At 47.7% G+C, this 142,083-nt stretch overlaps 8 protein-coding genes and 2 long non-coding RNA genes across 15 annotated transcripts; 7 read left to right on the plus strand and 3 right to left on the minus strand.

Annotated features, from left to right (window-relative positions):
- The first annotated feature begins 24,488 nt into the window (after positions 1-24,488).
- LOC125518445 lies at positions 24,489-27,569 on the plus strand. The gene is made up of 4 exons (XM_048683280.1): positions 24,489-24,497; positions 24,788-25,499; positions 25,570-25,601; positions 27,129-27,569. The coding sequence occupies exons 1-4, from the start codon at positions 24,489-24,491 to the stop codon at positions 27,567-27,569; spliced, it is 1,194 nt and encodes a 397-aa protein (XP_048539237.1).
- A 71-nt stretch (positions 27,570-27,640) lies between these two features.
- Positions 27,641-28,036, plus strand: LOC125518446 (uncharacterized abhydrolase domain-containing protein DDB_G0269086-like). The gene has a single exon (XM_048683281.1). It carries the CDS (start codon positions 27,641-27,643, stop codon positions 28,034-28,036), a length of 396 nt encoding a protein of 131 aa, XP_048539238.1.
- Positions 28,037-43,145: 15,109 nt separating this feature from the next.
- On the plus strand, positions 43,146-45,685 carry LOC125523168. The gene is made up of 3 exons (XM_048688224.1): positions 43,146-44,109; positions 44,179-44,633; positions 44,716-45,685. The coding sequence occupies exons 1-3, from the start codon at positions 43,191-43,193 to the stop codon at positions 45,181-45,183; spliced, it is 1,842 nt and encodes a 613-aa protein (XP_048544181.1). The 5' UTR covers positions 43,146-43,190; the 3' UTR covers positions 45,184-45,685.
- Positions 45,686-49,113: 3,428 nt separating this feature from the next.
- LOC125521257 lies at positions 49,114-52,228 on the minus strand. The gene is made up of 3 exons (XR_007289121.1): positions 51,645-52,228; positions 51,178-51,536; positions 49,114-49,265 (listed from the first exon to the last, which is right to left on the minus strand). It is a non-coding gene; the product is annotated as an uncharacterized LOC125521257 (long non-coding RNA).
- Positions 52,229-54,555: 2,327 nt separating this feature from the next.
- Positions 54,556-56,921, plus strand: LOC125521542. Of its 2 annotated transcripts, none has more exons than XM_048686603.1 (3): positions 54,556-55,483; positions 55,562-55,917; positions 56,009-56,921. In XM_048686603.1, exons 1-3 carry the CDS (start codon positions 54,697-54,699, stop codon positions 56,651-56,653), a joined length of 1,788 nt encoding a protein of 595 aa, XP_048542560.1. In that variant the 5' UTR covers positions 54,556-54,696; the 3' UTR covers positions 56,654-56,921. The 2 variants fall into 2 exon arrangements, with proteins under 2 accessions (XP_048542560.1, XP_048542561.1); XM_048686604.1 differs by having other exon boundaries at positions 55,592-55,917.
- An 8,819-nt stretch (positions 56,922-65,740) lies between these two features.
- LOC125522557 lies at positions 65,741-78,715 on the plus strand. Of its 2 annotated transcripts, none has more exons than XM_048687605.1 (6): positions 65,741-65,909; positions 67,828-67,889; positions 68,824-69,059; positions 76,718-77,447; positions 78,156-78,285; positions 78,389-78,715. In XM_048687605.1, exons 1-4 carry the CDS (start codon positions 65,899-65,901, stop codon positions 77,279-77,281), a joined length of 873 nt encoding a protein of 290 aa, XP_048543562.1. In that variant the 5' UTR covers positions 65,741-65,898; the 3' UTR covers positions 77,282-77,447; positions 78,156-78,285; positions 78,389-78,715. The 2 variants fall into 2 exon arrangements, with proteins under 2 accessions (XP_048543562.1, XP_048543561.1); XM_048687604.1 differs by having other exon boundaries at positions 65,743-65,909; positions 67,828-68,117.
- A 444-nt stretch (positions 78,716-79,159) lies between these two features.
- Positions 79,160-80,653, minus strand: LOC125522558 (E3 ubiquitin-protein ligase SINA-like 4). 2 transcript variants are annotated; one of them, XM_048687608.1, is made up of 3 exons: positions 80,275-80,653; positions 80,015-80,022; positions 79,160-79,984 (listed from the first exon to the last, which is right to left on the minus strand). In XM_048687608.1, the coding sequence occupies exons 1-3, from the start codon at positions 80,605-80,607 to the stop codon at positions 79,291-79,293; spliced, it is 1,035 nt and encodes a 344-aa protein (XP_048543565.1). In that variant the 5' UTR covers positions 80,608-80,653; the 3' UTR covers positions 79,160-79,290. The 2 variants fall into 2 exon arrangements, with proteins under 2 accessions (XP_048543565.1, XP_048543564.1); XM_048687607.1 differs by having other exon boundaries at positions 79,160-80,022; positions 80,275-80,647.
- A 4,877-nt stretch (positions 80,654-85,530) lies between these two features.
- LOC125524015 lies at positions 85,531-87,505 on the plus strand. The gene is made up of 3 exons (XM_048689093.1): positions 85,531-86,328; positions 86,425-86,768; positions 86,879-87,505. Exons 1-3 carry the CDS (start codon positions 85,821-85,823, stop codon positions 87,245-87,247), a joined length of 1,221 nt encoding a protein of 406 aa, XP_048545050.1. The 5' UTR covers positions 85,531-85,820; the 3' UTR covers positions 87,248-87,505.
- Positions 87,506-102,740: 15,235 nt separating this feature from the next.
- Positions 102,741-106,125, minus strand: LOC125521025. The gene is made up of 3 exons (XM_048686077.1): positions 105,517-106,125; positions 104,826-104,995; positions 102,741-103,545 (listed from the first exon to the last, which is right to left on the minus strand). The coding sequence occupies exons 1-3, from the start codon at positions 105,959-105,961 to the stop codon at positions 103,021-103,023; spliced, it is 1,140 nt and encodes a 379-aa protein (XP_048542034.1). The 5' UTR covers positions 105,962-106,125; the 3' UTR covers positions 102,741-103,020.
- Positions 106,126-132,365: 26,240 nt separating this feature from the next.
- LOC125525047 lies at positions 132,366-135,441 on the plus strand. 3 transcript variants are annotated; one of them, XR_007291121.1, is made up of 3 exons: positions 132,423-133,714; positions 134,891-134,977; positions 135,114-135,441. It is a non-coding gene; the product is annotated as an uncharacterized LOC125525047 (long non-coding RNA). The 3 variants fall into 3 exon arrangements; XR_007291120.1 differs by having other exon boundaries at positions 132,366-134,977; XR_007291122.1 differs by lacking the exon at positions 134,891-134,977 and having other exon boundaries at positions 132,366-133,714.
- Positions 135,442-142,083: the final 6,642 nt, after the last annotated feature.

Genomic DNA, 142,083 nt, shown 5'->3' on the forward strand with positions numbered 1-142,083 from the left:
GGACTTTTGGAGCTGTGCAGAATAGGTCTCTAATATTTGCTCCTTTTCCAGCCCAGAATCCTAGCTGCCGGCATTCTCCCTCTTCATGTAAACCTTGTAAAATAAGAGAGAATAGGCATAAGTATTGTGACATAATGTGTAATAACAACCCATAATGCAATAAATATTGATATAAAAGCATGATGCAAAATGGACGTATCAACTCCCCCAAGCTTAGACCTCGCTTGTCCTCAAGCGAAAGCCGAAATCGAAAAATATGTCTACATGTTTAGAGATAGAGGTGTCGATAAAAATAAAATACGGACATGAGGGCATCATGATCATTCTTAGAACATCAACATATATATATATATATATTGTCATATGATCTCTTATGCTAAAGTAACAATTCAATCACAATTTCAAGTATGAATCATAAACTTCATTGAGAACAAACAAACTCTAATCTTAGTCATTGAGGCAATTGCAATTTATCATAACATAGGTAAGAGTCAATATAAGAGCTTTTCAGCAAGTCCACATACTCAACCACCTTTTAGTCTTTCACAATTGCTAATACTCACGAAATATTTATGGGTATAAAGTTTTAATCGGACACAGAGAAAGATATGGGCGTATAGTTTTGCCTCCGAATGTTTTACCTCAAGGGTAATGTCAACAATAATAGTTCATGGAGACTCACATCCAATTAGCTATATATATCAAGATCTTTCCAACATATTGTGCTTGCCAAAGGATAAAATGTAAAAAGGAAAGGTGAAGATCACCATGGCTCTTATGTAAGGTAGAAGATAAAAGGTAAAAGATAGGCCCTTCGCAGAGGGACGCAGAGGTTGTCATGCGCTTTTATGGATGGATGCACAAAATCTTAATGCAAAAGAACATCACTTTATATTGACACTTGTGATATGGACCTTTATTATGCAGTCCGTCACTTTTATGTCTTCCACATCACAAGATCGTATAAAGCTTATTTTCTCCCACATTAATAAGTCATACATATTTAGAGAGCAATTTTTATTACTTGCACTGATGACAACTTACTTGAAGGATCTTACTCAATCCATAGGTAGATATGGTGGACTCTCATGGCAAAACTGGGTTTAGGGATATTTGGAAGCACAAGTAGTATCTCTACTTGGTGCAAATAAATTGGCTAGCATGAGGGGGAAAGCAAGCTCAACATGTTGGATGATCCATGACAATATAATTTATCTCAGATGTAAGAAAACATTACCCATTACGTTGTCTTCCTTGCCCAACGTCAACTCTGAGCATGTCATACTTTAATGAGTGCTCACAATCATAAAAGATGTCCAAGATAGTATATTTATATGTGAACCTCTCTTTCTTTATTACTTCCTATTAATTGCAATGATGACCAAAACTATGTTTGTCAACTCTCAACAACTTTTATTCATCACACTCTTTATATGTGAATTCATTACTCTCCATAAGATCCATGTGATCTTTTTGTTTCTTTTTATTTCTTCTCTTTTATTTTATTCCCTCAAGATCATATCAAAATAATCAAGCCCTTGACTCAACAGTAATCTTTATTATATATAGCTCATGGACTGGATTACATAGAGGGATCATAAAGCAAAACTCACAACTAGATCATACTAAAACTTTATTCTACTAGATCAAGATATTACTAAAAGGATCGAACTAAGAAAAACGGTAAAGATAAAAGTGATGGTGATACGATACCGGGGCACTCCCCCAAGCTTGGCAGTTGCTAAGGGGAGTGCCCATACCCGATACTCAGTTCTTCTTTGTTGGTGAAGAAGGTGGAGTTGTTGTTGATGTAGGCTTGTCGTCCCTCTTCCAAGGCATAGGCTCACCATCATAGAAGGATGATCGAGTCTCTTGAATCCTCAAATCTGCAGCCAAACCCATCCTCTTGAATCTATATCCATACTCATAGTTTTAATTTTGCAAGTCATAGATCTGGGCTTGGAGGTGCTCGATTTTCTCATGAAGCTTGAAGATGGCCTCCGCAACGTCCTTAACGTCCAACTTGTGCTTGTTGGTGAACTCCGTGATCATAATGTGATTGGAGTCGAGTCCACGCTCCACCATCTCCTGACATTCGAAAACTTGTTGCTCCAATGCCTTGAGCCTTGCCTCCGTGCTTCCGGTCCTCCTTGGTCCCTCAACATCGCGGATGTGCAACAACCCCTCACGCATCTCAATGGTTTGAGGGTGTTGCAGCACCTCTGCGAGGTAGGGGTTGATGACCTTCTCGAACAACTTGTCCTTGGGGGCACTTGAAGATGACATGACGACCGAGATTTGTCAGAAAAACAGCTCAAAACAAAGACAAGAGATATTTGCGTGATACGGTGGTCAAAACCTTCGGGAGATTATATAATGAATTTTTACCGACCAAAAGAAGTATCGTGCAAGAAAATGAAGTCCAGAGATCACATGAGGTTCCCACGAGGTAGGGGGCGCGCCCAGGGGGTAGGGCACGCCTCCCACCCTCGTGGAAGCCTCGTGTCCTTCCCGGACTGCTTCTTATTTTCCTATTTTGCTAAATATTCCAAAACGGAGAAAAATTGCCATTAGAACTATTTTGGATTCGGTTTACTTAACGTACCACATACCTATTCCTTTTCGGAGTCTGAAACGTTCTGGAAAGTATCCCTTATGTATTCCTCCTGGGTTACGGTTTCAATGATATTAGTTTCAACATTTATAGGATTACTTGAGATATAATGTTTGATTCTTTGACCGTTCACCACCCTCGGATTTGTGCCTTCGAAGTTGTTGATTTTTATGGCACTGGAACGATAGACTTCCTCGATAACGTAAGGACCTTCCCATTTAGAGAGGAGTTTTCCTGCAAAAAATCTTAAAGGAGAGGTGTATAGCAATACATAATCACCTACATTAAACTCATGCTTTTGTATCCTTTTGTCATGCCATCTTTTAACTTTTTCTTTAAACAATTTGGCATTTTCATAGGCTTGGGTTCTCCATTCATCAAGTGAGCTAATGTCAAATAACCTCTTCTCACCGGCAAGTTTGAAGTCATAGTTGAGCTCTTTAATAGCCCAATATGCCTCATGTTCTAATTCAAGAGGTAAGTGACATGCTTTACCATAAACCATTTTATACGGAGACATACCCATAGGATTTTTATATGCAGTTCTATAGGCCCATAATGCATCATCAAGTTTCTTGGACCAATTCTTTCTAGATCTATTAACAGTCTTTTGCAAAATTAATTTGAGCTCTCTGTTACACAATTCTACTTGACCACTAGACTGTGGGTGATATGGAGATGCAATTCTATGATTAACATCATACTTAGAAAGCATTTTACGAAAGGCACCATGAATAAAATGTGAACCACCATCAGTCATTAAATATCTAGGGACTCCAAACCTTGGGAAAATAACTTCTTTAAGCATCTTAATAGAGGTGTTATGATCAGCACTACTTGTTGGAATAGCTTCTACCCACTTAGTAACTTAATCAACATCAACTAAAATATGTGCATACCCATTAGAGGAAGGAAAGGGTCCCATATAATCAAAGCCCCAAACATCAAATGGTTCAATAACAAGTGAATAATCCATAGGCATTTCTTGACGTCTACTAATATTACCAATTCTTTGACATTCATCACAAGACAAGACAAACTTACGGGCATCCTCGAAGAGAGTAGGCCAATAAAAACCGGATTGCAATACCTTATGTGCAGTTCTATCTCCAGCATGGTGTCCTCCATAAGCCTCGGAGTGACACTTGCGTAGGATCTATTCCTGTTCATGCTCAGGTACACAACGTCTAATAATACTATCTACTCCTTCTTTATAAAGATGTGGGTCATCCCAAAAGTAATGTCTCAAATCATAGAAGAACTTTTTCTTTTGCTGGTATGTGAAACTAGGTGGTATAAATTTAGCAATGATATAATTAGCATAATCAGCATACCGTGGAGCAGTTCGAGAAGCATTTATGACATTTAATTGTTCATCAGGAAAGCTATCATCAATAGGTAGTGGGTCATCAAGAACATTCTCTAACCTAGACAAGTTGTCTGCAACGGGGTTCTCAGCTCCCTTTCTATCAATAATATGCAAATCAAATTCTTGTAGCAAGAGAGCCCATCTAATAAGTCTAGGTTTAGCATCTTTCTTTTCCATAAGGTATTTAATAGCAGCATGATCGGTGTGAATAGTTACTTTAGAATCAACAATATAAGGTCTGAACTTATCACAAGCAAATACAACTGCTAAAAATTCTTTTTCAGTAGTAGCATAATTTCTTTGGGCATTGTCTAGAGTTTTACTAGCATATTGAATGCCATTTAATTTCTTATCAACTCTTTGCCCTAGAACAACACCTACAACATAATCGCTAGCATCACACATGATTTCAAAGGGTAAATTCCAATTAGGTGGCTGAACAATAGGTGCAGAAATCAATGCTTTCTTAAGTATTTCAAATGCTTCTACACAATCATCATCAAAGTCAAAAGGAATATCTTTTTGCAATAGATTAGTCAGAGGCCGAGAAATTTTTGAGAAGTCCTTAATGAACCTCCTATAAAAACCCGCATGACCCAGAAAACTTCTTATACCTTTGATATCTTTGGGACACCACATCTTGTCAATAGCATCAACTTTAGCTTTATCAACTTCAATGCCTCTTTCAGAAATTTTATGCCCCAAGACAATTCCTTCATTAACCATAAAGTGACATTTCTCCCAATTCAGAATAAGATTAGTTTCTTCACATCTATGCAAAACTTGATCAAGGTTGCTCAAGCAATCATCAAAAGAGGATCCATAAACGGAGAAATCGTCCATGAAAACCTCACATATCTTTTCACAAAAGTCAGAAAATATAGCCATCATGCATCTTTGAAAGGTAGCAGGTGCATTACATAAACCAAAAGGCATACGTCTATAACCAAAAGTACTGAAAGGGCAAGTAAAAGTGGTCTTTGATTGATCATCAGCTGACACAGGTATTTGAGAGAAGCCAGAGTAACCATCTAGAAAGCAAAAATGTGTATGTTTGGATAATCTTTCTAGCACTTGATCAATAAAAGGCAAAGGGTAATGATCTTTTTTAGTAGCCTTATTTAATTTGTGGAAATCAATTACCATCCTATAACCTGTAGTAATTCTTTGCGGGATCAACTCATCTTTATCATTAGGACCAACAGTAATACCTCCCTTCTCAATGACACAATGGACAATACTTACCAACTTACTATCAGCAACGGGATAAATTATACCTACCTCAAGGAGGTTTAATATTTCCTTTCTTACCACTTCTTTCATCTTAGGATTCAGCCGTCGTTGGTGATCAATAACAGGTTTGGCGTCTTCTTCCAAATTTATTTTGTGTTGACATAGAGTGGGACTAATGCCCTTAAGATCATCAAGAGTATATCCAATAGCAGCATGGTGCTTCTTCAGAGTTTTCAATAATTTCTCTTCCTTCTTCTCTGAAAGGTTAGCACTAATAATAACATGATATATCTTCTTGTCATCAAGATAAGCATATTTAAGAGTATCAGGCAATGGTTTAAGCTCAAACACGGGATCACCCTTGGGTGGAGGAGGATCCCCTAGGATTTCAACAGGCAAATTGTGTTTCAGAATAGGTTCCTGTTTAAATAATACTTCATCTATTTCCCTTCTTTCATTTATGAACATATCATTTTCATGGTCTAGCAAATATTGTTCTAATGGATCAGTAGGAGGCATGACAATAGAAGCAAAACCAATAATTTCATCTTTACTAGGAAATTCTTCATCACGGGGTTGTATACGAAATTTATAAAAATTAAACTCATGAGACATATCATCCAAACAAATAGTAACAACATCCTTCTTGCAATCTATCTTAGCATTAACAATATTCAAGAAGGGTCTACCAAATATAATGGGACAAAAGCTATCTTGCAGGGAACCAAGAACAAGAAAATCAGCAGGATATTTAACTTTCGCACACAAGACTTCAACATCTCTAACAATCCCAACTGGTGAAATAGTGTCTCTATTGGCAAGCTTAATTGTGACATCAATCTCTTCTATCTCAGCAGGTGCAATATCATGCATAATTTCTTTGTATAAGGAATGACGTATTGCACTTGCACTAGCACCCATATCACATAAGCCATGATAACAATGATCTCCTATTTTAACAGAAATAACATGCATTCCTACTACAGGTCTATGTTTATTTTAGTATCAGGCCTTGCAATTCTAGCAGCTTCATCACAGAAGTAAATAACATGCCCATCAATATTATCGGCCAAGAGATCTTTAACCATAGCAATATTAGGTTCAACTTTAAATTTCTCAGGAGGTGTGTAAGTTCTAATATTACTTTTGTTGACTACAGTTGAAGCTTTAGCATGATCCATTATTCTAACAGGGAAAGGTGGTTTCTCAACATAAGAAGTAGGAACAACAGGATCATTATAAGTGATAGTCTTTTCTTCAGCTTTAATAGGTGCAACTACTTTTACTTCAATCAGAGGATTATATTTAAACCACTTCTCCTTAGGGAGATCAACATGAGTAGCAAAGGATTCACATAAAGAAGCTACTATCTCAGAGTCAAGTCCATATTTAGTGCTAAATTTACGGAAAACATCGGTATCCATAAAAGATTTAACACAATCAAACTTAGGTGTTATACCTGACTCTTTACCTTCTCGAGATCCCAATCTTCAAAGTTGCGTTTAATTCTCTCCAATAAATTCGATTTGTATTCAATAGTCTTCATCATAAAGGAACCAGTACAAGAAGTATCAAGCATGGAGCGATTGTTGTCAGAAAGCCGAGCATAAAAGTTTTGAATAATCATTTATCCTAAGAGCTCATGATTGGGGCATGAATATAACATTGACTTAAGCCTCCCCCAAGCCTAAGCGATGCTTTCTCCTTCGTGAGGCCGAAAATTGTATATATAATTACGATCACAATGAACAAGATGCATAGCATAAAACTTCTGGTGAAATTTCAACTTCAATCGCTTATAGTCCCATGATCTCATATCATCACATAGCCTATACCATGTCAATGCATCTCCCTTCAAAGATAAAGGGAAGACCTTCTTCTTGATAACATCATCGGGCATACCTTCAAGCTTAAATAATCCACAAACTTCATCCATGTAGATTAAGTGTAAGTTGGGATGCAATGTTCCATCTCCCGCAAAAGGATTAGCTAGCAGTTTCTCTATCATACCCGAAGGAATTTCGAAGTAAGAATTTTCATTTTCAGTAGGTCTAGTAGGTTGAGGAGCAACTATTTGCTCTACCGGGCGAGGTTAAGATACCCCGAACAAGCCCCTCAAAGGATTACTTTCCATAGTAACAAGTGACAGTAAATTTCAGCACAATATATAAATTTTTCCTTACCAAATTCCACCTACCAAAGGCGCTTCACTCCCCGGCAACGGCGCTAGAAAATAGTCTTGATGACCCACAAGTATAGGGGACCTATCGTAGTCCTTTCTATAAGTAAGAGTGTCGAACCCAATGAGGACCAGAAGGAAATGATAAGCGGTTTTCAGCAAGGTATTCTCTGCAAGCACAGAAATTATCGGTAACAGATAGTTTTGTGATAAGGTAATTAGTAACGAGTAGCAAGTAATAAAAGTAAATAAGGTGCAGCAAGATGGCCCAATCCTTTTTGTAGCAAAGGACAAGCCTGGACAAACTCTTATATGATGTAAAGCGCTCCCGAGGACACATGGGAATTATCGTCAAGCTAGTTTTCATCACGATCATATGATTCATGTTCGGTACTTTCATAATTTGATATGTGGGTGGACCGGTGCTTGGGTGCTGTCCTTACTTGGACAAACATCCCACTTATGATTAACCCCCATTGCAAGCATCCGCAACTACAACAGAAGTATTAAGGTAAACCTAACCATAGCATTAAACATATGGATCCAAATCAGCCCCTTACGAAGCAACACATAAACTAGGGTTTAAGCTTGTGTCACTCTAGCAACCCATCATCTACTTATTACTTCCCAATGCCTCCCTCTAGGCCCAAACAATGGTGAAGTGTCATGTAGTCGTCGTTCACATGACACCACTAGAGGGATGACAACATACATCTCATCAAAATATCGAACGAATACCAAATTCACATGACTACTAATAGCAAGACTTCTCCCATGTCCTCAGGAACAAACGTAACTACTCACAAAGCATATTCATGTTCATAATCAGAGGGGTATTAATATGCATAATGGATCTGAACATATGATCTTCCACCAAGTAATCCAACTAGCATCAACTACAAGGAGTAATCAACACTACTAGCAACCCACAGGTACCAATCTGAGGTTTGGATACAAAGATTGGATACAAGAGATGAACTAGGGTTTGAGATGAGATGGTGCTGGTGAAGATGTTGATGGAGATTGACACCCTCCCGATGAGAGGATCATTGGTGATGACGATGGTGATGATTTCCCCCTCCCGGTGGGAAGTTTCCCCGGCAGAATAGCTCCGCCAGAGCCCTAGATTGGTTCCGCCTCGTGGCGGCGGACTCTCATCCCGAAAGCTTGCTTATGCTCTTTTCCTCAACGAAAGACTCCATATAGCAGAAGATGGGCATCGGAGGGCCACCAGGGGGCCCATGAGGCAGGGGCGCACCCAGGGGGGTAGGGCGCGCCCCCACCCTCGTGCGCAGGGTGTGGCCCCCCTCTGGAAATGCTTGCGCTCAGTATTTTTTATACATTCTGGAAAAAGCTTCCATGAAGTTTCAGGACTTTTGGAGCTGTGCAGAATAGGTCTCTAATATTTGCTCCTTTTCCAGCCTAGAATCCTAGCTACCGGCATTCTCCCTCTTCATGTAAACCTTGTAAAATCAGAGAGAATAGGCATAAGTATTGTGACATAATGTGTAATAACAGCCCATAATGCAATAAATATCGATATAAAAGCATGATGCAAAACGGACGTATCGGAGGGTTCCCATAACCCCCCGGTACTCCGGTAAATGCCTTAACTCACCCGGAACCATTCCAATGTGCAAACATAGCCTTCCAATATATCGATCTTTATGTCTCGACCATTCTGAGACTACTCGTCATGTCCGTGATCACATCCGGGACTCCGAACTATCTTCGATACATCAAAACACAAAAACTCATAATACCGATCATCACTGAAAGTTAAACGTGCGGACCCTACGGGTTCGAGAACTATGTAGACATGACCAAGACTCATCTCCGGTCAATAACCAATAGAGGAACCTGGATGCTCATATTGGTTCCTACATATTCTACGAAGATTGAGGGAGTCCTGGATTAGGGGGTGTCCGGATGGCCGGAATATACCTTCAGCCGGACTCCTGGACTCCTACCACTGTAACCGACTTTGTGTAACCCTAACCCTCTCCGGTGTCTATATAAACCGGAGGGTTTTAGTCTGTAGGACAACATATATCACAACAATCATACCATAGGCTAGCTTGGTTTAGCCTCTTCGATCTCGTGGTAGATCAACTCTTGTACTACCCATATCATCAATATTAATCAAGCAGGACGTAGGGTTTTACCTCCATCGAGAGGGCCCGAACCTGGGTAGAACTTCGTGTCCCTTGCCTCTTGTTACCATCCGGCCTAGACGCACAGTTCGGGATCCCCTACCCGAGATCCGCCGGTTTTGACACCGACATTGGTGCTTTCATTGAGAGTTCCTCTGTGTCGTCGCCGTCAGGCTCGATGGCTCCTATGATCATCAATAGCGATGCAGTCCAGGGTGAGACCTTCCTCCCCGGACAGATCTTCGTCTTCGGCGGCTTCACACTGTGGGCCAATTCACTTGGCCATCTGGAGTAGATCGAAAGCTATGCCCCTCGCCGTCAGGTCATATTTGGAAGTTTAAACTACATGGCTGACATCCGCGGGGACTTGGATCTTCGACGGATTCGAGCCACTGCCGAGCGCGCCGCACTGTCACGACGAGCATGATCTAGCTCTGCCGCCGAACAGTGCCCTGGAGGCCGCACCCGCATCGGCTTCGACCCTTAATTCGGAGCCAACTGCGCCGATCGAGGATGGGTGGTTGGACGCCGCCTCGGGGGCTGCGATCCCAACGGCGATCGAGCCGAACACCAGCCCCGCACTCTGCGAGACTCGTGACTCCAAGGAGCCGGACTCCGAACCCTCCGCGCCCCTACCGATCAAATCCGATTGGGCGCTGATTATGGAGTTTACTGTCGCGGACATATTTCAGCACTCGCCTTTCGGTGATATTCTGAAGACACTAAAGTCTCTCTCTTTATCAGGAGAGCCCTGGCCGGACTATGGTCAGCAAGGTTGGGATTCGGACGATGAAGAAATTCAAAGCCCACCCACCACCCACTTTGTAGCCACTATCGACGACTTAACCGACATGCTCGACTTCAACTCCAAAGACATCGATGGTATGGACGCCGATGAAGGAGACGATGAAGAACTAGCGCCTATCAGGCCCTAGAAAGCCACCTCGTCATATGACGTATACATGGTGGACACCCCAAAAGAAGGAGATGGCGATGGAACAGCGGAGGATGACCCCTCCAAGAAACAGCCTAAGCGTCGGCGTCAGCGGCACCGCTCAAAATCCTGCCAAAACAAATACGGTGATTCCAACACGGGAGATAATAATACTCCGGAAAGTGCAGAAGAAAACCCCCTCCAGCAAGATTTAGCATAGGAGGATGGAGAAACCAGCCCTCATGAGAGAGCGGCAGACAGAGAGGTCGAGGACGATAATTATATGCCTCCCTCCGAAGACGAGGCAAGCCTCGACGACGACGAATTCGTCGTGCCAGAGGATCCCGTCGAGCAAGAGCGTTTTCACAATGCAGGCTTATGGCCACGGCAAGAAGCCTCAAGAAAAAACAGCAACAGCTTAGAGCTGATCAAGATTTGCTAGTCGACAGATGGACTGAAGTCCTTGCGGCCGAAAGAGCATAAACTCGAACGCCCCTCCAAGAGCTACCCAAAGCGCAGGTTGCTACCCCGATTAGAGGAGGAAGCACTTGATATGGCGACCGGCCACCTCGTGGCCGGACAGAGAGGCCTCTCGGCCCTCCACTCAAGCGCACCCCGTACCAAGGCACGGGAAAATGCGCCAGACCTGCGAGATATGTTGGAGGACAAGGCAAGGCAAACAAGATCGATCTACGGATCGCGTGGGCGCCCCACGGCTCGAGACGGTAACCGTCACGCCGGCCACAAATTCGGCAGGGCCGAACACAGTAGACAAAGCTCATTGGAGCTACGTCGTGATATAGCCCAGTACAGAGGCGCCGCACACCCACTATGCTTCACAGACGAAATAATGGATCATCAAATCCCCGAGGGTTTCAAACCCGTAAACATTCGAATCATATGATGGCACAACAGATCCTGCGGTATGGATCGAGGATTATCTCCTTCATATCCACATGGCCCGCGGCGATGATTTCCACGCCATCAAATACCTCCCACTCAAGCTTAAAGGACCAGCTCGGCATTGGCTTAACAGCTTGCCAACAGGATCAATCAGTTGTTGGGAGGACCTGGAAGCCGCATTCCTCGACAATTTCCAGGGCACTTATGTGCGACCCCCAGACGCCGATGACCTAAGTCACGTAATTCAGCAGCCAGAGGAATCGGCCAGGCAATTCTGGACACGGTTCCTAACAAAGAAAAATCAAATAGTCGACTGTCCGGACGCTGAGGCCCTAACAGCCTTCAAGCACAATATCCGTGATGAGTGGCTGGCCCGGCACCTTGGACAAGAAAAACCAAAATCTATGGCAGCACTCACGACACTCATGACCCTCTTTTGCGCAGGGGAAGACAGCTGGCTTGCTCGTAGCAACAATATGACCAAGAACCCTGGTAATTCGAATACCAGGGACAGTAGTGGCAGGTCGCGTCGCAACAAGCAGAAGCGCCGCATTAACGGCGACAATGCTGAGGATACGGTAGTTAATGCCGGATTCAGAGGCTCTAAATCCGCTCAGCGGAAAAAGCCATTCAAAAGGAAACCTAGGGGCCCATCCAGTTTGGACCGAATACTCGACCGCTTGTGCCAGATACATGGCACCCCCGAAAGCCGGCCAATCACACCAACAGGGATTGTTGGGTGTTCAAGAAGGCAGGCAAGTTAAACACCGAAAATGAAGACAAGGGGCTGCATAGCGATGACGACGAGGAGCCCCGACCGCCGAACAACAGTGGACTGAAGGGTTTTTCCCCACAAGTGCGGACGGTGAACATGATATACGCAACCCACGTCCCCAAAAGGGAGCGGAAGCGCGCGTTAAGGGACGTATACGCGGTGGAGCCAATCGCCCCAAAGTTCAACCCATGGTCCTCCTGCCCGATCACCTTTGATCGAAGGGACCATCCCACTAGCATCCGTCATGGCAGATTCGCCGCATTGGTTCTAGACCCAATTATTGACGGATTTCATCTCACTATAGTCCTTATGGACGGCGATAGCAGCCTGAACCTGCTTTACCAGGATACAGTGCGAAAAATGGGCATAGATCCCTCGAGGATTAAGCCCACCAAAACGACCTTTAAAGGCGTAATACCAGGTGTAGAGGCCAACTGTACAGGCTCAGTCACACTTGAAGTGGTCTTTGGATCTCCGGATAATTTCTGAAGCGAGGAGTTAATCTTCGACAAAGTCCCGTTTCGCAGTTGTTATCACGCACTGCTCGGGCGAACCGCATTCGCTAAGTTCAATGTGGTACCACACTACACATACCTTAAGCTCAAGATGCCAGGCCCTCGAGAAGTAATTACGGTCAATGGAAACACCGAATGCTCCCTCCGAACGGAGGAGCACACGGCGGCCCTTGCAGCGGAAGTACAAAGCAGCCTCTCCAGGCAGTTCTCCAGTCCGGGACACCGTCAAGCGCGCCCGACGTAACCTACAACAAGATCGCCTGGCACGATCTGAGCAGGCATAGCAATGCGGCCCCAACCCCAGCCCTCGCAAAAATGTGATGCCTGTACTTCGCGTACATAACTACGCTCTAGAAATACCATGGGTACAAGGGGAGGGGCACCATCATGGCACGCCCGAAACACGGCTTAAACCGCACCAGGGGCTGTCGACTTTTTAATTTTCTCTTACTTTCAGGACTCCACTCTTCGGAAGGCCCGTTTGGCAGTTCAATTGCCAGACAAACGATGCAAGAACCAGGGAAGCAGACAAGCCACGCCGCATTACGGAACTCCCAGGTGGTCTCTATCACGAGCAGTATACCTGTTTCGCATACTATTCCGCAGCTTGCCCCTGGAACGGACATGTTAACTAGTCGAACCTTTTGCTTATCGCATTATTTGTATCGTTCTGCTTTGATCGCAGCCCTCTTTAATAAACAATGCATAGCTTTTGTCTATTTTTGCATTACCTTTTTTTCTTTATATATGTTCCTTAAACGACATGTTGCACCCGTACACGTTGGTACGGCCAAAATACGCCAGGGGCTTTAGTACCCCTCAATATGGTGTGAGAAGTCCGAACACTTTAACAAGTGCGGCACCCCGAACTTATAGCATTATATGCATTGGCTCCGAATCATGTCTTGGGTCAATAGTTGGGTTTGCCCGGCTCCTATGTTTTGGTGCCTTACGTTTCGCTATATCGGCTAAGGTAGCACTAGGAGAACCACTGCGATTGTGCCCCAGTTGAGCTGGGTCGAGCACCTCGGTGGAGAAAGCTAAAACTGACTGTCATGATGAAGCGAGAGTTGGTCGCTGTTCGAGAGGTTTTTCGAGTCCCTAAAGACTTATGCCGCTTAGGGCGAGGAGCCGGCTCTGTCCGGCCAAGGCGTGGATAGCGCCCCAAACTCGGTCTTCCGAATACCAGGGGCTTCGCCAAAATTTAAAATTATAGAATTCTATGGCCAAGTGAGAGTGTTCACGCATTATAGTCCGATTGCCTTGTTCGTTGGGCTGAGCGCCTCCCTCGAAGGACCCAAACATGGGAAAAAGAGCGCTCAGGTTTATCCCCGAACACTCCAGCACTAGCGGCACGGGGGCAGAAGCCGACGACTTGCCATCTCTCAGAATTGATAAACAGCCGCACAGAAGGTAATATTTTAAATTCCAACAGCATTGCTTAGCGCATATGAACAAGTTTTCAACGCACAGGACAAAACGAGCAAGTTTCACTCAAAAATTACATCCCTAGAACATTCATCCGCCACAAGGCAGGCACCCTTCAGAACATTCTTATAATAATTCTCGGGCTTGCGATGCTCTTTCCCCGGCGGTGGCCCGTCCTTCACAAGCTTCTCAGCATCCAGCTTGCCCCAGTGCACCTTAGCACGGGCAAGGGCCCTATGGGCACCTTCAATGCAGACGGAGCGCTTGATGACTTCGAGCCTTGGACAGGCCTCCACCAGCCACCGCACCTGCCTGAAATAGCTCCCAGGCAGAGCCCCTCCAGGCCACAGCCGAACTATGAGGCCCTTCATGGCCTGTTCGGCTGCCTTATGGAGCTCGACCAGTTGCTTCAGCTGGTTTCTCAGGGGCACGGGGTGTCCGGCCTCAGCATACTGAGACCAGAACACCTTCTCTGTCGAGCTACCCTCCTCGGCTCGATAGAATGCGGCGGCATCGGACACACTCCGGGGAAGATCTGCGAACGCTCCTGGAGAGCTCCGGATTCGGGTAAGTAACAAGTAACTCATGTTTCTGTGTTTGCTTTGCATAAAGAATGCCTTACCCGCCGCTATCTTCTTCACCTCATCCAACTCCTGGAGGGTCTTCTGGGATTTGGCCTTGGCAGACTTGGCATTTTCAGTAGCCACCGCGAGCACGGACGCTCGCGTCTTTGAGTCAAGCTCCAAACTCTCATGTCTTTCCATGAGAGCCTGGAGCTCTTGCCGTACCTTGCCAACCTCGGCCTCATACTTCTCCCGCTCGGTGCGCTCCGTGGCCGCCCTTTTCTCGGCCTCGACCAGTGCCTGCTTAAGGGTCGCCACTTCAGACGTGGCCCCTAAAATAGCCACGATAATCCTGTCATTCTTTGCAATTGCACCTTTTTATATGTATTTAAAAACAAGGTATTTCTTACCTTCATTGTCCTCGAGCTGCTTCTTGGCACGCCCGAGCTCTTGCTCGGACTGCTCGAGGTTCTGCTTTGGCGTGTCCACTTCCGCAGTCAGTGCGGCGGACGCAAGTAGGGAAGCCTGCCTATGCATATTGACTCCTTTTTGTTAGACTCCTGCGAATTTTATTTGATCCTCTATTCGGCTTTTCTTCCCGAACGCCAAACAGAGCATCAAGGGCTACTGTCTATGCGGTAACATTATTTACACATTCTTTACTTACCTCAAAGCCTGTTAAAAGGCTAGTACAAGCTTCAGTCAGTCCGCTCTTGGCGGACTGAACCTTCTGGACCGCCGCACTCATAATGGTGCGGTGCTCCTCGTCGATGGAGGCGCCTTGGAGCGCCTCCAACAGATTGTCCGGCGCCTCCGGTTGGACGGGGGTCGTCGGCACGGTGGGCTTGCTCCTCATGGAAGGAGGTCCCCCACCGGACTCTGGAACCTTTGAAGGTTCCGGAGCGGTGTCCGGCCTAGAGCCGGACTTGGAGCCCTGAGGGGTTTCACCCCCTTTACTCCTGGAGTCCGGGAGGTCGCCTTGCGGCGCCTCCAGGACCACCTCCTCCTGGCTTGGAACCTGTTGGGACAACACTTCGGTGTCGTCCGTAGGGTGGTGGGAGGAAGCCGTCGGAAGCGAGTTCGCATCCGACGAGTCCAGTGAGCCGCTCGACGACGCGTCGAGCCGGTCTTTGGGTGGGCTGCATAAACATATTCGACGTAAGGGAAAGCTGTGCAATAAACGAATACTATGAATTACTCTGGTATCCGGATACTTACGATTTTGCTAGGGGCTTGGCCCTGGGCGGCCACTCCTCTCCGCTGTCAGCGTCGGTGGAGTAGTCCGGAGGAAGGGTTTTCCCCTTCTTGGACCCTCCGGCCTCCCCAGAGAGGGCGGCCTTCCTTTTCTTCTCTCCTCCCGCTGGTTTGGGAGAGGTCTCTTCTTCTTCCTTCTCGTCTTCACGGGAGGAATGCGCCTCGGAACCGTCGGATGATGGATCCGACACCTCCTGGCGCCGGGCACTCTTTCGAGTCCCCGTGGCCTTTTTTGCGGCCTTCTTCTCCGGCACCACATAGGGTGCCGGAACCAGTAGCTTCGCCAAGTGAGCGGCCGCTGGGCCTTCGGGCAAAGGAGCCGGACAGTTGATCTGTCCGGATGTCACCTACCAATCCTGTCAAAGGTAAGGGAGTTTAGATCCCGCATGGAGTCAAACTATGAAAAACTGATACCCTGTAAAGGAAAAAACAGCTTACCATGAGCGTGACGCTGCGTACTGAATCCGCGATCCTCGGTAGCGGATGCGGGGGCCTCGGCGCCCTTGAAAAGCACCTTCCAGGCATCTTCGTACGTTGTGCCGAAGAGCCTGCTCAGAGTTTGGTGCTGTGCCGGGTTGAACTCCCACAGGTTGAAAGCCCGTTGTTGACACGGGAGGATCGGGCGGATGAGCATAACCTGGACTACGTTGACAAGTTTGAGCTTCTTGTCCGCCTGGGTTTGGATGCATGTTTGGAGTCTGGTCAGCTCTCCTTTTTTACCCCACGACAGGCCCGTCTCCTTCCAGGAGGTGAGCCGCGTAGGGGGTCCGGATCGAAACACGGGGGCTGCGACCCATTCGGGGTCGCGCGGCTCGGTGATGTAAAACCACCCCGATTGCCACCCCTTCAGGGTCTCCACAAAGGAGCCCTCGAGCCATGGGACATTGGCCATCTTGCCCAACATGGCGCCTCCGCACTCCGCCTGGTTGCCGCGCACCACCTTCGGCTTGACGTTGACAGTCTTGAGCCATAGGCCGAAATGGGGGCGGATGCGGAGGAAGGCCTCGCACACGACGATAAACACCGAGATGTTGAGGACAAAGTTCAGGGCCAGATCGTGGAAATCCAGGCCGTAGTAGAACATGAGCCCCTGGACAAATGGGTGGAGAGGGAAGCCCAGTCCGCGGAGGAAATGGGGGAGGAACACCACCCTCTCATGGGGCCTAGGGGTGGGGATGAGTTGCCCCTTTTCGGGAAGCCGGTATGCAATGACGTTAGACAAGTATCCGGCCTTCCTCAGTTTTTTGATGTGTCCCTCCGTGACGGAGGAGACCATCCACTTGCCTCCCGCTCCGGACATGGCTAGAGAAGGTTGAGGTGGGGAGTGCGAACTTGGGCGCTGGAGCTCGAGTGCGCAAGAATGGATAGGCGAAGGAGGAAGAAGGCATAGGTGAAAAGGTGGATCCTTATCCCCTTATATGGGTGGACGCAACTACGTGTCCCCACCAGCCTGGTAAAACTCGCTTATCTCCAAGCGCCGTAATCAATGGCGCGGTTGGGTTACCCATGCCAGTATTGATGAGAATCCCGGAATAAGGGGACACGATCTCTTCTTTAACAAGACGTGCCAAGGAAACCGCCTCGCATAATAAAACAACTTGGATAAAGGCTTGGCCGTGGTGTGTCACACTACAGAATACGTCAGCAGATTAGATTTGTGTAAATATTATTCTCTCTATGGCAATATGTGGAAACTTATTTTGCAGAGCCGGACACTATCTTTGTGTTCAAAATCTTCTATGAAGTACTTGGAGGAGGAACCCGCCTTGCAATGCCGAAGACAATCTGCGCGCCGGACTCGTCGTCATTGAAGCCTGGTTCAGGGGCTACTGAGGGAGTCCTGGATTAGGGGGTGTCTGGATGGCCGAACTATACCTTCAGCCGGACTCCTCGACTATGAAGATACAAGATTGAAGACTCCATCCCGTGTCCGGAAGGGACTTTCCTTGGCGTGGAAGGCAAGCTAGGCAATACGGATATGTAGATCTCCTACCATTGTAACCGACTCTATGTAACCCTAACCCTATCCGGTGTCTATATAAACCAGAGGGTTTTAGTCCGTAGGACAACATACACATCAACAATCATACCATAGGCTAGCTTCTAGGGTTTAGCCTCTTCGATCTCGAGGTAGATCTACTATTGTACTTCCCATATCATCAATATTAATCAAGCATCCCTTGCCTCCTGTTCATCCGGCCTAGATGCACAGTTCGGGCCCTACCCGAGATCCGCCGGTTTTGACACCGACACCCATACTCATCAATATTAATCTAGCAGGACGTAGGGTTTTACCTCCATCAAGAGGGCCCGAACCTGGGTAAACATCATGTTCCATGTCACCTGTTACCATCAACCCCATACGCACAGTTCGGGACCCCCTACCCGAGATCCGCCGGTTTTGACACCGACAAAACATCATGTTCCATGTCACCTGTTACCATCAACCCCATACGCACAGTTCGGGACCCCCTACCCGAGATCCGCCGGTTTTGACACCGACAGGGGGGTCCTACTCCTACTAGGAGGAGGACTCCTCCCTGTTGGCACGCCTAGAGAGGGCCGGCGAGCCTCCCCCTCCCTCCTTTATATACGTGGGGAGGGGGCACCCTAGAACACACAAGTTGATTGTTTAGCCGTATGCGGTGCCCCTTCACAGATTCCCACCTCGGTCATATCGTTGTAGTGCTTAGGCGAAGCCCTTCATCGGTAACTTCATCATCACCGTCATCACGCTGTCGTGCTGACGAAACTCTCCCTCGACACTCAGCTGGATCTAGAGTTCGTGGGACGTCACTGAGCTGAACGTGTGCAGATCGCGGAGGTGTCATACCTTCGGTGCTAGGATCGGTCGGATCGTGAAGATGTACGACTACATCAACCATGTTGTCATAACGCTTCCACTTACGGTCTACGAGGGTACTTGGACAACACTCTTCCCTCTCGGTGCTATGCATCACCTAGATGGATCTTGCGTGTGCGTAGGAAAAATTTTGAAATACTGCGTTCCCCAACACTTGGGCCCCTGCTTCCTGCCTGCCGTCTTCTTGGGCTGCCTGCCCGAGTCCTCTGAGCCACGCTTGCCCGAAGCCAGCACGGTGGCTACTTCATTAAACACGCAGCCAGCATCCGCACCCACAGCCATCGGGGAGGAGGGGATTGAGACCCTCCCCGCAGCACGGCTGACATCATCCATCACCATTGGCTCCTGGATCCGAGCAGGGACCTGCAGTGCCAGATTGGAGCCGTACTCGTCGAAGGCCCCTGCTAGGTCACGCGCCAGGGGGAGACACTCACCGCCGTGTCCTGGGTCGCCACCACCATAACACGCCCTTCCATCGCCCCCAGCTTGTCCCATGTTTCCGTGTCAATAGAGGTGTCTTGCATACTGTCCTCTAGCTCCTTCTCTTGCACACCCATCTCTACATCCTGCTGATTAGAAGGGCCAGCAGCACCCGCTTTCTCTTTGCTTCCCGCAGCACCACTTGGCTTGCCAGGGCCACCCGGGGTGAGAGAGGGGCTGGACCCTTCCGGATTCCTTGGTGGAGGTGCCGGGTTGCCTGAAGGACCAGAACCACCAGCCCCGCCCCCGCCCCCACGAGCAAGAGGGCGCTCCAGCTCCACTTTGACCTGGTATCCCTCATGGTTAAACCACATTTCTATTGTGCCATTTGGCTTCTCAGGCGCTTTACAAGCAATCTTAATTCACACTGGCCCCAACCTAATGAGGGATAATTCATCAACCACAATCGGGTGCCCCAACATCTTGAAACCGTCCTTCTTGCGATCCTCTCTGCGGTGTTTCTTTGGGATGCTATGCAGCCTTGAAAGATCGTGGATGTTGCCTAGAGGGGGGGTGAATAGGTGTTTTAAAATAATTACGGTTTAGGCTTGAACAAATGCGGAATAAACCTAGCGGTTAATTTGCCAAGCACAAAACCTAAAACAACTAGGCTCACCTATGTGCACCAACAACTTATGCTAAGCAAGATAAGCAACTATGTGATAGCAAGATATATGACAAGAAACAATATGGCTATCACAAAGTAAAGTGCATAAGTAAAGGGCTCGGGTAAGAGATAACCGAGGCACGAGGAGACGATGATGTATCCCGAAGTTCACACCCTTGCGGATGCTAATCTCCGTTTGGAGCGGTGTGGAGGCACAATGCTCCCCAAGAAGCCACTGGGGCCACCGTAATCTCCTCACACTCTCGCACAATGCAAGATGCTGTGATTCCACTAAGGGACCCTTGAGGGCGGTCACCGAACCCGTACAAATGGCGACCCTTGGGGGCGGTCACCGAACCCGTACACTTTGGCAACCCTTGGGGGCGGTCACCGGTACCCGTCAAATTGCTCGGGGCGATCTCCACAACCTAATTGGAGACCCCGACGCTTGCCCGGAGCTTTGCACCACAATGATTGAGCTCCAAACACCAACAACCGTCTAGGGCGCCCAAGCACCCAAGAGGAACAAGCTCAAGGGTACCAAGCACCCAAGAGTAATAAGCTTCTCAACTTGTAACTTCCACGTATCACGTGGAGAACTCAAACCGATGCACCAAATGCAATGGCAAGGGCACACAGAGTGCCCAAGTCCATCTCTCTCAAATCCCACCGAAGCAACTAATGCTAGGGAGGAAAATGAGCGGAAGAACAAGAAAGAGAACACCAAGAACTCCAAGATCTAGATCCAAGGGGTTCCCCTCACATAGAGGAGAAAGTGATTGGTGGAAATGTGGATCTAGATCTCCTCTCTCTTTTCCCTCAAAAACTAGCAAGAATCCATGGAGGGATTGAGAGTTAGCAAGCTCGAAGAAGGTCAACAATGGGGGAAGAACACGAGCTCAAAGGATAAGGTTCAATGGGGAAGAAGACCCCCTTTTATAGGAGGGGGAAAATCCAACTGTTATGTGCTCAGCCCGCACACGAGTGGTACTACCGCTCCAGGAGCGGTACTACCGCTCAGGTGGAAGAAACAGGGAAAAGGAGCAACAAAATATGAACCTTGGGGTGGTAGTACCGCAGGAGACAGCGGTACTACCGCTGGGTTAAGCGGTACTACCGCTCCCTTCGGCGGTACTGCCGCTGTCGGTGTCAAAACCGGCGGATCTCGGGTAGGGGGTCCCGAACTGTGCGTCTAGGCCGGATGGTAACAGGAGGCAAGGGACACGAAGTTTTACCCAGGTTCGGGCCCTCTTGATGGAGGTAAAACCCTACGTCCTGCTTGATTAATATTGATGATATGGGTAGTACAAGAGTAGATCTACCACGAGATCGGAGAGGCTAAACCCTAGAAGTTAGCCTATGGTATGATTGTTGTTGTGTATGTTGTCCTACGGACTAAAACCCTCCAGTTTATATAGACACCGGAGAGGGTTAGGGTTACACAAAGTGGGTTACAATGGTAGGAGATCCACATATCCGTATTGCCAAGCTTGCCTTCCACGCCAAGGAAAGTCCCTTCCGGACACGGGACGAAGTCTTCAATCTTGTATCTTCATAGTCCAGGAGTCCGGCTGAAGGTATAGTTCGGCCATCCGGACACCCCCTAATCCAGGACTCCCTCAGCCACGCAGAACGAAAAGTAAAGGGAAAGAGGGAACCATGCGGTACTACCGCGGAGGAAGCGCGGTACTACCGCTAAGGAGCGGTACTGCCGCTAAGGAGCGGTACTGCCGCACTACTGCCACAGCGAGGTACCGCACAATCCGACACAGAAAAAGACCCCTCGAATCGACGCGGTAGGGACCTGGTAAGCCAGCGGTAGTACTGCTGCGGAGTCACTGCCGGTACTACCGCTGCGGAGCGGTACTGCCGCTTGTGACCCCTCAGCGGTACTACCGCTGGGACCCAGACAAAAACCACACTCAAGAAAACAAGAACTGCCATAACTTCTGCATATGAGCTCCGAATTGAGCAAACTCAAGCTTGTTGGAAACAAGACGACGAGTAGCATCAAAACAAGAACCAAGAAGAGGCAGGGGAGGTATGCCTAACAAAAAGAGGAGTGAAACCTCCAACCGAGAAGAATCGGCAAAACCTCCAACATCGAAAACATCATAGAAGATGCATGCGAACTCCGTTTTCGATGAACTCAAGCTTGTCAACAAGATGACCATAAGCTTTAAGACTCATAAAGAGAACCAAACAAGAACCAAGAAAGATGATGCAAGGATGCAATGGTTTGAGCTCTCTACGAACGATACGATCAAGCTACTCATCGAGAGCCCCCCTTGATAGTATGACAATCGATCCTATAACCCGGTCTCCCAACTACCATCATGAGACCGGTAAAATAGAAAACCTACCAAGGGCAAACCTTTGCCTTGCACATGGTCCACTTGAGCTAGATGATGACGATCTTGACTTCCTCAAGTTGGACCACCTTTCTTGATTAGGTTGACTCGATGAAGACTAGTTGATTGCTCCCCATACTCCACTATGGGTGAGCCACTCGTCCGCACATCTTCATAAGTCCATTGTCACCACAAAGGACGGCAAGCTTCAAGCATTTGATCTCTTCGTGATGCTCCACTTGAACTTGCACACAGCAACCTTTCTTGATTGTGTTGACTTGATGAAGACTAGTTGATTGCTCCCCCATACTCCACTATGGGTGGGCCACTCTTCCGCACATCTTCACAAGTCCATTGTCACCACAAAGGACGGCAAGCTTCAAGCATTTGATCTCTTCGTGATGCTCCACTTGAACTTGCACACCGCAACCTAACCCCACAAAGAACCCTCACGAAGACCATGGGTTAGTACACAAAGCGTAATTGACAATGCTTACCATACCATGGAATCACTTGATCCCTCTCGGTACATCTTCTACGCTTTGTGGGTTGATCAACTCGATTCACTCTTTGACTTAGTCTTGATCAACCTCTCACAAGACCAATCTTTAGGTAATTCCTTGAATAGCACCTTGGTCGACACAAACTCTCCTTGAAACCAACACATGTACTTCAAGAAAAGCCTATGGACAAAACCTTCAAATATAACTCAAGGCAACCATTAGTCCATAGAGATTGTCATCAATTACCAAAACCAAACATGGGGGCACAGCATGTTCTTTCCAGCCTGACCCACGCTTTCGGCATCACCATCGGCTGGATCTTCTCATGCAACATATCACGCACCCTAGCAGTGATGTCATGGATAGGCAGAAAGAGCTTTTCACTAGCCTTGGCCATGTGCAGAAGGTCAGCCAAGGGAAAAACCACCAGAAAATCGTCGTCTCCCACCTGAGTCACCTGCCAATCCCACTCCCGGGCCACAATGTGCTTGAGCTCCCGATGAAGGACTCGCAGATTGAGCTTACCCGGCTCCGCCGAGAGGATGGCCGCGTTCTGCACCTTCTGATCCATCGGGCCCTCCCCCTCCGAATCTTCCGCAAACTAAAGACAGAAAAAGCCCTCCCCCGAGATGGCACTTCCCATAATCTGTAGATGGGGCGCACGCCCGCGTGTCGGGAAGTTGGCGGAGGCGTGGCCCTCCTCCTTGCACGGGACACAGAGAGGTTTGAAAGTGCATTTGGACTGGAAATGACCCATCCGGCCGCACTTGAAGCATTCGACTTTCGGCATGTCCTCCACCGAAATAGGCTTGCCCGCCGTTCCTTTGAAGGAGGACAGGTAAGCCACAACGAGCGGCTCCGCCAGCGCCCTCAGCTTCTTGGCAAGAGGGTCCCCATGGCCACCACCATAGAAGGGATGATCTCCTTGCGCTTGAGCTCACGACGCCGCTGGTTCGCCTTCTTCTTCTTTTTCCTTTCTTGCTGCTGGATCCACCAGGGGGGACGAGGACCCCAATCCTCCGCACGCCCCATCTGGTCCAGCGGAACACCGCGCGCCTCCCGCTCGTCTCTGTCTCCGGGCCTGCCCCACATCGCCCTCTTCGCCTTATCGCACAGCTCCCGTTCCCTCCTGCGCTTCGCCTCTAGATCCGCCGCCTCCACCGGACGCTTCTCCGCCGGCCAGTCCCCCATCACCGCCGCCGCGTATGAGATGAGAAGAGGAGGTGGAGGGGGAGAGATTTGGATGAGGCGAGCGGTGTGAGCCCAGCGCCGCACCTCTCTAGCAGATGCGGGAAACCCTAACCAAGGGGCTCCGACAGCCACGCCTCACCTACTTATAGCCGCGCGCTGGCTGGTTCGGTGGGCTAGTTGGGCCAGGCCTAGCACTCTGCTCAGGAGCTTGGGCCACACACCCCACCAGGGGCTCCGCCCGACTAGGCCCCATGACTGCCACTAGCCCAACACCAGCCCCCTTGGGCCCCGGCCCACCAAGCGTCACGTCAGCACGCAGCCCAGCACCAGAAACCTAGACACCAGGGGCAGGTCCAACCCCACTGCCCTCCCCGCGCCCGTCGTTGCCACCGCCAACCGCCGGGGAGGGAAGGGGAAGGTTAGGCTAGTCCATGTCCAGCTCCGTCCTTTTAATAGTAGGTAAAGACAAAGATAAAGATTAATTGTCTCACTTATTCGCATTGACCAACCGAGCCTTTGCCACAAAAGAAAATCTATACTTTCAAGAAAAAAAGAAGGGCAACCAACCCAACAATGTGGAAAGTTAAAGCGGCATCAATTCCAACCCAACAATGTAGGTAAAGAAAAGTTTGCCACAAAAAAAACCTATACTTAAAAAAAGGAGAGCAACCAACGATGTTCATCAATTCCAACATTAGTCGACACGTTCATCTCTCGCTGCACCGCAGGAGAGGATAGCCAGCAGCAGATGCGCTCGTGGTCGTGGAAGATAAACATCACGCCGACCGCCCGGCAGGAGCACCGACGTGCGCCATGACTTTCTCAACCTCCACCGACTCAGGCCTCGGCATCGCCACTGTCGCCGTCCGTAGCGGGACACGGGCGCCGAGGGATTCATCTCGTCCCTGCGCAACCAGGACGAGGTTGACGCGGTGTGCGAGAAGTATGACGTACCCAAAGAGTTCACCGCGCGCCCCGCCGGCGACCGGCGCGCGAACTCCACGACGACGCCGAGGACCATCTGCATGTACGCAAGCGCGCTGAAGGCCGGGAAGCCCGTCCCGCTGGACCGCTTCTTCCGCGAGGTGCTCGCCCACTTTGGCATCGCGCCGGCCCAGCTCAAGCCCAACGGGTGGCGCATCATGAGCGGCTTCCTCGCGCTCTGCCACTCCGCCGGTGTGCCGCTGTCCCTCACGGTGTTCTGGCATTTCTTCCTGTTGTCCGTCACCACCCACAAGCACAGAAAAGGCTGGTACTTTTTCCGACACAGGGTAGGCTCCGGCCTGCGCTTCACGGGGATGCCGAGCCCCAACTCCATTGCTATCAAGGACTGGAAACGCGAGTTCTTCTTCCTCTCTTCGCCGGAGCCGTGGCCTTGCTCCGTGGAGTGGGGCGAGCCGTCCAGGAGCGCACTCATGAAGCCGGTGCTCACCACTCAGGAAAGCAAATTGGCAGCCAAGTTGTTGCGCGTTCACGGGAGCGTTGCCGTTAATCTCAGGACGTATCTCTGCAACGGCCGCCTTGCCGCCGCTCCATCCCCGCCAATGCCGCCCCCATTTACTCCTACTACTCCCAGTTCAAAAGGTATCTAAACATCCAAATCCCTCTGATTCCCCTGTTTCGTCTAGCCCTCAAGTTGTTTGTTTTGTGCTAGGCATGGATCCCACTGTCCACGACATGATGAAGGTTAGAGCATCTCCAGCCGTTGGCCACCCAGGAGGCACTAAAAATCGCCCCCTGGGGCGCACCGGCACAAAACGCGCGCTGGGGGCATGATATCACCCAGTCGCGGCGCTCACGAAATTTTTTGAACAGCACAAACATGGCGCAAATTGAACCATTTTCGGCGAGTTCATACATATTTCGGCGAGTTCAAACCAAATTCAACCAAACACGGCACAAACACGCCCACTCATGCATATTTAAAATATTTTACAAAAAGAAAAAAACACTACTAGGCCCGCCCGCTGTCTCGCTCGCCTCGCCGCTCCTCGCCGGCCGCCGCCCTTGCAGTTCTACATGCCGAGGAGGCTGTAGAACCGCGTGTAGTCGCCGCCGCCGTCGTCGTTGTCGTCGTCGTCGCCGCCGCCTCCGCCATGGCCGCCGTCCCTGCTGCAACCCTCCCCCGGTTGGCGCGGCGGGTTGGACGGTCCGGCGACGTCCTCGTCGTCGTCGCTGTCGAGGATCACGACGTCGTGCTCGTCCTTGTGCCCACGCTTGCGGGCGGCAATCTCCTCCAGGGCCCGGGTCTGCCGGGCCATCTCAGTGCGGAGGTAGTCGTCGTGCGCCCACCGTAGGGCGTCCGCGTCGGAGAAGCCGCGCCGGGCTATCTCCTCGTACTCCGGGGGAGGCTGGGCTCCGGTTTGGGTGCGACGAGAACGAGGCGCCTAGAAGCGGGGGTGGAGTCGGCGATGCGGACACCGGAGCTGCGGGTGGGCGGTGGTGGCACCGGGACCCCGCCGACGCTGATTCTCCATGCCCCGGGCACCCGCATGTCCGGCGGGACCGGGTACTCGGCCTCGAAGAGGAGCCGAGCTTCGTCCTCGTGAAGGTGGCGGCGGCCGAAGCCGTTCGCCGCCGCGCCGTCGCCTGAGAATCGTTCGGCCATTTCTTTGAACTGGGAGTGCGAGGGGAGAGGGAGGAAGGGGAGAGAGGGCGCGTCGGCGCTGGAGACACTGTGCGTGCCACCGGCGCGCTAGGGTCGGCTTATATAGGCGGAGGCGGCGCGAGCACGCGTGGCCACCTCGTCTACGCGTGGCATGCGCGGGGACGCGCGTCGTCACGCCTTCACTGCGCCGCCCGTGAGGCATCAATGGCGGAGGCTGACCGGCGCGGCAGCGCGCGGCAGTTTCGGCACTGATTTGCCGCGGGAAACGAGGCGATGAGGACGACGAAGCGGCAAGAAGCGAGACGAGTCGCTGGTAAGGAGGGCCCGTGGCTCTTTCGCGCCAAAAACGATTCGCCCGGCGCCCCCGAGCGTCCCCCAGCGCGCCGGGTTTGGATTGGGTTCGCCGGCATCAATTTCGGCTCGAGCCGGCGAAAATTGGGTTCTTGGGAATGCGACTGATCCGATTTTTTTACGCCAGCGGCCGAAAAGTCGCCTGGGGCTTTGTTGGGGGCGCGGCTGGAGATGCTCTTATGCTCGCAGAGAAGGCGGCTGCGCAAGCGTCGGCCTCGGCCTCGGCCATGAAAGCCGAGCCGGACATGACGGAGACTACGCCGACGGACAAGATGGCCGCGCAAGCGTCGGCGTCGGCGAAGAAGAGGACTTGGGAGGAAGCCAACGGCGGGGAGGAGGTTCCACCTCTTTCAGTGTTGTCCAGCGTGCGCTCGCCACCGCCACAGCATTTCTCCAGCAAGCACGGCGGAAATACCCTGAAGGCTGCACGGGAGCTGCTCGGGAGGAAGAAGAGGACTCGGCAGGAAACCAACGCCGAGGTGGAGCTTTCGACCCTTCCAGCTCTGAACACGCCACTGTCCAGGGTGTGCTCGCCACCACCAGGCTTCCCTAACAGGCTGTACGGAGGCACCACGGGCCGGGACGCTGCACGTGAGCTGCCACAGGGCGCCGTCTCGCCGCGGCCGGAGCCTTCCGGCCTTGCCGCGTCGAGCTACGCAGCGCTTCAGCAGGTATGCAAGCAATTGCGATGCTAAATCGTTCCATCTGTAGACTGTAGGTGCTTGTCGGGAGTCCGATCGATCACATTGTTTGTGTTCAACTGTTCATGCCGCGAAGTACGTGCTCGAGCTGGAGGAGAAGCTGGTGGCCAGGGAGCGCGAGGCCAAGGCTCTGCGTGAGTAGCTGGAGGAGGCTAAGAACGAGCTCGCCTCAGCAAAGCGGGGCGGACGCGGAGCGGGAGAAGGCTAGGTCCGAGCTCGCCGCGGCTCAGGCGGAGGTGGTGAAGACGAAAGCTGAGCTCGCCGCTGCAAAGCGATCCGCGGAGGTGGAGCTGGTGAAGGCGAAGGCCAAGCTCGCGGAGGCGGAGCTGGAGAGCGCGAAGGCGACGACGGTGCAGCAGCTCCTGGCCTCCGCGGAGCACGTGCGGCGGCGCGCGGAACAAGCGCTGGAGGGATACGAGCGCTGGCGAGGTCGTCACCCTCCGGCCGGTCATGCCGCCTGACTACATCACTCGTCGGCACATCACTGCAGGTCAGTTAGTGGATGTGTCAAGCGTTCTACCTGTACTTGGAGGCTAAAAAAACCAAGAAAATCCCTAGCCAAAAATGAATGAAGGTGCTAAAAATCTGACGTCTGATTTGTAGGCATGGCAAATTGAATGTTTTTTTACGACAATTTAGTTGATGTGATTAGAGCAACTCTAACGGGCCGACCCAAACGGACGGCGATTTCTTCCTTTTTTTTGTCCGTTTGGGTCGATCGCCCGCCCGGCGTCCGCTCTGTTTTTCATATGGGTCGGCAGCGCGCCCAACGCGCCGACCCATATGTGCAGGCGTGGCCGGCTGGCCACCCAACTTTACATTGATTTGCATTACAACATATTGTGAAACAAAATTTTAACAAGCAAAATAGTTTAGCCGCCAAATAAATAGTATAGTTTTACATGTCAAATACAAATAAAAATGTTTCACATAGTTTTACAAAAGAATAAAAGAAGATACATCTATTGGTTGCCAACATGGGTCCACATATACTCAACCAAATCATTTTGCAGTTGCACGTGAGTTTTCCAATCACGCATGTCTTCATGAAACTGAGTGAACTGCTCAAATGTTGCCGCTACTCCATGCTCAGGCACAACATTCTCACCCTGAAACTGAAAGCCTTGATCGTACAGACGTTCCGGGCGCTCGTCTTCTACGATCATATTGTGCATGATCACACAAGCAGTCATCACCTCCCATAGTTTCTGTGTGCTCCAAGTATTAGCAGGATACCGAACGATGCCCAATCGAGATCGCAAAACACCAAAGGCACGCTCGACATCCTTTCTAGCACTCTCTTGCTCTTGGACAAATCTTTTCCTTTTCTCTCCGACGGGGTTGGATATTGTCTTGACAATAGCGGTCCACTGAGGATAGATACCGTCACCCAAATAGTACCCTTTGTCGTAGTTGTGGCTGTTGACAGTAAAGTTCACCGGTGGGCTGTTGCCTTCGGCAAGCCTAGCAAACACCGGCGAGCACTGAAGCACGTTGATATCATTGTGTGATCCAGCCATGCCAAAGAAAGAGTGCCAGATCCAGAGATCTTGAGACGCCACGGCCTCTAGTATGACAGTGCAAGCCCTGACATGTCCCTTATACTGCCCTTGCCAAGCAGAAGAGCAGTTCTTTCACTCCCAGTGCATGCAGTCTATGCTGCCAAGCATCCCCGAGAAGCCCCTGCTGGCATTCATCGCCAACAAACGGGTTGTATCTTCAGTTGTCGGCTCTCTCAAGTACTCAGGGCCAACACAGCAATCACAGCCTTGCAGAACTTATACAGGGACTCTAGACATGTAGACTCGCTCATACGGACATACTCGTCAATGAGATCACCGGGCACTCCGTATGCAAGCATTCGGATGGCAGCAGTGCATTTCTGATAAGAGGAGAAACCAATCTTGCCGACAGCATCCTCTTTGCACTCGAAGTAGTCATCATAGCCGACCACTCCCTCTCTAATACGGTTGAAAACATGCCTACTCATACAGAACCGGCGGCGGAATTTGTGATGTTTGAACAACGGGTTTGTTGTATCAAAGTAGTCCTTCCAGAGAAGAAAATGCCCGCTCTCTCGGTTACGATTCAACGCCGGAAGGTGGCCCGGAATGGAGCCACGGAACAACGTCTGCTGGTTGTTCAGGTGGTGATGGACCAAGATGGCAGCCAATATCTCCTCATCCTCGTTGGACGATGAATCGTTGGAGTCGCAAAGGAAATTGTGGAAAAAGAACTCGTCGGCGGAGTCCATTTTCGTACCTTGGCAAACTGTCGAACAGCTTGCGGGCGTCGAAGAAGAAGACGGCCGGCGAGGGGAGACGCGGCGCCCACAGACAAGCTAGCTGCCCTGCCGGCGTCCTCTGAGTGTGACGGCGTCCGACGAGCGTGCCGGTCGTATGTGGCGGGGGCGGCGAGGCGTCTTCTCGGTCGCGGGCGGCTGGGCGTTGGGGGATGCGGCGGCGGGAACCAGTTTGCTCCCCGGCGGCAAAACGGCGGTGGCGGGCGACTGGGGCAGGGGCAGCGTTGTTGGGTGGATGTGGAGGCAGTGGCAGCTGGAAGAGTCGCCGGCAAAAATGGGCGGCGGCGTCGGTGACGGAGGAGGTGGGGGCGAGGGTTGTTTGTTGGCCGGGGGGTGAGAGGGGAGGCCAATGTGCCACAGACCAACGGGCCCGGGGACAGGAGTTGGCGAGCGCGTGCGTCCGTCGCATGTCTGCGCCGACGCAAATCAGACTCAAAAATGAACCGGGAATGGGTCGCCCGCGGACGAAAAACGGACGCGCGTCCGTTTGGGTCGGTGCGTTGGGCCGTCTTTTCTGTCCGCGCCGACCCAAACGGACGGCTGCGGATGAAATGGGTCGCCCCATTGAAGTTGCTCTTATGGCAAATTTAGTTTGCGAGCATAATTTAAAAAAACTAAGACATATTTTTTAGTAATTAATCATTGATGAAGATGTTGGGGAACGCAGTAATTTCAAAAATTTCCTACGCACACGCAAGATCATGGTGATGCATAGCAACGAGAGGGGAGAGTGTGTCCACGTACCCTCGTAGACCGAAAGCGGAAGCGTTAGCACAACGCGGTTGATGTAGTCATACGTTTTCACGATCCGACCGATCAAGTACCGAACGCACGGCACCTCCGAGTTCTGCACACGTTCAACTCGATGACGTCCCTCGAACTCCGATCCAGCCGAGCTTTGAGGGAGAGTTCCGTCAACACGACTGCGTGGTGACGATGATGATGTTCTACCGACGCAGGGCTTCGCCTAAGCACCGCTACGATATGACCGAGGTGGATTATGGTGGAGGGGGGCACCGCACACGGCTAAGAGATCAAGAGATCAATTGTTGTGTCTATGAGGTGCCCCCTGGCCACGTATATAAAGGAGTAGAGGAGGGGAGGGGCCGGCCCTCTCTATGGCGCGCCCTAGGGGAGTCCTACTCTCACCGGGAGTAGGATTCCCCCTTTCCTGGTAGAACTAGGATCCCTTCCAAGTAGTAGGAGTAGGAGAGAAGGAAAGGGAAGCGAAAAGGAGAAGGAAGGAAGGGGGCGCCCCCCTCCCTAGTCCAATTCGGACCAGCCCATGGGGAGGGGTGCGGCCACCCTTTGAGGCTTTTCTCTCCTTTCCCGTATGGTCCATTAAGGCCCAATACGAATTCCCGTGACTCTCCGGTACTCCTGAAAATACCCGAATCACTCGGAACCTTTCCGATGTCCGAATATAGTCGTCCAATATATCGATCTTTACGTCTCGACCATTTCGAGACTCCTCGTCATGTCCCCAATCTCATCCGGGACTCCGAACTCCTTCGGTACATCAGAACACATAAACTCATAATATAACTGTCATCGAACTTTAAGCGTGCGGACCCTACGGGTTCGAGAACTATGTAGACATGACCGAGACACGTCTCCGGTCAATAACCAATAGCGGAACCTGGATGCTCATATTGGCTCCCACATATTCTACAAAGATCTTTATCGGTCAGACCGCATAACTACATACGTTGTTCCCTTTGTCATCGGTATGTTAATTGCTCGAGATTCGATCGTCGGTATCTCGATACCTAGTTCAATCTCGTTACCGGCAAGTCTCTTTACTCGTTCCGTAATACATCATCCCGCAGCTAACTCATTAGTTGCAATGCTTGCAAGGCTTATAGTGATGTGCATTACCGAGTGGGCCCAGAGATACCTCTCCGACAATCGGAGTGACAAATCCTAATCTCAAAATACGCCAACCCAACATGTACCTTTGGAGACACCTGTAGAGCTCCTTTATAATCACCCAGTTACGTTGTGACGTTTGGTAGCACACAAAGTGTTCCTCCGGTAAACGGGAGTTGCATAATCTCATAGTCATAGGAACATGTATAAGTCATGAAGAAAGCAATAGCAACAAACTAAACGATCAAGTGCTATGCTAACGGAATGGGTCAAGTCAATCACATCATTCTCTAATAATGTGACCCCGTTAATCAAATGACAACTCATGTCTATGGCTAGGAAACTTAATCATCTTTGATTCAACGAGCTAGTCAAGTAGAGGCATACTAGTGACACTCGGTTTGTCTATGTATTGACACATGTATTATGTTTTCGGTTAATACAATTCTAGCATGAATAATAAACATTTATCATGATATAAGGAAATAAATAATAACTTTATTATTGCCTCTAGGGCATATTTCCTTCAGAAGAAATGAATTTTATTATCTTATAAGAAGCCGCTAAATCTAATTATACTAGGAATAAACTTCATAATTTGTGTGGAGGCGGCAATTTTGAGTGTCATTGGCCTCCTCCTAGAGGGACATTTGGTCAAATTTTTGTTGGTTTAAGTAATGATATGCTTGACATTACCAATACTGAGATTCGGGAGTATTTTCTAAGCATAGTTTTGATAATTATTGTTTATCAGGTTGCCCAAATTGTTGGAAAAGCAGCCTTTTTTGCTGATTACGATGATGTGTTGTCTTGTGAGATAGTGGGGGAAAGAACAAACCTACTAAGGGCATGTACAATGGTGGCATATGGATACAGATGGCTAATGAGAAAAATAGCTTAAAGCATCTATATTGATTTTTTTCTCCCTAACGGAAGCTACTACTAGTGGGCCTCATCAAAGAATAGAAAGTAGACTCACACTACACATGCATTCCTATTCTTCAATCCAACTTTTCAAGCTTGATGCATCGGACCTCACTTTTTCTCCCCAAGCACCTGCCTCCTATCGAGGATTCCGCTACACTATCTGAACCTATTTTTCTGGCATCTGATCCTACATGGTCTACGGGACATCACCTTAGGGCTATGCATTTGCCATGCCATAAGACTAATCATTGGAGCTTTGTGTTCCATGCTATAATGGAATATGCTAGTTTAAGAGATCTGCCTTTGAAAAGGGGGAGTACTACTTTATGAAGATTTATTACAGTGTTGTATGATGTTTAATCACATGTCAATTTTTTCAGGGTAAGCACACTCTACTTCACTAATGAGAGCAGATAATGTGTTAGCAACAAAAAATAAATAAAAAAGGTAGACAAAGGGTCGCCTTGGTAGAGGCCCCTTAACTGGGTAAATGAATCCAATAACTTCCCGTTGAACTTCACTGAGTATTTAACCGACTTGACACAAGCCATAATCCAAGAAATCCAGTGCACCGAGAAACTCCGTTTAACGAGAGCTTATTACTCTAAAAAATCCGAGTCCACAAGGTCATATGCCTTTAATAGGTTAACTTTATAGGCACATGTCGTTGTGCTGTTTTGCTTCATTGATTGGATAGAATGAATGCACTCATAAGTTATTATTGAGTTACCAGAAATATGACGTCCCAAATTAAACGCCCTTTGATTCTTGGAATATGATCTGTAAGCAATGGACGTAATTGATTTACCAAGCATTTAGACACTATCTTATATACCACATTACATAAACTGACTGGCTTTAAATCCTTTAGTTTCTTTGGGTATGGATCGAACTTTAGGAATTAGGACAATAACATTGTCATTGATTCCTTCTGGCATCGCCCCTGACTGAGAAAATCAAGAACTATGATGTATTTTCCTTTTTAAGAATAGCCCAATTTCATTGTAATCTCTTCCACCAGTTGATCTAGTGTTACTCTGGGTGTTTAGAGATCTATGGTTGGTCTACGAATCTGGATGTAATTTTTTATTATTTCTGATGTTCGTTGTACTGCCATGATTGAAGATGAATAGATTGAATTTTCTCGCAAAAAAAGAGAGATCGATGGTTGGTCTATTCTTGGGGCTGCTTTGTTTAAAACTCTACTTGGTGTGTGTATATTTGGAGTCTAGTCTGATTTGGCCTGGCTGATTCGGTTGTGGCCTATGGAGGTTCGGTATGCTCCTAGGTTTTTTGGTTGTTGGTGTTGATCTAAATGTTGTTGTTATCAATATGTAGTTGCTAGGTACTCCCTCTGTAAACTAATATAAGACATTTTAGATCAGTAAGGTCTTGTATTAATTAGTTTACAGAGGAAGTACTTAGGTAGCTTGTAAGTAGCAGTTGATTTCTATAATAGAAATCTGAGAGAGGAGCCTCTCTTTTGCTTAAAGAAATCAATATATATGATGACTACCATTTGTGCCATCTAGCTTTTGAGGCGGAACGTAATTCATGAAATTGAGTTGAAATGCATGTTTACATATAGTTGAGGATTTGAATCCGCCTCGGTTGGGAGAGCAAACTAGGTTTGGAGCTCGAGGGTAAAGAGAGTAACAGAAAACGTTGAGAGGTGCAATGGATCACAAGATACCGGAGCAGATTATTGACTTTTAGTATAGAACATAACGTTGTTGTCTCTTCGGTTGTATGCTAACACCGTCTATGGCAATTCTGTTGCATTTTCTCATATGTGGTACTAGAATGTAAGAAAACTGGTCCAGGTATCAGGTTCGGCACTTAAATTGGCGACCGGGTTTGACCGGCCGGTTCTGGGAGAGTTGAGGTGGCAACTTGTGGTAGAGTAGCATTTTTTGGGGTAGATCGGCCCTTACGCTTGGGTCCCACCAGGCGACTTGTTTCAGCTCATCGGCTTGGGCGATCTGAAGCAATCTACCCCACACACACACACACGTGTTGGTTTGTTCATGATATATACTCCTACATCACAAAATCATGGTTTTATGATAGTGGTCGCTCTGTTAATTTTGATGTTCTTTTTTGATCCATAGGTAGATAGATAGATAGATAGATGCCTTTGTTAGTGTAGAGAGGATAGTTGGTGCAACTCATTGTATTCCATGGAGTAGGTTACATTATATACACAGGATGTCTTGCCTGACAAGGTAACTAATCCTACCATATCTCTAGGAGTTAGCTATACAAGGCTAGAGAAGATAAGATTAGAAATACAAGATATGTCACGTTCAACACCCCCCCCCCCCCCCCCCGCAGTCGAAGCGTTGGGGTCGGCGATGCAAAGACTGGAACGGAACTCCTGAAATGCAGCGGTTGGAAGCCCCTTGGTCATAATGTCGGTAAACTGCTGGGTGGTCGGTACATGAAGAACACGAAGCTGACCCAACTGTACCTTCTCGCGGACGAAGTGAACATCAAGTTCAATATGCTTGGTGCGCTTGTGCTGCACTGGGTTGGCCGCGAGATAGGTGGCCGAAACATTATCACAGTAAACCACTGTGGCTTTCGGGATGGAAACCCGAAGTTCGCCAAGTAACTGACGGAGCCAACATGTCTCGGCAACAACATTGGCGACGGCACGGTACTCGGCCTCGGCACTCGAGCGGGAGACGGTGGGCTGCCGCTTGGAGGACCAAGATATGAGAGAGTCACCAAAGAAGACACAATATCCCGATCTAGACCGTCGAGTGTCGGAACAGCCAGCCCAATCCGCATCAGTGTAAGCAAGCAGCTCGGTGGAGGTAGAAGCATGAAGACGAAGACCGAAGGTCGGTGTGCCACGAATATACCGAAGAATGCGCTTGACCAAGGACCAGTGAACGTCACGGGGCGAGTGCATATGCAAGCAAACTTGCTGGACTGCAAACTGAATGTCTGGTCTGGTGAGCGTGAGGTACTGAAGAGCACCAACAATACTGCGATATAGAGCGGCATCTGTAGCAGGTTGCCTAGCAGTGGCAGAAAGCTTCGGCTTAGCCTCGGTAGGGGTGGCAGCAGGCTTGCAGTCGGTCATGCCAGCACGATCCTGGAGATCAAGAACATACTGTCCTTGATGGAGAAAAAATCCGGAGGCATCACGTCGCACATTAATGCCGAGGAAGAAGTGCAAGGCGCCCAAGTCCTTCAGCCGAAACTCAGAACCAAGACGACCGATGATGTCGCGAAGGATGTCTGCACGAGAGGCGGTGATGACAATGTCGTCAACATACAAGAGAAGCATGGCGACATGATCAGCTCGATGAAGCACAAAGAGCGACGTGTCCGAGGTGGTGCTGCGAAACCCAAGAGCGGTGAGAAATGCTGCAATGCGGTGATACCAAGCATGAGGCGCCTGCTTCAGACCATAGAGAGACCGTGAGAGCAAGCAGACATCATCAGGCCGAGTGGGATCAACAAAACCAGTGGGCTGCTGACATAGAACACGCTCCTGGAGATGACCATAAAGAAAGGCGTTGTTGATGTCGAGCTGATGAACAGGCCAATGACGAGATGCAGCGAGCTGAAGAACAATGCGTATCGTGGCGGGTTTGACAACCGGAGAAAAGGTCTTCGAGAAATCAACACCGGCACGTTGCGCAAAGCCACGAACAACCCAGCGGGCCTTGTACCTGTCCAAAGAGCCATCCGGAAGGAACTTGTGCCGAAATACCCATTTGCCAGTAATAATGTTAGCACCAGGGGGACGGGGAACCAGCGTCCAGGTCCGGTTGGCGACGAGGGCATCATACTCAGAGCGCATGGCGGCAAGCCAATGCGGATCACTCAACGCAGAGCGCACCGAGCGCGGCACGGGTAAGACGACCGTGACACTGAGGTTATGATAGCGAGGGTTCGGTTGCCGGATCCCGTCCTTGGCACGTGTCACCATAGAATGATGAGGCGGTGGAGGTGGTGGCCGAGGCCGCGGTCGAGGAGGAGCCACAGCCTCGGGAGAAGGTGAGGCGACGGTGATATCCGGTGACAAGGCGGCAGGCAAAGCCGGAGACGAGACTGCCGATGATGACAGCGTAACCGCGGCTGAGACGGCGGGTGATGAGGGCGGCAAGGCCGCAGGTGGCGATGACGAAACCGCGAGCAAAGCCGCGGTTGGCCGCGTCAGCGACGGCGACGGGGCCATCGACGAAGCCGCGGGAGACCGTACCGGCAGCGGCGACGGAGCCGCAGACGAGGCCGCGGGTGACCGCGATGACGACGGCGACAAGGCCGCGGGTAGCCGCAACGGTGACGACGATAGGGCCGCGGGTGGCGGAGTGGCCGCGGGTGGCAGGGAGGCCGCGACGTGCATGGGTGACGCCGACCGAGGCAAAGCCGGCTCCTCCTGAGCCAGCGAGTGAGACCCCGCCGAGAGGCCTGAGGGGCCCGCCAAAGAGGAAGGCGGGCGCGGCGAAGGAAGCGCAAGGGCTCCCCGAGACCGTCGAGTGGGAGCGTCCAAGGTCGGAGCTGCTGGCGATGAAACCTGTTCAAAGGGGAAAATAGCTTCATCAAAGTAAACATGCCGTGAGACGAACACTCGACGAGAGACCGGGTCGAAGCACCGAAAGCCTTTGGTGTTGGGTTGATAGCCAAGAAAGACACAAGCGAGAGAGCGTGGTGCGAGCTTGTGTGGTGCGGTAGCGGTGATGTTGGGATAGCACAAACAACCAAAGACATGAAGATCATCATATGATGGAGGAGACCCGAACAGAAGATGGTGAGGGGTATAGTTCCAACGTGGTTTACACGGCCGGAGGTTGAGAAGGAGAGTGGCGGTGGCGAGCGCATCGGGCCAAAAGCGAGGTGGCATGTGTGCATGAAAGAGCAAGGCACGGACACTCTCATTGAGGGTGCGGAGAACACGTTCGGCACGGCCGTTTTGTTGGGATGTGTATGGACAAGTTAAGCAAAAAATAGTGCCATGCATGGAGAGAAGATGGCGAATGGCGAGATTATCAAATTCTTTTCCGTTATCGGTTTGAAGATGAGCAATGGTGCGATGAAAGTGGGTGTTGACATAGGCATAAAATGAGTGAAGGGTGGAGGCGAGTCGGATTTGCGGCGTAACGGAAAAGTCCAAGTGAAGTGTGAAAAATCATCTAAAAGCACAAGGTAATAAGATAAACCCAAATTGCTAGGCACTGGGGATGTCCAAACATCACAATGAATAACATCAAAGGGAAAAGTGGCAATCGATGAAGATGAAGAAAACGGTAGACGAACGTGTTTTCCTATGCGGCAAGCATGACAAGTGTGAGCCGCTGATTTATTACATGAAAAGGGAAAAGTGCTCAAAATTTTATGAAGAGCGTCGGCTCCAGGATGACCGAGACGAGCGTGCCAAAGCGAGACGTCGGCATGAAGAGCAACCGGGCCACTACGAGAAGAAGCACCGCATGGATAGAGATCATCGGGAGAGTCACATCGGTGCAGAACCCTCCGGGAGCGAGCATCCTTAACAGAAAAACCGAGAGCGTCAAACTCAACAGTGACAGGATTTTCACGAGTAAGAGTACAAACAGAACAAAGATTTTTAATTAAGGATGGTGAAACAAGCATATTATTGAGAGTTAAAGAAGAAGAGGGTAACGGAAGAGAGGATGAACCATGATGGGTGATGGGAAGAGAGCTGCCGTCACCAACCATGATGCGGGAGGAGAAGGGATAAGGAGCGGAACGGGATAAGATACCGGGGTTGGAGGCCATGTGAGCTACGGCACCGGTGTCCATGTACCAATCGCCGCCTCCGTTGTAGGCGCTCGGCGAGGGGGTAGCATGAAGGGCGGAGAGAAGCGTCGGATCATAGACCGGAGGGGCGCCACCATATGCACCATAGCCCGGTGTACCGCCGTAGGTCGTGGCAGCGCCATACGCGGCAGGGACCGGGGCGGTCAGCAGCGCCTGAGGGGTTCTCGGCCGTGGCCCGAGGATGCTCGGAGCTGGTGGGCGGGGGACGGGCATGGAGTAGGCATGCACTACTCCCGTCCATGGGTTATACCCCGAGAGCCAAGGCGGGGGAGGTGCAGCCGCCGTGGGCGCAGGAGGGCGCGGCGTCGTGTTGGAGTTGCGGCCCCGGCCCCCGCGACCCTTCTGCTTGCGGCCGCCGGAGGGCGCAGGCACGGGTGGCGGGGCAGGAGCGGGAGCTCGCGGCCCCGGCTGGGTTGGAGTAGAGCCGTGGCCGGCGGCGAGGCCGACGTGGAGAGCGGCGTGGGTCGCCTGTCGAGCGGTGTGACGGAGACGCTTTTCCTCCATGCGAAGGTATGTGACCGCCTTCGCGTACGTCGGCATGATGAGGGAGAGGTTGGCGGCGGACTGGCCAAGTCGGGGTGGAGGCCGCGGAGGAGGTTGGTGAGGAGGACCGAGTCATCGATGGTCATGCCGACGTCGCGTAGCTCATCGGCGAGAACCTTCAGCCGCGTGCAGTACTCGTCGATCGAAAGATCGTTTTGCTGCATAGTGAAGAACTCCCCTTGAAGAAAGACGCGGCGCTGCAGTTGATTGTCGAGGAAGAGATCACACAGGCGCGTCCACATAGCATACGTGGACGGATCGCGGGCATTCACCATGTTGAAGAGGCTGTCGGAGATGGTGGGGAAGAGCCACTTGACGATGCAGGCGTCCACAGCGAGCCACTCGTCGTCGTCCTTCATGTCGCGGAAGTCAACGCTCCCATCAACATGCTCGATGAGACGGTAAGAGCGGAACAACAGCGCGAAGTACGTGCGCCATGCGTTGTAGGACGGCGAGTCAAGGTCGAGGATGACAGGTACGTGGTCCTTGATGTGGATCTCGTTGAGGCGATCGGAGGTGAACATGGCACCGGAGAAGGAACCGGCGTCGGATGCCTCAGCCTTGGCCATGGAGACGGCGGGTGGTTAGGGTTTTGGGTGATGGTAAGAGGAGGAGGGAGCGGTGGCTGCGATGGGTGTGGAGAAGAGGGCAGCGACGGCTACAGAAAGAAAAGAGGAGCGTCGGCGGCCCTTAGGTTTCGGGAGAGAGGTAGTGGGGGCAGGGGGAAGAAGAGAAGTGGCGGCGACGGCGGCGACGGGAGAGATGGCGGCGGCGGCGGCTTGATGTGTGGGAAGGAAGCGGCGGCGGTGGCTACGGGAAGGGTAACGACGACGGCGGCGGGAGGGTGGAGGAGTTGGCGCGGCGATGACTAGGGGTAGGCGCGGCGGCGTAGGGGTGCGGAAGCGACAGAGGATCGCGGTAAAACTGATACCATGTAGAGAGGATATTTGGTGTAACTAATTGTTTTACATGAAGTAGGTTACATTATATACATAGGATGTCTTGCATGACAAGGTAATTAATCTTATCATTTCTCTAGGAGTTAGCTATAAAGGGTAGAGAAAATAAGATTAGAAATACAGATATGTCACGTTCAACAGTTAGGCCCATGGTGTGCGTGTCCGTGCGTGGCGCGCTACGTTCCGTGTGGACGGCCTGATGCGTGGGAAGGAGAATCAGACGAGCAGATGTGGCAGCCTTTCTGTTCTCGCACCGTCGGAGGGAGACCTTTTTGTTGGAGTCCCCAAGTCGTCTTGTTTCGTTCACTTGACTAGACCCGTCTACAACACCACGGCTGCTTTCTTTCCTCTCCCTTCTCGTCAGTCATCACCACTCCATGCCTCGTTGGCTCGCTGCAGATCACTCGCTGGCTGAATAGCAAATACGGTAATAAATCTTTTGCTCCCGTTGCTTGTTCTAGCTGGCAGACACTGCTCGAACAAAAAGGTGTGTATGAAGGGAGAGGAAAGAAAGCGAGAGACTTTCACGGCTGAGCAGAGACACTTTCTTTACTCGTTACAAATCAATCAGGCCGCTGCGGTGTGACTTGACGGAGCTGAGCGAGAGAGACAGCCCAGGCGCCTGCCTTCCAGAGGAAGCAAGCAAACGCAAGGACATGCATGCAAGCCTCCATGGACCGAGCTGAACACTCCCACACTGCTTATCGCTTACTTTTTCTTCTCCCCAGCCGTCAAAATTTTTGGTTCAAACTATAGCCCCTGGGACAGGAGTAACCTGTTTTTTTACTCAAGAAAAGAGGAGTAACCTGTTTTACACGGACACCGAATATTTGGTTGGTCGGCCATAAGCGATGTATGGAAGCATAACGGCAACCTGATGCCTCACAGTATATCGTTGCCGTTCGCAGCATGTCATGTCACTTGTTGCAACATCTAGCCATGCATTTCGTAGGAACACAACTATACTGACGTCAACCAAAATTTGGCTAAATTTTAGTCGACTGAGTTTAAACGGGCCCTTAGTAAAATATAGAAAGGTATGAAAGGTTAGGTTTGGAAGGTAGGGGATGTGCGTGTCCGATCTAAACACGGGGCCTCTGTGGGTACAATCTTTTCCTAATAGAACAAGTATTTTTTTTTGTTATATCCACTCAAAATATAAATATTTCTAAATTCCCTGACCAATATTCTCGAAAAGGCGCTTTCATCCACAAACGACCGAACCGATATTATAAATTGATTATAGCATCCTTATACAAGCAGGTCAAAAGAAAAAGGAAACAGTACCCCAAACAAGTAGCACAAGTGCAACTGACCTAACACAGCCATGAGAAGTATGAGACGCCACACCTAACAAGAGACACTAATGACTACGGAACAAGACTGAAACTGCACTTACTTGGAAACCAGCATACACCGTAGTACCGAATACACCGAGCCATCTCCAAAAGGGGTTGGCTCGCCATTTAGACTGCCTCCCACTCTAGATCGTGGACCGTCACTCATGTGAGGCGATAAGAAAGACCGAGAACAGAGACCAAGGGAACATGTGTACAAGATAGAAGGTGTACAAGACCGTCACTCATGTTAGGAAGATGGCAAGCCTCAAGCCATCGGCCAGCTGCAACCAAAACGTGTAGGCGTCTCGGGACGACGCCTTCAAGAGGGGTGATGAAATCACACTTCACCGTTGTCGAGTCTGACAGGATGGACTAGGGTCTTCACCCTTGAACCCTGGCATTGTAAATACGTAAAAGTATTAATTTTAATTTTTCAGAATTAAGGCCTCCATGGAGCTCGGTCTTCATTTCGCATTGTTGTACTATATGTACTAACTTTAATTGTTCTTTCTACGGATTTTCAAAACTAGTTTGTGCGCATTCCACGCTATGCATGTTAAAGTTTCATTTCTTTTAAACAACCATGCGACTTGTTTGAACATGGAAGCTTCCAAAAGCTTTGCAAAAACTATTAGGAAGGCCCAACACAATACTGCAAAACAGACAAAGCAGACGTCGGCGGACGTGTCCACAGACAGCTTCACGGGAAGCAACCATCCAACGCTAATTATCAAGTGTCTACCTAAATTTCTCTCGCTTTTCATCGAATATTTGATATGTGGCGGCGCCCACGCAACTATGATGCCGGAAGCCCACCCGCTGGCCCCCTCCGTGCGCACCATCGCGAGGTTGTACGCCCTGCAGTACCCGACCCACTCATGGCGCCGCCGCAGCACCACTTGGGGCGAATGTGGCCTACCATGGCGGAGCAAGCGACCGGGAAGTCCCACAAGCACGACGCGACGAACGCCCCGTCTGCTCGGTTGGATGCCTCACCCTCACCTTCTTGCTGACGCGGTTGCACGACTCGCGCTCACCCTTCTGTGGTGAGGTGTGCGTGCCTTGCAAGCTCGGCTCTGCCTTTCTCGACACGCATGTCACATCAATACGGGTGTGCGCGCCTGATGCCCCCATGCTTGTGATGGGTGGGTCCCATTTGTAAGTGCACGCATGACAAAGAAATACGACTAGGTCAATCGGCAAGCTAAAATGTTAATTTCTCCTAAAACTTTGGTCCAATTGAGACAAAATAAAAACTCCCAAGATTAGTACGGAGACCATGTACGATTTACTGGAATTGTTTTGCATTTGTTCTAATTTTTTGTTTTGAATAAAAAAGAATGATCTAACTAAAATTGACAATATGTCCTAAACTTCTTCCAAATGAGTTGAGATTTTCAGATCAGTTTTGGATGCATTGATGGTGTTACTAAATTTTATATATTTTTGAGAATATTTAATTTTGAATCAAATTTGAATGAAACAACAGCAACTTTCAATATTTACCGACCATTGGTCCAAATGAGCTATGTTTTTTTAGAATAGTATTGCATGTCGGGATGCATGCATGTGCGATTTGCTGGAATTGTGTAGCTTTTTTTGAAATATTTGAATGTTGAGTCAACTTTGTAATGGCCAATGTGGCTCGTTTTCTTTACAAGCAGGACTCACCCGTGAAAGTCACATCAACGTATCTAAAACGCCGGATTAGACTTGGCTTCAACAGATTGCACAATATGTGGTGGTTTGTGCAACAAACCTATAGAGTAGGTGTTTCGTGCAAAATTGAAACAAATAGTTGATGATTTGTGTAATTTACTCTGCACATGGGTGATGTACACAAACGATAAGAGAAAACGAAAAATGGTAGTATGACATGTACTGCACAGGGGCACTTTTTTCATCTATCCGCTGCACTTGCAGGTCAGGACAGCGAGCAGGGGACGCGCTCCGGGAAGACAAGCGTCACCACGCCGGCCGGCCGGCAGGAGCACCGACGCGCACCATGCCTTCCTCTCCCTCCGCCAATCCGGGCCACGGCGTCGCCGCCGCCGCCGTGCCGTCCGGGCCCACGGGCGCCGAGGGCTTCGCCTCGATCCTGGCCACCCAGGGAGAGCTCGACGCGCTCTGCCGGGAGCACGGCGTCCCCGAGGGGTTCACCGCGCTCCCCGCCGGCGACCTGCGCGCGAACTCGACGCCGCCGCCGGGGGCCATCTGCGTGTACGCGCGCGCGCTGGAGGCCGGGATGCGCGTCCCTCCGCACGGCTTCTTGCGCGAGGCCCTCGCCCACTTCGGCGTCGCGCCGGCCCAGCTCACGCCCAACGGGTGGCGCATGATGGCCGGCTTCCTCGCGCTCTGCCGCTCGACCGGCGTGCCGCCGTCGCTCGTGGTGTTCCGGCGTTTCTTCCTGCTGTCCAACGTCTCCCAGAAGCACAAGAAAGGCTGGTACTTCCTCCAATCCAGGCAGGGCTCCGGCCTGCGCTTCACGGGGACGCCGAACCCGAACTCCATTGCTATCAAGGACTGGAAGCGCGAGTTCTTCTTCCTCTCTTCGCCGGAGCCGTGGCCTTGCGCCGTGGAGTGGGGCGAGCCGTCCAGGAGCGCACTCATGAGGCCGGTGCTCACCGCTCAGGAAAGCAAATCGGCGGCCAAGTTGCTGCGCGTTCACGGGGGCGCCGCCGTTGATCTCAGGACGTATCTCAGCAGCAGCAACCTCGCCGCCGCCATGATAGCCACCACTGCATCGGCACCGCCGCCGCGGCCGCCATCAACGCCTACTGCTCCTAGTTCCAAAGGTATCGGAACATCGAAATCCCTCTGATTCCCCTGTTTCGTCGAGCCCTGAAATTGCTGTTCTGTGCTAGGCATGGATCCCGCTGTCCAGGACATGATGAAGGTTATGCTCGCGGAGAAGGCGTCGGCGTCGACCTCGGCCGTGAAAGCCGAGCCGGGCAGCAACGCAGCAGTGTCGCCAACTTTGTGCGGGGAGAAAAGGGGTCTGGAGGAAGCCAACGACGAGGAGGGTCTATCTCTTCCTGTGGCGGACAAGGCGACGAAGAGGATTCGGGAGGAAGCAAGCGGCGAGGAGGAGGTTCCGCGTCTTTCGGCGCCGAACACGCCGCTGTCCAGCGTGTGCTCGCCACCGCCGGGCTTCTCCGGGAAGCCGCAGTACATTCCCGGCAGGCACGACGGAGACACCACGGACTGGGAGGCTGCGCGTGACCTGCTCCAGGGCGCCGTCGCGCCGCCGCTGGAGCGCGCGTTCGCGGCGAGCGCGCCTTCCGAGGTCGTCAAGTCGAGCTACGCTGCGATTCTGCAGGTATGCCAGCAAATGCTTCGGCGAATCGTTCTATCGGTAGGTGATTGTCCGGAGTCGGATCGATCGCGTTGATTGTTTTCAGGCCGCGAACTACGCGTCGTTCTCCTTCCGCCACGCGCTGGAGCTGGAGGAGAAGCTGGCGGCCAGGGAGCGCGAGGCCACGGCGCTGCGGGGGCAGGTGGAGGAGGCAAAGGCCGAGCTCGCGGCGGCGAAGCGGGCGGCAGAAGCGGAGCGGGAGAAGGCGAGGGATGATTTCGCTGCGGCGGGGGCTGAGCTCGAGATGGCGGAAGGCGAGGCGGCCGTGGCGAAGCGGGCTGGGGAGGCGCAGGCCGAGCTCGCCGCGGCTCGGGCGGAGGCGGTGAAGAAGAGGGCCGAGCTCGCGGAGTTGAAGCGGGCCACAGAGGCAGAGGCCGAACTCGCCGCGGCGGAGGCGGCGGCGGTGCAGCAGCTGCTGGCGTCCGAGGAGGAGGTGCGGCGGCGCGCGGAGGACGCGCTGGAGGCGTACGAGCGCTGGCGAGGCCGTCACGCTCCGGCCGGTCGTGTTGCTTGAGCTTGAGTAGCTCACTGGCTCGTCGATGGATCTGTTGGAATCTGAGAAATTGCTGGACGACTCCGTCGGCACATCGGCAGATGACGAACAAATCATTTGGTCGATCTCGATCGATTCTACGGGCTCTCTTCTTCTAGCCTTCGGGTGCGCGGTGTAGGACTAACATCCAGGCCCAGTTCTTTTTGGCCGATTCTCCTAAAAAAATCTTCAGAATCGACTCTTCACCTAGCTTTTTTCAGAATCTTGAAATTCATTTTTTTTTGACAATTTGATATGTTTACATTCTAACTAGTTAGAATTGTAAAAAATATATGAGTTCAAGATTCTGAAAGATGCTAGAAGAAAGCCCGATTTTTAAGATTCTGAGAGAATCGGCAAAAAGAACCAGGCCTCGGTTTTCTGTGATGTGATACGCATTGCAGCATATGTGATTTCTTGTTCGCTACTGTAGGTCGATCATTTTTTCCGTGCCCAATGAATATGACTAGAGTGCCGATGTGCTTCACCTGGTTGTTCTTCCTTGCCAGTGTTCCAGCTCAGAACAGGCGGGAGCATAGTGGTGCCATAATCTACACGCTCTGGAATATTTGGAAGGAAAGGAACCGTCGAAAAAAGTCGCCCACCTGGCTTTGACAGATATTCGCTTGCACACATCCAGTTCATTTCTCATTCGTGAGTAATCCGTATGTCGATGATGTTTGGGAGGCTCCCCCGCCGCCCGACTCTTATAGGGAAAAGCCTTGTGTAAATTATTTGTAACACTCTCTCTTCTTCTAACTGAAAAGAAGAGCTCCTGTCAGTTTCTCAAAAAAAAATGAACGTGATCCAATGACAGCATGGCAGTCAGTAACAAAAATGAAGTCATTATTATTATGGACAAGCGTGCGTAAAAAACGTCCTAGAGCGGTGTTGTTAAATCAAGAGCTAACTCTTCAAAGATCTAGAGGCACTTGAAAAAATACAATACAGTGCAGGTGTTTGCAAAAGTACCAAGGCTGCTTACTTTGTTTACAATGTGCTAAATAATTAACCAGTTTAGGCACATGCATAATTATAACCACTAAGATAATCTGAAAAGGCTACAAAAATTAGAAAGACATATGCACATGCATAAGAGTATCTCTAGCCGTTGGCCCTCCAGGAGGCGCTAAAAATCGCCCACGGGGGCGCACCGGCGATAAACTACGCGCTGGGGGCGTGATGTCCCCCAGTCACGGCGCCCACGTTTTTTTAAAATATAAATTACGGCACAAACAAGGCGCAAATTCAACCAAACTTCGGCAAGTTCGTCCATATTTAAAATATTTTACAAAAAGGAAAAAAAAGCTCCCTCGCCGCTCCTCGCCGTCGGCCGCCCTTGCAGTTCTACATGCCGAGGAGGCTGTAGAACCGCGTGTAGTCGACGCCGTCGTCGTCGTCGCCTCCGCCGCGGCCGCCGTCCCTGCTGCAACTCTCCTCCGGTTGGCGCGGCAGGTTGGAGACTCTGTGCGTGCCACCGGCGCGCTTGGGGTCGGCTTTATGTAGGCGGAGGCGCCGCGCGTACGCGTGGCATGCGAGAGGACGCGCGTCGTCTCGTTTTCACTGCGTCGTCCGTGAGGCATCAATGGCGGAGGCTGACCGGCGCGGCAGCGCGCGGCAGCTTTGGCATTGATTCGCCGCGGGAAACGAGGCGATGGGGACGACGAAGTGGTGAGAAGCGAGACGAGTCGCTGGCAAGGAGGGCCCGCGGCTCTTTTGCGCCAAAAACGATTCGCCCGGCGCCCCCGAGCGCCCCCCAACACGCCGGTGTCGGGTCGGGTCCGCCGGCGCGGATTTCGACCCGAGCCGGCGAAAATTGGGCCCTTGGGGACGTGATTGGGCCGATTTTTTAGCGCCGACGGCCGAAAAGTCGCCTGGGGGCCTTGTTGGGGGCGCGGCTGGAGATGCTCTAAGAGCAACTCTAGCAGACCCCGCATAAGTGGTCAAACCCGCAAATTTTTTGCGTTTTACAGTTTTGGGTGAAAAAAGTGTCCAGAACAGAAACCATAATAGTGGTCCAACCCGTAAAATTTTTAAGGGCCACCGCAAATGCACACCCGAAACCCTTATCTTTGGAGGTTGGAAGGCCGAATTTAGGGGGCCCCGTATACCGGTCAAACCTCGTCGGAGCAAACATGCCGCCGCGGAGTTTGCCGGAATCCGCCCTAAACTCGCCAGAATTCATCACCGCACATCGGAAAAGGCCACTAGACGCCGCAATCGCTCACTGCAGGTTCGAATTGGACGAGCTCGACATCGTCGTGGCCTCCCATGACCTCAGCCTGGCAATAGAGCAAGGCGCGGATGACGGAGGCGACGGGGCGTGGCCAGTAAGGCTGGACGCGGACGACGGAGGCGACGGGGCGTGGCCGGCGAGGCTGGGCGCGACCGGCGCGGTGATGGGGGCGCGACCGATGGAAGATGGGGCGTGGCTGACGGGTGACGGGGCGCGGCCGATGGGGTTGGGCGCGGCCGGCTGGAGGAAGGGGCAGCAACGGCCGGACTGGAGGAAGGAACTCTTTATTCTAATTTTGCAGTTTGTTTTACAGAATCTGTTCGGCCGCGCTAGTTGTCGACCCGCAAACGCGAACTTTGCGAAACTCCAAACACGTTTTGTGGGTCAAGCTTTTGCGGGGTCTGCTCTAACTATCAGCGCCATTGTCAATCAACTCATATGTTCTTTCATCGTTACCCGCAAAAAAAGAAATAGAGTTCTTTCATTGTTCTCGTCGGCATGTCATCTCTCTAATTACCTTGGCTGCTTCTTAGGCTAGGCGAACTTTGTCGCTAATATGAAGAAAAGAAAATCGACTTTGTCCTTGGTCATCTCAGATGACCAGGTAACGGGAAAAAAATGATTTAAACACATTTTTGGCTTTGTAGTTGAGTACTTTTAAGGCGTTTTCTTTTACAGTTCTGTACGATGTTTAATCATGCGTCAAATTTCCCTGTAAGAGGTAAACTCATGTATTTTGACCCCACATAAGATTCACGTAGTAAACACATTTTGGTACCGGTTTATGTTTTCTTTAACAGTTTACTAGCAAAAGCGTGCGTTGCACCGGGTATAAAATAAATAAATAAATGCTTAAACAGTTGAAAAAATACCACTTAAACTTCAAAAATAATCAAAAAACTATAGCAGAACAAACATTGTTGAAACAATTTTGGTTAATTTTTTTCCAAACAACTAGTATTTCCAGTTTGTAAATTCCATAACTTTCTTATTCACAAAACAAATCCCATAACTTTCTCAAGAAACTAAATTAGTAAAAGTACATGTTCTTACTTGATGTTTCAAGTTGCATGGCCTCTGTACCATTGGTTATTTGGCACATGACAAGTTTGAACAACTTTTGTGGTCGGAGTACAGTAGTGGTCAAAAGTATTGGGATAAGATTCATAAGCAAATTTGGTAAATGGTTTCAGTTTAAATGGTTAAAAAACAAATGCAATTAGATATCATCGTTTCATGTCAAACATACAGGAGAAAAAAAAATCAATTTGTGCTCACTAACCTGACTTTTTCAGTATAACATCTGGTCTCACCCTAACTTTGGTTGTACATACCATTAGAAATATGATGGGTATCACCCCCAACAACAGTGCCCTTTTTCCATTGTTCAACAATTATCTCAAAAGAAAAGAGAACACACCACTAACTTCTCAATGTGCATCATGACTCAGTAAAGCTTCCAGTGCATGAACATACTTCCTCCTTTTCCTTTTTATATAGAACATATAGCCGTGTGTTGCACTGGGAGAAAAATATTGGCGTTGTCACTCATTTACAAACCCACTTCGTGTGCCACACTATTTCTTCTAGCCAACTTTGACACTGCGGGATATTTCTTCTGTTCAACTTTGACAAACTTCACAGCTAGCAACAATGTGGAAGTAATGTTTTTGTCGTTATGCCTACAACAGTTTGACAAAAAGGAAATATAAAAATAGCTACATTCAAGAACAGAGGGAAAACTTTGTCAAACTTGCAAACCTTGTGTTACTTTTCTTGCTTTTAGCAAGTGAATGTTACTTGTGTGTAGATGATATCTGAAAAGCTCCTAGAGAAAGATGGAAAGTGTTAACTATACTGAGTTAACTATATATAATACAAAACGTATGCAAGGACACACTTTTCTATACATCAACTTACAGAGGATATATTCTGTTTATTCAGCTAAACTTGTAAAGTCACACATTTACAAGCTGCATCTAGTTCTCCTCCAAAAGAAAAGAAAATAAACATGAAAATATTAAATATTAAATCCCGAGATCTCAATCATGAAATCATTGGAAGCAATGTGATTCACAAGAGAGGCCTCTGGGTTCACCCTGCTGCAATTTATGCATCAGCGATTGTTAGAGAATCAAGTGCTATTATACCTCGAGATAATGTATTATGTGGTCGCCAAGCTTGACGTCAATTCAGGGAGTTCAGTTCCAAATAATTCCAAACAAGTTAACCACCCTAGAGATACTGTGGAAATCCTCCCCCAGCAGCAATTTGAGTGTTCAGGTTCACATAGTTATGGACTACTTGCGAGTAAAAATAAACTTTGAAGCTGATATAGTATCACGACAACCTGAATAACAACATCTGGATGTGAAATTGCACTTAAAACTTGCTGCGTTTATCGTTGGTTTTGGAAGCAAAATAATCTATGGTGGTAAAGAAGAGCCTAGAGGATGGTTCTCCAGCTCTTTGCTTTCAGAAGTTTTGGAAGCCGTTCGATACGTGTGCAGAAGTGAATGTGCCACTTCAGTTGTGCATAAACGCTCCATCATATGAGCTTCAACAACACAACCGCCACATTAAATCAGTCATCATTTACATCTAGAACCGAATTTGTCAGCTTCAGTCTTGCAAAAAACATGACACATAATCAGGGTTGATGATTTGAGGTATTCTCTTCACCGGGAAAAATGTGCGTGTGTCTACAGAGGAACGACAATGGCAGCAGGCTAACATCATCTATAATGTCGGTCGCCTGTGTAGACGCTGAGAAATACAAAAAATAAATATTGTAAAATTAAAAACCATCTAAGCGTCCTCCCTGTGTCAGTCAGAAATAAGAAACTCGAACCATTGGTAATAAGAAGTCAACCTAAATTTTACAACTCAACAAATTAAGTCTGTTTAGATGTGCCCTAGTTATCGCGTGTCTAATTGACTCAATCGATCTAGAAAGAAAAGAAAAAGAAAACAAAAGAAAATGCTTGCACGAATCTTAGCATAAAATCAATGGCATAGGACTTAGATTAGATGTACAATACTTAGAGCACATCTAGATGTGCTTTTTTTGCGGGATACATCTAGATTTTTTTTTTTGCAGGATACATCTAGATGTGCTTTAGCAAAACTGTAAAAATAATAGATTTGAAATTCAATGCAAAATAGAGAGATGTATTAAGAAACATAGGTATTTTCCAAGTTACTTATGTTCACATTTAGCACACCCTTTATATCAATTTTTTTTGCAAAAAAGCACACCCTCTAATAGGCACTTCTTTTTAGACTCATATTAAGAAGCACATGCATTCACAACCTTGGGATCAGGCTTGGGGTTATAAGAGAACAGACATTATTTGACAGTTCAGTAAAACTAAAATGGTGCTCTCGGCCAATAGCTGCATGCATATAAATCAGTTTGAAGTGTAAAAAAAATCAGATGGGTTTGCCTTTTAAATAACTCATACAGGTATGCATGCCATGAATGTTTTTATAAACAAGCTTATTTTGTCTACAACAAATACTACTTGAAACTTTAATGAGGTAAAATAAGGGCAGAACAAAACGAACTCCTTAACTAATATATCTACCAAAAGTGGCCAAAGAAATCCTAAGTCCTAAATAGGCTCACTTTAAGATTGTGCTGAACTACTCCTATTCCATGAAAAAGCACTTGAGAAGAGATAATTGTTTAATTATGGCATAAGAAACTCGGGACTCATCGAGTCAAAGCAAGAAATAACCTTGATCAGATTTGAACCATTGCTTGATAGTATGACGAGAGCAAGTAGCCACAAAGCACCATGTGCACGCGATTAAAACATTTCTCGGATCGGCTCCTTCAGCACAAAGCACCATGTACTGACCGGCGATGGGTGTGACCTTCTGTGGCGGAACTTCTCCTCAGCAGTTCATATAGGCGAATTTTTGTGGACTGATTCTGCAGTATTTTTATCTGCTTTGCCCAGTTAAATAGTCCAGATACTCCACTCCAACTACTATCAAGATACCAGTCATGGTCAAAAGAGAACTGCCGTCTTGCACTCCAATATGGTGGTATGGGCAGATTCTGAATTCTAGTGTCGTTGGCAACCAAACTCACCTACAGTCACATGGCACATCGATTTGTCGGATATCCTTTTTATGTAACCAACTAATCAACCCGAAACACCAAAAGCAAAATATCAAACTGTAAAACGCTCTGCCTCACCTGCGTGTATTTCTTGACGGCCGAAGATCATCTCTGGCATGCAGGCGCCCACCTCCTGGTGGATCTCGACGGGTGTGCTGTCTCCGTTGTTATTCGATGTTGCAATGGAGGGCTAAGCACCGTTGATGTGGATCTCATCGGTTTGGGGACAGTGTGCTGCTGCTGGAAGTCCGAGAGCTCGGCGGCCGCGGCCGTCGCCTCCGCGGAGTCTTCTACGACCCATCGCACCATAGTTTCCCCTTCTCCTCCTTCCCCTCTCATCCCACGGCGAGTTTGCTTGTGCCGGCTCTGGCTGCGGCGATGCTGCTAGCTTTGTGGCAGAACGGCGATGTGAAAGGCGGCCGGGGTGGGTGCACGGGCGGGTATAGCCAACGGTGACGAATCCATCTCGAGCTACCACACGCAGGGAAGAAATTGCTCGAAGGAGCCTCAGGCGCAAAGAGGGCTACGGTGTTGTGGCCGAGAGATTGTGCCAGCCGTTGCGGCATCAGGTAGGTTCCGTGGAGTAACGGGCAAGGTTCTTCACTCTCGCGAGGAGGAGGGGTAAGGAGCCGATTTTTTCACTGTATATAGGCTCCGTGTCGTGACCGAAGAGGAAGACGATGACCCAGGACGTGAGAGATGAGGATTGGGGTGCACTGAGGTTTCCTTTCTTTTCGTGAGTTCTGTTCCGATTTCTTTCCAAACGTGCGTGGGAAGCGGCCAAATTAACAGAAGTAAAGCGAGAGTCGGGCATTTTTTTTTTGGCTGCAAACGGGGTAGCGCACGTATATGTTTTTAATTCAAACTGAAAGCGTAAATTCATATGAAGAAAACGTATTGTGACGATGAACTCACAGAGTCAATTCATGCTTTACTATTAGGGAGAGATATGGTAGTAGTATGGATTTGCTGTTGAGGTCCAGACCACATTGGACAGTAGGCCCGTCCTCCGCCTCCGGGTCCGGGTCTCTGCCCGATCAACTCCTGTATATGTACGTGAACCATCGTCTCTCTTGGCGTAGGCACGTCAGAGCCTGCCCACTACCCAGCCCCAGAGCACACAGACTGCTCATTTCCATTTTTGTGCAAAGCCCATTGTCGTGGGCCACCAGGCCCAGACTGGCCGGCAGTAGCAGCTGATCTGGACCGCGTGGGCCCTCCATGCGACGTGTCGAGCACCCAGACTCTGCGCACTGTGCCTTCACTTTTCCAAGACGGACTCCATGATTGTTGCCATTGCTGCTCACAGCCACACACAGTCCAAGGATCACCCGGCGACTGGAAGAAGACTCGGCTCTCTCTCTCTCAAAGTACATTATGAATACATATTCATGATGGATCTATTAATATCTACTCCCTCTTTTCGTCCAGAAATACTTGTCATCAAAATGGATAAAAGGAGATGTATCAAGACATATTTTAGTTCTAGATACATTTTTATCCATTTCGATGACATGTATTTTCGGACGGAGGGAGTATTTGGTACTGTACATGTTCAGTTTTTTTTTTTGTAATCTTGGTCAAACCTAACAAAGTTTGGCGTAAGGCAAAATGTACCGGGTTTCACCATTTGGAAAGGAGGGAGCATTTCATAGCAAAACTTCACACGTATATGCTTCCACTCACAAGGTGCATGCATGGATTTTTTTTACACCCCATCCATTCAAAACATAAGGTGGATAGCATAAGTGAAGTTAACGTCTGGTTTGGCCACTGATAATTTATGTTTACATGGGTTGGACATGTAAGAGATGAAATATGGCAATTTTGTTGCAAAATTTGTAAGTCATACGCCACTTCACTAATGTTGTAGACATATTACAATTTGCTGGAGGTTGTAATAAGTCGATCATGCTTCATTTTTTTTTGGGAGTACAAACATATTATATATATATATATATATATGCATGATTTTATTATTCTTAAAGTATTAACATGCAACACATAATAGTTTAAAAAGGGCAAGGAAGCCCAAGAATAGTTTTAGGGAGAACTGAAGAAGTGAGTATTTACGTGGAAAAAACATTTTTTTTACGAAGGAGAATGGGTTTGAATTTTGCACATGTGTATGTAGGGCGCATTAGATTTTTTTCTTTAAAAGAAAATGTGCAAATTAGATGGTCTATTACATAGTTTGTTTTTCGCGGGAACTATTATATATTTTTCTCCTGCACAAACAATAGGGTGCAGCGTTTCTGCACCCAGGCTTAGCTGAACCCGTCGATGAAAGGTAAATTCGAAAAAAATAAACAAATTTAAAAAATGTTTACACATGAAATTCGAGAGAATCTTTTAGGTGTGTGTGTGCCAAATTTCAAGATATTTGGACGTTTGAGGAGCTCGTGAAAAAATAAAAATTTTGGTCTGTCAAAGTATCTTTCAAAACATGCACCGTGTAGACTAGATTTTTTCTTTTGCCACGAGCTCCTCAAATGTCCAAACACTTCGAAATTTTGCACGCACCTAGAAGATCCTCTCAACCTTCGTGGTGAAGAGCGAGCCCGACTTCAAGGTGACGGTGAAAGATATAAAACCTGTGTATCCTTAACAAGCAGTATCATGATGAGATGGCTAGCTGGGCACGCAGATTAACTCAGGGTCGCTGTACTAACTTAGTACAAAATTGGGTCATCTATTTTGAAACGGAGGGAGTACAAGTTTTGTCATTAAAGTGACCATTTCCATCAAGTTCAAGAAGCAGTGGTGTAATTGACTCTTTTTCTAGTGATCTGATCCTGAATCCAGCTCTATTAATGAAAGAATATGCAAGTTTGCCTTGCTTTAAGAAAAGTAAGAACAAAATTGAAGTTCTTCCATTCATGTAAATATGTTTTTTCTCCCAAGTTTTAGGCCGTGTCTTGCTTAGCAAATTCAAGAATCAGTGACAAAGAATGAAGGAAGTCTATAAACTAGGGGGGATCGGAAGGCACACGGCTTGCCCTAAAAACCCTTTGCTTTTGCGCACGACGACGAAAAATGAAGCCTCCACTTTCTTTCTTGCCGTCTTGATCGGTAGCCACCCACCCTCCAGTCCTACCAGCGCCGCCGCCGCAGCACAACCCCAGCCGCCATGCCATCCTCCTCCGGGACCTCGGAGTCCTGGTCGCGGCCGAACGACCTCCTCGACGAACCCACCCGCGACCGAGCTCCCCGCACCAGCGACGGAGGCGATGACGGCGACGACGACGTCTCGGCCGAGCGGGTCGCCTCGCGGCTGCGCAAGCCAGGAGCCCTGAGGGCCCTCTGCAAGAGGTACGCCATCCCCGGCGGCTTCGCCCCGGTCCTCGCCGGCGGCCGCTCCTCGTGCTCCACGCCGCCGCCCGGGTCCGTCTGCGTGTACCTCGACGCTCTGGACGCCGGGATGCGCCTGCCCCTCCACCCCTTCTTCGCCGCCGTGCTCACCCACTTCGGGCTCGCCCCGGGTCAGCTCTCGCCCAACGGCTGGCGCGCCATGGCCGGCTTCGTCGCGCTCTCCCGCTCCGCCGGCGTGGACCCGTCGCTCGCCGTGTTCCGGCACTTCTTCGCGCTCTGCCCGTTCCCGCCGCACGGCTTCTACACCCTCCGCGGCAAGGACGCCGACGGCCTGCTCTTCGCCCGGATTCGCGCCAAGTTTGTCAAGGGCTGGAAGGAGGACTTCTTCTTCCTGGCGTCGTCGGCGCCCTGGCCGTGCCCGGTGGAGTGGGGGGAGCCTTCCAGGTCCTCCACCTTCGACCCGTCGCTCACCGTCCAGGAGAAGGCCGTGGCGGACAGCCTGCTGCGTGCTCGAGGGAGCTCCCCGATCGATCTCTTCGCGTACCTCCACCACCGCAACATGGGCGCGGCCAGCATCACCGGGGTGTCGCCTCCAACTCCTCGAGGTGAACCCTCCGGCATTGTAGATTGTACATCATGGTTCAGGATGTTTGCTGTGGATTGTACTGATCTGTGATTTGCAACCGTACGATCTGATGCCGCCATGGAGGAAGCCACGACCGCGGCCGCGCGCGCGACGGCAGGGAAGGTGACGGTGAAGAGCGAGCCTGACTGCAAGGTGCCGCCTTGTGCGCCGTCGCTTGGGAAGAAGAGGAAGCTGCCGGAGGACCGTGCGGACGGCGAGAGCTCGGCGTCGGGCCCCTCTTGCCCGCCGGGCTTCTCCGCCCCCTGCAAGTCGCCGCCCGCGACAAGCAAAGATGGTGACTGGAAGGCGGCGAGGCGGCTGCTGCAGGGCACCGTGACGCCGTCGCGGGAGCGCGAGCTCGCCGCGTCCAAGCCGGCCGACGTCGTCGCCTCAACCTACGTGTCACTGCTGCAGGTGAGCTCCTTGTTCCGTGTGCATTATTCTTGCATGATTCTGTTGGTCTGGATTGATCGATCGACATGGCATGGCATGGTGGGGTGCACAGACGGCGAACGAGGTGGCCTTCTCGCTGGGCTACGCTCTGGAGCTGGAGGAGAAGCTGAGGGCGCGCGAGCGCAAGGCGGACGCGCTCCAGGGGGAGCTGCACAGGAAGCTGAAGGCGCGCGAGACCGAGACGGAGGCGCTGCGGGCGGAGCTGCGCAAGGCCAAGGCCGAGCTCGACGAGACGGCCAAGGCGGCGGCGGCGCGGGAGGAGCTGTGGAGGAAAATGAAGGCGCGGGAGCGCGACACCGCCGAGGCGGAGGCTCTGCGGGCGGAACTGCGCAAGGCGAAGGCCGTGCTCGCCGAGGCCAAGGCGGACGCGGGGATCGCGGCGGCGGCGGCGCGCGGGCTCAGGGAGGAGCTGGACAGGAACGTGAAGGCGCGGGAGCGGGACGCCGCCGAGACGGACGCGCTGCGGGCGGAGCTGCACAAGGCGAAGGCCGAGCTCGCCGCGACCAAGGCGGAGGCCGAGAGGGCGGCGCCGGCGCGGTGGTTCTGGGGGTCGAGCAGGGAGCACGCGCGCGCGCTGGCGGAGCGGGAGCTGCGCGGGTACGAGCGCGGCCTGGAGGACATGAGGCGCGCCGCGCTTCATCGCTACCCGTACCTGGACCCGGCGCTGCTCTTCGTGCCGGTCCGCGCCCCCCCGTAGCGCCGCCGCCGGCGACCGCCCGATCGCCATGCCTGCCCGCTGCACACGTCGATCGATCTGCAATTATCCGCATGTTTCTGGGACGCGCTGCTGATCTTTGGGACTGCATTTCCCACCTTCGTTTCACAGTTCACATGGAACTTCTTTTGTGTGAAAAAATGTTGCATCAGAGGATGAATATATGCGTAAATCATTAGGGATTATGATCCGTCAAAAATGTTGAGAGGCAATCTAATCTATGACTATATTTTCATGAGCTGTGATCTGAACCGGGTCTCTCTTGTTTGGCAATGTGCTAGACCAAGATTCTCAGAGGTTTTCGTATGATTATTTTCCTTACAAAAATTGCAAGGACACTCTACCATCTACACACGTCGTAAAGAAAAATCTCAACGACAGACCAGCAGCATGGGCAGCTCTCCCCCAATTTACCTATTCAGCAACTTTCCCTGAATTTACCTACTCTGCACTGAAGAATTCTCTCTTTTCTTTTGACTCACAGGGAATGATCCTCACCGTTTGGACAGTTTGTTATACTAGATGACAACCCGGAGGGGAACGTTTGGTTCCTGGGTACATATGTACCCTATATGAAAAAAAAAATAGTAATTCAATAAAAAGTCGAAAATTTCTAAAAATATTTTTGAGAAAAACTTAACCTTCCATTGTACTAGTAAGAAAAGTTTCAACAAAATAAAATTCCTCTTTGACTTCTTTTCAAAAAAGACAAATTTTCAGTCAAAATAGCGTGAACTGTGACCTATAATAGCAAATAAATTTTGTCTTTTTCGCTGTGAAGTCAACGTAATTTATTTTTTTGTGAAAATTCATATACTAGTGCGCAAGTAAGTCAAGTTTATTCTAAAAATAGTTTCTTAACTATTTTGACCTTTTGTTTAATCATTAAAAAAATCCCCATATAGGGTATATATGTACCCAGGAATCATTGGGTATTTCCCATGACAACCCACATATTGTTGTTGTATGTTGAAGTATAAATGCATAGCCCATCTTCCCCGCATAAGCTTAAACTTTTGGGTAACTGCTTGGTGTGTGTAGTTCTACATGGTATCAAATACCATGTAAGAGGATTAGAGAGGGATCAGCATAATGGGAGGATGTATTATTGAGTCTCAAGTGCGAGTATGTATAGAGTAAAAAAATTAGCAGGCAATAAAGCTCCTAGGGATAAGATGGACATAATTCTATCTAATCATGGGCAATCCTTGACCCGGTGAATGCCAGCAATGTATGAAACATAAATGAGAAATTTATGAAGTAAAAGCATCTCTCATTTTCTGAAATTACATAATATATATACTTTGATCCGAAGAGCAGTTTTTCTTCTCCAATGTCAATGCTAAACGAGGGAAGCACGCGAAGAATAGGTAATTTATAAGAGTAGTAAGCCAGTGACGCATATAGGTCATTGGAACATGGCGAGTTGACGACTATTGATACGTAAAAACCACACACAACGATCACCCAGAGGACTAATAAAGAAAAATGCATGCTGGAATATAGACCACGAAAATATTGAACAATCAAATGTTTTTGCTCATGATTTATGAGTGAACTGAACTTAACAGACTGATAGACCAATAGATGGATCCGTTAAAAGTTAATGGAAATGCATCTAGGGTGTTAACATTCTAGAAGGCGTATTATGCGGACTCGATGAACAAAAGCAAGACACATTCGTTTAAACCACAATTATTCTAACCTATCCTTTCAGCTGCAAGCCCAGTATGTATGTTGCTGGAGGAGAAGCCGAGGGCGCGCGAGCGCGAGGCCGACACGCTTCGGGAGGAGCTGGGCAGGAAGACGAAGGCGCTGGAGCATGACGGCGCCGTGCCGGACGCGCTGCGGGCGGGGCTGCGGAAGGCGAAGGCCAAGCTCGCCGAGACCAAGGCGGACGCGGAAAGGGCGGAGTGGCGGGGGTACGAGCGCGGCATGGAGGACATGAAGCGCGCCGCGCTGCGCCGCTACCCAAAACTCGACCCGGCGAGGCTTGTCGTGCCACTCCACGCCCCCCCTTAGTTGCGGTGACCGCCTGACCGCCATGCCGGCCGAAACGCACGTTGATCGATCTGCGTGCTCTTGGGGTGTGCCTATGGCTGTCGTCATCCGCAATTCTCACTTTGGTTTCACATATCAGAGAATCTTCATCTACTACCCTACAAAAGAAAAAGAAAGCGGAGAACCAAATCATCCTATCCATCCAAACCTGCAATCTGATGGTCTACATCGCTTCAAAACACCAAACACGTTTTATGCTTTAATTACCCACCATGCCATTATGTTTAATTAATTACTCACCATGCCATTACCTTAATCCTCTCCTCTTTCATCACGCAGAAACAAAACCAAAACCGCTGCCCATGCCTCACCGCCAGCCTCACCCCACGCCTCGCCCCACCTCTTTCCCTACAACCTCGTCGCCAACTACCGCCTCCACCTGTGCCTCGATCTCCATGCGCCGCCGTCCGCCGGACCGCCTCGACCTGTGCCTCTCCGCGCGCCGCCGGACCACCGGGCCCACGCGCCGCCGGCTTGCCTCGACCTGTGCCTCTCCACGCGCCGCCGTATCGCCGCGTCCACGCTCCAGCCGCCCGGCCGCGTCGTCCACGCACCACTCCTCGCGGCTGCCATATGCCCGACGAGAGACCGCCGGCGCACGCTCCTCCCAACCGCCACAGCCCACCTCCTCCGTGACATCCACCCTCGCCCATCCCGAAACCCTAGCTGCCGCCGGCGGCTCATTCTCCTCCGTCACCTTCTCCACGGCTACATCCCATCCCGCATGCGCGGGTGCGAGCCACCGCGCGGTCGCCGCCATGGTCGCAGCCCCGACCAAGGTCGGCGCCGCCATGCCGTCGGTCGAGTTCACCATTGCCGTCTTCAACAAGGAGAAGATCTCCCTCGCCGGCCACGAGTACGTCCGCATCCTCCCATTCCTCCCCCTCCCCCGGAGTTCGCCTTTTTTTGGATGTCGCGCTCTAGTGAAATGTCAGACGACGTGTGCATTTTAACCATTTCCTCTACGGGCATCTTGTTCGCAGATATGAGGTCGTGGCCCGTGGCGGCGTCGGCATGCAGAGATCCTCAAAATTCTAAAGATGCAATTCGTTTTCTGTTATCTCTCCCCACCTTCTGAATTTTCTTTATAACCCGTGGACATAGTTTAGTCCTCTGTTTTTGTGAGTTTCTGTCGAGTTTCATTGGATATAAATCTGTTTGAAAACTTAATGTACTATCTTGGCTGTTGGACTTTAGTTTCCAGTCCATTGGTTCATCCCCAATTCGTCGACCCCTGCTAAAACTGAAGGTGAACTATTCATTTTTTCATTCTATAGAAACAGAGTAGCATATGTTGTTAGTACTTATCCTATTCAGTCTGGTGCCCATGTCGTGCTCTAACAGAGTTTTCTGATGGTGTTTTTGTAGGTTCCGGAGCAAGACCAAGAGAGACTCTTTGGTTTCGGCCCAGAACCTGAGAGACTCTTTGATTGAAGCCAAGTCTAACATTGCCGTTAAGCTTAGCTATTCAAATGTATCCCACTCGAGCTACACCGCCAATCCTCGTTAAGGTTAGCTATTCTCAGGTTTTTCTGGATGCTTGAATAGTGGGACGTAACTAAGTGTTACAACTACCTGAACTATCTTGATTATAGATATATTTGCATTATTCAATGACTGAAGTATATCCTGATTGATAGGTAGTTCTAATGTTCATACCCAAAATTTATTGAGCTCATTTTAATCTTCCGTTTGCATGTCAATTTAAGTAGGAAGATGACTGTGACCATATAATGGAGAGAGCTTGTGAAATTTCAACTAAATATTAAGCCTGATATCAAATAGTTGGAAATGCTTCTCGAATCTTCGTCCAGGCTGATGGCACACTGAACAAGTTATGCCATGTATGACGTCCCATCTTCTTTGATTTTATTTACTTCTTGTGATTGGCCTAATCGTACCTGCGGGACATTCAATTTTGATTTTTCTTTGTGGGGATTCAGGGGCTGTTTGGATTGGAGCCCTGGGCTGCCCGTCCAAAACATTGGTTGTTGACCAGATTTCGTTGCCCGTTTGGATGGCTACCCAAAAATTGGCGCGCCCAGACCACCTCAGTTTCTCTAGTTCAATCCTACGCCAATTCGTTGGCGAGTTATCGGCGGCAGATTCGCTCGCCAATCTTTTGGCTAGCCCAGGTTTGGCGGGGCTGGCAATGGCACGAACCAAACAGCCCCTCGGTATTTTTATTTAGTTGTGAGGTTAATTTTATTATTGCGCAGACCTCATATTCTTGCGTGCTTGATTCAGTTCTTGACTTGTATCTATTCATTCTTGTGTATTGCTTCTCCCAGAAGGCGCATTTGAAGGAAGAGAAGGTGGCTATTAATAACTTCGAAAGATGAGCTGAGTGACTTTTTTGCTTACATCAGGCATGCTTGATTTTTATGGAGATACTCCCTCTGTTCCTTAATGTAAGTCTTTTTAGATATTCCAATATAGACTAATACGGAGCAAAATGAGTATCTACACTCTAAAATATGTCTATATTCATCCGTGTGTAGTCCATATTGAAATCTCTAAAAGGACTTATATTTAGGAACGGAGGAAGTACATGGTTAATGCTCTACCGAAGTATGTGCATGCAAGGCACAGTTTTAGATTGGTTTGCATTTTATGGGCAAAGTTGTTGGTTTTCGTAGCATGGCAACCTTCAGATGTTGATGCAAAAGACAAGCGATGCGTTACTCGGTGCAGTTTTCATATGGTCTATTTAATTAGCTTTTGTCTGATGTCGTCATGGTACAAGGCATAATTTTGCCAAATGTATTGCTTGATATACTGGTAGGAAACATAAACACACCTACATGAACTGTTTCAAGCTTTGCTTTGCTTTGCTATGTTCTTAACTTCCAATCTATGTTATTAACTTCCAATAGCATATTACATGAAATATTCATTGCATCTCATTTTGCACCCTGGTCCACTCACCAAAAAAGGGGCAGCCCACAGTGTTTTTGTAAAGAACGCAATGAAGCAAAGTAGAATCTTGTATTAACTTGTATCAATCTTCTTTTTGCAGCACTTTTGCATGCAGTAATCTTGTTTGTGCCTTTGGAAGCGAGGAGATCCAGACTGAAACAAATGCAGCAAGGAAGATATTTACTACAGACAAACATGTGCACTGCAGTTTTGTTGAGAGAGATTAAGTCAGGTGCACATTTGTTTCGGGTAATCTTTTCTTTTGTTGACATGAATTTTGTTTACTATAAACAGATTTGTCCGTAGGATTTGAGGCTGCAACTAGCAGATCTGAAAAGCATTTTTTTTCTTGCTTCACTAGGAATCTTATGGGAAGTAGTGAAACTATGATTTGGCCCTGGAGGCGTCACCTAACAATTGTGCTTGCCAGGTTAGTTTCTGTTGTCAGGAAGATGACCTTAATGCATTGGTAAGATTTGAGGTTGCTCTCGTCCATAGGTACAGAAAAAGGGTATCAATATTTACATATTCTAGGCTTGCTGATGAATGTCACACTTTCTTAATCTTCCATATCACCAATATTTGAAATGTTTATTTGATGTGGATGCACCATAGAGTAGTGTTCTTCATTTGATGTTGCTTTTAATTTTCAATGTTCAGTGCAATACAACAGTATGGCTCTTGCTGAGAATTTCAATCTGAAGCTAACTGGTATTGATGTTGTTCAACATCGAACGTTCAAATCTTTAGAATTAGTGGACAAAGTAGTTTCTTGTACATACTAGATCGGACAATCCTTTTCTGTTGGAAGTATATTGTTGGATCTTAGATCAAGAGGACGGTATTTTTTTTTGAAAAGGAGGGCAGCCCCCGGCCTCTGCATCAAAACGAAGAGGACGGTATTGAACTGGTCTTTTATCTAATTTTCTTTTTAAGGAACCAATTTTTTTAGCAAAGTTAGTACAATGGGCGAGAAATCAGCTAATTCGTTTTCTTGTTGCTGATAAAGAATGTTTTAGGACAATGTTTGTAGCTAGACTTTGTGCATAGATTTGTACTGTGGATGTGTAGAAGGAACCACATTGTTGGTACCTGAAGGCACACTCAATAAGATTATCTACCCTTTTATTATTTGGTTTGCGCCAAACTATCATACATTCCATTGCTTGGTTGGTCATGTAGGTGACAAGTGATGATCTACTTACTATAAGTCTACAAGTGGATATATTTTCTTTTCAACTCTTGTCCCCTTGGTATTATTTTTTTGTTCTTCAAGACTTGACATGGATGACATCTAGGGGCAAATGGAAGTTATGTTATCCATATAGACAAAATGAGATCTGTCTTGAAATGCAGAAGGTTTGTGCATTATAGTTTTATTGGGTGATCGTGAGAACCAGCGCCGAGGAGATGTTGCGGGTCATCGAGGAGTACATCACGCCATATGTTCATGCTCGCTCGTCATCGTGGCAGTCGCCTGCTATCCTCGCTAGCTACCGCTGCTGCTGAGGGGTACCACCGACGCTCATGTGATGGATCGCTTGCATGTCACTGGTGGGGAAAATTAGGGAAACTTAATAAAGTATAGTTTGATTATTTTAAATGTTGAGTTTACCTCACATACTCTGTGTATTTATATAGTACGCTTACAATATTTTCATATTATGTACTCCCTCTGTAAGCAAATAATATAAGATGTTTTAGGTCACTACTTGTCCAAAGTGTGAGGTGAATTTTCACTTGAAGATGAGTGCATAGTGTCAAAAAAACGTCTTACATTATAAGACGAAGGAAGTAGAAACGGAGGTAGTAGAAAAGAAGCGAGAGGATGTGACAAGGATAAGATGTGCGATATGTTGTGGAGCAACATGGTGATAGAGGAGAGGACGATGGAAGTAATAATAGTTAAGACGTGATTTGCATATCCAAAAATTAAATTTAACAAGACGTGCATTGCACGTGCACAATTACTAGTCTCTATAAATTTTATTAGTCGTCAAACATTGATGAGGGAGGGCAATTTAATCCATTATCCATGGCTGGATTTTTCTTAGTTGTGATCTGAACTGGATCTCTGCAAAGTGTCTGTTTTGTCTGGCTGTGTTCTTGAGCAAGTTTCTCGATATGCTATCAGGATTTTCAGGCTCAGATGTTTTAAGAAGAAATGCTGAATTCTCTTTCGCCATGAAACTGCAAAAACACCGTACACTCTTTCACACCGTGAAGGAACATCTCAACCGATCTATAACTGGTGGAACAATGGCAACATTGCATAGTTGTACTGTCATGTAGTCTCTGAATATGTTGATCTCACGAGGTAATAAATTTTATAGCATTGTACTTAGCATACTTAGAATGAAAAGTTAAATCATGCATGTGTTCAGAAACTAAGTTCAAAATCATGCTTGCGATTTCTTTAATATCTAACCTGCGAGCGGATTTTGGCAATTGTTGGGAAATATTTGGTTATGCTTGATTATCGTCTTTCTTACGCCTTTGTTCATCACGGTAATATATGTTTTGTCGTAGTGCATAGACATTGCACTAAGTAATTCTTCATTCATTCGTCTATGAAATTGCTAAATGTTGCCCATAGCAACGCACGTGCATTTTCCTAGTTTGAAGTAGTATTCGAGTTTTTATCATGTATAATTCCCGCAGCAACGTACGGGGTGTCATCTGATGTAAAAGAAATGTTTCATACCATTAAAATAGGGCAATGCTAAACCTACGTACGGTCTGTTACGTGTTTTACGTAAACAGTGATGTGGAGAGAGATTATTGGATCTATAGGAGGGCACGGGCCCACCCCTGTTAGAATCAGGGGGCTGATAGGTTTAGTTGTATGGAAAATTACGTAGGCCTTCGTAGGCACTACGTAGGTGTAGGATTATCGATTAAAATATGTACGTGACATTGTATGGAAATATTCCAGCATTTAAAAAAATATTAGTGACATTTAGAAAATATATTATAGAGAACGTATTTTTTCATAGGTTAACTTTTTATTACCATTAAAAATTGTACGGGCATTTTAAAGAAACATTCACATGTTCCCGAAAAAAAAGAAATATTCATGTGTTTCCCATGTCTGTATATTTTTTAAAATATTTATGCAATGTAAAAACAATTCCCATAGTTTTGAAAAATATTTATTGCCAATGTACAACGTGTATTTAAAAAATGTTACCGTGTACTCAAAAAGTGTTCAAAACATGTATTTTAAATATATACATCATGTATGTGAAAAATGTCCAACATGAATCAGAAAAATGTTTCACATGTTCTCCAAAAATGTATACTATGTACTAAGAAAAGGTAAACATGTGTTAAAATAGACAAAAATCGACAAAGAAACAAAAAGGAAAGTGAAAACCAGGAAAACAAGAAATAAACGAAGAAAATAAAAGTATAAAAAAGAAAGAAAAACAGGAAAAATCAATTAGAAAACAAAAGAAACCAAAGTAAAAATGAAGAAAAAGAAGAAAAAAAGAAAACCGGTGAAAAAGAAATAAAACAAAGGAAAACTAAAAGAAAATGAAAAATTAAAAAAGGGCAGGAGCTAACCTAAACAAACTCTCGGCACCACCAAATCGATGGATCGGTGTCTTAACATCGCCGCCTCATTTATCCCCAAAGTGGTGACATCTCCCCCCATCTCTCAGCTTACCTCTGCCCCCGCCTTGCTAGGGCCTTTCCGAACTCCCTCGACAAGATGCTACGCTCATGGAGGAATCTGGACCGTGTTTGCTGGTGTGTTTTTCTACCTGAAGATTTTTGGCTCTATATTTCCACAAATGTTGGGATTTAGATGTTTGAAATCTTATTAGGACTAGTCTCATTTATTTATAATTTCAAGACAGTAAAACCGAGTCTAAAGCGAGCCCTCTTAGCGATTTGCGTTTTTATCCGTCCATTTTCACGATTTGAACGTTTTTGGCCGTTTGATCTGCTTTTTTCTTCTTCTTGAGAATGGCCGTTTGAGAAAAATAAAGGCCGTTTGATCTGCTGTGTACAACCATCTGTCTCGATTCTGTTAAATAGTGGCCCAACTGGGGGAAACGGAGGCCGGTGGTAAACTGGGCCTTGTTCCCCGCCAAGCCAGCCCATTTAAATATTCGTAAGAAAAAAAATCGTGAAAGGGGATCCACAGCGCAAACGGCGACTGCGAGCACACGACTCCACCACCTCCGCCGGCGAGGGTTAGGGCCTGTGGTCGCCGCCAAGTGGACTCCCGTGCGGCGGCGATGACGAGGAGGTAAGGCAGCCCACTTCCATGAAATTGAAATCTCCCAATACAGATGGAGATCCATGCCCTTTTTCTGTATGTGCTTTTTGGTTCTTATAGGAGAATTTTAACTCGCGAAGTCACTAAATTAAATCTGAACGGAGTAATCAAGCGTCCTTCAGCGCGTTGCCGTCTTCATCCGTTGGCTTGGATGTCCAGCGATGGATTATTTTATCAATCTATCTTATCTGACGCTGCTTCCACTGGCAAATCGAGACGGCAATCGTGATTCTGCCCATGTGTGATTGTTGCCCTTCGTTGTTCTTGACAATAACAAGATGCAAGGACCACAAACCCGTCAAATTTAGCTATAGCTGGTCATGCATTCGCAATTCATCCCTGACCCGATTACATGTTTTTCTATAGGCTTCAGGTCCTTGAAAGTAACAGACCTCTCATGGCTAAGCCTACACCTGTACAGATGACAGGGCACCTTTAATTCGTCATATTGCTAGAAGTGATTGGATGTGCACATAGAGCGCGGTGCTCTGCTTTCAAATAGTGCAGCATGTCAAAAAATAATTGACGTTTAACCACAACAAGATTAGCCTATATACTTGAATTGGTTCTCTGTCTGGTTACTGATGCCTTTATTGACAACCTAGCATTCCCCACTCATCAAGGCAGGTTCTCTATCTGGTTCTTCATGGCTTGATGTGGCTGCTAGGTCTAGTAAAATGTACCGTCTCTTCTTATGTATACACCTTCAGAATATAAGATGATATCACACATACTGTGATGAACAGAAGATAATGTCCTGTCATTTCTATTTCAATGGTTGTTGTGTGCCTTCCCTAGGTATAAAAGGTCATATGCTTAATAATGTTGGGGCTTAATTTAAATCAGCTCATCTTGGCAATTGTTTCCCTTATTTCTACCATAGTTTGTCCAAATTTAAATCTTCCCTTTCTTGAGTTATTAAAAGGCTTCAATTGACTTCAAAAAAGTTGTGTGCTTTTGCAAAAAGGGAAAGTTCTTTCTTTTTTTCTCAGAGAAATTCTGTACGGTTTGTCTACCCTTGACTTGATCTTGCTACTATCATACTATTTCATTGACAATTAGGTTTTAGAATCAGATGGATGATACTAATATTCCACCGCAAGAATTCCTCGAGGATTAGACGTTCACATTCTTAAAGAGTTGATTTTTGTTCCACTTTGACAACTTAAATGTAAGAAAAAATAAGCCCCACCATGTTATGTAGATCAGGAAATGATAGTTCAAATATTTGAAGTTTTATTGAATTTATCCATTATCCAATTTACAAAATATTTATGTAGTTTCCTCGAGATGGACCGGCGCCGCAACACGTGCTTCTTACGCCAGTTCATGTAAATTTACATTTTCTGCCATATTACCACATTACTTCGCTTACAAACCAATTAAAATTCAACTCTTCAAATACCAATGAACGTATCGGGTAGATTTCAAGGATTTAGAAGTTATTGCATGCCATGGTTGGAAGCCAAACTTTGTCACATGCCTTAGTTAAGTCTGTCCAAGTTAGGAAAGTTTTCATTTTTGGGCACGGGTTTGATGGTTTCACCTTCCAAGCTCTTTTAGCTATTTTCAGTGCCCTATCAGTTGTTTCAAATTTAACTTTCATATTTTGTATCTTTGTATATTTACAATAAAAATGAAGGATTGGTGTTGATATTTGTTTTTAGTAGCGGCGACTTAAATTTCTTATGCGCTAGAGTTAGATTCGGTAACTGTATTTGGATTTCTATCCTGCATATTTTGTAGCATGTATGTACTCCCTCCGATCCATAACAAGTGTCGCAGCTTTGAACTAAAGTTGAGCAAACCTTAGTTCAAAACTGCGACACTTGTTTCAGATTGGAGTATCTTTTTTGACTCGCATTCTAAGTTTGCTCTTTGGTGATAGATCTACTTATGGACCCTTCTTGATGGCAAGGAACATTGCATTACATGGCCAAACGAATTGGAGTAAGTCGACTCAGACCAGCCACCTCCCTTGTGGTAATGCTTTTTTCTGCACCCTCGGCGAGCAATTTGTAGCCACCAAAGGGAAGAATAGAGGGAAAATGAGGAAGGAAACCAAGAAGGTCAATGTAAGATCGGCCTTCATCATTGATAATAGCACCCATCGCGATGAGTCTATATACAGAAACTCTTTTCTCCAAAAAATATGTAGTGTTACAAACCCTAATGAGAGTAAGTGATGCGAATCCCTCTCATGTATTGCTCCTTTTAATTTGGGATATTTTATAAGTCGTATGATTTATCGATTTAAAGTTTGAGGCTGAATGTACATGATTTTGTTTTGAAATATGCAATGTAAAATTTTGATTGCTCTAGTGAAACTGGTTAGCACAAAGTAGATCTACATGTAGGATATTCTATCTTCTATCCAAAATAGCTAATCCCTCCAATCTATATTACTTGTCTAGATATGGATGTATCTAACACTAATAATATGGATCAGAGGGAATAGTTAGAAATTTTGTGATAAATAATACTCACTCGGACCCAAAATAAGTATGAAACTCGCAGATTTGCGATAATTGATAGATTTTGAATGTTCTATTAAGTATCATTAAGCTTAACTTATTCTTTTTACATTTTGTCATGCACGGAATGAAACTTCTAGCATGTGTTCTTGTAGCTTGGATTTTGATTAATCTATTCTTATAGCTTGGCTCCTGAAAGTTTTACTTTTTTTTTCTTTCAAAAAAGTTTTACTTTTTCCATATATTATTCTTTTATGAGCCTCACTTATTTGATTAGTGTAGTTATGTAGTTATCTTTTATACGAAAATTTCTATTAGACAGTTGTTTCTAACTTAACACTAATGTCTACCTATAAATCATAGTTGTGCTATTTATGGTAAGTATCCATCTAATATATACTTTTATGAAGCACAACTGGAGCCAATGATGTTATCGGATCCCACTGATTGTTTTCCTGACCGAGAAAGATGTGTTGTGCATTCTGTACGCTACATGATGCAAATATTTTCATTAAAGTTGGCTAAAGTTCCTGTGAACACAAGCTCGGTACAACTATATGGATATATAGCTACGCGAGATTGTCTGGATTCATTGCTAAATTATATTGTCAATCGTAGCAGGGACGATCCCATTATAGTGCATCAGGTGAACATCTTTCACATCTCTACTTACCTGCAGTCATTTTTAATAGTTCATTGATTTCATAGTTTAAGGTTAATTTCATCACATGCATAGAGTAGATGGATCGAACTATAAACCTTTTTTATGGCATGCTACAACCACTTAGGTCCGGTTTGGAACTCCTTTGGCTTTGTGCTCCGCAAACTCCGTGCACTGAGCCAGGCCGAATCCGGCAGCTCAGGGAAGTGGAGCACTCTTCTAATGCAAAATGGTGAAGCGGCCAAAAGCCAGGTTCCAAAACATTTAGTAATACATAAATATGTACCTATTTACGTTTGGTGTTATGGATGAATATTTGCTTCCATGTGGTTAAATCTAGTAACTATGATATCAAATGGAGAATAATACTGTGTAATGGCAGTTACTCAGAAAAGATATTGCCGGTTAAATAGGTGTGAAATTGAGTGGTCTACTAGGGACTAATAGGTATTTTATGAAAGTCAAACGCCGGAGTTGCCATCTGTGGTTTTCCTCTCCCTCTCGTCGCTCCCTGCGTCGCCTCCTCGGCGGCGCCGCACCGACCCCCCTTCCCTCCGGCCGCTCGCGGGGTCGACATGGCCTCGTCGACCGCCCTGCTCGCGCTCGCTGCTGGCTCAGGGCCGCTCAAGGAGTCGGGAAACTCCTCCCCCACCCCGTTCTTGGATGCGCTACTTTTGCCGGGTAAGGTTGCCGCGCCATCAAGATCTGCAGGCTCTGATGCGCCTTCAATGCCGCCCGCGGGGGCGGGAGCGCCGGCGAGGCGTCTCCAGTCCATCATCACTGCCCCGCGTGTGGATCCCATTCCCACCTGCCTGCTGTGCCCATCCCCCCCGCTCGCATTGAAGATGGTGGGTGGACGATGGTTGGAAGGGGAAGGCGCCCCCCTTTTTACCAGCGACCACAGCGGCGTCCCAAGCCCAAAGCAAGCCAGTGGAAAGAGCTCCTGTTCAAGAAAGCTTGGGGGAAGTGCTTTCGGTGCTTGGAGCCTGACCACCGGATCGCCAAGTGCACTAACCGCGCCAGGTGCTTGCTGTGCGGCGGCGTAGGCCATAGAGCTAGGTGGTGCTCGCCTCAAGTCCAGCCACCGGCAGCTGCTTCGCAAGTCATCCTTCCCCCTCCGCCACCCGGCCCACCGCCGCGCTCTGCTGTCTGTGCTCCCATGGAGGCGCCGGCATCTGACCCCGAGGTCCGGCGTGGGCTGGTCGTCGCGACGGCTCGCCGGACCGCTGGTCTCGCGGAGGCGGAGCGGAGGCTCTCCAGGTGTGGTGGCGATCGTGGTGGGGACGCCGGCTCCGTTTGAGCTCGTCGACGTTAAGCGGGCCCTGGCGTTGCACTTCCGCTTCCCTGAAGAGCGGGTCAAGGTGTCACTCCGGGCGCTTGGGGAGCTTCTCCTCGTCTTCGACGACGCGGCAGTCCGGGACATGGTGCTGGGGATCCAGGGGCCGCTGGTGCTCGGGCGCGTCTCCTTCATGATCGCGCCGTGGTCGCGTTTCCGGCGTGGTACGCCGGCGAAGCTGCTGTACAGGGCCAGGGTGTGCCTAGAAGGGGTTCCAGAGCATGCGTGGGATATCAGCAGTGTGGCCTCTTTGTTCGATCCCTCCATGCTGATCGAGGGGATTGACACGGAGGTGCGTCGGGAGCAGGAGACTGGATGCTTTCGCCTCTGGGTGTGGATGGACGCCGTCGAGAAGCTCAAGACCAGGGGTGTCCTTCAATTGGAGGAGCCGAGGGAGATGGAGTCGCCAGGATCTCACTACCCTGAGCTGGGCATCTTCGAGGAATCATCACCACGTTGGGGACAGGTTGGGCTGCTGAGCCATCCAGTTCTCATCCATCTGGATCATGTGTTCGACTTCACCTGCCCGTCGGAGTCGAGCCCGGACAGTGCTTGCAGCAGTCACAGTGCGGTCAGCGGCATCCCTTCGGAGGATGGTGTGCCGCCGTCTTGGCCGGCCAGATGGGGTTACAGGTGGTTTCTAAGCTACGAAGACGGTGACTTTCCGCTGCCATCGCCGCGCGTCTCAGCGCACACCAGGCTTCGCTTCCCAGACACGGGCGCGGGTGGATCTGGAGGCAGTGGTGGAGGTGGTGGAAGTAGGCGCCGGTATGGGGACGGCGAGGGCCACCGGCTGGCGAGCGTGGGGTTGCGTCAGGAAGCAGCCGGCAGAGGTGAACGTCGACATGGTGATCACGCCGGGCAAGGGAGGCAGCACGCCGGGCGGCTGGAGGCGGACCTGCCTCCGCTGATTGACATTGCAACGGCGGGCTGTTCAAGGTCAGAAAGGGATCCGTTCGTGAGATCAGATGAGACGCCTCCCATCCCCGGTCAGCTGGGAGCGATCTCTGCGGTCATGGGCCAGCTACAGCAAGAGAAAGATGCAGAAGGGCAGTCTGGCGTCAGGGAGGTTGTGCATGGCCTTCCCCGTGAAAGTGTGATTACCGAGGAGCCAGGAACGCAGCGCCAGGAACCAGCTTAGCCTCGTGCAGGCGTGGAAGACCATGGCCATAAGGGGCATCAAGCAGCAAGGGCAGCCTCCTATGAGGGCAACGTGCATGGCCTTTCTCATGCAAATCTGGCGATTGGTGCATGTGCCCCGCTAAAGGTGGGACCAGTGGGGCTGCTAGAGCCTATCCTAGCAAAAGGACTAGGTCAGGATCGAGCCAGGGAGAGCGGTGAGGTGGACGGGGGAGGGGAATCCTTTGAAGGCGTCTTTGGGCCGCACTCGCCTACAGCAAGCCCACAGGTTGGGCACCCCGAGCAGGGCCTGCCAGTGTTGGGCCTGGACAGCCACAAAGATGCAGATGCGGGCGGGGGAGAGGAAACCATCGACCACCTGAGCCGCTTCCTCATCTCATGCACATCTCCTCCCCGTGCTGATCTTCTCCCCACCCCTGTCGATGCCGGCGACCAAGAAGGGGGCGCAGATGGGAAGCTCGCTAGGCGAAGCAGCGGTAGGCTCGCTGCTAAGCCAATTGCGGGATGGTCCACCATGGACAAGGTACAGCTCGTTCTCATGAAGAAGGGGGGTGTCTGGGCAGGAGAATCGCAGATGGTGGGCCCGACAACGGCGGACCTCCAGAAGAAGTACAGAGACATGTACAAGCAGCCGCTGTCTGATAAGTTCGTCGAGGCGATCACCGAGCTGATCGATGCGACGGGCGGACCCGGCAAGAAGGGCGGGCAGCCGGTCCATGGGCGGGCACAGGTCTCTGTTGCCTGAACTTGTTATAATGCTTGCTGTGTGTGTGTGTAGCTTCAGTTTCCTGATGTTGGTCAAACAAAGGTTAATGGGCGTGGGGTGCTGCTCAGGGTTGTGGTGTGTGCGTTTGTATCTGTATGTGGGTAGTTGTTGCAGCTCCACCTGGCTTTGGTGGAGACAGTGGAGGGAGATTGATGTCAAGATGTGGAGGTCTGTTATGAGTGTTGGCACTATTTTATGGATATTGCAATTCTGAATTGGAACGTCCGGGGATTAAATAACCCGGCAAAGAGAAGGGCTGTACAATTGTTTGTCGCTGAGCTAAAGTGTAATCTGATTTGCCTGCAAGAAACTAAGATCAATGACATGACCAGGAGCTTAGTGTTGGAGACCTTGGGGCACCGTTTTGCTGATAATTTCATTACCTTACCTGCCAATGGGTCTAGAGGAGGGGTATTGCTTGCTTGCTCAGATGATTTTGAGATTTCTGAGGTCCCCTTGGCAACAGGCGCTCACTTCATCTCTGGTACAATAAAGGATAAATCGGATGGCAGCAGCTGGTCAATCACTGGGGTCTATGGCCCTCAGTTAGAGGCTGAAAAATTGGGGTTCATTGCTGAGATAATAAGGATTAAGCAACACATGCTGCCGAAATGGATGGTTTTGGGAGATTTCAACATGATCAGACGGGCTGATGACAAGAGCAATTTTAACTGCAATCTCCGGATGATGGGCAGATTCAGGGCACTCATCGAGGATCTGGAACTAATTGATTTCCCATTGTTGGGGAGGAGGTTCACCTGGTCTAACGAGCGTCAAAACACCATTCTCACCAAAATTGACAGAGTGCTGGTATCTGGCGAGTGGGAAGCTGCATTTCCCCAATCTCAGTTGAGCCCAGCATCGACGAATATCTCCGATCACTGCCCTTTAGTGCTGAAAAAGATGCAGCTTGCTCACTGCAGGGTCTTTCGTTTCGAGAACCATTGGCTAAAATCTTCGGAGTTTGACGGGATTGTTGAGCAAGCTTGGAGTAAAGAGGTCACATCCGGGGATCCAGTTAGGGTGCTGCACACAAAGTTGTCCAGAACTGCAGCGGCACTAAAAAAGTGGAACAAGCAGAATGTGCGATGGGCTTCTTTCATGTCTGGAATTGCAAATGAAGTTATCTTTCAGCTTGACCTTGCGCAAGAGGACAGACAATTGACAGAAGCAGAGAGAAAGTTGAGGAGTCTACTAAAAGCCAAGTTGTTGGGATTTGCAGCCATCGATAGAGCTAGATGGAGGCAGAAGTCAAGATTGACTATGGTCAAGGAAGGAGATGCCAGCACCTGTTTTTTTTCATCTCAGGGCCAACGGGCGGCGCAGGAAGAACCATATTCCAGTGCTAAATGGACAAAATGGACCGGTTTCTGATCATGCCGCAAAGGCCCAGATCTTGCTCGACCGCTTCAAAGGGATCATGGGTAGCCCTCTCTTGCGCACTGTTTCACTTAATTGGGAGGCCCTGAATTTGCCACACTTAGATCTGTCCCACCTTGAGAGGCCGTTCTCTGAACAAGAACTTCGAGATGCCGTGTCAGAGATCCATGGGGAAAAAGCGCCGGGGCCGGACGGCTTCACCGGCGCGTTTTACAAAAGATGTTGGCCGGTTATTAAGGGGGATCTCCTTGCTGCTGTGAATTGCATACACTCCCTCCGCGCTCCGAATTGGAACATTGTAAACACGGCAAACTTGGTTCTACTGCCAAAGCGAGATGGAGTCCAAAATGCAAGTGATTTCCGCCCTATTAGCTTGATGCACAGTGTGCCTAAGCTGCTGAGTAAAATGTTGGCATCTAGGCTGGCTCCCGAGATCCACAAGCTCGTTTCTAACAACCAGAGTGCTTTTATCAGAGGGCGGTCGATCCAAGATAATTTTCTGTACGTGAAGAATGTCACCAAGGCTGCTCACTCTGGAAAATCTCCCCTGGTATTTCTGAAGCTTGATGTGGCCAAAGCCTTTGACTCGGTCTGTTGGGGCTACCTGCTGGAGGTTTTGGAGGCAATGGGTTTTGGCCAGCGTTGGCGGGATATGATCTCTATCATTCTTGCTTCTTCCTCCTCTCGGGTAATGCTAAATCGGTCACCAGGTCCCCCCTTTGTTCATAGGCGTGGACTGCGGCAGGGCGACTCGATATCGCCGCTGCTTTTTATCATCGCGATGGAGCCTTTGCAGCGGATGTTTGCGATGGCCACGGAGAGGGCAATTCTAACGCCTTTAAGATTACGGGTGGCTCGGCTAAGATCTAGTTTCTACGCCGACGACGCGGCTCTCTTCATTAACCCGGTGCCCCAAGACTTTGCTGCTGTCCAGGCTATCCTTAAGGCTTTTGGGGATGCCTCTGGGCTCTGTGCCAACATTGAGAAGACAGTGGTGTATCCCATTTCTTGCTCTGGAATCGATATTCAACATCTGATGGCTGCTTTTCGCGGGGTGCAGGGAAGCTTCCCATGCCAATATCTTGGCCTCCCACTTGGGTTTCGGAAGCCACGAAGAGCGGAATGCAACCAGTTCTAGACAAAGTCGCGGGTAAGCTGGCTCCTAGGAAGGGGAGGATGCTAAACAGGATGGGAAGACTAGTGTACATCAATTCAGTGGTTACGGCCACTGCCACCTTCTTCCTGACAAGCTTCCAACCTGACAAGTGGTTCATCAAAAAGATGGATAAAATGAGGAGAAATTTTCTTTGGTCTGCCGAGGATGAGTCAGTGGGAGGGAAAAGTCTTGTGAATTGGAGACGTGTGTGCTCTCCCAAGCGTTATGGTGGGCTCAGTGTGAAGGATATTGACTGTTTTAGCAGGGCTCTGCGATTGCGGTGGGAATGGTTCAAGTGGGAAGATGAGGACAGACCATGGAAAGGATCGCCGACTCCCTGTGACAATATTGACCGCCAGCTCTTCTCCAGCTGCACTTCCCTGCAATTGGGGGATGGCAGTGTTGCTGTTTTTTGGAAGGATCGCTGGCTCAATGGTGAGGCCCCTAACCAACTGGCCCCCGACATCTTCAAGCTTGCCAGATTCAAAACTCTGACAGTCAGAGAGGCTTTGTGCAATGGGAGGTGGATGCAAGGGTTGCAAAGAATGGACAACGATCATCAACTCTGTCAATTTGTCAGTTTGTGGGAAAAAGTACAGCTGATTACTCTCTCGGCTCATCGAGACAAAATCAAATGGACAATCACTGCAAATGGACGTTACTTGGCCTGCTCTGCTTATGAGATCCAGTTCGCTGCACGGATTGAACAACCTGGGATTGCACGGGTGTGGAGAACAAAGCTCGAGGGCAAGGTTCGGTTCTACATCTGGCTGTTGCTGCAGAACCGAAACTGGACCGCTGACAGGCTGCAGGCTAGAGGATGGCCACACAATGCCTGTTGTTGGTTGTGTGACCAGGAGCCAGAAACTGCGGAGCATATCACGCTGCGATGCAGCTATGCAAGAGAGGTTTGGTATCTAGCCCAGGGCACAAGTGACAGGATTTACAATGTGGTGCACTCTGCAATTTCAGTTTCAGATTGGTGGAAGAGGCTCTATATGCATCGCGGTGCGCAATCCAAGGCTGCCGAGGAAACATCCCTCTCGGCATACATTGCTTGGCATCTTTGGAAGGAACGGAACAGAAGGATTTTTGAAAATGCTGAGATGACGCCAAGAGCCTTAGTGAATCTCATTCAAGAAGATTTCAAGATGCTCAACGAGGCCTTCCGTCCTTCCATTCAGGTGGCTGGGTAGGAACAAGGTGTAGGATGGTGTCTTCTTTTTTGTCTCTGTAGCTCTCTGTTTCAAGAGCGAGTTTTGTCTTCGGTTCGTGGGGCACTTTTGCCGCCTCTACCAGTACCATGTAACTTTATATCTCCTCCCATCTATAATGCAAAGGCAGAGCCCCTGCTGTTCTCGTCAAAAAATAATTTTGGACCATTCATATTCTTTTTGTTTCCTTGAATGCGTCTATGGGTGCTTATCACAAATGATTTGAACACAACAAATACCTTAGCCCTTGAACTACAAAATCTTTTTTGCCTGGTTGTAACTTTAAGTGAAATGTTATCATCTTCACTCATATAAACATTTGAGATGTGGTGAAGATGGTTCCAGTTTGAATATCTTATCTGTATGGTGTCTTGCGTGGGAATACATGTGCCTTGGAGGGGATGTTATAGAACGATGGTGTTCTCCTTGCATATATTAGGCTAGTTTATGGATGATTATCTTTTGCATGCTTTATCAAACATTATAAGTTTCATGTGCAACCGACTTATGTTTGTAGGTGGGTTGAGAATCTATGCCACGTCACTTAAATGCGATCCTTTGTCAATTGGCTAGAAAGAAGAATATACTCTTTAGGCAACTCTTTACTTTTACTATGAGCCACTATATAGCAATGTAATAATAGTTCTGCAGGGCTCTCTCATTGAGATGACTGGCCCTAAGAGGGGAATCACAATGACCTCTCCTGTTCTAGTTGAGTTTGACATGAGGATCAGGAAAGGAGAGCAAGAAGAAGATGATCTACAATTAATTGACGGTGCAATAGACTGCGAACTAACCACACCTTCCCGTCCATCCACTAACCGCATTAATGGCGATTGTGGAGCAGTTGACATCACTTTGGCCCGCGTTCCAGGTGCGGTGGAGGCCACTATAGATGTTATTATATCAAAAGTGCAGAGCGGATTCAGTTTATCTCTGAGCTCGTTTGTGTTTGCCGGTGGGTCACATGAGGGAATCGAACTCTTTTGTGGTACTATCGGTGAGTCATGTGGCTTAACAAGAAGATATGTGATTGCTGTACAGATGGGTAGTTGGATGCATTTGAAGTTCAATGTAGGTCAGAAAGGCTCTGAATATGACGATCTGGAACGCTATTGCCGCTTCAAAGCAGACATCCATGGGTGTGACTGTCGACAAATAATACTTGAGCATGCATCAATCTCGCTGAAGGTGACTTGGTTGATTGTGCGATAAAGTCGTTGTGTTTTGTATTCAGACTTTACTGGAATTATTTGGTCTTGCACTGGATGGATACATGTCCACTTGGCACTGAATGCATCTATCTCCTGCCGGCATGCTCCACCTGCGCGCTCTTGCGGCGCGGCTATCTCCAGTTCGTCCCAGATGAGAAGGGAAGCAGGTAATGTTGCATGGTTCACTCCTCGTTCATAGTACTGTAATTGTGAATTTACATTTGCTTGAAGCGTCAGAAGCTTCATATAGTCGAGGATAGCACAGCTGCTCTGCGAAACATCACGTACAAGACCAATTGTCCTGCCCCTGTTTTTTAGACACCTCTGTGCGAACCTGCAGAGGATGATTATCAGCAAACTGAAAATAAGATAAGGATGTAGCTGCTCTGCCTTTCATTGCTTTCGATCTTGTATACAACTTACTTATAATTACAGATCATCAAAATTATGTATGTAGCTGACTGAATAGCAGGTAAATCATGTACTCCCTTCATATCAAAATATAAAATGTTTTTGTAGGCTAGTTCAGTTTACAAAAAGGTCTTATGTTTTGATATAGAGGTAGTACTAAGTATTACTCCCTCCGTTCCGAATTACTTGTCACAAGTATGGATGTATCTAGATGTATTTTAGTTCTAGATACATCCATTTCTACGACGAGTAATTTGGAACGGAGGGAGTAACACATAACATGCAATATCTTTGCTAGGGAAAAAAATCAACAAGCGTTCAGGTTCATAACCAAGCTAAACAAGTACTCCCTTCGGCTTGCAAAATAATCTTATACTTATGAAACCCTCTAGCTTGCAAAACGATCTTATATTGCAAAATAAATGGAGTAACACTTTACAATCCATGGTGCTGTGCACCAACAGTAAAGATGTGGGGATGCACCTTGGTGTTCACAAAGCTGGGGAGCCCAAGAATCAGCATGGTCGATGATTTCAACTCCAGGGGCACCAGGGCCGAATGATGGAAGGACCGGAGGCAGCGAGGACGACGTCGGTGAGGCTGCGGTGGCCAGAAAGCTACAACCCACTTCTTTTCCCTCTCATTTTCTCTCTTACAACTTGGTAAAAGCATAATATTTAATGAAACTACTGTGCAGACGATGCTCCATTGTACGATTTGTGCCCGATGCAAATCTGATGCTCCGCTGCACTTTTCGTCCAGGCATCAACGGCTTGATCAAGTGGATCATGCACAAATCGTCCAAGTTGCGTCGTGTGTATAGCACTGTTTAATATTTAAATTCTTAGGCCAACTCCAACGCGCCGCCGCTGTTTTTCGATCTAGGGTTCCACCCGTGGTGCTCCGAGGGAGTGACGCGGGGGAGCGGGGTTTTGCACATTAAGGTCCTCTCAGGTCCAGCTTTGCCCACAAAAATAAATAAGAAATGAAAAATTGATGTTAGTTTTTGAGAAGGATACATTTACATGCATCTTGTTCCTCCCTGTCTGACAAAATGATTTACAGAAGCTCCTTTCTTGTGAACTAACAACTGAAGAATCTGAGCATGGACAACCTTATACAGTACAGTAAGAGAAGCTAGAGCAATACGCTTCACAAATTCCACCCTTTGTCGAAAAAATTGGTTGCGCTTGACTCGGATAAAATACAAACCAGTAGCTGCATTACTACTACTTAGTAGAGTAGTAATCCCTCCGTCTCGGAAATATTTGTCAGAGAAATGAATAACGGAGGGAGTATTATTTAGGCTATTTGTTCAGCATTCCTACCCTTGCTTAGCTACAGTACTGCTACCCTTAGCTGCATTACTACCGAATTGAACTGGTTAGAAGCCAGAACAACTTAACCAACAGAAGCCAGAACAATTCATCGTCTCATTCATACACTCATACTACTAATCATCCATAGCTTAGCTGCACTACTTCCACTGAATTGAACTGTTCGTCATACTATAAATCTTAGTATATTGCATTAAACAAGTTAACCATGAGAAGCCATCTAAGTTAACATGGTGCAGATAATCAAACGCATACGAGTACTTCACTGCAACCTCCTCGGCGTCCTGGCCTGTGGTGTAGGTGTAGCGGACTTGGGAGCGCCGCCGGCCGGTCGGATCAGATCAATCCGGACGCTGAGCATGAGTGTGTCGCCGGAGAGCAGCTCCTGGGGCACCGCCAGGAACATCCCCTGCCCGGGCGCCGGCGCGCCGGTGGACAGCGCGCTGCTGCTCACCGCGGAGGTCATGAGGACCAGGTTGTCCTTGCCGTCGCCCGCCGGGCGCTCCACGGACAGCTTGCACCGGAACTGGGGCGCCGCTTCGGCCGCGCCGTCCGGCCTGACGTAGACCAGCGAGACGGCGGTGGCAGCGCCGAGCGGGCCGAGGGAGACGAGGAACACGCTGCGGTCCTCCCCGACGAGCACGTGCCAGCGGCGCGACAGGGAGAAGCCGAGGTTCCAAGGCCGGCCGTAGCGGACCGTGACCGCGTGGCGCTGGTGGCCGGCGGCGAAGTGGTCGAGCAGCATCGCGCGGGAACCCACGAAGACGCAGCCGGGCTCCGGGCAGGAGCAGGGCGCGCACTGGCACGCGCGCTGGTGGTCCGCCGCGCCGTGGTACACCACGTAGCGCTCGCAGCCGAACACCTTGTAGGGGCACGGCACCTTGGCGGCGCCGACCACGGCGTCCAGCTCGCCGCAGTGGGTGCCGGCGCGGCTGCAGAGGGTGGCGTGCCCGGCGCGGCAGAAGCAGCACACCACGTGCCCGGCGGCCTCGCACTGCGACAGGAAACGCAAATCCTCAACTTCCATGACCGTGGCAAGAAGATACTAGATATAATCCTAGAAGGGAAAAGATGACGAATTTCTTAATGATAAATACATAGATGTGTAATAATCGATCTACGCAAAGAAATCCTCTCAGAAAGTGAGATGGAAAGAGGGTTTTTTCGTTCTTCCAAACAAACTTGTGTTCTTGGCAAGCAGAATCGTGGATCACTCTGTCTCTGGGCGAGAGGGGAATTGAATCACCTTGAACACGGGAGGCTTGAGGGGGAGGAGGCAGGCCTGGCAGTGGAGCAGCGCCACGTCCATCCTCACGTCGATCTGCACCGGCGCCATGGCTTCCCCCGCCGCCGTCACAGCACCCCCACCCTCTCCGCCTCCGCCCTGCATCAAGACCTCTCCTTCCTCCCACTCCGGCTTCACCTCCTCACTCACGCTATTGCCGCAGCTCTTCCCTCCCTCCATTGTTATTTCTTCTCGCGCACACACATGGTGAAATAAGAGAATGGAAAAGGGGGGAGAGCGGCAAAAGAGGAAAACTAGAGGGGCCAGGGCGGCCATTGCGAGCCAGCAGAGCATATACCCAATAAGGGAAATAAAACCTCAAACAAAAAATAACGGAAATAAACAGGACAATAATTTGATCTTGTGTAGCCATCCTTGCTTTTTCGTTTTGACTGTTCAAACAGAAGAACGTTATGAGAGGAGGCCAAATTCAGTATTCCGACCTTTTTTTTTAAAGTTCAACATGATATGACCCCATTTATAAAAAGGGGGATCTGACCCTTTTTCCTACGGCCACGCACCTCGGCGTCAGCATAACACCACCTATCGGCAGGGTCTCTAGCGGTAGGGTACTTATCCACATCAGCGCCGGTAACGACCCATCCACCCCTACCGTCAATCTTACCGTTGGGGGCCTCGACGGTAGGTAGTTATACCCTAACACCATTGACCCTGCCGGTAGGGTTTGAACAGTTAAAGGCCGCAGGGGGCCGGCTAGCAGGTCCCACCCACCAAGCCAAGCCAGCCCCCTTCTTCAGCCCGAGAAATAGAGAGGAGCGACGACTCTCTCCTCTCCACACTCCCCCCCCCCCTCGACCTTCTCCGTTTCTTCGCCATTCTTGCTGATCGAGATGCCTCCACGAAGAGAGAAGTAAGCTCTTTCGATCCCTCCAATTAGTTTTAGTCATATAGTTCTAGTTTTGTATATTTTTAAGCACTAGGTGAATCCTAGTTCATCTTCAAGTTCTTAAATTTGGATGAATGGATGGATATATGTTGGATATATGAATGTGTGGATGAATGGATGGATATGTTTGACATATGAATGTGTGGATGAATGGATAGATATATGTTGGATGTGTGGATGAATTGATGGACGTAGGTGAACCCTAGTTCATCTTTTAGTTTGAAATTTTTGTAACTAAATTTAATTAGAATTGATGTGTGTATCAATGGATGGATATATGGATGAGTGGATGAACCCTAGTTCATCTTGTGGTGTTGCTATATTTAAAATGAATTCATATAAATATATGTGTGGATGTATATCTTTAGAAAGATGAATGTGTGGAGGCATATATTTAGAATGATGAATGGTTGTTGATGAAGTAATGTTGATGAATGAATGTGATGCATATATATCAAAGTTGGATGAGATTTTTTTATTCAATTCCCACCATATTTTTCAGTTTTTTCTGAATTTTTTTTAACTTGAATTAGCAATTGCTTAGGAGAAACCTTGATCCGAAAATCGGCACCTAGTACAGTATGCTTGACCCTGCCTTCGACATGGGTCATTGCGCACGTTTTATCGAGAATGGAGTGGTAATATTTTATTGTTTTCGATCAAATTCTTGCAAATATATTTTTCTTTATTAGTCGGTTTTTATTTTTGGGTTTTTTAAATGTTGGGTGAGTGTAAATGCATACGCATGAGTACTATAAAATATATACAAGAATTCACTATTATACAATTAGTCTTTGTATAATATAAAAAGTGCAATTTTGGTGCAAAGTGTGTGCGGGTTTCTTTTTTAAGTGGTAGTACTGATGCCATTAATTTATTGTTCCTTGTAAAACTTCACTATTTTAATTTTGATTGATTTATTATTTTACTTTTATCTTTTATTTAAGGGTAATACCAATCGACTAATTCATTCCTTCTTATGAAACTTCTTATTCGCAAAAAAATCCACTATTGTTTGCTTATTCTTGCACATTTTTAAAAAGCGTTATTTTTTTGTTATATTGCCTACAATTTTTGTATTTGTTTGTTTTATAATTTATTTACTTATTTTCTTTCTTCTTAAAGGTTAATACCAATAACACGAATGCAATCTTCGTTAGAAATATCTCATTGTTTTGATTTTGTTGTAGTTTGTGTTTTATTTCTTTCTTCTTAAAGGGTAATATCAAAGCCACTAATTCATTTTTTCTTCGAAAACATTATTATTGTGATTTTTAGTTTTGTTTTATTTTGTTTCTTTAATGGTAATACCAATGACACTCATTTATTCCTTCTTAGGAAACTCCTTTTTATTGTAAAATTCCAATATTTATATGCCTAATTTTGCATATTATGAATAAATCCAATTTCCATGTAATTGTGTGCCAATTTTGTCATTTTTGTGTCGTTACTTTTCATTTTCTTTTTTCTTAAATGGTAATACAAATATCATTAATTCATTCTTTCTTACGTAAATTCATAATTTTGATTTTGATTTAGTTTTTTGTTTCATTTTCCTTCTTCTTAAAGGGTGATACCAAAGCCACTAATTCATTATTTCTTAGAAAACTTCATAATTCTTTAATGCTTATACGGTTGTCACTAATTCCTTCTGCTTAGGAAACTTCATTTTTGTGTAAATTCCACTATTATACGCTTATTCTTGTATATTATGAAAAGTGAAATTTATATGTAAATTGTGTGCAAAATTTGTCATATGTGTGTTGTTATTTTTCTTTTTCTTTCTTCTTAAAGAGTAATAATAACGTCACTACTTCATTTTTTTTCTTAGGAAAGTTCATTATTTTGATCTCCATTTAGTTTTTAGTTCATTTTGTTTGTCCTTAAGGGTAATACCAAAGCCACCAATTCTTTCTTTCTTAGAAAACTTCATCATTTCAATTTGATTTAGTTTTTATTTTCTTTCCTTTCTTCTTTCGACGTAATAATAATGCAACTAATTCATTCATTGTTAGAAATGTTTTTCTTGCAAATATTCTACTATTATATGCTTATTGTTGCATATTATAAAAGGTACAATTTATGTGTATATTGTGTGCAAATATTTTAAATTTGTTAATAATTTTCCATTTTCTTTCTTCTTTTAGGGTAATAATTTATTTTTCTTTTCTATTTTAGAGTATTAGTATAGGAGAATGAAAAAGGTTAGAGAAAATAGAAGTTTTTTTGTTCTGGTTTGTTACACATAGTTGCATGATATAATTTTTGTTTTAAAATTGTTTATCTTTTGTTTTGTGTTATTCAAATTGTTATGTGCTAGCTCCATTGATGTGAAGAAACGTTAGTTAGTCCAGAGACACAGACATTAACCACGTACTGCCAGGTATGTGATCAAATTCATTGTCACGTGTGCATCCGATGAGCTTTACCTTGCACCTATGCGTCATTCTTTCATTGGTATCACTGTGCAGCTGAGCTAACTTTGTTCGACATGGCATGAGAAAAGGAAAACGTTTGCAGCCCGTGCGCCGGCCGAACGAAGCGCCGGTCGCGTCCACGCACGCAAGCATTATCCTCTTGTCAGGCAACCACGTGGCGTCGTGGCCCACAAAGCTAGTTTTCCTTTCCCTATTCTTTTTTCTCTTTGACCCTGCAGGTTATCCCCTGCCTCAGCCTCTTTTTCTTTCAGCGAGTCAGTACGCCGGTGTAATCAGTAGAGCTAGTGCGCCGCGAACCACTTGATTCCAGAGGGCAAGGGCATCCTCCGTGCCCCCTCTCTTTTAACTGCCTATCTTCTCTCACGCCATGGCCGTGCACCACATTCGCCTAGTCCTCCTCTCGCCATGGTCATGGCGCCAGCCTAGATCCTTCGCCGCTTGGTTGTGTTACAACCGGCCATCGGATATGCTGCATCCGGCGACGGGGAGGTCGCGGCCGCCATCCTCGGTTCTCTTCGGTGGGAGTCAGCTGAGAAGGCAAGACGCCATAGCCGGCAGGAGATGAAGGCGGAATAGGCCGCAGAGTAGGTGGAGATGCTCGCCTACATGGATGAGGTCGAGCAGGAGGAGGATGAGCCGGAGCCCTTCTACCCGCCCGTCCAGCCGGCGCCCAGCACCATTGTCGTGGACATCTCTGACGACGAAGAGTAGCTAGGATAGTACGTAAATGTAGCACGTAGGATTTTTTTTGCATGCTTTGTATGGATCAAGGGGATGAAATATGAGAGAGGTGGATGCAAAGTGTTTAATTTGAGACGTGCCCTGTCAGTGCCCGCGGGCATTTGAAGGGCCGAATTTGTCAAGTCCGACTGTAGATGCTCTCAGTCTGCAGGAAAATCTCTCCTAAGGGTTTAGGGCATCTCCAAAGGAACCCGCAAAACACGGTATATATCCGGCCATACATATTTGTTTACTTCTGCAAACTAATGAAGACCTGTATCAGTTTGTGAAGCTGTCCGGACATCCAAATTTTAATATTTTGGAGGCAAATGTGGGGGGAGTTTTGCCGTAGTTCGAACATGCACTTGATCAATCACATGCATGCCCCTCTCTTCTTTAGCCGCACATGCATGGTCCCCCATTTTCCTTCTCTTCTCCCAACCGGACACAAAACCTTAAATGTCCCACCACATCATGGTCCTCAACTACTTTTTCTCCTCCCAACCGGATACTTTGTAATTAGCGTTGGATGACTTTCTATCGTATCATATCCACGGACCACGTCTAGATATAAAAACAGAGATATACAGAAGAAATTTGTGGGTCGACGTTGAAAATGTCCTTATTGCCTTGGTTTTTTCCTACCCAACAACCAAAACTAAAACAAAGTTGCAAATGTTCCCCTCTCTCTCTCTCTTCCTCCCTCTCTCATGCAAATGCAGCTCGCCAATGAATCGGCAACGTACACCCTTTTCACTTTAAACTGAATCCCGGGCGCATATTGAAAGTTTTCCCCGCCGAAAGCTGTGGAAATTGGCCGAGTTCTAGAGCCTCCAGACTGCTCATGTCCATTTTCTGGAATGGCTCACATGCATACGAGAGTACGACACACTTCCATTTTTTGTGCTAAGAACTGCATCGTCCTTTCATTGTGTTAGGTGTAGGCGTCGAGGCCCTCCCTTGTGTCTGATGGTTGCATCGCGTGTAAGTTTTTTACATAACCTTTTATCTTCTACGAACAATTTGTACAAACGAAAAATGGATCCTTCACTTTCTTACCGTCTTGTTGATTACTAGTAGTGATGTAAACGCTCATACGGAGTATATATATATTAGTTTACGGAGGAAGTAGTAGCACCGTCCGACCGCGACACAACCCCAGCCGCCTCGCCATGGCTCGTTCTTGAAGCTCGGGATCCTGGTCACCAGACGAACTCCTCGAGGAACCCTCCCGCGATGGAGGCGGCGGCGGCGACGACGACGTCTCGGCGCCGCACGAGCGGGTCACCTCGCGGCTGCGCAACCGAGGAGCCCTGGAGAAGATCTGCAACAAGTACTCCATCCCCGACAGCTTCACCCCAATCCTCGCCGGCAACCTCGCCTCGTGGTCGCCGCCGCCGCCCGGCTCCGTCTGCGTGCACGTCGACTCGCTCAACGTTGGGATGCGCCTGCCCCTCCACCCCTTCTTCGGCACGGTGCTCAACCACTTCGGGCTCGCCCCGAGCCAGCTCTTGCCCAACGGCTGGCGCGTCCTGGCGGGCTTCGTCGTGCTCTCCCACTTTGCCGGCGTGGAGCCGTCGCTGCCCGTGTTCCTGCACTTCTTCGCGCTGTGCCTGTTCCCACCGCACAGGTTCTACAGCTTCCGCGGCAAGGACAACCACGGCCTGCTCTTTGCCCGGATGCGCAACAGATTTGCCCGGGATTGGAAGGGGGATTTCTTCTTCTTGGCGTCGTCGGCGCCGTGGCCGTGCCCGGTGGAGTGGGGGCTGCCTTTCGGGTCCTCCACCTTGGATCAGACGCTGACCGGCAAGGAGAAGGACATGGCGAAGAAGCTGCTGCGTGCTCGAAGGAGTTCTCCAATCGATCTCACCACGTATCTCACTCTCAGCAACGACAATCTTGCCGCGGCCAAGATCATTGGGGCACCATCTGCGCCGCCAACTCCTCGAGGTGAACCCCTCCGGCATTATGGACTTCAGAACGATTCTGGACGTTGCCGTGCATTGTACTGACCCGTGATTTGGAATCCCTATGTACTCGTGGCAGAGAAGGCAGCCACGGCCGCGGCCGCGGCTGCGTGCGTGTCGGCGGGGAAGGTGACGGTGAAGAGCGAGCCGGACTGCGAGGTGCTGCCTTGCGCGCCGTCGCTTGGGAAGAAAAGGAAGGCGGCGGACCACCGTGCTTTCGACGGCGAGAGCTCGGCCTCGGAGCCCTCTGGGCCGCCGGGCTTCCCCGCCCCCTGCAAGCGGCCGTCCGCGACAGGCAAAGACGGTGACTGGAAGGCGGCGAGGCTGCTGCTGCAGGGCACCGTTACGCCGTCGCGGGAGCGCGAGCTCGCCGCGTCCAAGCCCGCCGACGTCGTCGCTTCAAGCTACGTGTCACTGCTCCAGGTGAGCACGCGCAGATGCAAAGTCAGATTAGCTCCTGTTCTATGGGGATTGTTCCTGCATGCTTCGTTGTTCTGGATCGATCGACAATTCGACATGGCAATGATGCGCAGGCGGCGAACGAGGTGTCATTCTCGCTGGGCCGCGCTCTGGAGCTGGAGGAGAAGCTGCGGGCGCGCGAGCGCGAGGCGGACGCGCTGCGGGCGGAGCTGCGCGAGGCGAAGGCCGAGCTGGCGGCGCGGGGGTCGAGCAGGGAGCACGCGCACGCTCTGGCGGAGCGCGAGCGGCGGGGGTACGAGCGCGGCATGGAGGACATGAAGCGCGAGCGCGCGCGCGCGCTGGCGGAGCGGGATCGGCGAGGGTACGAGCGCGGCATGGAGGAGATGAAGCGCGCCGCGCTTCGGCGCTACCCAGACCTCGACCCGGCGCGGCTCATCGTGCCGCTCCACCCTCACCCGCCGCCGGCGGCGGCGACCACCTAATTGCCATGCCCCGCCCGACGATCGATCTGCATGTGTTTTGGGGATGCGCTGCTAAGATCTCTTTCCCATGGATTGTCTGTTGCTATCTGCATTTCGTACTTCCGTTCAGCAGAGTCATCTGCATTTCGCACTCTCGTTCATCAGAGATCTTATTATCCGGTATAAATTGTTAGAGATATTGTTCTCGGTCGAACATTTGAAGGCAAATCTACTCGCCGTCGAACATTTACACGCAAATGTACTCCATGACTTGATTTATCTGAGTTTTCTATGACCTGCACTGATCGGTAAAGTGTATGTAAGGCCAACTCCAACGCGCCGACGCATTTGGTTCGGTCCGTAAACGGATAGAAACGCTGGCCCAATGCGCCAACATATTCCCATTTTGCGTTCGCTTAGTGTCTGACTCGACACATTTCTGACTTGAATGCACTATATTCATGCTCACGCAGGCGTCCGCCTCGAGACAAGCAGCAAGCCCTAACCACCCATGGGTTTCTTCAGCAAGCTCGCCCGCGGTGGCAAGCACGACCCCAAGGCGTTGTCCTAGTCGGGAGCGAGCGGCCAACTTCACCATTGCCATGTGGCCGCCACCGACATGCCAACATCGACGCATACACGTGCGGCCGGTGTATCTCCCCGTCCATCGATGCCGCTACCACTGGCAGCACGGCATCCCGACGCCGTGGCCGGATGTGAACTTGCCGCACGGCTGACACCTAAACCCCGACAGGGTGCTGGTGCCAACGGTGCACAATCGGCTGGCAAGCGGATAGAGGAGATCTATCGCTTCTGTGATGCCCTAGATTTGGAGCTGCGCCCCCACACCGACTACGCAATGGACTCCCCCGTATTAGGATGCCTGGTTCGCCAGTGAACACGAGGCCCGACGGCGTCTGGGATTGGGTCCACCCGTTGCAGCGGCTGCTCCACGACCACTGGTGGTGGTGAAGGAGGAGGACGCCTACTTGGCCGCCCTCGAGGAGGCCAACTGGTGGTAGTACGAGGATTCCATGCTCGAGGAGGAGGCGCGGGTGACCTGGACTCACGCAGGCGCTGGCCGAAAGCGCGGCCGGCGTGGAGGCCAATGCGTTGCCGCTGCTGTCGTGGTTCTAAGCCTGACAGTAGAATAGGGGGGTAGGAATGTAGAGGCAAGATCCTAGCTATGAAGGAGTTGTACACGCGAGTTTTACGAGTTCAGGCCCTTCTCGGAGGAAGTAATAGCCCTACGTCTCGGAGCCCGGAGGCGGTCGACTGGATATATGCGTGTGAATTACAGAAAGTGCGAACCCTTGTCCCAGAGGAGGGGGTGGCTTATATAGAGTGCGCCAGGACCCCAGCACCCCTCCGTTACACAGGGTTCAATGTTCATAAAGGAGGAGCGTTACTGCTAACGTCCGAAGTAAAGTGCTATAAATGTCCATAAAGCTATGACTTAAACCCCGACCGTTGCGGAGTGAAGGGCTTCTCATCTTCTGGTGGTCGAGTGTCTTCAAGGTGGTCGAGTGGATGATGGTTTCTCTTCGACTGCTTCTGATTCTTTGTAGAGATGTCCTTGGGGAGGGTATGTTGGATAGATCCATGACCCTACCCCAGGTACATAGCTTCATCATTAGCCCCTGAATGGATCAGGGTTTGAGTGAGGAAGGAGTTGGGAACACTTCCGACTCATTCTTTGTGCTATGAGTATATCTTGTTCTGGAACAATGAACTGAGGAGACGACGTCGACTCCTTTTTCGGTCGCCTTGGTCCATTCTTGGTTTTTGTCGAGTGAATTTTCATGATAGAATTCCGAATGATAATGTAGAGGGCGTTTTCAGTCTGGCAAGTTGCTCTGCTCTCCGCGGATTTTGCGGGATTCGAATTTCGGGAAGCGCGCCAGATGGGCGAGACCGTGGTAATCGGGATGGATTAGGCAAGTCTCCTCGATCTCCGTGCCACCTTTTTCGCCACGTACTACGTCCGCGACTGTTGCGGGATTTGTTTAGATCGTCTGGATCCACCAGTCAGTCACTCGGGGAACGACCTTATAAAAGGCACCGGACCAGGCCTCTGCCCCGTGCGCTCCCATTCTCTTTTCTTCTTCCTCCGACCTCTCCGCCACGCTCGCTTCTGCTCTCGTCGCTGGACCCTCGCTCGAACTCAATCCGTCGCCATGGGGAAAGAGAAGACGGTGGCGCTGGAGCGCGTGAAGAAGGCGACCGCGAAGGCGAAGGGCAAGCGGACCAGCCGGGGCGGATCCTCGTCGAGATCCGTCCTGCCGCCGGGCTGGATCCAGGGCAACTGGATCCGCTCGACGATCAGCCAGGACGACCTCGACAACCTTGTGGAGGGGGGACTGATCCCCCACAAGTCGGCACGGCTCCCGGGGAACGAGACCGAGCCGCAGCCAAGGGAGGGTGAGTGTGTTCTCCTTGCCACCCACGTAGATCGCAGATTCTCACTGTCTCCCCATCCTTTCTTCCGGGGCTTTTTGAACTTCTTTGGGGCTCAGCTCCACCATTTCACTCCAACACCATAGTCTATCTGGCTGCTTTCGTGTCAATGTGTGAAAATTTCTTGGGCCGTCGACCGCACTGGGGTCTTTTCAAACACATCTTCACCCGCCGCTCCCAGTCGGGCAAAAAGGCCGCACGTGATCCAGATGTGCGGGGGCCTGGGGATCCAGATGAGGAACAAGAGCACCTTCCTAGCAATGATCTTTCCCGACTCGGCCCGGGGTTGGCAGTCGACTTGGTTTTACTGTAAGGACCAGCCGACCCCGGGTCTGTCGACTGGACTTCCTCCCTTTTCTTTGGCTCGAGTGGAGAAGTCCTCCCCCCTGAAGATGGTCCCAGAAGAGAAGGCGCAGGTCAAGGTGCTGGTCGAGCGGGTCGTCCAACTCGCCCGTGATGGGGTGACTGGGATGGACCTGCTGGAGGTCTTTCTCGGTCGACGCATCCAACCGCTTCAGGCACGTGATCATCCGATGTGGATGTACTCTGGGCTCGAGGACTCCACTCGGATCCACCCGGAGGACGTCAGCGAGGACACCTTGGAGAAGTGGCTGATGGGAATCACCAGCAACAAAGACAACCCTCGGGGGTCTAGGAGGGTGATTCCATTCGATCACTCACGTTAGCCGGAGCAGGTATGATTCTGTTTTATCAAGTATCTTTCCGATTCATTGTGTGACATCTTGTTGATAGTCGACTAAATTTTGATCGTTGTCTTTTCAAGCCCTCATCAACATGTACTCAATGCCCAACGGAGTGCAGGAGCAAGACGTCGAGGAAGGAGCGAGCGGGGGCGAGAGCGGCGAAGGGCACTCGGATGCCGAGGAGGACGAGGAGAGCGACGAATCGACTGATGACGAAGAGGTCGACTCGCCTCCTCGCAGGGAGAGGAGAGATCCAAACACGCTCATGACCCGGCGAGCGCTCCGGGCCTGGTGGCCGCGCCGATTGGGCAGTCCTCGAAGCGTCCCATGACGTCTTCCCCAACGCCGATTGAGAAGGCTCCGAAGCAGCCCAAAGTTGTGCCGCCTCCAGCGCCGAAAGCACCGAAAGCCACCTCCTCCAAACTGCCAAAGGCTTTGCCCAGGATCAAAGTGACCGTCCCTACTATCTCCGGGTAATCATCTGACTTGTTCTTTTCGTCGACTCGAGTAACAGAATGTAACCGACTGGATGCGGGTCTTTGCAGTGCTGCTACTTCGGGAACCTTTTCTCCCCAGTACCGAGATGAGGAGATGGAAGACGCGGTTACCTCTAACCCAGGTAGAAACTCTTATGATCTTGTTCTTGATTCCTTGGTCGATTGCATTCTAGTGGTTCAATTGGGGTCGAATGATCTGTCTTGCAGCTCCACCCAACGTCATCGATCTTCCAGATGATGATGAAGATGTGGCTCTTAAGCCTAGGAAGAGCAAGAAGGTAGCAGCTGGCAAGATGTCTCAGCAAGGGCCAACAACAACAACACCCGTCCGTCAACCTGAAGATGCGGGCAGGGCCTCTGTAACCTTCGCTGCACCCTTGTCGAGTGAGCACCCCGCACCGTCGACTGCACCGGTGATTCCTTCAGTCGTCCAACTCCACACCACGGAGCTCCAAGCTGCCACACCTGGGTCGTCTGCTCTCTTTTTCACCAGCTACCCCATCCCGGACAACCAGTCGGAAGCGGCTGCGGAAGCCATCCGACAGGCTGACGTGATGATGGAGCGGGTGAAGATGGTGCATGAGAATAGCCAGGCTGCCTACGATGCCAGCGCTGCTCTTCGGGCCAATGTCCAGGTAAGTAGACTTTCCGACTACTCTTGTTCTATGAGGATATGCTACCCGAAAATTTTTCTTCTACACAATCTCCTGTTGTTTGCGTCGAATCAGAGCACCCACTGGGTGTTTTGTTGTCTTTGGTAGTTGCGTTCTTCCACTCGGTCTGGGCGAGTAGGATCTGAACCGGTGGGGGCACGCTAAGTGCACCCACTGGGTGTAGTCCCCGAGACCGCGGTCGACTGCTGGCAGTCGACTGGGGTCTGAGTTCTACCTTCCTTTCTTTTCTTCCACTCAACTCGGGCGGACCGGTCATGTAGGATCTGAACCGGTGGGGGCACGCTAAGTGCACCCACTGGGTGTAGTCCCCGAGACCGCAGTTGACTGCTGGCAGTCGACTGGGGTCTGAAGAGCTTTTTTTGACTTGGCCCGGGCGGACCGGTCGAGTTGGGTCTTAATCAGCGGGGGCATGCCAAGTGCACCCGCTGGGTGTAGCCTCCGAGACCGAAGTCGACTGTGTGCAGTCGGCTGGGGTCTAAGCGAACTTCTTTAGGTTTTATTCACTCGGAAGTAAACAACCTTTGATCTTGTCGACTGACCCGTCTTTTGCCTTCTGCAGAAGTCTTGTACTCTTATTTCCAAGTTTGCTGAACTTGAGGAGAAGTAGAGGCAACTCAACCTCGACTTGGAATTGGCCCAGTCGAATCTGAAGAAAGCTCAAGACGAAGCTGCTGGTATGGAAGGTAACTGCCTGTCGAATGTCTTTCAATATATTTCTTTGATCTCTTGTCTGATTCGATTGCTTCTTTTGCAGAGAAAATGAAGTTGGCTCTGGAGAAGAAGGACTCGGACCTCGCCGCCGCGCAAAAAGCAGCCCAAGATAAAACTGCTCTCGCAGACCAAAAGCTTGCTTCAGTCGGAACGCTGGAAGGGGAGGTGAACATGCTGAAATCTTGCCTCAATGAATCTAACTATGAAGTGACTAGTCTGAAGAAGGACAAGGTTGCCCTGAATGAAAAGCTGGAGTCCGCGATCCGCAAGAGGAATGACACGGAAGCTTATCCGAGGACTCTTGCCAAGAAGCTCTATCTCACGCTGGAAGGTATTTCTTTTAAACCGATTGTGTTGATGCTTGCGAACGGATCCTGCTCGGTCGACTCATTAATTTTTGGCTGCAGAATTCTGCCAAGACTTCGACGAGGAAACTGGAAAGGTCAAGACGGGTCTAGACCCTATCGCTTCTCCAGTTTGTGACGAAACTGCAATGAACGTGCTCCGACTGGAGTCTCGTATCGCCAGCGCCACAAGCTACCTTGTGCGCCTGAAGGAGGTAGTCTCCCGAATCGACTCATCGCTTTGGCCAAGGGCGACGCTTCAAAATGACCTGGAATCCCTGATGGCTGGACTGAGCGAGATCCCTGACCGAGTGCAAGAATGGAAGAAGTCCTCCGCCCGGTGTGGTGCTGACGTGGCGCTGTCCTTGGTGCGAGTCCATTGCAAGGAGGCTCGTGAAGACAAGCTGGCTGCGATCAAAGTTGCTAACACCAAAAAGCATGACTTCCAGTCCTTCATGGAGACTTTCATCGCTGCCGCTACTCGGATCGCGGATGGGATCGACCTGGACGCATTCGTCGAGCCTGCCAGCCCTCCTCCTACCGAGTGAACAAACTTACGAGACTTGAATCTGCTTTAAATTTGCCTCGGAATGCCGAATGATTGTTGTAACCGTTAAACTCCTTCGGGCTTGATGCCCGAATACTTTTGATTTGCTGCTTGGAACTTTAGGATTTATCCGAATTTGGTTTATCTCCGAATATGCTTGTGTTTTGCCTTCGAACGGACTTTGTTCACTGCTCGGAATAGTCTTTGCGCTGGAGATGCAGCTCTGAAGTGGTGGCTCCAGTCGATCTGCGCTTCGTCGTCTTTGCAGATAGGGATGAAACACACATTGTACTTGTGGCGTAGCTCCGAAGGAGAAGGTTGCAGTCGACATGCACCTCGTCGTCCTTGCAGATAGGGATGGAGCGCACATTATACTTGTGCCGTAGCTCCGAAGGAGAAGGTTGCAGTCGACCTGCACCTCGTCGTCCTTGCGGATAGGGATGAAGCGCACGTTGTACTTGTGCCGTAGCTCCGAAGGAGAAGGTTGCATTCGACCTGCACCTCGTCGTCCTTGCGGATAGGGATATGTTTCGAACTTAGGCGAGTAATGGACTGCAGCTAAGCCCCCGAGTGGGAGGATTGCTCTCCACTCGGTAGGATTTTTCAAACTTAGGCGAGTGCTGGACTGCAGCTAAATCTCCGAGTGAGAGAACTTAGGCGAGTACTGGACTGCAGGTAAGCCCCCGAGTGGGAGGATTGCTCTCCACTCGGTAGGATTTTTTCAAACTTAGGCGAGTACTGAACTGCAGCTAAATCTCCGAGTGAGAGAACTTAGGCGAGTACTGGACTACAGCTAAGCCCCCGAGTGGGAGGATTGCTCTCCAATCGGTAGGATTTTTTCAAACTTAGGCTTGCTCTCCACTCGGTAGGATTTTTTCAAACTTAGGCGAGTACTGGACTGCAGCTAAATCTCTGAGTGAGAGAACTTAGGCGAGTACTGGACTGCAGCTAAGCCCCCGAGTGGGAGGATTGCTCTCCACTCGGTAGGATTTTTTCAAACTTAGGCAAGTACTGGACTGTAGCTAAGCCTTTGAGTGAGAGAACTTAGGCGAGTACTGGACTGTAGCTAAGCCTCCGAGTGGGAGGATTGCTCTCCGCTCGGTAGGATTTTTCAAACTTAGGCGAGTACCGGACTGCAGCTAAGTCTCCGAGTGAGAGAACTTAGGCGAGTATTGGACTGCAGCTAAGCCCCCGAGTGGGAGGATTTCTCTCCGCTTGGTAGGATTTTTCAAACTTAGGCGAGTACCGGACTGCAGCTAAGCCTCCGAGTGAGAGAACTTAGGCGAGTATTGGACTGCAGCTAAGCCTCCGAGTGGGAGGATTGCTCTCCACTCGGTAGGATTTTTCAAACTTAGGCGAGTACCGTACTGCAGCTAAGTCTCCGAGTGAGAGAACTTAGGCGAGTATTGGACTGCAGCTAAGCCTCTGAGTGGGAGGATTGCTCACCACTCGGTCGGATTTTCTTTCGAACTTAGGCGAAACGGATTCGCGACTAAGCCCACCCACTGGGGGATTTCAGAAGTAAATAAGGACGACAACAATCGTACGAGAGGACCGTAAGCTCTTGTCTTTGCTAAACAAATTACAAAGGTGTTTCTTATTACATTTTATTCGAACGAGTGCTTAAGTATAAAAGGGGCGGAGCAGCTCCGCGTTCCAAGCCCGTGGCTCGTCTTTCTGATGCTCAACACTGTAAAGATGGTATGCTCCGTTGTGGAGAACTTTGGTGATGATGAAGGGGCCTTCCCAAGCCGGGGCGAGCTTGTGTGGTTTCTGTTGATCCACTCGAAGAACCAGATCTCCCTCTTGAAAGGTTCGGCTCCTCACGCTCTTGGCATGGAATCGACGCAAGTCTTGCTGATAAATGGTCGACCGGATCAAGGCCATCTCTCTTTCCTCCTCTAAGAGATCGACTGAATCCTGTTGGGCCTGCTCTGCTTCTTCTTTGGAAAAGACCTCGACTCGGGGCGCATTGTGGAGCAGGTCACTCGACAGAACAGCTTCGGCTCCATAGACCAAGAAGAAAGGAGTTCGTCCAGTCGACCGATTGGGAGTTGTCCTCAAACCCCACAAAACTGACAGAAGCTCATCGACCCACGCGCCTGCTGCGTGTTTGAGGTCACGCATCAGTCGGGGTTTCAATCCTTTGAGAATCAGGCCATTAGCTCTTTCTGTTTGTCTGTTTGACTGCGGGTGAGCGACGGAAGCGTAGTCGACTCGCGTGCCTTGAGAAGCGCAGAAAGCTCTAAACTCGTCAGAATCAAAGTTCGACCCGTTGTCCATAATGATGCTGTGTGGAACTCCATATATAAATGTCAATTCTCTGATAAAACTCCGAGCAGTGCTGGCCTCGAGACTCTTGACAGGTTTAGCTTCGATCCATTTGGTAAACTTGTCGACTGCCACGAGCACATGAGTGAAGCCACTCTTACCAGTTCTCAGTGGTCCAACCATATCCAAACCCCAAACAGCAAAGGGCCAGACGAGAGGAATGGTCTTCAGGGCTGACGCTGACTTGTGAGGCATGTTCGAGTAAAACTGGCAGCCTTCACATCTGTCGACTATATCTTTCGTCATTTCATTTGCTCGCGGCCAATAGAACCCGGCTCGGTATGCTTTAGCCACGATGGTCCGAGAGGACGCATGGTGGCCACAGGTCCCCGAGTGGATGTCATTGAGGATCATTCGACCTTCTTCTGGCGTTATGCATCTCTGACCGACTCTAGTCACGCTTTCCCTGAACAATTGTCCTCTTATCACAGTAAAGGCCTTGGATCGACGGACGATCTGCCAAGCCTCTTCTTCGTCTTCTGGGAGTTCTTTTCTGAGGATGTACGCAATGTACGGCACTGTCCAGTCGGGTGTGATGACCAGAATCTCCATGATTAGGTCGACCACTGCTGGGACCTCGACTTCAGTCGGACCTGTGACGCTCTTAGGCTGTGGGGGTTCTTCAGTAAAAGGATCTTCCTGAACTGTCGGCGTGCGAATATGTTCCAAACATACATTGCTGGGAATGGCTTCTCTCTTGGATCCTATCTTTGCCAAGTCATCGGCTGCTTGATTTTTCAGTCGGGGTATGTGGTGAAGCTCTAATCCTTCAAACTTCTTTTCCAACTTCCTCACCGCGTTTCAGTAACCGGTCATGGCTGGGCTTCTGACGTCCCACTCCTTCATCACTTGATTGACTACCAAATCTGAGTCGCCATAGACCATGAGGCGACGGACACCGAGTGAGATGGCCATGCGCAACCCATACAGGAGTTCTTCATATTCTGCTTCATTGTTGGAGGAATCAAAGTGAATCTGGAGGACATATCTGAGCTTGTCTCCTCGGGGGGATACCAGTACTACCCCAGCACCAGAACCATTCAGCATTTTGGATTCATCAAAGAACATGGTCCAGTGCTCCGAGTGAACTTGAGTCGGCAGTTGTTGTTCGATCCACTCGGCGAGGAAATCTGCTATTGCTTGGGACTTGATAGCTTTCTTTGCCTCAAACTTGATATCCAAGGGAAGGAGTTCAATCGCCCATTTTTCCACTCGACCAGTTGCATCTCTGTTGTGCAGAATCTCTAACAATGGAGCGTCGCTGACGACTGTAACAGAGTGATCAGAGAAATAGTGTGCAACCTTCTTCGTGGTCATGTAAATCCCATAGATGAGCTTCTGATAGTGCGGATATCTCTACTTTGATGGAGTCAGGACTTCAGAAATATAATAAACTGGGCGCTGAACTTTATAAGCTTTTCCTTCTTCTTCACGCTCGACTGTAAGTACTGTACTGACGACTTGTCCAGTGACTGCTATATAAAGCAGTAAAGGCTCTTTGCTGATTGGAGCAGCAAGCACCGGCTGGGTGGAAAGCAGGGCTTTTAGCTCTGCAAATGTTGCATCAGCTTCTAGGGTCCACTCGAACTTATCTGATTTCTTCATCAGTCGGTAAAGAGGCAGTGCCTTTTCACCGAGGCGAGAAATGAATTGACTAAGGGCGGCCAAGCAACCAGTAAGCTTCTGGACATCATGCACACGCACAGGGCATTTCATTCGGAGTATAGCACCCACTTTCTCTGGGTTAGCATCGACCCCTCGTTCGGAAACGAGGAAACCGAGTAATTTTCCGCCCGGAACTCCAAATGTGCACTTTGATGGATTGAGCTTGATATCATACCTTTTGAGGCTGGCAAAGGTTTCAACAAGGTCAGTCAGTAGGTTGGAACCTTTACGTGACTTGACCACAATGTCATCCATGTATGCTTCCACATTCCGACTGATCTGAGTGAGTAGGCACTTCTGAATCATCCGCATGAATGTGGCTCCAGCGTTCTTCAAACCGAATGGCATTATGACATAACAGAAGCACCCAAACAGGGTGATAAAAGCTGTCTTTATCTCGTCGGGTCCGTACAGACGGATCTGGTGGTACCCGGAGTAGGCGTCCAAAAAGGACAAACGCTCGCACCCTGCAGTCGAGTCGACTATCTGGTCGATGCGAGGGAGAGGAAAGTGATCTTTCGGGCAGGCCCGATTGATATGCTTGAAATCAATGCGCATGCGAAGTGAGTCGTCCTTCTTTGGGACCATGACAACATTGGCTAACCACTCGGAGTGGTAAATCTCTCGGATAAACTCAGCTGCCAAAAGCCGAGCCACCTCTTCACCGATTGCCTTTCTCTTCTATACGGCGGACCGTCGAAGATGTTCTTTGACTGGTTTCACTTTTGGGTCGACTCAGAAACGATGCTCAGCCAGTCCCCTGGGAACACCCGGCATATCAGAAGGCTTCCATGCAAAGATGTCCCAGTTCTCACGGAGGAACTGGATGAGCGCTTCTTCCTATTTGGAGTCGAGTGTGGTTGAAATGTGAGTCGGAGCAGCATTGGGGTCTGTCGGGTGAATGTGAATCGACTTCGTTTCACCAGACGACTGGAATGCTGAATCTGTGGCTGGCTTCTTGGCTCGCAAAAAATCACTCGGATCTGCATTTTTCTGGTATTCTTGCAATTCTACCATGGCCATCTGAGCATCGACGATCTTTGAGCCCTTCTGGAAGCACTCTTCTGCCTTCTTCCGATTACCAGAGATAGTGATCACCCCTTTGGGATCAGGCATCTTCAATTTGAGGTACACGTAACATGGTCGAGCCATAAAACGTGCATAAGTTGGCCTGCCCAGAATGGTATGATAGGCACTCTGGAAATCCACAACTTTAAATGTCAACTTTTCTTTGCGGTAATTTTTGGAATCACCGAAAACCACGTCGAGAGCAATCTGACCGAGGGATGCAGCCTTCTTGCCTGGAATGACCCCATGAAAACTCATATTGCTTTCACTGAGTCTGGACATCAGAATGCCCATTCCCTTCAACGTCTCTACATAAAGTATGTTCAGGCCATTGCCACCGTCCATCAGGACCTTTGTCAGTCGAGTGCCTTCGACCACCGGGTCGACCACCAGTGCTTGCCTCCCAGGGGTGGCTATGTGTGCTGGATGATCAGACTGGTCAAATGTAATGGCAGTCTGTGACCACTTCAAGTAACTGGGTGTCACCGGAGCGACCATGTTCACTTCTCTGTTGATTACTTTCAATCGATTTTTGCTCTCAACGTCAGCAAAAATCATCAGAGTGGAATTCACATGGGGATAACCATCATCGTCCCCTTCCTCATCCTCAGCCTTGTCTGCTTCCTTCTCCTTTTCCTTGGGCTGTTTCTCTCGGAATTGCTGGATTAGGAGCCGACACTGCCGAGTGGTGTGCTTCAGGTAAATGAAATTACCCTCTTCATCTTTTTTGGTGTGGATGTGGCACGGCAGATCCAACACATCATTTCCATCTTGATCTTTTACTTTCTTGGGGTTCCACGGCCCTTTGTGCTTCCCCTTGAATTTTTCTTGAACCACAGCCAAGGATTCACCAGGAGCAGCTGGCTCGGCCTTGCGCTTCTGTTTCCGACCGGAGTTTCCTCCTCCGGCTTCGTAGGTGACTGCTTTGTGCTTGCCACTCCGGAGTCGTTCTTCTTCTTCACCATTGGCATACTTGGTGGCAATCTCCATCATCTGAGTCAGAGTCATATTTCCTGTCCGACCGAATTTCAGATTCAACTCCCGATACCTGACACCTTCCTTAAAGGCACAAATTGCCTGATGATCAGACACATCCTCTACCGTGTGGTGTAGGGTGATCCATCTCTGGATATAATCCCTCAAAGTTGCATTCGGTTTCTGAACACAACACTGTAATTCTGTCAAACCTGTTGGCCGTTTTGCAAGTGCCCTCGAATGTTCTGACAAACACTCGGGCGAGATCTTCCCAAGTATAAATACTGTCAGGCGCCAACTGATTCAGCCATGCTCTAGCCGAGCCCTCCAACATTAGAGGAAGGTGTTTCATGGCGACTTAATCATTGCCGCCACCAATCTGGACAGCCACTCGGTAGTCTTCAAGCCAAGTGTCAGGCTTGGACTCACCAGTGAACTTACTAACTCCAGTCGCCAACCTGAAGTTGGGGGAAATCACCGCAGCTCTGATAGCTCTGCTGAAGCACTCTGGACCTGAGACATGCACCATGTTGCTGGTTTGTAGATCCCTGTCATGGTCCTCTCAGTGAGCTCTGTTTCTGTCGACCAAGCCCTGAACAAGAATATATCTCGCATCAAAGCCTGGCTCCCTGGGGTCGACTGGAATACCTCGCCCAACACTGTGAGGGCGTCTGTCTTCATGTTGCCGAGGCACGTACGACCCACTCCTTGGGGGAGGCGTGGGCACTCGACGACGATCATCGCGATCGACTCGGTGATCATACTGCTCACGATTTCTGTACTGTTCTCGTCGATCCCCACGTCCCTCACGCCTCGGGGGCGATCTTGGGCTATGGGCCGACTGAACTGTGTCTGCAACCACGGATCTGCTATGGATCCTATTCCGCGACTGAGATACGACCGTATTTTGTTCCCCCGCCGCCCGGAGCAAGGCTTGAATCTGCACCAGACCTCGGCCAGCTTCTGACTGGGAAGGTTGGATCGACTCCGCTATCCAAGCAGCCGCTGCTAAATTCTGGATCGGGGTTCGGTATACCTGAGTCAGAGGTGGAAAAAGTTGGCGTTGACTGGATTCAGGAGCACGCTGCCGAGCGCGATTGTCGAGTGCGCGCTGGAGGTTCTCCAGTCGAGTGCGCTCAGCCAAGTTGGCCAAGCACGCCTGCTCCAAGGCCTGGGCCTCAAGGGTTTCTCCAACTATAGGAGTATGTAGTGCATCCATGTTCCGGCGGCGAAGTTCCTCCCTCTGCTGCGAAGAGAGGGGTTCGGGGCGGTATTCTTCATGAACACGCGACGGATCGCCATTCCCGTCGCCTCCGTCTTCACGGGTGAAGCCAGGAGGACTGCGTGGTCCATTGACCATCAAAACTTCAGCCGCTGGGTCGCTGCTGTCGCACTCGGATACGGTCTCTACGGAGCCAGTCGACAGATCGAACAGGCCGTAGAGAGTTTCGTCGGGCTCGATCGCCGCGACTTGAGGGGTGGCCGACTGGCGGGCCACTGCATGCCTCACCCACCGCTGAAGCCTCGACCGACCGAAGCGTTTGCTCCGGCGGGCCGCAGGGAGGGGGGAATCTGCTGGAGCCGACCGATACTGGGTCGACAGCTGCCGCAGGAGAACGCCGTGGACGCACGCGCGAAAGTGTGTCGCCCCGCGGGCGGGGAGCGCGTCGACGTCGAGTGGAGCCTCCTGAAGCCAAGCGGAGTCGTTGACGACAAACACGAGCGCGCCGAGACGGATCTCGCGGCCCTCAGCCAAACCTCCGCCTGAAACCATGATGAAGGGATTGGAAAAATTGCAACTTCTCCAACAAGTCGCTAAGACACCTGCCCCACGGTGGGCGCCAACTGTCGTGGTTCTAAGCCTGACAGTAGAATAGGGGGGTAGGAATGTAGAGGCAAGATCCTAGCTATGGAGGAGTTGTACACGCGATTTTTACGAGTTCAGGCCCTTCTCGGAGGAAGTAATAGCCCTACGTCTCGGAGCCCGGAGGCGGTCGACTGGATATATGCGTGTGAATTACAGAAAGTGTGAACCCTTGTCCCAGAGGAGGGGGTGGCTTATATAGAGTGCGCTAGGACCCCAGCTCCCCTCTGTTACACAGGGTTCAATGTTCATAAAGGAGGAGCGTTACTGGTAACGTCCGAAGTAAAGTGCTATAAATGTCCATAAAGCTGTGACTTAAACCCCGACCGTTGCGGAGTGAAGGGCTTCTCGTCTTTTGGTGGTCGAGTTTCTTCAAGGTGGTCGAGTGAACACATCTTCATGGTCGAGTGAATGATGGTTTCTCTTTGACTGCTTCTAATTCTTTGTAGAGATGTCCTTGGGGAGGGTATGTTGGATAGATCCATGACCCTACCCCAGATACATAGCTTCATCATTTGCCGCCACCACCACTCGCGCTAGGCGTGGAGGCCTACAAGCCGCCGCCACCACCACCCGCGCCAGGCATGGAGGCCTACAAGCCACCACCACCACCACCATCCGCGGCCGAGGAGCTGGCCTAGGTACCGACGTACCGGTGGATGACCAATCTGTCGATCTACGTGTAGTGATTGCCTGTTTTTCTGGACGTGACGAAGGAAGAGTGCCAACACCTACTAGGGTGGGAGGCACAGGTGCGGGTGCTGGCGATAGAGCAGGCGCATGGGGAGCGGCTGATGCGGGTGAAGCGCAACGAGGAGGCAAAGAGCCGCAAGCTCGAGGAGGAGGCGGCCCAGCTTGCGACAATCCTACCACAGTAGCAGGCACCTGACGCGGCCCACCAGACAGCGGCGCTTGCTGCCTTTCAGCAAGCATTCCCGTGGGCACGAGTGTGAGAATACGTCAACCTTATGAACAAGGACAAGGACGATGAAGCCTAGATGCGCTGCCCTAGATCCGTCCGCGCCTGTAGCAGCCCTTTTTTTTAATGTTTTATATGTTTTTAGTTTAAGTTATTATTAATGTAAGTGGACTTTGGCCAACATTTTAAGTAGTAAGTTCATATTTTTTTCTATTTTTAATCGGACAGTTTTTCTTTCATCCACAAATTTGGGATGTGTCGGCCACGTTGGCCCTCCTCCCCAACACACACTAAAAGAACAGACACACTTGTCTTGGCCGACTTAAACGAACAAAAAGAACAAAAAGCCAGCGCGTTGGAGTTGACTCAATTTCGCAGTTTTCTTCACATAGTTTGTCTAGATGCTGTCTTTCAGGCTCAGATTTTCTACCCGATTTCCTTATATTTTTTTCAAGGAAATACTCTCTCCGAATATTTGTCTTTCTAAAATTTTTGACAAGTGACTACATACGGAGTAAAATGAGTGAATTTACGCTCTAAAATATGTCTATATACATTTGTATGTTACAGTCCATTTGAATCGGAGTATATAGGAAGGGTCTCTTGGGTTGGCTCTCTTTTGTTATGAAACACCCTGCCCTCTTTTACACGTCGTAAAGAAAAATCTCGACTGCAAACCAACTACATGAGCAGCTCTCCCCAGTTTCCCTATTTCCGAACTTAAGAATTCTCACAAGCCCAACAGAAAAGCCGAGACATAAAAAACAGTATGCAACATAAATTTTCTGCAGCAGGGAGGCCAATATCCAGGCCTCACACTTGCCAGATCCATCACAAATTCCTTATGTTACAGCAAGTGGGATGAGAGGACATATATATGCACACGATATTATTACTGACTGACTGACTGACAAGATCTTTTCCAACCATCACTGGCACCACCTGTAAGGCCGCCATTTACAAACCAGGTGAAGGGTAGTAGGGCAATGAAGAAAATTAACGAAGCCATGGAGATCAATCAAAGACCTCTTATTATTGCTAGCTGTCCAGTATCTCAAACTCCGAATCCTGAATGAGATCCCATGATTCCTTCTTCGAAAGCAATGCGGGCGGGGTGGGCTGCGGAGGCCGGCGGCTGTAGTCGGGGGAGGAGGCGGCGGGCTTCCTTCTTACCGAGTCGCTTCTCACGGAGGAGCTGGCGTACGGGAGGCTTCTCCGGTCCGGCAGGAGCGAGTCCATGTATTTGTCCATGACGAGCACATTGGAGTTGTCGACGTCGCTCATCTCCTCAGCTTCGCTGCTGAAGTACCTTTTATGACCTTCTCTAAAGGATTCTACGTCTGAAGGTATTTCGGACCACTGATCCATGCTCTGCTCCGACTTTGACTTCGCAAACACCCACTGGTCCATGCTTTGCTCGGATCGTGTTTTGGTTAAAGCATGGCTCCCTGAAGATTGGTAGCCCTCTTGAGTGCCTTTCTCGCTTTCTATCTCACAGACATGAGGTGGAGACTCTATCTCATTTACACGATGCACAGAAACTTGCACACTCTGGGTATCTTCCTGAAAATATAATTTGATAAGACTGGTAAGTAATGCAATTAGCATATATCCAAAAACACAGCTCAGCGCATTATTATTGTTTCTTTATCTTCACGACTTCAGTCTAATACTAAGGTAACAAAGAGAAGAATGACACGAGAGGATAAAAACATGGCATAAAACCACCAATCATTCAAGAGAACCTCTAATACTAATGCAGATTACACTGGCATACTGCTACTAAAGAGATAACAGTACGTGCTGGCTAATAAGACATCATTTAAGTGAGCTCTCTGAGACCTACCAACAGCCAATACAAGTTCTAGTTAATTTATTAGTACTCCCTCCGTTTCTTTTTACTCCGCGTATTAGATTTTTCAAAAGTCAAACTCTTCAAAGTTGACCAAACTTATATTAAAAAATATAAACATCTACAATCACAAATAAATATAATATGAAAATATATTTCATGACGGATCTATTGATATTGAATTTGTATTGTGAATGTCAATAATACTTCAAACATAACTAATATGCGGAGTAAAAAGAAACGGAGGGAGTACCAATTATTACAGCAATAGTTCAGGTAAAATGTTGGTATAGTTCACCTATATATGGAAAATAAACTAATACCGAGTCCTAAAACTATTGCATTCAAATTAAAAAGTATTGAATACACATGCATTGATTATGGATTAGTGAGCGTCACTGTCTCATTAATGAAGGGGATTCCAAATTGCCAACCTCAGTACACATTACCCATCCTGCTAGCAACTAAACTATATCCTATATATGTGGTTCATGGAGTACCTCGTATTGTCACTATTCAGTAACCACTTTTTATTTGATTCCCAGGATAAATTCTACTCCCTCCGTCCCATAATGTAAGACAGTTTTTAACACTACACTAATGTTAAAAAACGTCTTATATTATGGGACGGAGGGAGTAGTATTTATTTGTTGAATGAGGTGGAGATTTTTCTTCTTCTCAAAATATGATGCAATGATGCATTCACTGTCATCAATACATACCCAATCTTGTTTATGTCAGCTTAAAAATGCATAGAAATATGTTCATCTACTGCCAACAATAGCAACAATAATAAAGTTAACTAAAAAGGAAAAGTGGTTGAACATTCTTCCAGCTCTATTTGACTGCAGGCCATGCAGTAATAACATGTTCTTAGTTCAAAACTAGAAACAATTCAAACTGAAACTAGCATAAAAATTAGTTCTACAACAGATATTAGATTAGCAGGGAACAATGCATAAGAATCATAATATCATATGTCCTAACACACCTCTGAAGTATGTTCACTCAGGCTTGACTCAAGTAATTTGAAGTATATCTTCCAGAATGCATCTTCATCCATGTAAGAAGGGCAGAGCGTAGCCCGCAGAGATGCTAAATCAGGGACAAGCTTTTCAATGACTTCCATATGATCTCTCTCTACATCAGAGATTGTAGCATCTGCAAAGTAGTAGAAACCACAACATCATGCATCTAAATGCGAAGAATAGTTTCACACCGCAGCAAAGCAACATCCGTAAAAGATTCTACCAACGAGGAGCTATGCGAAACAACTCAAGGCGGTACTACTAACCGACATACTCAATGTTTCAAGAGTTACGGTATGGGCATCATGTCAATCTTAAGCTATTCAGATCATAGGAGCAATAGCTTAGCAGCAAGAGCATGAAAACAAGATAGGGTAACTCTACATCGACTACACTGAGAAGACCAGAACTATGCAGCAGTACTATACTCTGATCTTCCTGATTGGAGTTCGCCCCCATCCCTTCCGATTTGAGGAGTGCAATCGCAGTGCTAAATCCGACGGCTCTCAAACCAACAAACATTAAATCTATCTCCCCTTAACTGACTTCCATATATAGCACAGAACCGCCCCATCAGTGGTGAGCCGGCGAAATTGGCGGCAACAAATACAATCAGCAACGAATCGCACGAGAGTCGAGGGGGGAGGGCCTTACTCTCGTCTATCGCGAGCATGGGGAAGTCAATCCAGGCCTCGGGCCTGGCGGCGAGGGCGCGGGCCGCCCCGAGGATGCCATCGGCGACGCCTGCAGCGGAGGCGGCGTGGGGCGGGGAGTCGACCGGGCTGGGGAGCGTGGCCCGGGCCGGCGGCGGCTGGCGGTCGGGGGCGGCCCGGCCGGAGAAGCCGACGCGGAAGGAGCCGCCGATCTCGGCGAGGTCGGCGAGGATGCCGGCGAGGATGGAGGCGGGCGGGGAGGGCGGCGTCGCGGGGCGCGGGGACGGGGAGCGGCGGCGGTGCGCGTGGGTATGGGTCGGGGTGGAGGGCGGCGAGTCGGTGTGCGCCGGGTTGAGCAGCGGGTGGAGGAAGCAGGCGATGTCGAGCAGGTGGCGGCCCAGCTCCGACAGGTCGTCGCGGACGCCCCGCAGCCCGCGCGCCGCCATCACGGCGATCGGTCGTCGGTGGGGTGGGGTCGTCGCTGCTCCGTCCGGCCCGGGGCGACCGCGGCGGGCGGCGGCGGCGGGCGAGGGATATCGTTGCTTTCTGGTTGCGGGGTTGCTTTGCTTCCGCTCGGGCGGGGGTGGGGTGGGGTGTGGGGAAGGGCAATGATTGGGACTTGGGAGAGAGAGAGAGGAGAGGGATGGGGTAGGCCCCGGCCGGCTGCGTATCTGCTCGGGTTTCCGCCCGGTTCCCGTGCGCGTGCGCGTCTGGGCCTGGGCCGAGCGCGCGTGCCAGCCGGGGCGAGGCCGGCGGGGTTCGGGCGGATGCGTGCGGGCGGTGGGCTCGCGGCGCGTTGTGTCGCGCCGTGCACGGGCGCGGTGGCTTGGCGAGCGGGGACACGCGACGCCGTGGCAGTCCCTATCTCTATCTGAGGGGTAAACGGGTCCAGGATGGACTCAACATGGTTTGACTATCTGGTGGTGTGGGGTGGGGTGGAGTGGGTGTAGCGCGGTGCGGTCCGGGAGTCCGGTCAGGGATTCACCGACGACGTGATCCCTCACCGGTCACCACGGCCGAGAGGGCCGAGCTCAGATTCGGTGCGCTGGCTAGTGCAACTCGTTGGCGCACTTCTCCTTTTCTTTAGACTCAAAAAAAAACCTTTTCCTATTTGTTCTTTTTTTTAAGCATCAGTACAAACACATACACCCCCTAATGAAATTGGAAAACGTTACCTTTCAGCCGGCGGATGGCACTTTCGCGTTCACCGTGGGTGAAGCCGTTGGATCACTTTTGATCCAACAGACCACGTGTACGAACAGATTCTACGCCTCGCGTCCACTGCCCTTGAAAGCCAACCACATGTGGATTAGTCTTACCTATCGTATCTATTACCAGGATTTTGCAACATCCTCCATGTTTCTGAAACATGGGGAATGTTGCAGTGGCAACATGGCCTTGAGAGCCAACCACATATGGATTAGTCCCATCCACCATATGTCTTATGATTTTTGTAACTTCCTTCATGTTTCTGAAACATGGGGAATGTTGCAGTGGCAACACTGCCTTGAGAGCCAATCACATGTGGATTAGTCTCATCCACTGTATGTTTTATGATTTTTGCAACTTCACCCATGTTTCTGAAACATGGGGAATGTTGTAGTGCAACACGGCGGTGCGACGATGCGGACAAAAAAATTCTGCAACATAATCTATGTTGCGAAAAAAGTCTACAATGTTATCTTTGTTGAAAAAAAAATTGTAACACAACCTTTGTTACAAATGTTTTCTGCAACATGTCGTCTGTTGCAAAAACTTCCACAACAGAATCTATGTTGCAAAAGTGGAAATAGTGAAGAATGACCATTAACACGGGAGTATACCAGATTTGATGGCTCGCGAGACGGCGGATCTTTTTAAAAGATCCGCCGGCCGATGCCTAGCATGCCCCAATGAAATTTGGAAGGACAAGGGCAAAGACGGGCTCGGTTACCCGCACGCTTTTCTACACCTTGGTTGGGGCGGATCATGTGCCGTGAGGAAGGGGTCGCCGTTGACAATGTTGACGCCGAAGACCGCCTTGCCTCACCACGCCACCGCATCGTGGATGACGTCATGATGCAGACGATGTGTGTATGGTCATGAGAAACGGCGAGGGAGCCTTGTCGTGTTGCCTCCACGGCGGTTGTGTTGACATAGAGGAAGGATGTGGCACAAGCGCCAAAGAATGTTGAAGACTTGTGCGCGCACAAAGAAAATGAGGTTGGATGAAAGTTGTTCGAAACAGAGTCGCCGTCGATCACGACTCTAAGGCGTGGGATACGTCATACACTCGCATAATCCAAACATGATGAGAGCTTCCATTTATCGCACCATTCCTTGTATGGCCAAAGGGGTCGGCCAAGTGTCGTTGAAGAACTCCTTGCCACGCTACGCCGTCTCGGGTGCCGAGGACATTGTATATGGTCTGGAGAAACGACGAGGGAGCCTTGTCGTCTTGCCTCCAGTGGCGAAGCCACACTATGGCTGTGTAGTCAATTGACTACACAACATTTGATCCTAACCTTTTAAATATACAATTAAAATTCCATGGATAAATTCAGAAATACCACAAGGTTTAAAGAAGAATTATAGTTGACATCACAGGCTTATAGTTCTGGCACCGCCACTGGTTGCCTCCACGGCGGCCGTGTCGACCTTGAGGAATAATGTGGCGCAAGCACCAAAGAACGTTGAAGACTTGTGCACGCACAAAAGCAAAATGGGGTTGGACGGAAGTTGGTCGAAAGAGGCTTGTCGTCGATCACGACTCTAAGACATCGGATACGTAATATACTCGCATAATCCAAACACGAGGAAGAACTCCTTGCCACGCTACACCGTCCCGGGTGCCGACATCTTGATGCCGAGGATTGCGTATATGGTCCGGAGATACGGTGAGAGAGCCCACGTCAGCCATCTTGACCTATCTTGACCTAGATGATGAATGTGGCACAAGCGCCAAAGAATTGTTGACGACGTATGTATGCATGAAACAAGATGGGGTTGCACCAAAATTGGTAGGAGACTCGTCGTCCATCACCAAGAGGGAGAAGCTCACCACTCCAAGGAGTTGGATGTGTCATATGTTCACCAAATTCCAAATACCAAATTTTATCTTTTTGCGGGGTAAATACCATATTTTATCGATAAAGAAAATATCCATTTACCACAGCATTTTCTGTATAGTCAAAGTAGCCCGCCAAATCCACCAAGATTTGTGATCTAAATTTCGTATTTATGCCCGCTAACCAGCTACCATATATACTAGATCACTTTGAGAAGGATACAAAATAACCTAGATTATAAGTCACGCGGTGCGAGGGAATTTGCATTTAAAGAAGAGATGTTTACTCGTTTGGTATTTATAACAAATGTAACATTCCTTGCAAATTATGATTCACGAGATTGTCAATTGCTAAAACCACTCATTTGCGTAGATCCCAGAGGAAGATCTTAACATCTGGTGGAATTTAAAGTTTCCAAACTCTAATTGACGTGATCTTGGGCTCATGAAATTCGTGTGGATGATGCGCATAGTGTCCAGGTCTTGGATCTTCAATTTGGGCGTATTGTCCATTTGTCAAACTCTCCAAAGTCATTGCATCTAGCATTTGCAACTTCTTCGGCTTAATTTCAACATGGATGCATTCAACGTGCTAAGTTTATGAGAGTTCCAACTCACCAACACACAAAAAATGGAATGTAATAAAAATTAGGGATTATGCAATCCCCACATTAAAAGGCATGGAACTAGTAATTATGCACAATGGACATAAAAGTGGCTCAATGGAACATGGGGACTTTTAATATGAGTATATGCAACATATGAGCTATAAAAATATGATGCATTTTGCCTCTTTGTCAGTCATGTTAATCTATAGGAAGAAATGTGGCACAAGCGCCAAAGAACGTTGAACACATATGTGCGCACAGAACAAGATGGGTTTGGACGAAGATTGGCGGAAAGACTCATCATTGATCGCCAACAGGGAAATGATCCCCACTCAAAGGCATCGGATGCGTCATATACCCACTGAATCCACATACAAAGAGAGTTTCCATTTACCTTGTCGTGTCTATATAGCCAAAGTGGCCAGCACGGTACAACTAACCCACCATGATCTACAATCTAAGTTTCATATTTATGCCCCCTAGCCAACTACCATACATATACATGGACACTTTGAGAAGACTGGGTGCAAAATTAGAAGCAACCTGACTGATAAGCCACGTGGTGTGTGAGGGTTTGCATTTAAAGTAGAGATATTTAATTGTTTCGTCTTTGTAATAAAGACAACATTCCTTGCCTCCATGCAAATTATGATTGGCAAGATTTCCAATTGTTCAACCATTCCTTTGAGGATATAATTGCCAATTGTTCAACCATTCCTTTGAGGATATACCGGAGGAGGATCTTAACTTTTAGTGGAACAAAATTTTAAAAAAATTCTTACTATTTTGGGCATCACATTGAATAAGAGTTTGAGCCTTGTGCGAGATGTACGGAAGTTAATCACGTATGCAGAGCATTCCAAAACACTAGTGTTATCCCAATTAGGTCATACTTGAATGCCACCTTTGGGGAGGACACACGTAGGACTTCTGCAACTGTGTCATGTTTTTTTACGAACAATGTGAAACAATCACAGAAACTTGTCTTAGAGAGAAGCATTGCCCAACCACCTTTCCTCCCAATACCTTATGTATGACACATATTTTTATAGTGTTTTCAGAGAAAAGGAAAAGCACTTCACGTTCATCAAGTGGACCCAAAAAGTGTGAATCACTGATGTCGCTTGAAGCTACGTCGGTATTTTCCCAAAGAGGAAGGGATGATGCAGCACAACGGCGGTAGGTATTTCTCTCAGATATGAAACCAAGCTTATCGAACCAGTAGGAGAACCAAGCAACACAACGTAAACAGCCCCTGCACACAGATAACAAATCCTCGCAACCCGACGTGTTAAAGGGGTTGTCAATCCCTTTCGGGTAGCGGTGCCAGAAATTGGTGCGTAACGGGAAAAAGTTGTAATAGATTGGATAAATAGATCGCAAATAAAATAAAGTGCAGCAAAGTATTTTTGTATTTTTGGATTAATAGATCTGAAAATAAAAGCAAATAAAAGTAGATCGCAAAGGCAAATAATATGAGAAAGAGACCCGGGGGCCGTAGGTTTCACTAGTGGCTTCTCTCGAGAAAAATAGCAAAGCGGTGGGTGAACAAATTACTGTTGGGCAATTGATAGAACTTCAAATATTCATGACGATATCCAGGCAATAATCATTACATAGGCATCACGTTCAAGATTAGTAGACCGACTCCTGCCTGCATCTACTACTATTACTCCACACATCGACCGCTATCCAGCATGCATCTAGTGTATTAAGTTCATGGAGAAATGGAGTAATGCAATAAGAACGATGACATGATGTAGACAAGATCTATCTATGTAGAGATAGACCCCATCGTTTTATCCTTAGTAGCAACGATACATACGTGTCGGTTCCCTTTCTATCACTCGGACCAAGCACCGTAAGATCAGACCCACTACAAAGCACATCTTCCCATTGCAAGATAAATAGATCAAGTTGGCCAAACAAAACCCAAATACCGGAGAAGAAATACGAGGCTATAAGAGATCATGCATAAAAGAGATCAAAGAAACTTAAATACTTTCTGGATATTAAAAGATAGATCTGATCATAAACTCAAAGTTCATATATCCCAACAAACACACCGCAAAAAGAGTTACATCATATGGATCTCCAAGAGACCATTGTATTGAGAATCAAGAGAGAGAGAGAGAGAGATGAAGCCATCTAGCTACTAACTACGGACCCGAAGGTCTACAAAGAACTACTCACGCATCATCGGAGAGGCACCAATGGAGGTGGTGTACCCCATCCGAGATGGTATCTAGATTGGATCTGGTGGTTCTGGACTCTGAGGCGGCTGGATGAATATTTCGTCGACTCCCCTAGGGTTTTGGGAATATTGGGGTATTTATAGAGCAAAGAGGCGGTTCGAGGGGCACCCGAGGTGGGCACAACCCACCAGGGCGCGCTTGGGCCTCCTAGCGCACCCTGGTGGGTTGTGCCTCCCTCGGGGCACCCCTAGGTGCAGCCAAGGCCCGTTTTGTTCCTTCTGTCCCATAAAAATACTCCGTAAAGTTTCGTGGCATTTGGACTCCATTTGATATTGATTTTCTGCGATGTAAAAAACATGGAAAAAACAGCAACTGGCACTTGGCACTATGTCAATAGGTTAGTACCAAAAAATAATATAAAATGACTATAAAATGATTATAAAACATCCAAGATTGATAATATAACAGCATGGAACAATAAAAAATTATAGGTACGTTAGAGACGTATCAATCACCGGTTTTCTAGTGAACTTGAGAGATAGCTTTAGAGCCCACATAGTTCGTACATAGGAGATCTTGCCACCCCTCTTACTCGATAAGAAGTTTGAATATCAATTAGAAAAATGAGCATGGTGTTTATGAGTCGAGATCTGGGATCTCGAGATCACCTTATCTTTCAAATGACAAAGCATGTTCCTTAGACTGATAGTATTGATATTTTTTTTTGCATTGCCACTTTGCCCATAAAAATGTGCCCTGAAGTATTCAAGCCTCTATAGGACCTCTTCCTAGATTTGGATTTGGATGAAGGACATCACATATGCCATATAGGGTCGAGCATAGACTGAACTAGAAGCGCAAGTGCGCTTTGCTACACCGCTTGATACGTCTCCAACGTATCTATAATTTTTGATTGCTCCATGCTATTATATTATCTATTTTGGATGTTAATGGGCTTTACTTTATACTTTTATATCATTTTTGGGACTAACCTACTAATCGGAGGCCCAACCCAAATTGTTGTTTTTTTTGCCTATTTTAGGGTTTCGAAGAAAAGGAATATCAAACGGAGTCCAAACGGAATGAAACCTTCGGGAACGTGATTTTCTCAAAAAAAAAAACGTGATCCAGGAGACTTGGAGTGGGCGCCAAGAAACAACGGAGGAGGCCACGAGGCAGGGGGCGCGCCTACCCCCCGGGCGCGCCCTCCACCCTCGTGGGGCCCCCGTGGCTCCACCGACGTATTTCTTCCTCCTATATAAGTATGATTGGTTTATACCCCCCAAACATCCAGGAGCATCACGAAAACCTAATTCCACCGCCGCAAACTTCTATACCCGAGAGATCCCATCTTGGGGCCTTTTCCGGAGCTCCACTGGAGGGGGCATTGATCACGGAGGGCCTCTACATCAACTCCATGGCCTCTCCAATGATGTGTGAGTAGTTTAATTCAGACCTACGGGTCCATAGTTATTAGCTAGATGGCTTCTTCTCTCTCTTTGGATCTCAATACAAAGTTCTCCTCGATCTTCTTGTAGATCTATTCAATGTAATCTTCTTTTGCAGTGTGTTTGTCGAGATCCGATGAATTGTGGGTTTATGATCCAGATTATCTATGAACAATATTCGATTCTCCTCTGAATTCTTTTATGTATGATTGGTTTATCTTTACAAGTCTCTTCAAATTATCAGTTTGGTTTGGTTGCAATGGGAGAAGTGCTTAGCTTTGGGTTCAATCTTGCGGTGTTCGATCCAGTGACAGAAAGGGAACCGACACGTATTGTATTGTTGCCATCGAGGATAAAAAGATGGGGTTTTCATCATATTGCATGAGTTTATCCCTCTACATCATGTCATCTTCCTTAAAGCATTACTCTGTTCTTATGAACTTAATACTCTAGATGCATGCTGGATAGCGGTCGATGTGTGGAGTAATAGTAGTAGATGCAGAATCGTTTCGGTCTACTTGTCTCGGACGTGATGCCTATATACATGATCATACCTAGATATTCTCATAACTATGCTCAATTCTATCAATTGCTCGATAGTAATTCGTTTACCCACCGTAATACTTATGCTCTTGAGAGAAGCCACCAGTGAAACCTATGGCCCCCGGGTCTATCTTCCATCATATTAATCTTCCAATACTTAGTTATTTCCTTTGCCATTTATTTTACTTTGCATCTTTATTTCTCTTTATCATAAAAATACCAAAAACATTATTTTATCATATCTATCAGATCTCACTCTCGTAAGTGATCGTGAAGAGATTGACAACCCCTTTATCGCGTTGGTTGCGAGGTTCTTATTTGTTTGTGTAGGTGCGTGGGACTCGAGCGTGCTCTCCTACTGGATTGATACCTTGGTTCTCAAAAACTAAGGGAAATACTTACGCTACTTTACTGCATCACTCTTTCCTCTTCAAGGGAAAACCAACGCAGTGCTCAAGATGTAGCACTGCTCTTCGGTGTGACTTCTTCCTCTCTTTTTTGCTTGCCCTCTCCATTATGGCGTTATTTTGGTTAAACCAATTCACTTGTTCACAAATAACAACCCAAAGATTTTGAAGAGAACTTTGAGATCGATCCAAATCTTCTTTCTGGTTGGCATGGAAGAAATTATGGACACTTTTCGATGATAAGAATGATATTGGTCGACATCTATGACCGGATCCTAAGTTCTCTATGCATCCACCAAAGTCTTGTCTTCAAACTCACCGGATTTCTTTGCACTTCGAGCTTTCTCCCGCAAGAGTGGTAGGTTGGTGAGGCCCATTTTTGAGATACTCAACTTGTTGAAGCCAACTCCAATTCAAATCTTTCAATCCAATTACTTGTAAAAATATCTAAAAATGTTGGATATTCCATCACAACAATTTGCATTAGATAGCAACAGTAAAAACAATCATTGACAGTAGCCATATCTTAGCTCTTCAATAAGGGCAGAAGACGATTTCCTCAGCTCTTCGTGGGATATATGCTCTTACTTTGAAATACCTACAAGTAAACCTCGTGCACCTACAGTACATCATAACTTAAGTATAAGGAACATATGTAACATGCTCCTCTCAAGATACACCAATGTTTGTCACACTCAAGGTATATCAGTACACATAAACCATTGATATGTCTCCAACATATCTATCATTTTTGTTTGTTCCATGCTATTATATTATCTGTTTTGGATGTTTTATATGCATTATTATGCTATTTTATATTATTTTTGGGACTAACTTTTTAACCTAGAGCCCAGTGCCAGTTTCTATTTTTTTCCTTGTTTTATGTTTCACGGAATAGGAATATCAAATGGATTCCAAACGGAATAAAACTTCACGGTGATTTTTCTTGGACCAGAAGACACCTAGGGGACTTGGAGTCCAAGTTAGAAGAGCTGCGAGGCGGCGGCAAGGGTGGAGGGCGCACCCTAGGGGGAGGCACCCCTACCTTGTGGGCCCCTCGAGGACCTTCTGACCTAGCCCTTTGTCCTATATATTCACATATATTCCAAAACCCTTCAGGGGAGCCACAAAACCACTTTTCCACCGCTGCAACCTTCTGTACCCGTGAGATCTCATCTTGGGGCCTTTTCCGGCAATCTGCCAGAGGGGGATTCGATCACGGAGGGCTTCTACATCAACCCTATTGCCCTTCCGATGAAGCGCGAGTAGTTTACCACAGACCTATGGGTCCATAGCTAGTAGCTAGATGGCTTCTTCTCTCTCTTTGATTCTCAATACCATGTTCTCCTCGATGTTCTTGGAGATCTATCCGATGTAATCTTCTTTTGCGGTGTGTTTGTCGAGATCCAATGAATTGTGGATTTATGATCAGATTATCTATGAATATTATTTGAATCTTCTCGGAATTCTTATATGCATGATTTGATATCTTTGTATTTCTCTTCGAATTATCGGTTTGGTTTGGCCAACTAGATTGGTTTTTCTTGCAATGGGAGAGGTGCTTAGTTTTGGGTTCAATCTTGCGGTGTCCTCACCCAGTGACAAAGTAGGGGTAGTGAGGCACGTATTTGTATTATTGCCATCAAGGATAAAAGATGAGGTTTTCATCATATTGCTTGAGTTTATCCCTCTACATTATGTCATCTTACTTAATGTTACTCTGTTCTCTTGAACTTAATACTCTAGATGCAGGCAGGAGTCTGTCGATGTGTGGAGTAATAGCAGTAGCTGCAGACAGGAGTCGGTCTACTTGAGACAGACGTGATGCCTGTATGCATAATCATTGTCTTGGATATCGTCATAACTTTGCGCCTTTTATCAATTGCTCGACAGTAATTTGTTCACCCACCGTATTATTTGCCTTCATGAGAGAAGCCTCTAGTGAAACCTATGGCCCCCGGGTCTATTTTCCATCATATTAGATTCCGGTCTACTATTTTGCAATCTTTTATTTTCAGATCTATAAACCAAAAAACCCAAAAATATTTTATCTTTTGTTTAGTTTTATCTATCTCTATCAGATCTCACCTTTGCAATTGACTGTGAAGGGATTGACAACCCCTTTATCGCGTTGTGTGCAAGTGTTTGATTGTTTTTGCAGGTGCATAGATTGGGGACTTGCTTGTACCTCCTACTGGATTGATACCTTGGTTCTCTAACTGAGGGAAATACTTATCTCTACTTTGCTGCATCACTCTTTCCTCTTTAAGGGAAAACCAACGCAAGCTCAAGAAGTAGCAACCATCTATCTATTTCATGTGTGGTATATAGGATATATATCTCTAACAAAACCAATGGATTGAATATCTTCAATCACTAGGGTAACAAACAAAGGTAGACACACAACAATAATATAAGTGATATCATGTAACTATGCGTACTAAATCACCATAACCTAGAGACACCAACTTTTTAAATAAATATATCATTAAAAGAGGATTCAAGAGTAATTCCAACCCATCACGAAGACCATGACCGGGAAGGAAGATGGAGTAGTGGTGATGGTGATGATGGCATTGGTTGGGTGGAGGTGCCAGCTTGGGGTGGCACCCGACAGTGATGAATCCCTCAGTGGTTCCCTCCATGTCTTCCTTCAAGGATGCAAATGGATCTTCGAGATCAGGGCTCTCAGCCCCCAATACCTGTGGACATCAGGAAGGATGTAGGTGTTGATAAAGAGGATGTATAGACGGAGTGGTGGACAAGATGAGTGATGGCTAGGGTTTGGAGATGAATATATAGCCACATCCATCGTATCTCCTTCATGGATCTTCCTCATCTCCTTTTATTTAGTAGCTCAAGGTGACTCAAAACCTCTCCAAACAACTTCATTATCCCCAAGGTCTCCAAGGAAACAAATAGGGTCAAAATTAGAGTGGAAACAAGGAAGTTACATTAATATCCTTCAGCCAGAGGGCTGGTACAACCATCAATACGAGCATTCCCACTAGAGGTTGGAGATACTTCTATTGATTGCGTAGTGTTTCATATTTTAGCTTGTATTTCCTCATAAAAACTCTGATTGATTAGGCCCACAAAATTGAGGCATTAGATCTTCAATTTGGGCATATTGTAGAATCTCCATTTGCTAAACTCTCCAAAGTCCTTTTATCTGGTGCCTGCAACTTCTCCAAACTAATTCCAACATGGATGCATACGCTTTGTTAAGTCCATGGGAACTCCAACTCACCTATACTCAAAACAAAACAAAGGAAAAGGTAAAAAAATAAGGATTATGCAATGCTCACAATAAAAGGTATGTAACCTAGTAAGATACATAGTGGACATAAAAGCCGCCCAATGAATTATGATATGAGGAGTTTTAGTTTGAGTATACACAACAAAGCTATAAAACATGATGCATTTTGGGCTCCCACCAACACACACCATTTCCCATCTCTGGCAAATATTTTGAAATATAAGAGATAACATGTGATACGTCTCCGTCGTATCTATAATTTTTGATTATTTCATGCCAATATTATTCAACTTTCATATACTTTTGGAAACTTTTTATACTATTTTTGGGACTAACATATTGATCTAGTGCCCAGTGCCAGTTCCTGTTTGTTGCATGTTTTTTGTTTCGCAGAATATCCATATCAAACGGAGTCCAAACGGAATAAAAACTGACAGAGATTTTTTTTGGAATATATATGATTTTTGGGAAGAAGAATCCACGCGAGACGATGCTCGAGGGGCCCACGAGGTAGGGGGGCACGCCCCAGGGTGTCAGGCGCGCCCCTGACCCTCGTGGCCACCTCGTAAGACGGTTGGAGCCCTTCTTTCGCCGCAAGAAAGCTAATATCCGGATGGAGATCGTGTTAAAATTTCAACCCAATCGCAGCTATGGATCTCCGGGAATATAAGAAACGGTGAAAGGGAAGAATCTGAGAACGCAGAAACAGAGAGAGACAGAGAGACAGATCCAATCTCGGAGGGGCTCTCGCCCCTCCCTTGCCATGGAGGCCATGGACCAGAGGGGAAACCCTTCTCCCATCTAGGGAGGAGGTCAAGGAAGAAGAATAAGGAGGGGGGCTCTCTCCCCCTCGCTTCCGGTGGCACCGGAGTGCCACCGGGGGCCATCATCATCACCGCGATCTACACCAACACCTCCGCCATCTTCACCAACATCTCCATCACCTTCCCCCCTCTATCTACAGCGGTCCACTCTCCCGCAACCCGCTGTACCCTCTACTTGAACATGGTGCTTTATGCTTCATATTATTATCCAATGATGTGTTGCCATCCTATGATGTCTGAGTAGATTTTCGTTGTCCTATCAGTGGTTGATGAATTGCTATGATTGATTTAGTTTGCTTGTGGTTATGTTGCTGTCCTTTGGTGCCCATCATATGAGCGCGCGCGTGGATCACACCATAGGGTTAGTTGTATGTCGATAGGACTATGTATTGGAGGGCAAGAGTGACAGAAGCTTCAACCTAGCATAGAAATTGATGCATACGGGATTGAAGGGGGACCAATATATCTTAATGCTATGGTTGGGTTTTACCTTAATGAACATTAGTAGTTGCGGATTCTTGCTAATAGTTCCAATCATAAGTGCATAGAATTCCAAGTAAGGATGACATGCTAGCAGTGGCCTCTCCCACATAATACTTGCTATCGGTCTAGTAAAGTAGTCAATTGCTTAAGGGACAATTTCGCAACTCCTACCACCACTTTTCCACACTCGCTATATTTACTTTAGTTGCTTCTTTACCTTAACATCCCCTAGTTTTATTTTCGTGCTCTTTACTTTCTTGCAAACCTATCCAACAACACCTACAAAGTACTTCTAGTTTCATACTTGTTCTAGGTAAAGCGAACGTCAAGCGTGCGTAGAGTTGTATCGGTGGTCGATAGAACTTGAGGGAATATTTGTTCTACCTTTAGCTCCTTGTTGGGTTTGACACTCTTACTTATCGAAAACTGTTGCGATCCCCTATACTTGTGGGTTATCAAGACCTTTTTCTGGCGCCGTTGCCGGGGAGCAATAGCGTGGGGTGAATATTCTCGTGTGTGCTTGTTTGCTTTATCACTAACACTACTAGAAATCCCCGTATTTCTGACGGTGAAATATAATAGCCGACGGTCCGTCGGTTATTAGAGTAATAGCTGACGGTAGTTCCAATGGCCGACCGTTATTGCCAACTCACAAGTATTACTACCACTGGTAGAAAAAGGGCCTGTTGTCCCGGTTCGTAAGGGCCTTTTGTCCCGGTTCTAGAACCGGGACTAAAGGGTCGGTACTAATGCCCTGCCCCTTTAGTCCCGGTTCAATCCAGAACCGGGACAGATGGGCCTCCACGTGGCTTGTGCGCGGAGCCCAGGCAGGAGACCCTTTGGTCCCGGTTGGTGGCACCAACCGGGACCAATAGGCATCCACGCGTCAGCATTTCTGTGGTTGGGGTTTTTGTTTTTTTTGAAAGGGGGGGGGGTGTTTGGGGGTTAATTTAGGTGTTTCATATATTGTGTTAGCTAGCTATAATTAATAGAGAGAAGTGTCCTCTCTTATGTCCGTGCTTGGTCGACGCTACGTACTATACATACGTATAGAGAGGACTAGACACACTAGCTAGCTAGTAAGCAAACGAAGGAAACAGAAGATCGTCATGAACATATATGCATACAGAGAGAAGTGATATCGACCACCTCTCCTTCTCCGAGAGATTGGTCGAACAACAAGTTCTCGTATATCTATCCGACACCACCGGCTACATATATACAATAATTATCTCTTACAAATATAATCATACGGACTCATGGTCCACATAGTATTCTCCGTCTTCAGCGATCACGTGGTCAAGAAAGAATGCCGCCAATTCCTCTTGAATTGCTCGCATGCGAGCTGGTGCTAGGAGTTCATCCCGCTTCCGAAACATCTAATTTGAAGAAGGGGGTCAATACATATATATATGAATGAATGAAACTCAACACAAATGATGGTAATAAAATAAAATTGTGAATGTTGTTATTTACGTATTTCATATTGTTCGTCAGAGTACCCGCCCCGCTCACAGGTCGTGTGGCGGATGGACTCGCAGACGTAGTATCCACAGAAATCATTCCCTTGTTCCTGCCACAACCACTTTACAAGAAATAGAGGTCAATCAAACTGATAAGCAAGAATGCTAAATGGTATTGATGAAACTAGCGCTTGAATCACTAGGAGATGCGCGGAACATGCTACTATAGTACTTACTTTCCGGTGTCTAAATTCCAGCTCCTTCGGCAGTCCCGGAACTTTTCTGGTGAATTTTCTCCAAACCCTGCCGGACAAAGAAAACAATTACTTGATATCAGGAAATGAACAAAGTTGCTGATATGGTGGATAATGATCGATTTAACTTACTTCTTGAGGATTTCAGTCATGTCCGCATACTCCTGGGGATCTTTTCGTTTAGAGTCCAAGACGGTTACTACTCCCTGCTCAAGCCTAATCTCTAGGAGAATATAGTGGAAACTGCACATGCATGCATAACTCATCAATTACATTACTATAACCTGGACTAATATATAAGGGAAACCAAATATGCACAAGACAGTAACACTCACTTGAAGTTGTAAGGAAAGAGTATTATATCTTTGTTTTTATTTTTTTGAATGATCGTAGCAAGTTGGCCTCGGTATCTTCAGGACGATGTTCAACCTCAGTTGCATCTATGAGATATGTGTTAACGAACCCGATATCACCGATCTGTCTTTTCTTCAATTCGGCGATCTTCAATCTGCATAATATAGTGAGGATAATTATAAATACATGCAATGAAAGAGATGAGCTATATAGAGAGACTTAATGACAGAAGTAGTAGTACTTACAGACAGTAGCAGGTGATCGTTGTTTTATCGAGGGCCAATTGATTGAAAAACTAATAGAACTCCTCAAATGGAATAGGCAACAGTTCAATTCCAATGAGTTCATGCTCCGGTTTAACTCTCGCATACAAAGTACTCCTCCCCCAGACTCTCTGCAGATTTTCAAGTATCAATCATGTAATCTTCGCATCATCGTTGTTAAAGATTTTTCATCTTTGATGAGAGGCTTCCCGTACTCGTATCTGTGTATCTGCACCTCCATGGGATCATAATGTACATCGTCGGGCAGGTAATCGTCAACATTGCCATAACCGGGCACCATCCTCGGATCGATGATGTCGCTAGGCACCTTGAGCGGGGGGCACGATTGCTTCGCTTGTTCGCCGAGCTGGGCAATTTGTTTCCTAGCCGCTCGTCGTTCTTTCAGCCTTTGATCACTGACTGTTCTTCCCAACCGCTCCGCTTCGGCCCATGTCTTTGCAATAATCCGCTCATAGTTGCCTTTTGGCGGAGACTTGGGTGGTTTTGCCAGGGCAGCCAGAGTGCGCTTCACTTTCACCGGATCTACCTTCTCCTCCGGAGGTGGATGTCTCTTTGCTTTCAACCCTTGAAACCAGTCATCCACTTCGGTTCGCGCGATCTTCACGTTCTCCTCCGGGGTCCTCTCGTATGGTAACTTCTGTGGACTCTTCAGAGAAGGACCGAATATGTATATCCTCCCGCCTCTGGTTGTACTGCTAGACGCCGGCCGAGCAGATGAAGCGGTTGTCTTCTTTACTTGCTTACGAGGTGGAGGAGAAGGACTATGACGCACCGGAGCAGCTGCCGGAGCGGCGGCGGGTCTCTTCCGCCCTTGCCGACGAGGCGGAGAAGGAGGAGGCTGGCTGCTCGGGCGCGCCGGCGCAGGCAGAGTGCCGCCACGCGCCAGAGAAGGAGCCGGCCGAGGGCCCTGATCGTCACTCGCCGGAGGAGGAGGCGGTGGAGGAGGCGGAGTGCCTTGACTCGCCGGAGGAGGAGGAGGAGGCGGAGGCGTCCAGTTCGGAAGGGTTGATGAGCTCCTTCCGCCATAGGCATGGAGTCTTCAGAGTAGACCCCAGCCGAGTCTCCCCTTCACCGGTAGGGTGGTCAAGCTGGAGGTCCTCAAATCCCTCCGTTATTTCATCCACCATCACCCTAGCATATCCTTCTGGAATCGGCCGGCAGTGAAAAGTTACGCCGGGTTCAATAGGATAAACAGAGCCAACAGCCGCCTTGACCTTCAAATTCATCCATTGCGTCATAAGGTGGCAATTTTGAGACTCCATGATAGCATCCACGGGATAGCTGGCAGGAGCCGTCAAGGCATGCTCCGGCTGAAGCAGCTCGGTGGAAGCCACGCTGCTTCTACGCTGAGATGGCGGGGTAGCTTCAGGGGAAGCTTCGGCAGTATGTTTGCTGCGATTTGCTTCTCGTTCCTCTATCGCGTCTACCCTTGCTTGCAGCGCCTGCATTTGGGCCTGCTGTACTTTTTTCCTCCTCTCATGGGATTTGTAACCGCCTGCGTCCGGAAACCCAACCTTCCACGGAATGGAGCCTGGCGTGCCTCATGTCCGTCCAGGGTGCTCAGGATTCCCGAGGGCCATTGTGAGCTCGTTGTTCTCTCTGTCTGGAAAGAACTTCCCTTGCTGCGCTACTTCAATATACTGCTTAAGCTTCCTGACTGGTATGTCCATTTGATCGTTCGTCCAAATGCACTTCCCTGTTACAGGGTCTAAGGTTCCGCCAGCCCCGAAGAACCAAGTCCGGCAACGGTCTGGGCAGTTAATTGTCTCTAGTTCGATCCCTTTATCAACCAGATCATTCTCAGTCTTGGCCCACTTAGGCCGGGCTACGAGGTAGCTACCTGACCCCGTGTGATGGTGAAGCTTCTTCTTCTTCGCAGCATTTTGCTTGTTTGTCGCCGACATCTTCTTACTCTTTTCCGATGTCTTGTGGGCCACAAATGCGGGCCAGTGATCTCTGATCTTCTCATATCTGCCCTTGAATTCTGGTGTCTCATTATTTTCGACAAACTTATTCAGCTCTTTCTTCCACCTCCTGAATAGTTCTGCCATCCTCTTAAGAGCAAAAGACTTGATTAATTGCTCTTTAACTGGGTTCTCTGGATTATCCTCTGGCGGTAGGGTGAAATTTGACTTCAGCTCAGTCCAAAGATCATTTTTCTGTATATCATTGACATAAGACACCTCAGGGTCTTCTGTAGCCGGCTTAAACCATTGCTGGATGCTTATCGGGATCTTGTCCCTAACCAGAACCCCGCACTGAGCAACAAATGCATTCTTTGTTCGGATGGGTTCAATCGGTTGGCCGTCGGGCGCGATTGCTATGATCTCAAACTTTTCATCCGAGCTCAACTTTTTCTTCGGGCCTCGTCTCTTTACCGAAGTTGTGCTCGATCCGAAGGGATAGAAAAAAGAACAAAGACTTAATTAATATGTGTACATACCAAAACAATGAATGCATCAATCAGCTAGTCAGCACAGGCTTAACTAATATATATACCTGGCCAGACTCGGTTCGGTCACCGGAGCCGTCATCACGGTCTCCTTCTTGCACCAGCATTGGGTCACCGGAGCCGTCCTCATGTTCTTCTTCTTGCACCGGCATTAGGTCATCGTAGCCAGCTTCTTCACCCTCTCCTTCCAGACCATCGGTGTCGTTGAGAAACAACGAGACGGCATCACTTCCTTCTGTGATTATGTCCCTCAACAACGCTTCTTTTGCTTCGTCTCGGGCGGTGTCCATAGTTTCTACAAATATTTACAACATGGCAATTATTATTCAAACATGACAGATGGATATATTAGTGGCAAACGTAGAACTAGCTACCTAATCATAGTAAGGAATCATATATATTAATTAGTGGCCTCGATGCTGCTTCTCTAGGGTTTGGGGTGGCCTCGACAACGCTTCAAGGGTTTGGGGTGGCCTCGAGAATGCTTCAAGGAGGGGGTAATATCGACCCCCCCACGTGTTGAAGCTATCGGGAGGGGGTATATATCGACAACAACGACACTACATCTATGTCCCTCGACGACTCTCGTTCCCGATAAAAAAAGAGGAAGAAGAAGAAAAAAAAGAGGAGAAGAAAGAATAGAGGAGAAGAACTCTATTCTTTCTTCTCCTCTTTTTTTCTTCTTCCTCTTCTTTTTTTATCCTCTTCTTCCTCTCATGTTCGAGAGGATCGCCGAGGGGTCGGGAGGTTGCCTAGTGTCAAAGGATTCAACAAAACCATGTCTTCATCATTAGGCGAAAGTAACAGGTGCATGATGGTACGAAGCTCTCCAAAGTTATTTTGGAACGGAGTCCTAGATAGGATAATTCGCTTTTTGGTACAAAGTTCAGCAAGAACCTTCCAAATATCGTTATTTCGAAGGCCTTTGCTGAAATTCATAAAAAAAGGCAAATTATCCTATCCGGGACACCATTCCAAAATAACTTTGGAGGACTTCGTCATGCCCTGGTTACTTCTGGCTAATGATGAAGCCATGGATTTCTTCAATACTTTGACACTAGGAAATCTCTCTCTCAACCCCTCGGCGATCCTCGACCCCTCGAACCCTCGACGACCCTGGAACCCTCGACCCCTCGGCGATCCTCTTCTTCCTCTCATGTTCGAGAGGATCGCCGAGGGGTCGGGAGGTTGCCTAGTGTCAAAGGATTCAACAAAACCATGTCTTCATCATTAGGCGAAAGTAACAGGTGCATGATGGTACGAAGCTCTCCAAAGTTATTTTGGAACGGAGTCCTTGATAGGATAATTCGCTTTTTGGTACAAAGTTCAGCAAGAACCTTCCAAATATCGTTATTTGGAAGGCCTTTGCTGAAATTCATACAAAAAGGCAAATTATCCTATCCGGGACACCATTCCAAAATAACTTTGGAGGACTTCGTCATGCCCTGGTTACTTCCGGCTAATGATGAAGCCATGGATTTCTTCAATACTTTGACACTAGGAAACCTCTCTCGACCCCTCGGCGATCCTCGACCCCTCGAACCCTCGACGACCCTGGAACCCTCGACCCCTAGACGACCCTGGAACCCTCGACCCTCGATCCCTCGACCCTATAGAACCCTCGAACCCTCGACCCTGAAACCCTCGACCCTTGACCCCTTAACGACCCTCGACCCTCTATCCTAGTTCCCGACCCTCGACCCCTCGGCGATCCTCGACACCCTCGTTCCCGATAAAAATTAAGAACAAGAAGAAGAAGAAAGAGGAGAAGAAGAAAGGAATAGCTAGAGGAGAAGATCGAAGATATTCTATTTTTTCTTCTTCTCCACTATTCCTTTCTTCTTCTCCTCTTCTTTTTCTTCTTTTTTCTTCTTCTTATTTATTTCTCCTCTTCTTCCTCTCCTCTTCTTCTTTCTAAGTCATGCTTATATACACAGAGTATTGGTCCCGGTTCGTACCCCTCTCGACCCCTCGTCCCTCTCTCGACCCCTCGACGACCCTCGTCCCTGATAACATTTTTTTCTCCCCTCGACCCCTCTCGACCTCTCGTCCCCCTCTCGACCCCTCATCATCATCTATCACCCCCTCGTTTTCTTTAGCATATATCCATGAACAAAAAAAATAATTCATATATAGAAAAAATGCTATATGAACATACATACATATGAGCATATACAGAGAGCATATACATAGCCAAATCCATATACAGAGAGCATATACATACATACGTACATACATATGAGCATATACATACATACATAGCCAAATCCAAATACATATGAGCATATACATACACATATGAAAAAATTTATCACACACAGAGAGCAGCGGCGGCGGCGGCGATGGTCAGAGCGACAGGGATCGATGGGAAGGGGCGGGGAGCTCACTGGGGGCGCGACGGGGAGGAGGCCGGCGACGGCGCGGGGGAGGCCGGCGACGCGGCGCGGGGCGACGGGGAGGGGGCCGGAGATGGCGCACGCAGCGACAAGGAGGAGGCCGGCGACGGCGCACGCAGCGACGGGGAGAAGGCCTGCGGCGGCGCGGGGCGACGGCGACGGGGAGCGGGCGACGACGGGCTCGAGGCGGCGACGACGACGACGAACGGCCTGGCGGCGTCGGGGGCGAATGGGAGCGGTTGGCGAAATTTTCACAAGTGCTACCTTATATACCCAGAGCAATGATCCCGGTTCGTGGCACGAACCGGTACCAATGCACACCTATGGTCCCGGTTCGTGCCACCAACCGGGACCATAGCTCTTTTCAGCAGCCGAAAGGGCGGGAAGCAGAGGCCATTGGTCCCGGTTGGTGGCACCAACCGGGACTAAAGGGGGGCATTGGCCACGGTTGGTTCCACGAACCATGACCAACGCCCCCTTTAGTCCCGGTTGGTGCCACCATCCGGGACCAATGGCCTTGTGCTGCCCCGCGCCCAAAAGTTTAGTCCCATCTCGCTAGTTGAGAGGGCTCGAGAGTGGTTTATAAGCGCTGCTGCGCCCACCCTCCCGAGCTCCTCTCAACTGTAGGCTTTCGGGCCTAATCTGTCACTGCAATTCCTATGGGCCTACTGGGCCTGCTACGGGCCTGAATCCTGGCCCATGGTAGGGTTTCTAGTCGTATTCAGGCCGTGGTGGCCCAGTAGGTGGCATTGTTTTTTATTGCTTTATTTATTTTTCTTTTGTTTTTGCTTTATTTTTTAATTCTTTATGCTTTTAGTTTTAGAAAAATTATAAACTTTTTGTTAATGCCATTAGTTTTCAAATTTGAAAACACTTTTTTAGTTTTTTTGTTTTCTTTGTTGCTTTATTTATTTTATTTTGTGATTAACTTTACTATAAAAATAGTTTTTTCCTGTTTTTTGATTTGTTTTTTGCATTATTTATTTTCTTTTGTTTTTTTGCTTTAATTTTTAATTCTGTTTGCTTTTAGGTTAGCAAAATTATAAACTTTCTGTTAGTGCCATTAGTTTTAGAAAAATTATAAACTTTCTGTTAGTGCCATTAGTTTTCAAATTTGAAAACACTTTTTTAGTTTTCTTTGTTGCTTTATTTATTTTATTTTGTGATTAACTTTACTATAAAAATAGTTTTTTCCTGTTTTTTTGATTTGTTTTTTGCATTATTTATTTCTTTTGTTTTTTGCTTTAATTTTTAATTCTGTTTGCTTTTAGGTTAGCAAAATTATAAACTTTCTGTTAGTGCCATTAGTTTTAGAAAAATTATAAACTTTCTGTTAGTGCCATTAGTTTTCAAATTTGAATAGTTAAAATTTTAATTCTTTGAAAATTGTTTGAATCACAAGTTTGTGATTAACTTACTAAAAAAATGAGAATAGATGTGCTTATAGAGAAAACTTGATGCACTTCGTGTACAAAATGGACAATCACTTTCAAATGAACTCTGAAAAAGTTGAAAGTTGGGATGGTATCATAATTTCACTCACATAGCATGTGCATGTACAAAACGGATAATGGTAGCATGTTCGTGTGTTACAAAGTTGGCATGGTATCATCATAATAGTTGCAGGAGAAAGTCTTCACTTTTTCATCGCTTGTGTCATTTGCTTATTGCGCCGTAACCATGGATAATCTTCATTGTTTATCAGGATGCTTGGGTCAGCCTTGACATTGAAGGAAGGAATTTCATGAAACTTTTCATAATCTTCAGACATGTCTGTCTTGCCATCCACTCCCAGGATGTCCCTTTTTCCTGAAAGAACTATGTGGCGCTTTGGCTCATCATATGATGTATTCGCTTCCTTATCTTTTCTTTTTCTCGGTTTGGTAGACATGTCCATCACATAGATAACCTGTGCCACATCATTGGCTAGGACGAACGGTTCGTCAGTGTACCCAAGATTTTTCAGATCCACTGTTGTCATTCCGTACTGTGGGTCTACCTGTACCCCGCCGCCTAACAGATTGACCCATTTGCACTTAAACAAAGGGACCTTAAAATCAGGTCCGTAGTCAAGTTCCCATATGTCCACTATGTAACCATAATATGTGTCCTTTCCGCTCTCGCTTGCTGCATCAAAGCGGACACCGCTGTTTTGGCTGGTGCTCTTTTGATCTTGGGCGATCGTGTAAAATGCATTCCCATTTATCTCGTATCCTTTGTAAGTCAATACAGTCAAAGATGGTCCCCTGGACAACAAGTACAACTCATCACAAACAGTGTTGTCACCTCTGAGACGTGTTTCCAACCAACTGCTGAAAGTCCTGATGTGTTCACATGTAATCCAGTCGTCGCACTGCTCCGGGTGTTTGGAGCGCAAACTGTTCTTGTGTTCATCGACATACGGGGTCACCAAGGTAGAGTTCTGTAGAACTGTGTAGTGTGCTTGAGACCAAGAATATCCGTCCCTGCATATTATTGAGTCTCTTCCAAGAGTGCCTTTTCCAGTCAGTCTCCTCTCATACCGCGATTTAGGGAGACCTATCTTCTTAAGGCCAGGAATGAAGTCAACACAAAACCTGATAACATCCTCTGTTTGATGGCCCATGGAGATGCTTCCTTCTGGCCTAGCGCGGTTACGGACATATTTATTTAGGACTCCTATGAACCTCTCAAAGGGGAACATATTGTGTAGAAATACGGGCCCCAGGATGACAATCTCGTCGACTAGATGAACTAGGACGTGTGTCATGATATTGAAGAAGGATGGTGGGAACACTAGCTCGAAACTGACAAGACATTGCGCCACATCACTCCTTAGCCTTGGTACGATTTCTGGATCGATCACCTTCTGAGAGATTGCATTGAGGAATGCACGTAGCTTCACAATGGCTAATCGGACGTTTTCCGGTAGAAGCCCCCTCAATGCAACCGGAAGCAGTTGCGTCATAATCACGTGGCAGTCATGAGACTTTAGGTTCTGAAACTTCTTCTCTGGCATATTTATTATTCCCTTTATATTTGACGAGAAGCCAGTCGTGACCTTCATACTGAGTAGGCATTCAAAGAAGATTTCTTTCTCTTCTTTCGTAAGAGTGTAGCTGGCAGGACCTTTATACTGCTTCGGAGGCATGCCGTCTTTTTCGTGCAAACATTGCAGGTCCTCCCGTGCCTCAGGTGTATCTTTTGTCTTCCCATACACGCCCAAGAAGCCTAGCAGGTTCACGCAAAGGTTCTTCGTCACGTGCATCACGTCGATTGAGGAGCGGACCTCTAGGTCTTTCTAGTAGGGTAGGTCCCAAAATATAGATTTCTTCTTCCACATGGGTGCGTGTCCCTCAGCGTCATTCGGAACAGCTAGTCCACCGGGACCCTTTCCAAAGATTACGTAGTGTAAATCATTGACCATAGCAAGCACGTGATCACCGGTGCGCATGGCGGGCTTCTTCCGTTGATCTGCCTCTCCTTTGAAATGCTTGCCTTTCTTTCGACATTGATGGTTGGTCGGAAGAAATCGACAATGGCCCAGGTACACATTCTTCCAGCATTTGTCCAGGTATATACTTTCAGTGTCATCTAAACAGTGCGTGCATGCGTGGTATCCTTTGTTTGTCTGTCCTGAAAGGTTACTGAGAGCGGGCCAATCATCGATGGTCACGAACAGCAACGCCTTAAGGTTAAATTCCTCCTGTCTGTGCTCATCCCACGTACGTACACGTTTTCATTCCACAGCTGTAAAATTTCTTCAACTAATGGCCTTAGGTACACATCAATTTCGTTGCCGGGTTGCTTAGGGCCTTGGATGAGAACTGGCATCATAATGAACTTTCGCTTCATGCACATCCAAGGAGGAAGGTTATACATACATAGAGTCACGGGCCAGGTGCTGTGATTGCTGCTCTGATCCTTGAAAGGATTAATGCCATCCGCGCTTAAAGCAAACCATACATTCCTTGGGTCCTTTGCAAACTCATCCCAGTACTTTCTCTCGATTTTTCTCCACTGCGACCCGTCAGCGGGTGCTCTCAACTTCCCATCTTTCTTTCGGTTCTCACTGTGCCATCGCATCAACTTGGCATGCTCTTCGTTTCTGAACAGACGTTTCAACCGTGGTATTATAGGAGCATACCACATCACCTTTGCAGGAACCCTCTTCCTGGGGGGCTCGCCGTCAACATCACCAGGATCATCTCGTCTGATCTTATACCAAGCCTCGGTATGAATGGCATATTTTCTAATCTTTCTAATCTTCAAGCGCATTGCATCCATCTTGATCTTGTGATCATCGACGACATCCGCAACATGCAACTCCAATATCATCTTCTCCTCCTCATTTTTTTATTTTTTCCTTCAACAAATTGTTTTCTTCTTCAACTAAATTTAACCTCTCGACAATAGGGTCGGTTGGCATTTCCGATTCACATACATCCTAGATAAATAAAATCTATGTCACGTTGGTCGGCATAATTTTCATAAACAATAAATGAACCAATAGTTATAAAGATAATATACGTACCACATCCGAATCATAGACAGGACGAGGGCCGACGGGGGCGGATACCAAAACCATCGCACTATATAAGGTGCAATAATAAATGTAAGAAAATGATACAAGTATCTATCTAAACATACAAGTAAGAATATTTTTCCTTTCAGAAAGAAGATAAGAACAAGAGGCTCACCACGGTGGTGTCGGTGATGAGATCGGCGCGGGTGATCGACGGCGGTGAAGACGGGGATGGGGCATGACGGACCGCTAAATCTAGACAAATCGCGAGGAAAATGAAGCTTGGAGGTCGAGCTTCGAGAGGAGAAAGCTTAAGTAGTGTGGCTCGGCCATTCCATCGAACACCTCATGTGCATAGGAGGTGAGCTAGAGCACCACAAAGCCCTCTCCCCTCGGCCAGAGAAAAACGGAGCACTGCGGTGCTCTGCTCGCGAGCGAGGGGTATATATAGGCACGTCATTGGTCCCGGTTGGTGACATGAGCCGGGACTAAAGGGGAGCCTTTGGTCCCGGTTCAAGCCACGAACCGGGACCAATGGTGGTGGGCCAGGAGCGAGGCCCATTGGTCCCGGTTCATCCCACCAACCGGGACCAAAAGGTCCAGATGAACCGGGACCAATGGCCCACGTGGCCCGGCCGGCCCCCTGGTCTCACGAACCGGGACCAATGCCCACATTGGTCCCGGTTCTGGACTGAACCGGGACTAATGGGCTGACTCGGCCTGGACCAAAGCCCTGTTTTCTACTAGTGTACCAATAGCCGGCGGTATACTAGATTGCCCGACGGTAAAAATCCAACTCTCGGATATCCAATTAAATGCCCGACGGTTCATTATAATGTCCAACGGTTTTTGCTACACCCTCAGGGATTACATGTAATGCCCGACGGTGAAATTTAATAGCCGAAGGTGAAAAATAAAACTCTCACCTATTAGTGCAAATGGCCGATGGTACATATGTGACTCTCGGTTATTTGGAAAATACCCAATGGGAGATAGCAATAACCGACGGGTAACTTTCACTCTCTGTGATATGCTTCAATGGATGACGTCAATAAACATGTGGAATGACCAATTGTAATTATATTCCAGATAATTCAAGATGATACATTTCTCTATAAGTATTAACCAATAGCTAGTATTCTAGAGTGTCTACTCACAGGCTATGTATCCGCGCATAAGCTGATTTTATATACAGATGTATGTATAAATTTCACACTTTTAATTGTTGACTTGCAAGTTCCATTGAGAAGTTTTATCTCTATATCGGTAATTTATTACTCTGGTTGTAGATTCTGTAGGTCCGAGGGGTGTTGGGTGCAGGCTCTACGTTGGGGTAAACCCTTGACCAATGAGGCCGGCCACGATGTTGGCGACGCCCATGGCACTGTTTTCCTTCTTGTGGGCAACATCGAGACCTACACCCAGCCCTCCGCCTCTTGGCTGCAGGCGAAAGCCCAAAATCTCCGGATTGGGCGACGGCGGCGCATCGACGTTGCTTTCTTCTTGAAGGTGCTAGCTTGGAAGCTCTTCGTGGTCAGGGCTCAGTGCGGTGGTGGTCCGCTGGTCTTCAATAGTGTCCATGCTCGGCAGCTGCGGTGGGTGTTTGGGTCTTGGCCGGAGACAGTGGCGATGTATGAGTTTCCTTTAGGGGTGAGCTCGCCACGACTGTTGTCCTATCCTCGGCAACTGGTTGGCCTGTCCATTCGTGCTCGAGGGTGAGTTGCTCTGCCTGCCGACAGGACGGCGTCCTTCGATCCAGGACGAGAGTGCAGGGGTGCCCTCTTCGGAGGCAGCGACGGGACAACAAGTTTGACCTTGGGAGGAAGAGTGTGGCTTTCGTCCGGCGGTGAATAGCTCCCTTGTCGGAGCCGTTGATGACATGATCTGAGTCCGTCGTTGTTTCGTGAAGTTGTGTATCTCGTTGATTCATTTTCCGTTTCTTGTTGTATGGCTGGTTGTAATTTGTAGTTTTCTTTATATATAAAGCAAGGAGAAAGTCTTTCTCGGTATAGCACACACAGTCAACTATAACTTTATATATGCATACTAATATACTCCCCCCGTCTCAAAATAAGTGTCTTAAAATTAGCATAAAGTTGAGACACTTATTTTAAGACGGAGGGAGTATTATTAAATAGAGCTGCTATAACATATAAAGTAGTGATTTAAACGCTTTTATATTTCTTTACAGAAGCAATGAGATTTACGTACAACGATTAATGTCAAATATAGATTGATTCCCTGATTTGGGTCATATTTTTCGAGCTGATTTGGGTCCAACATTAGCCAATCGTACAAAGACCGTCCAATATTTCCCGCTTGATAACAAATTTTATGTACGTGGCCACGTCCTCCCATGTCTCACCCCCTTTTCCCTCTGATGAAACCTCCCACGCAGCTCCTTCTCTTTCCGCCATCCCCGCCAGTCTGCCACCACGCGCCAATCCCGTCGTCGCCCGTCGATTCGGCACGCAGTTCCACCCTCGTCTCTCTCCCTGGTCCAGCAACGTCACCCAGCCCCTTAGCTTTTCCTCCCGGCGCGAAAATGTCCTTTTGACTCCCGTCTCCGTCTTGTTGGCCCGCAGATCTGGCAGCCCTCGGCCACGACGCTGCGAGCTCTGGCCGGCTTGACCTCGTCGCCCCCATCCAATAGGTGCTCGACACCGCTCCTCGGGACCGCGGCGGTCTTCTTCATGGTCTCTCTCTCCCTTCACCTCCTACGCCATGTATCAGCCCCTTCCTGAAGCTCCTCCTCATCCGTGTGCCCCCCTGATGTCGCCGAGTGGACCACGCCCACTCCCGCCTCCGCCCGCCTGTACCAGGTCCGGTCGCCTCTTCCTTTGGGCTTTGCGCAATTCGTCGAGCAGGTCATATATGTGGCGTGTGTACGTGTGCTTTTGTAATGGATGGTGGGATTGTGTTCTGGTGGTTGGGGTGCAGGATTTGCTCCTGTTGTTCAAGTTGAATACCGGGGAGATGGAGGAGATGGTGCCATGAAGGGCTAGTGTGGTGGTGAGGTTCAAGTTCTATAACGAGGCCATGGTTGTTTGCATGTCTGTTTAGTTTTTTTTTCTTTTGTATGGTTGTTGAAAAACAAAGCCGAGCCTATTAGTTTGGAAAATAAAGTCAAGCCTATGTGTTGAAAAATAGTTTGATTAACTAGCAAGTGGCCATTTGCGCCGGTGAGTTGAGCTGGCTAGCTTGTGTTGATGCATGCATGTTTGGTCAAGGCTAGCTAGTTGCAGCAGTTGGGAATAGTACATAAGAGAAGAGACCCTATATCAGCGTGTGTAATCAGGACTGGCATGTATACTTGATACTACTGTATAGCTTAACTAGCAGTCCCTGTAAGCAAACCAACTAACATTGAAGAGGTCCTCCATTCATGTCATAGTACGTACATTCCTAGTTCTTTTTCCTTCAGTTTTGGTTCGTAGATGTAATTGTAAGTTTTGTAATCTCGCTTTTGCTTTTCTTATCAGTATTTTGTAGTTCTGTAACATTTAACTTGTATGCCTAAGGCTGAAGCAGTCACTGACATGTTAACATCATGTCCCGTGTGTTCTTTCTCAAAGATGTAGAGCAGGGGTTCTTACAGTTTGATAAATATAGGCCACATCAGATTCTGAAGGCGGCTTTGAAAGGGGTGAGATGATGCTCGTCAAGACTAACTGAAAAGGTTAGTCCATCATGTCTTACCCATTTAGTTATGCGCCAATTTAGTTCTGGACAACATGAGCATGCTGCGGATAACTTGCTTTGAGACATGCTCTTTTTATTTGAGCCTGATTTCTTAGATTACCTCATTGCCTACGTGGTACTGTTGTATTGTATATGATGTATGCACCTGCTTATGCCCTATTTTCCCAGATGTGGCTCATAACTGAGATATCTATCTATTAAATCCATCTTAATTAAGGTGCGATGGCACAATTTGGTTGAACTCATATAGGAAAAGATGTTGCTATAATCAATTACAGTAAAATCATTTGCACAGAGAAAAATATTTCAACATTAGACAATATGATCTGGCATGTTTGACCCTCATCAGGCGTCCTCCTTTCTAGCTTTTGTTTTTCCCTGTACTAGCTTTGCCTCTTTTGGTCCTCAGCTTTCCAGACCTTGATGCTTTTGAGAATGTCCAGCAAACTTGGTTTCATTTTAGTAATGGAACCAGGGGGCCGCCTCTCTGTTTATCTAAAAAAGTGGACAGTATTGAATTTTTTTGGAAGTGCATACAGAAATAATGGTAGCTTAACATGAAGAATGATTGTGACCTGTCATACGAAACATTAGAAGTTGCTTAATTTGCTATGCGCAATATAACCTAAACTATTGTTGGTGGAGATTAGTGTGCTACTGCTATTTAATTTGTTTGAATGAAAAATTATATTTATATCTTTCTTTACATGACATTCTTAATCTGTTTTTTGTATTTATTGTATGCCCAAACTAGCCAATAGTGTTATGCTAGTCTACTGCTTCTGTTGTGTCATCAGACTGCAAAATATAAGCGCTAGTATATATACTTCAGTGGGGTTGCAGATGTCTGTTGTACATTTGTACTTGGTTATCATTTTACAACTTCAACAAGCCAATGAATCGATTATCGATACGACATATGTGTCTTTCAGATAAGGTTTTTTTTACCTGTATCACCTGGCCATCTTGGTGTAACCATAGTACATGCGGGTTCTGGACATAGGATTGTTATAGTTAATTAAAAAATGTCATGTGCTTCGAATTATATTAATGTTACAAGTAATTTGAAAAGCATGATGTGTTCTGAACCGTTGCAAACTTATAATGAAATTGACATTAGTGCAGTTTATTGGTATATTCCTTTTGTACACAGAGCAACGTGTAGTACTCAGTCTATTACTTGGAGTTGCGTTCCTGCTGATTCATGTAAACCTGAAAATTGCATGTGAAGGACCAAAAGGTGAGTACGTAGTCATACTGTTAGATATCTAACCAGTCAATTAGAACATCTAAGTTCCTTTTTTGTATCATCAATTAAATTTCAACTACAGTATGTCATTTTCATCTCCCTTACATCTAGTCTAATCATTTCTTAGGAATGGGAGACAATACTGAAGAATCATGATCTATGGCAAGGGTGATGATGTCTATGGCGATGAGTGTTATGATCTATTTGGCGACGAGCATTATGATCCATATGGTGATGAAGGGTGACGAGTCTGGTGATCTTTCTTCAAGACGTTCAACAAAGTGAAATCATGGGGTTTTGGTCAATCTAGCTTATGAATAATGCTTGGACCATTATATCTTAGTTTTTTTTGCATTTTAAACTTTCTAGATTGTTCATCATGATCAATGTAATTCTGATGCAACTCTTCTGATATTTTGAAAGTTGTGCTATATACAATATATGTTACTTGGTCATGTGTGGGCTGTGCAATTCTGTATATATCTGAAATGAAAAGCAATCCTCTAAGGGTGACTATATATATAGGGTGTTCGTAGGCCTCTCAACTATAGGAATAAATGAAGGGGTGTATGCACAACCAGCGATTATACTAGCTGACAGTTTGGTTCTCCTCTTAGTTATAATGAACCCCAAGGGGCCAAATATGCCGTCACCTATTGCAAAAGCCGAGGGGAATTGATAACTGTCAGGAAATAAATTCCCGACGGGAAACCGTCAGATATGAGCATCGTCAAGTTTTGGGGAGCTGGCTCGCGACCAAAATATGACCGACGGCTCACCGTCAGCCAAATACCGTGGAAAAATGTATTACCCTACGGTCCCGTCGGCTATTATTGTAATGGCCGACCAAGCATAGCCGACGGGAGATTGCCGACGGTGTACCGTCGGTTATAAAGAAAGATGACGGTGAAGGAAAATATCCGACGGTAATTTGACCCTCGGTTATAATGAGAAATCTAGTAGTGTAAGTAATTTTTATTTGCTGTTCTTAGTTATTTTCTATCTTTAGTTATGGGTAGGAAACGCAAAATACCAAAAAAATTAGTTGTACCTACTGAACCAATGGTTGAAGAACCAATCAAAATCTATTACTCTGTTGAAGCTTATTACTTGGATCATCTTCGATCCCTTTGTGCTCGTGCTGAAACCCACTAGCTTAGTTGAGGGCAAATCCTTAGATGAGCATGATTGTTATGTGCGGCACCGTATATCTGAAAAAGGGAAACTATTATGGGGTCAAATTCAACGTTTGCAATGCTATGCTTGGAATTTATGCGAAATATATGATTTTACTTGTTGTACTGAAAACCCTAAGGAACACCTTCCCTACCAATGTGAGTTTATTGATAATGGAATCTTATCTTCTTATGCTAAATGTGTTTACAGTTACTATGATGTTCAACAAATTGAAGAATTTGTTGCTTTTGAGGGTGCTTATGAAATTGCTTCTTTGATTGAAAAGTATGATGCTACTTTTCACAAATCTGAAAATTTTGCTATACTTAAATATTGCTATGATAATTATGCTTCTAATACCTATGTTAAACAATATATTGAGGAATACTCCGCTGTCCAAGAAGAGACTAATATTTTGCAGGAGTCTATGGAAGAAGAAATTGATGACACTATGAGCTCATTGGATGAAAAAGATGAGGAGAGCGAAGAACAAAAGGAGTAAGAGCGGATTGATCACCCGTGCCCACCTTCTAATGAGAGTAACTCTTCAACTCATACATTGTTTAATTCCCCTTCGTGCTTACCGAAGGATGATTGCTATGATGACTGTTATGATCCCATTGATTCTCTTGAAATATCCCTTTTTGATGATGCTTGCTATGCTTGTGGCCAAGATGCCAATATGAATTATGCTTATGGAGATGAACTTGCTATAGTCCTTATATTAAACATGAAATTGTTGCTATTACACCCACGCATGATAGTCCTATTATCTTTTTGAATTCTCTTGATTATACTATATCGGAGAAGTTTGCACTTATTAAGGATTATATTGATGGGTTGCATTTTACCGTTGCACATGATGATTTTGATAAATATAATATGCATGTGCTTGCTGCTCCTACTTGCAATTATTATGAGAGAGGAACTATATCTCCACCTCTCTATTTTTCCAACATGATAAAATTGTAAGAAACTGTTTATACTATGTGTTGGCCTTTACTAGGTGTGCATGAATTGTTCTTTTACGACATGCCGATGCATAGGAAGAGAGTTAGACTTCGTCATTGATTGATATATGTTGCTTTGTGCTCACTACTAAATTACAAATCATTGTTAATTAAAATTGGCTTTGATATACCTTGGGATCCGGGTGGATTCACTACTTGGGCACTATATGCCTAGCTTAATGGCTTTAAAGAAAGCGTTGCCAGGGAGACAACCCGGAAGTTTTAGAGAGTCATTTATTTCTATTAAGTGCTTTCATATAGTTTAAAAACAACAAAAATAAAGAGGGGAACCCAAAACTTTTCAAAAAGGAAAGTGAAAGTGAGAAAGACAAGCACTGTTGAAGTGGGAGAGCTCCTTGAACTTTGTTCATGCTCACGACAACTTTGTGAATCTTGATTACAGAAAATTTTCAACAAAAATAATTATCCCCTTGTACAATTCCATTGTATTATAAAAATAATGTGCCAAGGCTTGCCTTTAGGATGTTTACATTTGCTTGATGGTTTGTACGGTGCAGCACAGAAACTTTGGCTGTAGTGCGTGATTTTACATTTTTAGCTGAAACATCAAATGGTTATGATTCTTTTTGCACTGTCTTCCTATACAAATTGTTTATTTTTCATAATTTTGGTAGAATTTATCAAATATCAGAAGTATCGTGAATGTTCAGATTGCTACAGACTGTTCTGTTTTAGACAGGTTCTGTTTTTGATGCATAGTTTGCTTGTTTTGATGAAACTATCAATTTATACTAGTGGATTAAGCCATGAAAAAGTTATGCTACAGTAGACACAATGCAAAAACAAAATATGAATTGGTTTGCAACAGTACTTATAGTGGTGATTTGCTTTATTATACTAACGGATCTTACCGAGTTTTCTGTTGAAGTTTTGTGTGGATGAAGTGTTCGATGATCGAGAAGGTCTCGATGTGAGAAGAAGGAAGAGAGGCAAGAGCTCAAGCTTGGGGATGCCTGAGGCACCCCAAGTAAATATTCAAGGAGACTCAAGCGTCTAAGCTTGGGGATGCTGGGGAGGCATCCCCTCTTTCTTCAACAAGTATCGGTATGTTTTCGGATTCGTTTCGTTCATGCGATATGTGCAATCTTGGAGCGTCTTTTGCATTTAGTTTTCATTTTTCTTTTATGAACCATGCTGGTATGAGATAGTCCTCGGTTGATTTATAGAATGCTCTATGCATTTCACTTATATCTTCTGAGTATGGCTTTATAGAATGCTTCATGTGCTTCACTCATATCATTTGAAGTTTGGATTGCCTGTTTCTCTTTACATAGAAAACCGCAATTTGTATAATGCTCTTTTTGCTTCACTTAGATTTGTTAGAGCACGGGCATATCTTTTGTAGAAAGAATTAAAATCTCTTGCTTCACTTATATCTATTTGGAGAGATGACAGGAACTGGTCATTCACATGGTTAGTCATAAAATCCTACATAAAACTTGTAGATCACTGAATATGATATGTTTGATTCCTTGCAATAGTTTTGCGATATAAAGATGGTGATATTAGAGTCATGCTAGTGGGTAGTTGTGGATTGTAGAAATACTTGTGTTGAGGTTTGTGATTCCCGTAGCATGCACGTATGGTGAACCGTTATGTAACGAAGTCGGAGCATGATTTATTTATTGATTGTCTTCCTTATGAGTGGCGGTCGGGGACGAGCGATGGTCTTTTCCTACCAATCTATCCCCCTAGGAGCATGCGCGTAGTACTTTGTTTCGATGACTAATAGATTTTTGCAATAATTATGTGAGTTCTTTATGATTAATGTTGAGTCCATGGATTATACACACTCTCACCCTTCCACCATTGCTAGCCTCTCTAGTACCGCGCAACTTTTGCCGGTACCATAAACCCACCATATACCTTCCTCAAAACAGCCACCATACCTACCTATCATGGCATTTCCATAGCCATTCCGAGATATATTGCCATGCAACTTCCATCATCATCATATACATGACTTGAGCATTCATTGTCATATTGCTTTGCATGATCGTAAGATAGCTAGCATGATGTTTTCATGGCTTGTCCGTTTTTTGATGTCATTGCTACGCTAGATCATTGCACATCTCGGTGCACCGCCGGAGGCATTCATATAGAGTCATATCTTTGTTCTAGTATCGAGTTGTAGTATTGAGTTGTAAGTAAATAAAAGTGTGATGATCATCATTATTAGAGCATTGCCCCAGTGAGGAAAGGATGATGGAGACTATAATTCCCCCATAAGTCGGGATGAAACTCCGGACTGTACAAAAAAATAAAAGAGGCCAAAGAAGGCCAAATAAAAAAAGAGGCCAAAGAAGCCCACAAAAAAAATAAAAATAAAAAAATAAAAAAAATGAGAGAAAAAGAGAGAAGGGGCAGTGCTACTATCCTTTTCCCACACTTGTGCTTCAAAGTAGCACCATGTTCTTCATATAGAGAGTCTCTTGAGTTATCACTTTCATATACTAGTGGGAATATTCATTATAGAACTTGGCTTGTATATTCCGATAATGGGCTTCCACAAAATGCCCGAGGTCTTCATGAGCAAGCAAGTTGGATGCACACCCACTTAGTTTCAGTTGGAGCTTTCATACACTTATAGCTCTAGTGCATCCGTTGCATGGCAATCCCTACTCACTCACATTGATATCTATTGATGGGCATCTCCATAGCCCGTTGATACGCCGAGTTGATGTGAGACTATCTTCTCCTTTTTGTCTTCTCCGCCATAATATTCTATTCCACCTATAGTGCTACGTCCATGCCTCACGCTCATATATTGCGTGAAAGTTGAAAAGATTTGAGAACGTCAAAAGTATGAAACAATTGCTTGGCTTGTCATCGGGGTTGTACATGATTTGAATATTTTGTGTGGTGAAGATGGAGCATAGCCAGACTATATGATTTTGTAGGGATAACTTTCTTTGCCCATGTTATTTTGAAAATACATGATTGCTTTATTAGTATGCTTGAAGTATTATTGTCTTAATGTCAAAGGATAGACTATTGCTTTGAATCACTCGTATCTTAATATTCATGCCATGATTAGACATATGATCAAGATTATGCTAGGTAGCATTCCACATCAAAAATTATCTTTTTTATTATTTACCTACTCGAGGACGAGCAGGAATTAAGCTTGGGGATGCTGATACGTCTCCGTCGTATCTATAATTTTTGATTGTTCCATGCCAATATTATTCAACTTTCATATACTTTTGGCAACTTTTTATACTATTTTTGGGACTAACATATTGATCCGGTGCCCAGTGCCAGTTCCTGTTTGTTGCATGTTTTTTGTTTCGCAGAATATCCATATCAAACGGAGTCCAAACGGAATAAAAACTGACAGAGATTTTTTTTGGAATATATATGATTTTTGGGAAGAAGAATCCACGCGAGACGATGCTCGAGGGGCCCACGAGATAGGGGGGCGCGCCCCAGGGTGTCAGGCGTGCCCTGACCCTCGTGGCCACCCCGTAAGGCGGTTGGAGCCCTTCTTTCGCCGCAAGAAATCTAATATCCGGATAGAGATCGTGTTAAAATTTCAGCCCAATCAAAGTTACGGATCTCCGGAAATATAAGAAACGGTGAAAGGGAAGAATTTGAGAACGCAGAAACAGAGAGAGACAGAGAGACAGATCCAATCTCGAAGGGCTCTCGTCCCTCCCTTGCCATGGAGGCCATGGACCAGAGGGGAAACCCTTCTCCCATCTAGGGAGGAGGTCAAGGAAGAAGAAGGAGGAGGAGGGCTCTCTCCCCCTCACTTCCGGTGGCACCAGAGTGCCACCGGGGGCCATCATCATCACCGCGATCTACACCAACACCTCCGCCATCTTCACCAACATCTCCATCTCCTTCCCCCCTCTATATACAGCGGTCCACTCTCCCGCAACATGCTGTACCCTCTACTTGAACATGGTGCTTTATGCTTCATATTATTATCCAATGATGTGTTGCCATCCTATGATGTCTGAGTAGATTTTTGTTGTCCTATCAGTGGTTGATGAATTGCTATGATTGATTTAATTTGCTTGTGGTTATGTTGTTGTACTTTGGTGCCCATCATATGAGCACGCATGTGGATCACACCATATGGTTAGTTGTATGTCGATAAGACTATGTATTGGAGGGCAAGAGTGACAGAAGCTTCAACCTAGCATAGAAATTGATGCATACGGGATTGAAGGGGGACCAATATATCTTAATGCTATGGTTGGGTTTTACCTTAATGAACATTAGTAGTTGCGGATGCTTGCTAATAGTTCCAATCATAAGTGCATAGAATTCCAAGTAAGGGATGACATGCTAGCAGTGGCCTCTCCCACATAATACCTGCTATCGGTCTAGTAAAGTAGTTAATTACTTAAGGGACAATTTCGCAACTCCTACCACCACTTTTCCACACTCGCTATATTTATTTTAGTTGCTTCTTTACCTTAACAGCCCCTAGTTTTATTTTCGTGCTCTTTACTTTATTGCAAACCTATCCAACAACACCTACAAAGTGTAACACCCTCGATGTGACTAATAGCTCCCACGTGTCGAGGCACGACTTAGAGACATAATCGCATTGAAGGCATATGTCGCAAGTTAGGCAATCTTCACAACATCCCATGTAATATAGATAATAAAAGGGGAGATAACATAGTTGGCTTACACTCGCCACGTCAATCAAGTACATAAAATAGCATTACATCATCCAAACACTCATGGCCTGACTACGGCGCCAAAATAAAAGATAACCCAACATGCGACACGGTCCCGATCACCCCCAACTGGGCACCACTACTGATCATCAGGAAAGGAAACATAGTATCGTTGAGAGTCCTCGTCGAACTCCCCTTGAGCTCGAGCGCGTCACCTGGAGCGGAATCATCAGGCCCTGCATCTGGTGTAATA

The sequence above is a fragment of the Triticum urartu genome, chromosome 7 (assembly GCF_003073215.2).
Source record: "Triticum urartu cultivar G1812 chromosome 7, Tu2.1, whole genome shotgun sequence".
Lineage (NCBI taxonomy): Eukaryota > Viridiplantae > Streptophyta > Magnoliopsida > Poales > Poaceae > Triticum > Triticum urartu.

Bases quoted from the DNA above. Each gene is read 5' to 3' on its own strand.
- LOC125518445 (XM_048683280.1), top strand. The intron at 25,500-25,569 runs GTATCTAAACAT...GTTTTGTGCTAG, and splicing joins TACTACTCCCAGTTCAAAAG to GCATGGATCCCACTGTCCAC. The intron at 25,602-27,128 runs GTTAGAGCATCT...GACATGACGGAG, and splicing joins CTGTCCACGACATGATGAAG to ACTACGCCGACGGACAAGAT.
- LOC125518446 (XM_048683281.1), top strand. From the start codon at position 27,641: ATGCCGCGAAGTACGTGCTCGAGCTGGAGGAGAAGCTGGTGGCCAGGG.
- LOC125523168 (XM_048688224.1), top strand. From the start codon at position 43,191: ATGTACTGCACAGGGGCACTTTTTTCATCTATCCGCTGCACTTGCAGG. The intron at 44,110-44,178 runs GTATCGGAACAT...GTTCTGTGCTAG, and splicing joins TACTGCTCCTAGTTCCAAAG to GCATGGATCCCGCTGTCCAG. The intron at 44,634-44,715 runs GTATGCCAGCAA...GATTGTTTTCAG, and splicing joins GCTACGCTGCGATTCTGCAG to GCCGCGAACTACGCGTCGTT.
- LOC125521542 (XM_048686603.1), top strand. From the start codon at position 54,697: ATGCCATCCTCCTCCGGGACCTCGGAGTCCTGGTCGCGGCCGAACGAC. The intron at 55,484-55,561 runs GTGAACCCTCCG...TGTGATTTGCAA, and splicing joins GTCGCCTCCAACTCCTCGAG to CCGTACGATCTGATGCCGCC. The intron at 55,918-56,008 runs GTGAGCTCCTTG...TGGGGTGCACAG, and splicing joins CCTACGTGTCACTGCTGCAG to ACGGCGAACGAGGTGGCCTT.
- LOC125522557 (XM_048687604.1), top strand. The intron at 68,118-68,823 runs GTAAGTGATGCG...ACTTTTATGAAG, and splicing joins TGTTACAAACCCTAATGAGA to CACAACTGGAGCCAATGATG. The intron at 69,060-76,717 runs GTGAACATCTTT...ATAGTTCTGCAG, and splicing joins ATCCCATTATAGTGCATCAG to GGCTCTCTCATTGAGATGAC.
- LOC125522558 (XM_048687607.1), bottom strand. From the start codon at position 80,607: ATGCTCTGCTGGCTCGCAATGGCCGCCCTGGCCCCTCTAGTTTTCCTC. The intron at 80,023-80,274 runs GTGATTCAATTC...TTCCTGTCGCAG, and splicing joins TCAAGCCTCCCGTGTTCAAG to TGCGAGGCCGCCGGGCACGT.
- LOC125524015 (XM_048689093.1), top strand. From the start codon at position 85,821: ATGCGCCTGCCCCTCCACCCCTTCTTCGGCACGGTGCTCAACCACTTC. The intron at 86,329-86,424 runs GTGAACCCCTCC...TACTCGTGGCAG, and splicing joins TGCGCCGCCAACTCCTCGAG to AGAAGGCAGCCACGGCCGCG. The intron at 86,769-86,878 runs GTGAGCACGCGC...AATGATGCGCAG, and splicing joins GCTACGTGTCACTGCTCCAG to GCGGCGAACGAGGTGTCATT.
- LOC125521025 (XM_048686077.1), bottom strand. From the start codon at position 105,961: ATGGCGGCGCGCGGGCTGCGGGGCGTCCGCGACGACCTGTCGGAGCTG. The intron at 104,996-105,516 runs GTAAGGCCCTCC...ACTACTTTGCAG, and splicing joins CATGCTCGCGATAGACGAGA to ATGCTACAATCTCTGATGTA. The intron at 103,546-104,825 runs GTGTGTTAGGAC...TTATATTTTCAG, and splicing joins TGAGTGAACATACTTCAGAG to GAAGATACCCAGAGTGTGCA.